Below are 143,434 nucleotides of genomic sequence, written 5' to 3' on the forward strand. Positions count from 1 at the left end.
ACAAATGGGTCCTAACCATCATCTTGTGTGGTGCAATCTTTATTAACCTGCAGTTGTGTGTATTTGACAGCATTGATACAGCACTGAGTTTATCAAGCTAATGAATTTTAAAAGATGACTTGATCAGATAGGTTCTTTCTTTCTTTCCTTCCTTCCTTCCTTTCTTTCTGCAGTACTGGGAATTGAACCCAGAAGCATTCCTCCAAGCATACCCCTAGCCCTATTTTTTTATCTTTTATTTTTGAAACAGGGCCTCACTAAGTAGCTGAGGCTAATCTTGAACTTGTGATCTTCCTATCTCAGCCTCCCAAGTCCTGGGATTATAAATGTGCCAGATTTTATTTCTTAAACCCTAAAAGAATAACAATAACTGCTAGGTCTGTGTAGTGCACACCTGTAATCATAGTATTTGGAGGCTGAGGTAGAAGAATTCCAAGTTTGAAGCCCACTAGGCCCTTGGCAACTTAGTGAGATCCTGTTGCAAAATAAAATAGGGCTGGGGATATAGCTCAGAGGTAGAATGCCCCTGGGTTCAATCCCTAGTATCACACTGGAAGAAATAAAAAAGTCTTGGGGGCATAGCTCAGCAGAGCAACCCTGGTTCAACCCCAGCACCACACCCACACACAAAAAAGAATGGCAACACCTAGTGTCTCTGGTTGACAAGAAGTTTTCCATCACTCACTGACATTCACAGTGAGACAGTCACAACAGGCTCCTTCTGACCTCAGGCTTGGCATCCAAAGAGCCCAGCAGGGGCTCACAAGAAGGCTGCTTCCTCCCTCGCTCGCTCTCCCGAGCAGTGCAGCAGTGCCCACCGCCCCCACAACACGCCAAGGTAAGCAGCACGAGGGCCTCGCCGACCCTGGAGCCCACCTCGGCCTGACGCCAGACAGCCTGCCGTTGGGATTCTTCTACAACCTCTGCCAGCGGTTGTCTCTCTCACAAAATTCTAACTCCTTCTCCAATCAGTTTAAAAGAGAAACAGGACTTCTTTTGCCTGGGTATCTAGAATCCTGCCCAAATTTAAATGTCCCACTTGCTTACTTTCATCATGAGAGAATGAGGAGGCGAAGGGCACCGCGTGGCCCTGTGCGCCTGTCCTCACCAACTCGAGGCCCTCGCAGCTCAGGCCTTCTGTGCAGCCCGGCCAGTACATTCAGCACTGTGCACACCATGTCCACAGAGAGCAGCGGACTCTCGGAGCAGACTCTGCTTACATGTGGCGAGACTGTCGCCAGGACCTGGGCTGGCACCAGACTCCTCTCCAGCGCCGAGTCAGCCCAGGCCCAGAGTCAGTGCCAAGAAGATGGACAGAGACTTAGGAACCTCAATTCTCTTCTTGTTCTGAACACTGTAAACAAAGAACTGTTCTTATGCAACACTGCTTGAGTTCAGTTTTTGTTCTCGGCGGGGAGGAAGGGCAGTATGAAGAGGCTGGAAGCCAAGAAGGTGGAAAGTGAACAAGAGGATCACAGGCAAGAAAGGCGAGCAGGCCGGGAAGGCCGACGGTCAGCTCCGCCGCTTTCCCTGCAGTTCCGAAGGCTCCGAAGCTCTTCCACTCGTTACTGAGAGCAGGTGAGCAGGGCTGAGAGCTGCTGGACAGGCTCGGCTCGGTCGGCAGCCCGGGATCGGCTGCCAGCCACGGAACTTCAGAAGAGAGCAGTGCCGTAACTACTTCCTCTGCCTTCGGAAACAGACCCGCTCAGCGTCTACTACATACCTGGCCCTGTGCCAGGCACCAGGGGACAAAGAGCAAGCCCCATCAGGTCTCTGTCCACATGGAGCTTACATTCTAGAAAGAAACACAGTGAGTGAGCGCAACGGCGATTGGGCTGCTGCCAGGAGGGACGGGAGAGCTGTGACGTGCGAGACCAGAGACAGTCTACCTCTGAGCCACACCCCCAGCCCAACCCAACTTTACTTCTTATTTGGAAACAGGGCTATGTTGCAGAGGGCCCCACTGGATTGCCGAGGCTGGCTTCAAGCCTGCGACCCTCCTGTCTCCACCTCTCAGGTACTGGGATTACAAGCGTGCGCCACCACGCCCAGCAGGGACAGCTATTTTCTACGGAGGCAACACCGAGCTGACCAAGACCTGAGGGGTCAGGAGGAACCAGAGCAGCCCTGCAGTAGAAGAATCTGGGCCACTCGGGGGCCGGCACACACACGGGGAAAGCGGAGGGCGGAAGCAGCCTGCAGGGCTGCCTGGGTTAGGGAAAGGCCCGGGCCAAGCAATCATGATCTAAAGTCCTCCCTGGGTATGCCTGTAACCCCGCACTCGAGAAGCTAGTGCAGGAGAATCACAGGTTTGAGGCCAGCCTGGACAACCAACCTAAACCCCGTCTCAAAATAAAGTAATAAAGCCAGGCGTGGTGGCGCACGCTTGTAATCCCCACGCTTGGGAGGCGGAGACAGGAGGATTGCGCAGGTTCGAAGCCAGCCACGCACGCTGGCTTAAGAGACCCTGTTTCTAAATAAAAATATAAAATAGGTCTGGGAGTGTAGCCCGGAGGTTAAGGGCTTCCAGGAACCCCAGTACCACCAAAATATATATATAAATAAGATAAATAAAGTAATAAAACCAAGTGCAGTAGTGCACACCTATAATCCCCATACTTGGGAGGCTGAGACGGGAGGACTGCAGGTTGGAGGACAGAGTACAGTAACTTAGTGTGATGCTGTTTCATAATAATACATAAAAATACCTGGGGGTTGGGCCGGGCGTGGTGGCGCACGCTTGTAATCCCCGCGCTTGGGAGGTGGAGACAGGAGGATCGCGCAGGTTCGAAGCCAGCCGCACTGGCTCACAAGACCCTGTTTCAAAATATAAAAAAATAGGTCTCGGAGTGTAGCCCGGAGGTAGATGGGCTTCCAGGAACCCCAGTACCACCAAAAAAAAAAAAAAAAAACCTGGGGGTGTAACTCAGAAGTAGAATTCAACCTCCAGTACCACAAAAAAGACAAATAAAAACACTCAAAGTCCTAGCTGGACGTGGTGGCGCACGCTTGTAATCCCAGTGCTTGGGAGGCTGAGACAGGAGGATCGCGCCAGTAGCGAAGCCAGCCTCAGCTACTTAAGCCAGCCTCAGCTACTTAGTGAGGCTCTCAGCAACTTAGTGAGACCCTGTCTCAAAACAAAATATAAAATATAACATAGGCCTGAAAGTATAGCCCGGAGGTAGAAAGCCCCTGGGTTCCATCCCCAGTAACACACACACACGTCCTCAATGTTTTGAGGATGTTCCTGGGTGAACTCACTCAGGAACAGGAGGAGTCAGCACCTGACCTAGGAGCACCACTCAGAGCAATAGTGTTCAAACTGACTGTAAGCACAGTGACAAGGACCTTTAAACATCAACTATCAGCATGCAGACACGCAGACACTGCACACAGAAATACTTAGCCAAGCTGGTCAATCTTCCTAACATTTCTATTCTATTTCAGTTAAAAAAAAAAAAAAAGCCAAGTGCACCTAGAGTAATTTCAGTACTTGATTGGATTACAGGTTCAAGGCCAGATTCTGCAATTTAATGTGATCCTGTTTCAAACAAACAAAACAAAACTGAGCTGGGCATGGTGGAGCACAATGTAACCCCAGGACTTGGAAAGACAAGACAAGAGGATCACAAATCAGCCTCAGCTACAGAGTGAGGCTCTCTGAAACTTAGAGAGACCCTGTTTCAAAATAAAAATAAAAAACAGGGCTGGGCAGAATGCCCCAGGGTTCAATCCTCAGTACTACTACCAAAAAAAAAAAAAAACAAAAAAAGGAACCAGGTGTGGTGATCCATGTCTGTAATTCCTGTACTTAGGAGGCTGAGACAGAAGGATCGCAAATTCCAAGCCAGTCTTAGCAACGTAATGAGAGTCTCAGCAACCTAGCAAGACCCTGTTTCAAAACAAAAGAATAAAAAATAAAAAGGCCCTGGGGTGAAGCCTGGGGTTAGAATGTCCCTGGTTTCGATCCCCACTCCACAAGAGTACACAGATCAGTTGGGCTGGGGGTGTAGCTCAGAGGTAGAATGCCCTAGACTCAATCCCCAGTAACAAAAACAACACAAAAGGAACAAAAATGCAAAGGGGCATAACCGGGCTGCAGCCGCAGCGGCACAGCGTGAGGCAAGGGGAGGAAGGGTGCCTGCCCTGTGGCGGAGGGCACACATCTGTCACATCTGTGGGGCCAGACAGCAGAGGAAAGGGGACAGTGGGCCTGGCAGCACACAAGCTGCTGGTGATTAAAAACAAGAGTGGTTGGGGGCAAGGGGTGTGAACCCAGTTTCATTTTATCTATATAGTGTCATTTACTTTTAAAAAAAAGTTAAAACTCAGTAATAAGAATGCTGACACGTGAGCCTCCTGAGAAGACATCACAGCATGTCTGCGTGTGCTGGCCTCCTGCCCATCACGAGGACAGCGAGAAGCCCAAACTGAGGGCAGTCTCCAGCTAAGCGACCCTGGTCTTCACAAATATTGAGACTGGGTAACAGAACCATCATGGGCTGAGAAAGACCAAGAAGAAACCACCAACTGCATTGTTTGCAGCTGGCCAAACCTCGGGACAGGGCAAAAGAAAACATTAGCGGGAAATGTCTTGGAATTCAAGGAAGGTCTGTGGTTTAGTTATTACCACTGTACCAATGTCAGTGTCCTGGTTTTGATCACTGCTCTGTAGTTAGGTAAAATGAGAACTTAGGGAGCTGAGTAAGGGGGTGCATGGGAACTCTCTGTACCATTTTTGCAATTTGCTCCTTATGTCTAAACTGTGTTAAAAATAAATAAACCCGCCAGGCGTGGTGGTGCACGCTTGTAATCCCTGCATTTGGGAGGCTGAGATGGGAGGATCGCGGTTCGCAGACAGCCTCAGCTACTACATAGTGAGGACCTTTAAAACTCAGCGAGACCCTGTTTCAAAATAAAGACTAAAAAATAGGGCTGAGGGTGTAGCTTAGAGGTAGAATGCCCCTGGGCTCCATCCCCAGTGCCGAAAATAAATAAATAAACCCATATGAAAAAGACTGAAATTAAGTATTATGACAAAATTAAATTCGTAAATTCTGTACGGTGGGAATCAATGTGTTCACTATACTAGTCTTTGTACTTTCTCGTGTTTCCAAAACAGGAGATTGGGAAGTAAAAACACGAGAGAGTAGGTTCTGTCAAGCAGGCTGGCTGGTCCGGGCTGCAGCCCCACGGGAAGGCACACACTCAGTATGGAGAGCCATGGTATTTCATCTCCAGCACTCACCCGCCCCACCACAAAAGCCTATAAAAATAAGTAAAAGATAAAAGGAAAAGACCTTGTTAGGAAGGAGAGCAGAGCCAAGGTGGGAGTAGGGACAGCAGGACCACAAAGCCTCACGTCACTTGGGAGAGAGGAAATAGTAAGCAAAGAATTCAGGAGAAGCTGGGCGGGTCGTGCACACCTGGAAACCCCTGAGCACCTCGCAGATGTGAGGACAGCCTCAGGAAGTACAGAGACGCTACTTTGCACGACTGTTTTAAAATAAAAATAGGACAGGAGGCATAGCTCGGACATAGAACACCCCTGGGTTCTATCCCCAGTACCGAAATAAAAGAATTCAGCCTCAAAGAAGGGCTGAAGTGGGGACACGAGAGGGAAACACCCTTCTTTTGGAGGCGGTCCGTAGTCCGTGGAAAGGACGCAGAGGGTTTGGCGGGTCAGAGGGGGCAGCAGAGGGTAGCAGCTTCCAAAAGGCCAGGCTCACTGCCCACTTCCGGTGGGGTGGGAGGCCTGAGAGCACACGTTGGACACTGACTCTCTTGTTAGCCAAACACGCCAGAGAAACCGAGGCTGAGCGCCATAGCACCGAGAAGAACCCTGCATCCCGACCATGGCGGTCTACTCTAAGGACCTAGCTGGTCCGTGCGGTGCCGAGAAGGCGCAGGGCGACGGGGCTCTCAGCACGATGGGCTTGCGAGGCGAGCACACCGGGGCAGCAGAGCAGCCGCAGCGAGCAGGTGGGAGGCCAGAGAGCCGCTGGAGGCCAGCTGGGGCGGACTGTGGAGGCGGGCCTGGCACAGGGGACAGCTGCTGGTGCTAAAGCCAGGGTCCACCCAGGTGACAGGAGGAACAGGAGGAAGATGGCACTAGGGATGAGGTCAACAGAGAGCCCAGGAGCGGGGCGTGGCGGCCCACGCTTGTAACCCCAGCATTTGGGAGGCCGAGACAGGAGGATCGCGGTTCACAGCCAGCCTTTGCAACTCAGCGAGACCCTGTTTCAAAATAAAAAATAGGGCTGGGGGTATCGCTCGAGGTAGAATTCCTCTGGGTCTAATCCCCAGTATCACAGGGAAGAAAAAAAAAAAAAAGGATGTGGAGGGGGGTAGCTGAGAAGGACGGCAGGAGCCAGGGCAGGTACTGCAGCTCCAGGGGCAGGCAGCGGGGCAGCCCGGAGGCGACATGTGGGTGGCTGAAGGTGCGGGCTGGAGAAATGGCGACAGGTGGGACCAAGGACTGAGCTGGAAGACACCAGCCCTTTGTGAGGCGACCAGAAACAGCGCCTCTGGAGAAGGCCCTGAGGAAAGGTCCTCTAGGGTAGCCAGGCTCTGAGAGAAAGCTCGGAAGAGAGTGGGGTGGCGTCAGAACCAGGGGCCCAAGGAGCCCAAACCAGCTCTTCCACTCTGACCTGCCAGATCGCCTGCAAAACCACACGCCCTGGAGGAGGCATGGGCGCGCGGCCATGCCTGGCGGCCCCTAGGGCATGGGGTGGGAGGACGTGGTGCTGAGGAGCAGCAGGGTATGGGCTCCGGCAGGCAGACAGGTGGCCCGAGGTCCGCTTGTGCCAGCTGTGACCAGTGCCCTGATGCAGGCAGCTTGCTTAGTTGCAGACAGGCAGCAAGCAGCAGCCAAGAGCCCGCGCCAAGTTCAGGATCTCACGGGGCGGCTGGTGATGGCCACGCTGATCATTTTGGGGTACAGGTGCCTCTAGTCTGCAGAGGAGACATACTCCAAGGCGTGCGCTCCCAGGCGGGGCCCGCCCCAGACGCCCCACTCTGAGGCTCTGCGGTGCGCATGCCAGAGGGTGGGGCTGTTTCAGCCCAGTCCTGGAGCTCAGGAAGCCTTTGCCGGCCATCATGCAGAGGAAAGGCGGGTGGCAGTGACCAGCTTCCTGATGGGAGGAGGGGAGCGGATGGGGGGCTAAGAGGCCCGTGGCAGGGGAAGCCAGCTGCCTTCACATCAGGGTGCCACTCTCATCTCAGCACCCCACACACCGTTTAGAAAATGCTGCCAGGAGCACTTGCTGCCACACTCCACACCCTCGGGGGTAGAAATCCCCATCTCGCTTGGTGCGACAGCCAAGAGCTCTCCCTCTGAGGAAGACGGCGGCAGAGGCGCCGCGGCACCAGCGCGCTGGGCTGCCAGCACATTTACCTCTCATGCAGACGCAGGACAGACTGAATTACTTACTTGAAATTCATTTTCTTTCTGAGCTTGTTCGGATCCCTCTTTATTACAGGACCTCTATGAATGAGAAAAAGCAAACACTTCCGGTGAGATGGAGCGCACTGAGCAGGCACTAACTGCAACCACCGGCACGGGCAGGGAGTGTTGGGCCCCACAGGCCTTACTGAGGCCCTGGCCGCCAGTGAGCGGCCGCAGCCTCCAGCACTGGCGCCAACGCCTTAGAAAGCTCGGCTCTCTATGAGAAAGGGGTGGCAGAGGCCGAGCCCTCGCAATCTCACGGTCAGAGGAAAGTCACCAGAGTGCGGCTGGGCCAAGGCTCTCAGCAACGCAGCCGCAGGCTCCAGTCAGCGCGCCCGGCCAGCTACGAGCACAGAGCGTGGACAGAGAAGAAAGCGCCATGCAGGCGAGGAACAGGCGCCTCTGCGCCCTGCCGCTCCCCCAGGCCACCCTGCTAGTGCAGCCAGTGACAGCTAAATCTGAACCTTCCTCCAGCAAAAAGAGGGCTGTGGGCATTTCATAAAGTTCCCAAAGTTATCACAATATCAATATGTTAAGGGTTACTTTAATATCACTTTCCTCAATGAAATTGCAAATTATGGGTAACCAGGTTGTAACAGTAACACACTAGATCATCAACTACCAGAAGAAGCTATGAGGCTGTTCTCTGCCCACACAGCACAGATGGTGTGTACTCAAAGCGACCCCCGCCCAGCCCAGCGCTCAAGACCCTCGCTCTGCCTTCCACAGGGGGCCGTGGACTAAAGCCAACCTGAGGGTCGCGCTGAAACCTTACACTCAACTGTGGCCTCTACAAATGTTATTTGTTACAAGTAGTCTGCTTAAGCCAGACTCAAGAGGAATCCTGTAAAGGAAACCTCTTCAGAAGAATTTAAGGTAACACATTCTTGGGCATCCCATGAAAACATACCTTTTCATTCCACAGCTTTATCAAAAATACCTGTACCGAGGGTGAAAAGTATGACAGGAAAAAATGCCACGTTAAGCAACACCAGCTACTCTGGCAGCGTCCACTCACCCATCACTCACCCATCAGGCACTGAAGTGACATTCCAGATACTTTATGCATGTTTTGTATAAGCAGTATATGTATATGTTTATCTTATTCAGTATAAAAGTAAAGCAAACAAACATCCACGTTCATAAAACCATCTGAAAAGGCTTCTAACTGCTTGCACTTACACATACTCACTAATATCTTTAACATACATTTGGTACAAAGTACAGAGTGTACAATGGGGATATATGATAATTTCATTTGTATAATTTGCATTTATCTGATAAAAAGATGTTACAGGTTAAATCCCGTTACGATAAAAGTTATAAAAGTCAAAATACTACAAATATCATCGGGCGCCTGCTGAAGGCGCAGTGGATGGAGCGGCGAGGCCCTAGAGAGGGCTGCTTCGCTGTGACGGAGGTTTCATCCCTTGCTTAGCTCCAAGCTGCAGCTGCAGTCAGGCCGTGGGCCCCTCGTGAGCGGGAGAGGGCTCCACCTCTCACGGGCGCGCCTTCCCAAAGCACCCAGCCGAGGCGGAGCGAGCGCCACTCTGCGTGGCACGACTACGTGAATGCTCCGGCCCTGCCACGCCACACGCGCCGCGGAGCCCAGGCGGCAGCGGGCACCGTGAGGCGGGCCACCTGCCGCAGCCGAGTCCCAGACATCTCCTGGCACTGCGGTGTTAGGGCCAACTGAAGGGAATGAAATGCCCACTAAAAAATCCTAGAAACGACCACAAAAAATCAGCCGTATTACACACGAATGCTTTGTAGGAAAGGCTTTAGGAAAAATAAGGAATTTGGATATCCTACTAAAATTCGTAACGGGATTTGACCTGCACAAAACTCTACGTGACTAGTTATTCCTATGCTGTTATTGCTCAAACTGTATCTTCTGAGGGAGATACAGTTCAGGGGTTATTTAGCTACCAGAAGTCCTTCTCCTATCCAATGGTGCTCGCAAAAGCAAGTCACTTCATCTGAGGTTCAAAGGCTCTTTACAGTGTGTTACAAAGCTCGAAGCCCACGCCTTTTTTAACGTATGGGCACCGAAGTGAAGGTCAACCCCAAGTGCCCGCCGCCGCCCACGCCACCCGGCCGCGAGTGACTTACCCCAGGAGCACCACTGCGGAGGCAGATGGACTTCTGCAGCGCCCAGCCCCGTGTTCTGTTTCCTCAGCACAGAATGCCCAGGGTCCCTACGGCCCGGAACAACACCAAACCAGCGGCCGGGCACGGACGCGAAAGAAAGCGCCCTGAGGCGAGCCGAGCACAGGCCGACTCGCTTTGCCAGGAGGCGGCTTCTCTAGGATGGTGGAAAGTAAAATATATTCTGGAATCTGTGGGATTTTACTTCAGTGGTACAAATTTATATGAGGCGGGCATTTGAAAGAAGTTTTGGGTACAAATATTTAGCATGACTACAAATGTTCCTCTAACTTGCAATTAGTAATTTTCTAAGTTATAAAACTAAAATGTGTGTGTGTGTGTGTGCACGCATGCACCTGTGTATATGCACACAATGCTAAACTGACGCTTTACCACTAAACCACAACCCCGCTATAAATGAAAAAAGATTATTTTTGGTACTGAGGATTGAACTCAGGGGCATTCTACCTCTGAGCTACATCTAATCCCCAGCCATTTTTTATTTTATTTTAGTGTGTGTGTGTGTGTGTGTGTGTGTGTGTGTGTGTGTGTGTGTGTGTGTTTTACTGGGAATTGAACCCAGAGGCATTCCACCTCCAAGTTATACCCCCAGCTGGATGTTATTTCCTCTACTTGGTGAGGCTGTTCTTGACCCTGAGATCTTCCTGCCCCAGCTCTCAAGTACTAGGATTACAAACACGCACCACCACACCTGGCTCTTTCATTTTTATTTTTAAACAAGGTCTTTCCTAAATCGCTGAGGCTGGTCTTTTCTTTCTTTTGGAAGAACTGGGGACTGAACCCGGGGGGTGCTCTACCATTAAGCTGTATCCCCAAGCCTTATTTATTTGGGGGGTACTGGAGGTTGAGCCCAGGAACATTCTGCCTCTCAAGTTACACCCCTAGCCTTTTTTTTTGTCCTGAAAAAGGATCTTGCTAAGTTGCAGAGGACCTCACTAAATTGCTGAGGCTGGCTTAAAACCTGCAGTCCTCCTGTCTCGGCCTCCAAATAACTAGGATTTTTTTTTTTTTTTTGGTGGTGGTACTGGGGGTGGAACCCTTCTACCTCTGGGCTATACTCCCAGACCTGTTTTTTATATTTTATTTGGAAACAGGGTCTCTTAAGGCTGGCTTTGAACTGCATGATCCTCCTGTCTCCACTTCCCCAGACGGGATTACAAGCATGCGCCACCACGCCCGGCCCAAATACTAGGATTTAACAAGCATACTGGACCCCTTATTTTTATCTTGAGATAGGACCCGAATTCACTACCCTCCTACCTCAACCTCAACAGCTGTGATTTCATGTGCGCTAAATTGCTGAGCTAGCTAGTTATTTTTTATTTTTTATAGTACTGGAGATGGAACCCAGGGGCATTCTGCCTGAGACACACCCCCAACCCTATTTTTTATTCTTTACTTTTAACAGGGTCTCGCTGAGTTGCAGAGGGCCTCACTAAGTAGCTGAAGCTGGCTGCCAACTGTGATCCTCCTGTCTCAGCCTCCCAAATGCTGGGATTACAAGCGTGAGCCACTATGCCCGGCTTTTATTTTAATTTTGAAACACAGTCTCACTAGGTTGATGAGAGTCTCACAACTTACTGAGGCTGTCCTGAACCTGCGATCTTGTCTCAGTCTCTCAAGGACAGAGATTACAAGCATGTCTCACCATACTCAGCTCCTATTTTATTCTTTGAAACAGGACCTCACTACATTGCAGAGGGTCTCGCTAAACTGCTGAGGCTAGCTGCGAATTTGTGACCCGCCTGTCTCGGTCAGATGTCTAATATTTTACGGTATGCTCTATAGTCTTTCCCAGCATCCCACGAACATGCTACGACGACTTGCTCTTCCTGGACATTCCGAATCTAGGTGGCCTGATGGACATGGATAAGAAACTAGAGCTTCTGAGAGGCCCCAGGTGGCACGAGCCAGGAAGCGGGCGCGCAAGCCAGGTACGAGTGTCAAACGTGTGTGTGTCCATCCTTAGTGTCCAGTGGATGACGGAAGAACATAAAAACTGCAATTAAACCCTCAAGTTTAACCTGACAAATTTCTAAAATGTGTAAATGTTTGTCATTTTCTACTGAGGAAACAGAAGAAAGGGATTTGATTTGCCTTGGACAAAAAAGAACAAAACCCAAAAAACAAAGTGCTATACCAATATTTAGTAATTTCTGCAATCTTAGTCACTGTGCCTCTGTAAGCACAGCACAACTGTAGCTGGTGCTACTTAACAAACATTACAGTTTTCTTTTTAAAAAGCATTTCTTGAATCCAAGAACTAAAAGAAAGAAATTAAAGCTGTAGAGAATGCTCCGACAACTTCAGAGGTCTCATACTATACCGTGAATCGTGTCTGTCACCTGGAAACAGAGTGCTCCAGGCACGATCGCATGGACAAGCCTGCAGCAGAGAACACATGCACATACAGCTAAGGTGGTACATTACCCAGCGCCCTCGCTCCACCCAACAAGACGTCCCTTCCCAGAGGGGCGGCCGCAGCCAAGCCATCGTTCCAGACCAGAAATCTGCATTGGCTTCATGCTATGAATCCCAAACATTTAAGACCAGCAAGACAAGGACACTTTGAATATGTCAAAATTAGACACGGTGGTCTGTGGCGTATTTAGTTATCAAAAGAAGGCACCAAAGCAGGTATGGAAGGACTGCGGGCAGCAATTTGACAGCTAAGAAATACTAGGTTACACCAAATGGATATATACCATGGGAAAAAAGTTTTACTTCTGCGAGGAAAGTCTTGACTACCTTGGAAACGGATATAATTACACCGTATTCAAGTACAGGGGGAAGCTTTTAAAGCAGAGTAAACAAAACAACTCATAATGAGCCTAACATAAGAAAAAGAGCTTACAGCGTTCAGTCACCAGAAACTGCTTCCGTCACGGAATCTCAGCAGTTGTGTTTCTGCACAGTGAGTGTGACCTTAGTTTAACACAGGTTTTTTGTTTTTTTTGCATTACTAGGGATTGAACTCAGGGGCATTCTACCTCTAAGCTACACCCCGAGTCATAGTTTTTATTTTGAAACAGGGTCTGAGTTACAGAGGGCCTCACTAAGTGGCTGAGGCTGGCCATGAACGTGCGATCCTCCTGTCTCAGCCTCCCAAGTACTGGGATTACAAGCGCGCGCCACCACGCCCAGCTTCAGAAATATTTTTAAGCAATCCATCCATTTCTCAGAGCTGTTCCATTGTTTTTTTCCTTTTCTTTTTTTTTTTTTTTTTTTGGTACTGGGGATTGAACCCAGAGTCATTCTATCTCTGAGCTACACCCCAACCCTATTTTATTTTTATTTTGGAACAAGGTTTCACTAAGTTGCTGAGGGCCTCACCAAAATGTTAAGGCTGGCCTTCAACCTGTGATCCTCCTGTCTCAGCCTCCCAAGTACTGGGATTACAGGCATGCACCACCACGCCTGGCTTTGTTGTGTTTCATTTTTAATTAAGCTGGAGTAAAGAGAAAACAGGCAAGAGGACATTTTGGTTCTGGATCAAAAAGGACAGTGTCCTGAAGTTTACTCTTCTGAACTACTAATGCATATCTGCGTTGTGCCTTGATGCCTTTAATTGTATTAAGGTTAGTACTCAAACAAGCACTAATATTAGCTTTCTTATACTTAAAAAACAAACAGACGTTTCCAGACAACATTCAGGAGAGATTTCTGCTGTGCCGTGAGCGCTGGCGCCTGTGCGCCCGTTCTTAACGGGAGGCCAGTCTCTCCATCCATGTCCATGCACAGAAGGGTCTGGCTTAGCACACTCACTGTCCTGACAGGGAGGACAAAGCTCTCCTCTGAGACTTCCGCCAACCGGCACAGGTTTACATGGAATGAACAATACGTACTGACATTTGTGTCTTCCACAATTCATGATAAATAAGCAAACTGGTTATCTGTAATCAGCCAAACTTGCTTCTCTGAAAAGGCTGCTTGCTACTGGACGGTGCAGAGTGCATGTTCCTTCCCAGTATCAGAAAGGAAAAAAATCAAGTTATATTTAGAGCGAGTTTATTGTTAAGCTCTCTCCTACTAGCACTTACATCTCTTTCCACGATGGCAAAGGCTGAACTTCTACTTCTCAAAGCTTCCATTAAACTAGCCTGCATTTAGTTCAGGGCAGCTTTACCGTGGAGTTCGGTGTTCATCATCTATGTAGCTAATGAAAACAGTCTCCTCCTCACTAAAGTTAAAGCTAGTCTCCATAAACAGACACTAAATATCGTGGTATGTACTGAGGTCAAACCAGTTTTTTTGTTTTTTGTGGGTCTGGGGATGGAGCCTAGGGGCATTCAACCTCCAAGCTACACCCTCTGCCCTATTTTTTATTCTTTATTTTGAAACAGGGTGTCACTAAGTTGCAGAGGGCCTCACTAAGTAGCAGAGGCTGTCCGCGAACTCTATCCTCCGGTCTCAGCCTCCCGAATGCTGGGATGACAAGTGTGCGCCACCACACCCGGCTCAAGCCAGTATTTTAATGTTTAATAATTACCTATAAATAATACATAGCTGTATGTCTTGATCATATTTTCAAAAGGACCCACAGGTCTTTTCAGAAGGTCCCTCTAATTTAAGCCCTAAACAAAACCTTCACGACACAGTGAGGAAGTTTGCTTATGTCTCATCTTATATAAAATTAGGGCTGGAAGAGACAGATGTTTGTGGTACACAACTGTGAGCCATAACCCAATCAGAAGGTTTACCTGGGCTTTCTGGTACTTAACCCTGAGGAGAACTGCACCAAAGAGCAGTCATTTCACTGCCACTATGGAAATAAAGGAAACCAGACATCTCGCAACACTAAGAGAAAAAATACGAGAAAACTGAAAGCATCTACTTATTGTGAACCAAGTCACTTACCAATAACTCATTGCTCATCAAGAACTAGGAGAAATATTTCCACTTAATATTTGACTTTCATAGAGGTAAAAAGTTCAAAAGCTTAAAACCAGGAAGGGGAAAAAGAAAGAAGGGACTACCAAACTAAACCAGACTATCATATAATTAAGCAAAACAAAAAATATTCTGAGAAAATACACGGGCTCTCATTCTGCACAGCGGCCTTCAATTACGGTTCTCAAGGACGCAGGAGCCGGCCCTCCGAAAGGCTGCGAGGGCGCCGCCGTGGCGCTGGGACGGGCACACGCACGCACGCACGCCTGTGTGCGCTCCCGCAGGCGGAGTTAAAAGAAAGGGAAGCAAAATCTGAGTTGTACTGTTTTAATTGACTCCAGTCCACGTGATGGGACTCTATTAGGGCTCTCCATTTACTTAGCCACATCTCTTCATCAAAGATTCTGTCACTTATTATCAACTCTGGCAATTTTTGTTGTGATAAGAAAAAAGATATCATTGTAGATCATAAATAGCTCCTTTCATGATAGTTTTAACCTATCATAAAAAAGTCACAGCAGCTGGGCACGGTGGTGCATGCTTGTAATCTCAGTACTTGAGAGGCTGAGACAAAAAGACTGCAGGTTTACAGCCAGCCGCTCTTCCCAACTTTGCAAGACCCGGTTTCAAAATCAAAAATGAAAAATAGAGCTGTAGGGGTCTAGCTCGTAGGTAGACTGCCCCTGGGTTCCATCTCCAGTACTGAGAAGAAAAACAAAAAACAAGAAAGGTCACAGCAATTTGACTGCACGCATGGCACAGGAAAAAAACCGATTTAAAACCTGACAAGCCAGGCGTGGTGGCGCACACCAGTACTTGGGAGGCTGAGACAGGTGGATCGCACAGGTTCAAAGCCAGCCTCAGCTACTTAGAGGCTCTCGGCGGCTTAGTGAGACTCTGTTTCAAAATAAATCTAATAGGTCTGGGGGTGAAGCCTGGAGGTAGAAAGCCCCCGGGTTCCATTCCCAGTACCACAAAAAAACAAAAACAAACAAAAAAACTGACTTGAAAGTCTTTGAGAAGGAATCCAAGTCATGGTGAAATTCCTGGCACAGCGCCGTGGAAGCCAGCTTCGTTGTGCCTGGCTTCTTCCTCTCAATTCCAGCTCTCCTACTACCACAGCCGTCTCCTCAAGAGTCCCTGAATGTGGTTTCCGTCCTCATGTGGTCACGGTATCCCCAATGACCAAGGCTACCACGGTCATTAATACTAAGACTCTCAGCTGGCAACCATCTCCCTGCTGTGCTAGACTCTATGGAGTCTGACAATCAAAACTGTTTCAAGTTGAGGGTATAAGTTTCGTGGTTTTACTAAAATTAAGCTTCACCCAAATTAAGTGTACTTGAACTCAGACTCAACAAATGGGCGATCACAGCACAAGAGGAGTTTTCTCCAACAAAAAGGAGCTTACTGTGTAGGAAGCCAAGCGTCAGGCAGCGGGGTGCGTCTCCTTAGAGACCACTGGCCGCGCTTTCCCCGGGGGCCTGCAGGCTCGCCTCCACTCTCCTCAGCACCAGCCGCAGGGTGGAGCCCAACTCTGCCTGAATAAAGGTCACTGACTCCTCAGGTGGAATGCCCTCCACTGTAACGGCTATAAAACAGACTCCATCCTATTAGTTTGGTAAGAGTTAATTCTACTTGAAGTAGCTTTAACTATTTTCCTATTTATTCTTCTGAGTTACCTAATAATTTTTTCTGTAAAAATAACTAAGAACATAGAATTCTATTCAAACAAATTTATATCCACACATTCCTGTTTTAACTACTATAATGTAATACACTTCCAGACTGCTAGAGATCCAAAAGGGATGAAATAGTAAGTGAGAGTGGATCTTGACTGGGGCTGGCTTACGGCGGCTTTCAGAGCACTGCATTCTAGCGTGGGCTGCCGGCCACAGGAACGTCCACCTCAGCATGACCCTGTTACGACTTCCTTAAAATTCCATGGGATCTGAAATTGAGCTGGTCAGTCCTCTGCCACATCTGGAGTGCGGCGGGCAGGCGAGCTGGCCGCCCTGGGACTTCCACCCAGGCTGCTGCTCCTGAGCCAGGCACTTCCACGCGCTTCCGTCTACACGTGGAAGAGAACGCTGTGCACATTTAAAGTTCTAAGTTATGAATGAAAATTAAAGTCTCACCAATTAGACTTCAACAAGTCATATCACAGGCAATTGCAGCAGCTATTTACTCAAGTATTTTAGAGCACTGCTTAAATGCAAAATGCAGAGAACAGACACTTAATACTTACAGATTGTAAATAGTCCTCAAAAAATGCTTTTAATTTCATTAAAAGTGGCAAAAGGACATCAATTATTTCAAGAATTGTGCCTTAAAATTTTAACTGAAATTTGATTAATAACTTAAAGAATTTTTTTTTTTTTTCTTGCGGGCCTGGGATGGAACCCAGGGGCATTTTACCTCCGAGCTACACCCCCTGCCCTATTTTTTATTCTTTATTTTGAAACCGGGTCTCACTAAGTTGCAGAGGGCCTCACTAAGTAGCTGAGGCTGTCTGCGAACCACGATCCTCCGGTCTCAGCCTCCCGAATGCTGGGATTACAAGCGTGCGCCACCACGCCCGGCTTAAAGAATTCTGCATGGTGAATACTAGAATCTTTCTGCTTAAGTATTTTCAGTAGAGGGTCAGCTTTTGTTATTTGGGGTACTGGAGATTGAACCCAAGGGCATCCTACCTTCAAGCTCAACTCCAAAACCTTTTTATTTTGAAACAAGATCTCACTAAGTTGCTAAGGGTCTCACTAAGTAGCTGAGGCTGGCCTCAAAACCTGTGATCTTCCTGTCTCAGCCTCCCAAATACTGGGATTATAGGCCTGCGCCACTACGCCCAGCATAAAGTCCGTGTTTTAAGTTAGCAGCAACTGTGCCCTCGCTGTATGCCAGCTATGCATCTTATCCTGGGAGCGGCCTCATATGTGTTCAGCAACATGCAAGTGGTGGAGCAGCTATTCACCTCCACACATGCCAGCCTGTGCCCAGTGTGTTTTTATCTTAGCCACAATTAAGGGAAATTATCCGGTGAAGAGTCATTCACACTGTGGCAATTTTTAAACAAATTAAATCTAGATTATAGATTTTAACTATTTAACTTTAATACTTCCAGACATAATCAAATATCATAGATATGTTCATGACTTACTTTTAGGTTGAGATGATATAGACTGTTCTAAAGATCAAAATCCTACCACAGAAATACATCAACCTAACATGCTTTCTGTGTGGTCAGTGAAATGGAAAAAAAAAAAAAAGATCCCACAGTTGATAAGACAAATAAGGTACTTAATTGAAAATTAAAATTGACTAATATAAAAATTTAGAAAGATTTTAAGTCTAACAAATTCAAAGTTTTAAAGAAATCTCACAGAATAGTTAATAAATTAGTTGCACTAAGATTACTGTTAATTGAACTATTCCCTAAAAAAAAAATTTTCCCCCCTGGTCCTATGGATGGAACCTACGAGCATTCTACCTCTAACCTACACCTCCAGCTCCCCCAGCCCTATTTTTATTCTTTATTTTGAAACAAGGTCTCACTAAGTTGTGGGGAGCCTCACTAAGTAACTGAGGCTGTCCACGAACCATGATCCTCCTGTCTCAGCCTCCCAAGTACTGGGATTACAAGCGTGCGCCACCACGCCCAGCTTCTCTAAAATATTTTATAAATAATTGTACAGACCTATGGGATGAAGTATTTTTGATTATGCTATGAAAACAATACCTTCTCTGCATTCGATTTTACAAATGTAATTCTGAGCTGAAAACTTCAGTGTAAAAATCTAAGAATTACCAAACACTGTAAAGATTAAACCAATATTTTATCTTCTATAGATATAAAACTAATAATACGTGTTTGAGTAATAAACAGCAGGTAAAAACAAGAGTTACCTTAGAACGTAAATAATATACCAAGTTGTGTAGATCAGTTAAGATAAAAGCAATATATTTAAACATCTACAATATACTTAAGTCCTCAGACTCTCCTCCCAGTTATCTTAAAAAGAGGATTAAAAGCACCAACAGACCCCTCCCACAGACCCCTGAACTCACCATCTGCAAAATTGCCCCGTACAGTCGCAGGAGCACCTTCCGAGGCTCATCGCCAACAGTGGCCACGGTGTCAGGGAGGGAGCACTGGAACAGCATGTTACTGAGGCCACCTCTGCCAGAAAGCAAAGGACAACAAGCATTTGTATTGTGAGGGGAAACTAAGTTGCTCTACTCAGATAAACACAGACAGGAAGTCTAGTTTACACAAGTATTGTTCTCATCTGAAATCTAGGTGTAATCCGAGAGCACCATTATATCCCCCGCTCAAGTCTTGGGGTAAGGCTCAATCTACTCCATTCAACACGTGATCCCCGACCTGCCCTTTCCAAGTCAACTAAAATCCTTCAACTGATTTCAAAAAACTTGCAATAAACCAGGTGTGGTGGCATACGCTTGTAATGCCAGCATTTGGGAGGATCGCGGTTCGCAGACAGCCTCAGCTACTTAGTGAGGCCCTTTGCAACTCAGTGAGACTCTGTTTCAAACCAAAGGATAAAAAATAAGGATGGGTCCAGCTTGGAGGTATAGAATGCCCCTGGGTTCCATCCCCAGTACCACGCTTACACACACACACACACACACACACACACACACACACCCTGCAAAAAGCAGGATGTGGTGGCGCACGCTTGTAATCCCAGCATTTGGGAGGCTGAGACAGGAGGATCAGGGTTCACGGACAGCCCCAGCTACTTAGTGAGGCCCTCTGCAACTCAGTGAGATCCTGTTTCAAAATAATGTAAAAAAAAAAAAAAAATAGGGCTGGGGTGTAGCTCAGAAGTAGAATGCCCCTAGGTTCCATCCCCAGGACCACAAAAAATAAAAAATAAAAAAACAACATGCAAGCTGGGCGTGGTGGGCACGCTTGTCATCCCAGCACTTCAGAGGCTGAGACAGGAGGATCACGGTTTGCAGACAGCCTCAGCTACTTAGTGAGGCCCTCTGCACCTCAGTGAGACCCTGTTTCAAAATAAAGAATAAAAACTAGAGCAGGGGTGTGGCTTGGAGGTCGAATGCCCCTGGGTTCCATCCCAGACCTGCAAAAAACAACAACTTGCAATATTAACTGGTTATTTATTGGTGTTTTCCAATAAAACAGGATTCAAGTGTGACTCCCAGGGCCACAGGCAAGTTAAAGGGTCATTTAAGCAGCAAAGTAATCGCCTTGGAGCACATATGTCTGGGCTAGAAATGATCAGATACATAGTCCAGTTCCAGTGATGAATAGAGAATACAAAACCCTATAGGACCAGTAATTAAAGATGAGACACTTCAACTATACAGCCGACTTCAGAGCCTCTGCACCTTTTGTGTGTGGTGGTACTAGGATGGAACCCAGCGGCTTTTCCACCTCCGGGCTACACTCCCAGACCTATTTTATACTTTCTTTGGAAACGGTCTCACTAAGCAGCTGAGAGCCTCATTAAGAAGCTGAGGCTGGCTTCAAGCCTGCACGATCCTCCTGTCTCAGCCTCCCAAGCGCAGGGACGACAAGTGTGAGCCACCGCGCCCGTCGAGCCCCTACATCTTAGTCTTTCCTAGCACTATGGCAGAAGCAAGAGTAACATGAAACCAAACATTCCAGTCCTTGCCTTTGAGAAAATTCTGCTCGGACATAAGACCCTGAGACAGAAACTCAACACAAAACTCCAATCTTGCACTTCTGGAGTTTAGAAGTCTGAAAATAGGTTTTACATGGCTAAAATCAAGGTATTGGCAGGGCTGTAGACCAAAAGGACATATGCTTTATTCCAGAAAACACATACAAAATAACTGGAAGCCAAAGGGCTGGGCTTTCACCTACGCCAGGTTTCCACTAGAAATCCAGGAAACTGATATTCCCACAGTAAAGAATGTTCAGTTGAGTAAAACCTCCTAGTAATGGTTCCAATGGAAATTCATGGAGCTATTTTTTATTGACTTAGAATTGAAAAGATGTAAGTGACCAGAAATTGTCTCCACATGTTTCTGAGGTCTATCATACATTTTAAAAATAAATGTTTTTGCCGGGCGTGGTGGCGCACGCTTGGGAGGCAGAGACAGGAGGATCGCGCAGGTTCAAAGCCAGCCTCGCTGGCTTAAGAGACCCTGTTTCCAAAAAGAAATATAAAAAGTAGGTCTCTGGGAGTGTAGCCCAGAGGTAGAAGGGTTTCCAGGAACCCCAGTACCACAAAAAAATAAATAAATAAAATAAATGTTTTTATTTTTAAAAGTTAAAAAAATAACTGGAAACAGATGAGGAATGGGCTGATGAATTTCAAAGATTAAGGTTGCTGGGGAGAAGGGAGCTAGTGTTTGCTGGGGCAGCGCTCCGCCTGAGAAGCTGGACGCCTTCTGGAGGTGGTGGCGACTGCATAACAGTGTGCATAACACTGCTGCGCTGTGCACTGGAAACCAGAGTCAATTTAGCAGGCGTGGTGGTGCACGCCGTAATCCTAGTACTTGGGACGTTGAGAGAGAGGGTGGCAGGCTCATGGCCAACCTCAGCAACTTAGTGAGACCCTGTTTCAAAATAAAGAAAAAATCTAGGGCTGGGGGTGTAGCTCGGAGGTAGAATGTTCCTGGGTTCCATTCAGTACCACTAAAAAGAAAAAAGAAAAAAGAAAAGAAAGGAAAGGAAAGAAAAAGAAAAAGAAAAAAAAGCAAGTGTACTGACTGGTTGCCAGGAGCTTGAGGTGGGAGGCAAGTGGTGGAGTAGGAGGTACGAGAGGCGGCAGGGTTTCTGAATTGATAGAAACAGACTATGCTGACGGCTGTAAATACACTAAGAAACACTGAATTGTATACATGTGGTGGGGGGTTGCTGGGGGTTAACCAAGAGGCATTCTGCCTTCCATTCCAGTACCAGAAAACAAAAACTAAAAAACCACCCACAAGTCCTGGGTGTCTAGGAATGACTGCAGCAAGAGTAAGGGCCTATCTTCCCAGGGCACAAGCTGCTACTCTGGTTACAAAGATCAAGAGAACAGCGAGGGCAGGCTCCTGGCTCCAGGCAGCAGGAGGAGGGCCCGCAGTGCCCTGCACACTGCCAGCCTCAGGGTGGCACCTCTTCCAGGGCTTATCAGAATCCCACCCTCAAGTTCAGTCCTGGCCAACACGGGCTCGTGGCTACCAAGCAACAGGACAGGCATTATATTAGAGTTAAAAGCCCTCGTTTTTCTTCCTGTCACATAGTCGTGAAAGTTCAGTCAAATAAATGCGAGAGCAAACAGATGAACTACTGTTCGGAACCGAGCGACTTGATTCAGCTCGTCCCCATGCTCCACGCAGAACGGAGGCTGGACTTGCCACCACCAAGCTCACAGCCCGGAACCCTTCACCGACGGTGCTCCCTGCACTCTCTGCTGCTCCGCAGGTTTTACTGAAAAAGCCCAGCATGAAAGACGTCAAAGTGAGCGAGTTAAGTCCCTGGCAACAGTGAGCCTAGACAAACTACCTAGACAAAGCCAGGGACCAGGGGGCTGAACAGCACACGGGGACAAGCACGTAGTGGGGAGGCGGCCACAGACCTGCTGTGGGTAACACAAGGGTCCGAGATACCCCGCGACTTGTCAAAGATCCCAGGTATGCACCCCAAGATTCCAAAGGTCAAGACACAAACTTTGTATCATCTTGCACAGGAGCTTTACAGTAGTGTAAGTAGTCATAATTAAATATAGAAAGCACCAGATATTCAAGCACATTTTCATTTATTTATTATTATTATTTTTTTTTTTTTGGTGGTACTGGGGGTGGAACCCAGAGGCTTTCTACCTCCGGGCTATACTCCCAGACCCATTTTATATTTTATTTGGAAACAGGGTCTCACTAAGTTGCCGAGCGCCTCACTAAGTAGCCGAGGCTGGCTTCGAAGCTGTGCGATCCTCCTGTCTCAGCCTCCCAAGTGCGGGGATTACAAGCGTGCGCCACCACGCCCGGCTTCAAGCAAAATTTTAAAATCCAAACTACGAACGTGCGTTCTCCTGCACCACTTATGGCAGAGGATACACACTGCGTTTTTTGGGGGGTTGTTTTGTTTGCAGTACTAGGGATGGAACCCAGGGGCATTCTACCTCCAAGCTTCACCCCCAGCCCTATTTTATTCTTTATTTTGAAACAGGGTCTAAGTTGCGGAGGCCTAAGTAGCTGAGGCTGACCGCGAACCCACATCCTCCTGTCTCAGTCTCCCAAATGCTAGGATCACAAGTGTGCGCCACCACGCCCGGCTACACTGCAGCACTGAGACAGCTTCAAATGCTAGTATCTTAAATTTAATTATTTGTGATATTAAGGATTGAACCCCGGGCTGTTCCTAGGGGCATCCTACCTCTGAGCTATGCCCCAGCCCTATTTTTTTTTTTTTTTTTGTATTCTTTATTTTGACACAGAGTCTCACTGAGTTGCAGAGGGCCTCACTAAGTAGCTGAGGCTGGCCGTGAACCAAGATCCTCGTGCCTCAGCCTCCCAAATGCTGGGATTACAAGAGTGCGCCACCACGCCCGGCTCCCTGTTTTGTTTTATTTTTTATTTGAAAGCAGGGTCCCATTAAGTTGCTGAGACTGGTCAAACCTGTGGTCTTCCTGTCTAGCCTCCCCCTCCCAATCACTGGGATCAAAGGCATGTGCCACCATACTCAGTTGTGGATTTTTTTTGGCGGTACTGGGGACGGAACCTAAGGACATTCTACCTTTGAGCTATACCCCCAGCCCTATTTTTAGCCTTTTTATGTTTTGTTTGTTTGTTTGAGGGTCTGGGGATGGAACCCAGGGGCATTCCACCTCCAAGCTACAGCCCCTGCCCTATCTTTTATTCTTTTATTTTGAAACCGGGTCTCACTGAGTTGCAGAGGGCCTCACTAAGTAGTGGCTGTCCACAAACCGCGATCCTCCGGTCTCAGCCTCCGGAATGCTGGGATTACAAGTGTGTGCCACTACTTCCAGCCCATACCCAGTTTTGATTGGCTTATTTTTTGGTACTAGAGAATGAACCCAGTGTCATTCTACCTCCAAGCTACACCACCACCCCTTTTTTAGTGAGAAACAAGTTCTCACTAAATTGCAAAGAACCTAACTTACGGAGGCCATCCTTAAACCTGGGATTCTCCCGTCTTAGCCTCTTAAGAACTGGGATGACAGGTATATGCTGCCACACCAGGTTTTTTAATCAATGAAAACCTGATGATATGGCAAAATTTTAAAAAAAACTTTTTGGGGGGATGGTACTTGAGACTAACCCAGGGATGTTCTACCACTGAGCATTACATCCCTAGACCCTTTTGAGACAGGGTCCCACTAAGTTACTTAGGCTGGCCTGAAATTTGTGGTCCTCCTTCCTCAGCCTCCCTAAGTACTGGGATTTCAGGCCTGGCCTACAAGCCTGGTTTAAAATAGATTTCGGGCTGGGAGTGGAACCCCAGTACTACACACACACAAAAAAAAAAAATTTTAGGAGGGGGTACTCTGGATGGAACACAGGGGCCTTCTAACACCTCTAGGCTACACCCCCAGAACTGTTTTTTCATTTTGAAACAGGGTCTCAGTAGGTTGCTAAGAGCTTTACTAACTTGCTAAATCTGATCTTGAACTAGCATTCCTCCTGTCTCAGCCTCCCAAGTGCTGGGATTACAAGTATGCACTACCACGCCCAGCTTCAAAATAGAATTTTTGAAGGCATTATTTGTTTGTTTGTTTGTTTTTGGTGGTACTGGGGGTGGAACCCAGAGGCTTTCTACCTCCGGGCTATACTCCCAGACCCATTTTATATTTTATTTGGAAACAGGGTCTCACTAGGTTGCTGAGAGCCTCACTAAGTAGCTGAGGCTGGCTTTGAACCTGTGCGATCCTCCTGTCTCAGCCTCCCATGCGCAGGGATTATAAGCGTGCAGCACCACGCCTGGCTTGAAGGCATTAAATTGCTATTGAGAACAAGTAGAATTCTACAATATATACAGAATTAACAAATGTAACGAAATACTTTCAGGTTGAAAAATTACTGCAGGGTCTCAGGGTATAGGTCAGTGAGAGGGCATGTGCCGAGCATGTGTAAGGCCCTGGGTTCCATCCCCAATGGTTGGAAAAAAGAATGAGTGAATAAAAGCTATATATATCCAAACACAATTATCTCTAACATAGTGTTCCTTTAAGTGCAAAGGGAAAAAAGTGATCTATTAAGTATTAAGTGAGCCAGGAGCAGTACTTGCTTGTAATCCAAGTACTTGGGAGGCTAAGACAGGAGGATGGCAAGTTCGAGGCCAGCCTTAGCCACTCAGTGAAGCCTACAACAACTTAATGAGACTCTATTTCAAAACAAAGAATAAGGCCAGGCGTGGTGGCGCTCGCTTGTAATCCCAGTACTTGGGAGGCTAAAACAGGAGGATTCCGCAGGTTCAAAGCCAGCCTCAGCATATTAGTGAGGCTCACAACTTAGTGAGACCCTGTTTCAAAAAAAAAAAAATACTTAGGGCTGGGAGTATAGTTTGAAGGTAGAATACCTCTGGGTTCAATCCCCACCAGTACTATACACACACACACACACACAGTATTAAGAAGTGGATATACACAGAGGAAAAAATAATTTTCTGTGAATTGGACACAAGCTTTTTTTTTATTTTTTGGTGCTACAGATTAAACCTGGGAGGCATTTTACCTCTGAGCTACATTCCCAGCCCTGTTTTACTACTATGTTGTTGTTATTTTAACATATTCTCACTAAATTGCTAAGGGGCTTAGTTGCTGAGGCTAGCCTTGTCAAATAGTACAAGTGACCGGCATGCAGCACCACGTCTGCTTGGCTCTACCTAACTGAACCTCTCCTACAAACTTCCTTCTTCTACTCACCTAGCAGATATCCCAGGCCTGCTTTTCACCCTGGATTTCCTGTTTAAACGTGTGTGTGTGTGTGTGTGTGTGTGTGTGTGTGTGTGTGTGTGTGTGTGTGGGGGGGCTGATAAATGAATCCAGGGGTGTTCTACCTGAGCTTCTAGACCTATTATCTATTTATTTATTTTTCTTTTTTGGTGGTACCAGAGATGGAACCCAGGGGCATTGTACCTCCAAACTATACACCCAGCCCTATTTTTTAGTCTCTTTTTGGGGGTTGCGAAGCGCCTCGCTAAGTAGCTGAGGCTGTCCCCGAAATGTGATCGTCCGGTCTCCACCTCCTGAATGTGCCACCACGCCCGGCTTCCTTTTTCTTTTTAACCTGTGACCCTCCTGTCTCTGCCTCCCAAGTACTGGGATTTACAAGCATGGGACCAAGGCACAGGTTAGCTCAGTACTAGGGCAGCAACCATCCTTCACCTGGGAGACCAGCGGTGCAAACAATACCTGCAACAGATAATAAAACCCACTCATGTGAAACAGAAAAAAAGAAGGTGGCTGTGGCCTTGGCAACTGTAAAAACTATCCATCTCGTCGCCCTCACAGTCCTTCAAACAGGACAGCGCAGCACAGCTCATCAGTCTCTCCCCATCCAGATGTCACCCTGGTTCTGGAGCACACGCGTCCAACAAAGGCAGCTTCACAAACCCTTCCAGCCTCTGCCCACCTCGCCGAACAGCGAACACTTTCATCGGGTTAGCTAAAATATTATATACAAAGCCGGGCGTGGTGGCGCACGCTTGTCACCCCAGCATTCGGGAGGCTGAGACCGGAGGATCGTGGTTTGCGGACAGCCTCGGCTACTTAGTGAGGCCCTCTGCAAATTAGTGAGACCCTATTTAAAAAAAAAAAAAAAAATAGAGCAGGGGGTGTAGCTTGGAGGTCGAAATGCCCCTGGGTTCCATCCCCAATTCTGAAAAATTAAATAATTAAACAAATAAAAATTATTATACCAGTTTGCTTACTCATGTAGACTGCAAGTTTACTACGTGCATAAAAAGGAATAGAATTTGAACCCATGTCGTCAAACTCCACCAAGAGTAAAGGTAAACAGCTTTGCAAATGTGGTTATCTACTCGGCATCATATGAGCCACTTTAAAACATGCCCACACAAATCCAGGCATGGCGACACCCTCGATAATTCCAGGACTTGGAAGGCTGAGAAAGGAGGACCACAGACCCAGCAATGGAGAGAGACGCTCACTAACCTAGCAACACTCTGATTCCATGATCAAAAATAAAAAGGAGCAGGCGTGGTGGCGCACACTTGTCATTCAAGGACTTGGGAGGTGAGACAGGAGGCTCGCAGGTTCACAGCCAGTCTCTACAACTTAGTGAGACTGTTTCAAAATTAAAGGAAAAAAAAGGGTTGTGGGTATAGCTCCAAGTTAGGATGTCCCTGGGCTCCATCCCCAGCACCAATAAATGAACTGATTAATTAACTAAATAACAAATAAAAAGGAGCCGGGCATGGTGGTCCCAGCATTTGAGAGGCTGACAGGAGGATCCTGGCCAGCCTCAGCTACTTAGTGAGGCCCCTTGCAACTCAGTGAGACCCGGTTTCAAAGTAAAGAATATTATAAAATAGGGCTGGGGGTGTAGCTCAGAGGTAGAATGCCTCTGGGTTCCATCTCCAGTACCACAAAAAATTAAAATTAAAATTTTAAATTAAAAATAAGCCAGGTGTGGTGGCGCACGATTGTAATCCCAACATTCGGGAGGCTGAGACCAGAGGATCGAGGTTCGCGGACAGCCTCAGCTACTTAGTGAGGCCCTCTGCAACTTAGTGAGACCCTGTCTCAAAATAAAGAATAAAAAATAGGGCTGGGGATGTAGCTCGGAGGTTGAATGCCCCTGGGTAACATCCCCAGACCCACAAAAAATAAAATTTGTTGGGGGGGGGGGTAATAGAGATAGAACCTAGGGCTTTCTACCTCCAGGTACACTCCCAGACCTACTTTATATTCTTATTTGGAAACAAGGTCTCGCTAAGTTGCGGAGAGCCTAAGTAGCTGATACTAGCTTTAAACTTGTGTGATCCTCCTGTCTCAGTCTCCCAAGCACTGGGATTACAAGTGTGCACCACCACGCCCAGCTCTGTAAGTTAATAATTTTGTAGAAGAATTTTAACTACACATTAATACAGTGTACAAAGAGAGCCTCTGAGCTGGTGATGTGGGCTGATCATTTACACCTAGAAAAGGCATCAATGTTTTCAACTCTATCCCACAGAAATAATTATAATCTCACAGTGGAGAGCTAAAAGATAAGGGCTACCCCTGAGCAGGGAAAGGACGATGCAGTCCTGAAGCGGTTAGGTCACTAGAGGGAAAACCAGAAGAGGGGTGCAATTCTAGGGGCGACAAGCCAAGAGACAAGGCTGAAAGCAAAGACACATATATGTATGCATGACTGCTCGCTGGGCTCGGCAGTAGCTCATGATCCAGAAGGCCCGGGTTCAATGCCTAGCACACCCTTCACCAAAATGAGTAGGAAAAAGGATGCGAAAGGAAGTCACCCATCCAAGGAACCAAATTTTCATAGTAACCAGTAAAGTATGCTAATATTTTATCTTAAAAAATGAAACTAAAAATTGTTCTTATAAATACATCTATGCAGTTACACTTAAGCAAATAAAGTAGGAAATTTTGGTGTTTCCTCCCAAAATTTTATGACATCATAAAACACAACTCACTCCTTATTTGACATTTACTGATTTTGCAAAAAAAATATCTCAAGAAGCCAGGTGTGGTGGCACACACTTGTAATCCCAGCATTTGGGAGGCTGAAACAGGAGAACTGTGGTTGGAAGCCAGCCTCAGCTACGTAATTAGGCCCCTGCAACTCAGTGAGACCCTTTTTTCTTTTTTTCTTTCTTTTTTTTTTTGCGGGTCTGGGGATGGAACCCAGGGGCATTCGACCTCCGAGCTACACCCCCTGCCCTATTTTTTTATTCTTTATTTTGAAACCGGGTCTCACTGAGTTGCAGAGGGCCTCACTAAGTAGCTGAGGCTGTCCGCGAACCGCGATCCTCCAGGTCTCAGCCTCCCGAATGCTGGGATTACAAGCGTGCGCCACCACGCCCGGCTAGGGAGACCCATTTTTTTTTTTTGGGGGGGGGGTGGTCCTGGAAACCGTTCTACACTCCGAGAGCTATTTTTGTACTGAGCTATTTTTTTTTAAAACAGAGTCTCTTAAGCCAGCAAAGCTGGCTTTGAACCTGGCGATTATAATACAGCAACAGATATTAGTGAAACTTTGGAAATGTTTCCAATTTTTTATTAGAATTCATAAAATACTGCACCTTTATGAAATCTTACATTTTCTCCAAGATTTGCAACTCATTTCACAAATGACTGACTCTTTACCAATAAGCAATGATGATAACAACCCCTCATCTGATGAACAGAAGAAGGGGCTGGCACTATTGCTCAATGCATAGAACACCTGCCTGGCATGTGGAAGGCTCTGGGTTTGATCCCCTGCATGGAGAGAGGGACAACCACAGGGAGCAAAGTTAATGCTCGTCATCCCAGCATTCGGGAGGCTGTGACAGGAGGATCGCGGTTCGCGGACAGCCTCAGCTACTTAGGCCCAGTTTCAAAATAAAGAACAAAAAGATAGGGCAGGGGATATAGTTTGGAGGTCAAATGCCCCTGGGTTCCATCCCCAGACCAGCAAAAGAAAAAAAAAAAAAAAAAGTAGGGCTAGAAGCTGGGCGTGGTGACCCACACTTGTAATCCCAGCTTTCGGAGGCTGAGACTGGAGGATCACAGTTTGCAGACATCCTCAGCTACTTAGCGAGGCCCTCTGCAACTTAGTGAGACCCTGTTTCAAAATAAAAAAAATAGGGCAGGGGGTGTAGCTCGGAGGTCAAATGCCCCTGGGGGTCACTGCCAGGCACCCACAAAAAAAGTAGGGATGGGGGTATAGCTCAGAGGTAGAATGCACCTGGGTATCTCCAGTATTTCTCCAGTGCCGCCAAAAAAAACTGTGAGGGGCGCATTTGCGAGGCTGAGACAGGAAGCTCACAGTTGGAGGACAGCCTGAGCTGCTTAGTGAGGCCCTCTGCAATTCAGTGAGATCCTGTTTCAAAATAAAGAAGAAAAAATAGGGCTAGGGGTGTCACTCAGAGGTAGAATGCCCCTGGGTTCCATCCCCAGTACCAGCACACACACAAAAAAAGTGGTATCTCGGCAGGAGAGATACATGGTTAGTTCACTGACAATAATTTTTATGATTCCTTATACCTCTCATAGTTGGAGCAGGGGGTGGTGGTGCACACTTGTAATCCCAGCATTCGGGAGGCTGAACCAGGAAGATGGCAGTTCGCAGACAGCCTCAGCTACTTAGTGGGGCCCTTTGCAACTCAGTGAGACCCTGTTTAAAAAGAAAGAATAAAAAATAGGGCTGGGATATAGCTTAGAGGTAGAATGCCCCTGGGTTCCATCCCCAGTACTACACACACACAAAAAAAAATCCAAAATACCTCTCACGGTTGGAAGGACTCAGGTAACTAAGAGTCTGATGACAAGGACCCTTTTTACTACACAGTAAAGGGGTCAACTGAGGCTAAAACTAACGATTTCTACAACAAATACAATGACTTCTGGGCTCCAGACACTATTCTAGCGCTGAAGATATGAAGATGAACACGAAGCCAGGTGCGGTGGCACTTGGAGTTCAGTGGTAGGGTGCTTCTGGGCTTGTTCCCCAGGACCACAAATACAAAATCAAAGATAAACATAAAATGCCTGTGGGAGCTGAACCTAAACATCAGTATGGGATGAATAAACACACAAACATGTTAAATGCTCCTATGTTAAGACCTGTATGTATGACATGGCAGGGAAAAAATATAAATAGGAAAAAAATTATTCTGCCTGGTTCTGAGTTAGGCCTTGAACAAGGAATTTTAAAAGCAGACACCAGAGGCACGCTGCCAGGCAGAGGGTAGGAGCAAAGAAAGACCTGGTAACTGAAAACACAAAGCTCATTCAGAAACGCAGGGTCTAGTGGACTAGCTCCAAGTTAGACACCGCGATTCGTGGGGGAAGGGGTGATTTTAAAACAATAACAAAAAGAACCCCCTAAAAAAGTAGACCGGAGCCCAAGCTGAGACCTGAAAACAAGACTAGATTTTATTCCCGTTACAGGAAGCCACAGGAGTAACAAATGGTATTTGAGAAATACCTAGCAACGGGCTATAGAATGGACTGGGCAGGAGTATGAAACTCCAATTGCCACCCTCCTCCTGTTACAGCAGCTTAAGACGGGCAGGCGGGTCTCACCTTCCCTAGGTGAGACCTTACCACAGTGGAGGAGGGGTTTCTGGGAGGATGAAGAGTCCAAACACAAGACTGAGGGACAAAACATACCGCATTACATTAGCTACTTTTTGTGTGTGAGTGGTACTGGGGGTGGAACCCAGGGGCTTTTCTACCTCCAGGCTATACTCCCAGACCTATTTATAACTTTATTTGGAAACAGGGTCTCACTAAGTAGCTGAGGCTGGCTTTGAACCTGTGCGATCCTTCTTTCTCAGCCTCCCAAGCCCTGGGATTACAAGCGCGAGCCACCACGCCCGGCTAGCTATATTATTTTAAAAGGCCCTCCAAAAGGAAAGCCATGTTTTCCAAGGCTAGAGAAGAGGCACAAGGCATCCTCAATGCTTTCCTAGTGACTGGCTGGAGCAAAACGGAGGAGTGGCACTCCCGGGGAAACCAAGGCCAAGTGTCAGGGCCGGAGCCAGGACATCCAAAGGCCCGGGGGTAGAGGGGGCACCTGGAACCTGGCAGTTCAGGCTCTGCCTAAGTGGAACAGCCATAAACTACAGGTTCTCCATTTTACAGAAAGAAAAATAAACGGCCTAGAATAAACTGTACCACTCTTTTAGTTGAGAACTGTCAGGCCTAATTAGATTTATATTTTAAAGTGAAAATTTTTTTTCTTTTCTTACTTTTAAATGCCATTAGGAAATTCAGGAAGCCAGGCGTGGTGGTGCAGGCTTGTAATCCCAACATTTGGGAGGCTGAGACGGGAGGATCTGGTTCCCGACCAGCCTCAGCTACTTAATGAGGCCTTTTGCAAGTCAGTGAGATTTTGTTTCAAAATAAAGAATAGCTTGTAATCCCCGCACTTGGGAGGCAGAGACAGGAGGTACAGGTTGGAAGCCAGCCTCAGCTAACTTAGTGAGGCTCTCACAGCAACTTAGTGAGACCCTGTTTCCAAATAAAATATAAAATAGGTCTGGGAGTATAGCCCAGAGGTAGAAACCTTCCATTTTCTACCCCCAGTACCACAATAAATAAATAAAAATAGGGCTGGGGATATAGCTTGGAGGGAGAATGCCCCTGGGTTCCATCCCAGTACTGAAAAATAGATAGATAGATGATAGATAGAAAGAAAGACAGACATTCAGGAGTAGACGGGCCTGGTGATGCACACTCCACTCGTAATCCCAGCACTTGGGAGGCTGAGACAAGAATGACCGCACGTTTGTGGCCAGCCCCAGCAACTTAGTAAACCCTCCACAACTTAGTGAGAACCTGTTCCAAAATAAAATAAAAAAATTGCTGGGCGTGGTGGTGCACACTTGTAATCCCAGCACTTGGGAGGCTGAGACAGGAGGATTGTGCAGGTTCAAAGCTAGCCTCAGCTGGTTTATGAGATCCTGTTTCCAAATAAAATATAAAAGAGGTCTGGGAGTGTAGCCCGGAGGTAGAAGGCCCCTGGGTTCCATTCCCAGTACAATAATAATAATAATAATAATAATAATAATAATAATAATAATAATAATAAAAAAAAATAGAACTAAGAGTGTAGCTAGAAGGTAGAATGTCCCTAAAAGTTCCATCCCCAGTACCAAAAGGAATAAATAAATTCAAGAATGAAGCCATATAGGTGCATGCCTATAATCTAAATACTTGGGAGGCTGAGACAAGAGGATCACTGGTTCAAGCCTAGCCTCAGCAACGTAGTGAGACACCCTCTTCCCCGTTTCAAAATAAAAAATAAAACAGGGCTGGGGGTGTAGCTCAGAGGTAGAATGACCCTGAGTTCAATCCCCAGTGCCATTACACAAAAAAAAAAAAGGAAAGAAAAAGAAATTCAGAAATGATCCAAACAGCCGGGCATGGTGGCGCACGCTTGTAATCCCAGCATTTGGGAGGCTGAGACCAGAGGATCGCGGTTCGCGGACAGCCTCAGCTACTTAGTGAGGCCCTCTGCAACTCAGTGAGACCAGGTTTCAAAATAAAGACTAAAAAATAGGGCAGGGAGGGGGTGTAGCTCAGAGGTCTAATGCTGGTTTCCATCCCCAGACCAGGAAAAAAAAAAAAGAAAAAGAAAGAAAGAAATGATCCAAACAACTGGGCGTGGTGGCGCACACTTGTAATCCCAGCATTGGGAGGCTGAAACAAGAGGATCACGGTTCTGTGCCAGCCTCACCCACTTAGTGAGGCCCTTTGCAACTCAGTAAGACCCTGTTCCAAAAATAAAGAATAAAATATAGGGCTGAGGGTGTAGCTCAGAGGTAGAATGGCCCTGGGTTCCATCCTGGGTACTGCAAAAAAAGAAAGAAAGAAATGATCCAAACATCTTTGGTCTTCTCTCTGCTTTTTAACTGTTTGCTCAAAAATATTTCTGTAAGGCCGGGCGTGGTGGCGCACGCTTGTAATCCCCACGCTTGGGAGGCAGAGACAGGAGGATCGCACAGGTTCGAAGCCAGCCACGGGCGCTGGCTTAGGAGACCCTGTTTCCAAATAAAGATATAAAATAGGCCTGGGAGTGTAGCCTGGAGGTAGAAGGGCTTCCAGGAACCCCAGTACCACCAAAAAAAAAAATATATATATATATATATCTGTAAGAAGGACCTGAAGGACAAAGAGGAAGTCCGAAAAGAGTTAATTCTGCTGCATTAACAGGTCTGGTGAAAGACCCTGGACACAGAAAAGGAATCAAATGACTAAAATTGGATTTGAGGATTATCAGTGGCCGCCAGCCAGCCAGTTTGCAGACACTCTGCGCTCAACCTGATCAACTAATGAAAAGAAAACTAGCAGAAAGAATGGACAGGCTTTCTGAAGGTTCGAGTGGACTCATACTCAACGTTAACTGCTTCTCCTTGGCAAGCACAGTGGCCACAGAAGGGCATAACTATATTTTTCTGCCAAGTGTGAAAATGCAGACGTGTACTTTAGCAACTTAAATTTTAACGTCAAAGGCTTTTAAGCTTCGACAAAGAGGAAACTATTTCTATCTTACTCTTATGCTTCGGAGCCACACCTCCCAACTTTGTCTAGTAACAAAGCTACATGAGGTCTCAGCGGACTCAGAAGGATGGGCTACCGCCACACCACTCTTTTTTGGGGGGAGGAGAAATGAAATACATCTTGGACTAGAGGTATCACGAGGAAAAGTTCCCAAGTTAAAAAAAAAACACAAAAACCCCAGCCACAACGTCTCAACTTCCTTCAGGGCCCTGATCCGCAAAGGGACTCCGGAGAGGCGGCTAGAGCTTCGCTACTACCGCCGCAGTCCGCGCCTGGGCGGTATTGTTCTCCCCGCGCCGGCCGCACCGACCTGATGACACTGATGTGGAACTGGTCCTCGCGGAGGCCCCGCCAGGCGCCGGGCAGGAACTCCCGGCACCACAGGTAGGCCCGGCGCCGCGTGCGGGGCTCGGGCTGCTCGGCGGCCGCGGGCGGCGGCGGGGGCGGCGGCTGCCGGCCGGCCAGCGGCTTGGGCTCCAGGGCGCTGGCGGCGTCGCGGGGCGGCCCCGCGCTGGACGCCGGGGCCGCGGGGCCGCCGCCGCCGCAGCCCAGCAGCAGCCCGAGCGGCGAGGGTTCCGCCTCGCCGCCGGTGCAGAACTTGGTCTTCATGCCGGACAGGCGGCCGAGCAGGCGCGGGCGGCCGCAGCGCGAGAGGGCGAGGCTCAGGGCGCGGCGGCGGGGGAGCGGCGGCGGCGGCGGCGGCGGCGAGCGGGCGTCTGGGTCCGCCGGCCGCGGCGCTCGCTCTATACAGCGCCGCACGAGGAGCGCCGCGCGTCACAGCCCGCCCCCGCGCTCGCCGCTGATTGGCCGCCGCGCGCCGCCTCGGCGCATCACAACCGCCGCCGCCCTCGCCACGCCGCCCTCCCATTGGCTGCGGCGCCGCCCCCCCGGCGGGTGCTGGCCCGGGGGCGGGGCGGGGCCGGCGGAGGGGGCGGGGCGCGGAGTGGGGCCCGGGGTCGCGCGGAAGGAGGGCCGGGGCTGCGGCGCGCGGGCTCCCGGTGCGCGGCGGGGCGGCGGCGGCGGCGGCGGGGCGCGCCGGGCCGGGGGTTCCTGCGCCCCCCGGTGGGCTTCGGGAGCGAAAGTTCGCTCGGCCCCCTCGGAAGCCGGACTCCGCGGCCGGGGCCCGGCGGGGCGGCAGGAAGTCGGCGTCCGGAGGCTGCCGCGTGACCTGGGGCCGGCGCCGCCCGCGGGCTCCGCGCGGCGTCCACGCCCGGAGGCCCGGCCCCGCGGGCGGTACCGTCCCGGGTGTAGAAACAGGCCCCAAAGGCTTCTGACCCCGGTGACCGCGGGCAGAGCCGCGCGCCGGCCCGGGCCCGCCCTCCGCACGCCTGCGCCTCAGTTTCCCTGTCCGTGGTGCTGAGGACGCCCGGGCCGGAGGGGGAGGCGCCGGCCCCAGCGCCGGGGACGCGCGTGACCTTGGTGGGGTGGGGCGGCCCTCCCCTGACCGGCCCGGCCCTCCTGGAAGGGGGTGTAGGCGACTCCAACGACGGGTCCTGGGCAGCGGGGAGCGGGACCTGGACACTGGGCAGCGGGGAGCGGGACCTGGACACTGGGCAGCGGGGAGCGGGACCTGGCCTCCTGCCGAGCTCGGGGCACGCAGGCATGGAGTTCACAGCCCGCAGGGAAACACCCCGCGCTCTGATGTGCCCGTCTGAACCCGCTCCCGGACAAATGATCTCCTTAACAAAAAGACACAAAGGACAGGGGGCTTTTGACGAGGCCGCGGTGGAGGTGGCCGGAAGCTGAACCGGAGAAGCCTGGACTCTCGGGAGGAGGATCGAGGCCGGGAATCAAGGTCTCCAGCGGGGGAGGCCTCGAGATAAGCGAGCCGAGGACTTTGTCTAAAAATACCAGTGCCAGGCCGCGGGGAGGTGGGGCGGCCGGGCCAGGTGGCCGCCCTTTGTCTCACACCAGCCTGGCAAACTCAGAAATGTCAGAATTCCGGCCAGAGGAAGGGGCGGTAGAAGAGGTAGCCTCTGTCATTTGAAGTGACTCTTCCTCTGGCTTCGGCTGTTCGGCTCTATGAAAAACTCGCAAGCGCCTTTCTGGGATCGCACGCCCGCTGACAACATGCAGTTGCCTCAATCAAGGGGTTGAAAAATTTCCCTGGGGCCCAAAACTTAAAAGTGGAAAGCGGGACCCTTTCCAAACACCGTGTGATGCTCCACCAAGCTTGGATTTTCCCTCTGGGGAGTGCGAGAACTGCATTCTAATTTAAAGGAAATTAGTATATCAGTATCCCAGGTATAAAATGGCATAGTATTTACAACAGGACCCGCCACATCCAGCCAGGCGCAGTGGCGCATGCCTGTAATCCCAGCATTTAGGAGGCTGAGACAGGAGGATCATATATTTGAGGGTAGCCTAAGCAACTCAGTGAGACCTTATTTCAAAGTAAAAAATAAAAGGGGCTGAGGACGTAGCCCAGAGGCAGAATGCCCCTGGGTACAATTCCTACTACCAAAGTAACCCTTTTTTTGCAGTAAATAAAAAAATTTTAAAACCCCAAGTACTGGGATGATTACAAGCATGTGCCAATATGCCCTGCCAAAATAAATTTAAAAAAAAAAAAAAAGGCCAGGTGTGGTGGCGCATGCTTGTAATCCCAGCATTGGGGAGGCTGAGACAGGAGGATGATGGTTGGAGGACAGCCTCAGCTACTACTTAGGCACTTTGTAACTCAGTGAGACCCTGTTTCCAAATAAAGAATAAAAAAATAGCACTGGAGGTGTAGCTCAGAGAGAGAATCCCCCTGGCTTCCATCCCCAGTATCACAGGAAAAAAAAAAAAAAGTCCAAAAAAAATTTAAACTATAAAAGGACTGAGAATATAGCTCAAAAGTGGAATGCCCCTGGGTTTAATTCTAAATATCCCCCCAGAAAGGAGAACCTGCAACATCCTCTTCCTGTACAGTTTTTGTTTGTGGTCCTGTGAACCCAACCCAGGACCTCATGCATATTAGGTAAATGTTCCAGCACTGAGCTATGTTCCCAGTCCCACACACACATCTTAATCATCTCTAGATTATTATCATGTCTACTACAATGTAAATACTATGTGAATTTTTTTTTTAATGTGGTGCCAAGAATTGAATTCAGGCCGGGCGTGGTGGCGCACACTTGTAATCCCAGTTCTTAGAAAGCTGAGACAGGAGGATCACGCAGGTTTGAGGCCAGCCTCAGCAACTTACTGAGGCCCTGTTTCAAATTAAATATAAAATAGGTCTGGGAGTGTAGCCCAGAGGTAGAAAGCCCCTCGGTTTCTTCCCCTGTATCATTAAAAAATAAATTGAATTCAGGAATATTCTTTTTTGTGGTGCTGGGGATTGAACCCAGAGGCGTTCTACCTCTGAGCTACACCCCAGCCCAATTTTTTATTGTTTTTTGTTGTTTTTGTTTTTTGGTGGTACTAGAGATGGAACCCAGGGGCCTTCTACCTCCAGGCTACATTCCCAGGCCTTTTTTTTTTTTTTAATTTGGAAACAGGGTCTCTTAAGCCAGCTGAGTCTGTATGATCTTCCTGTTTCAGCCTCCCAAGCGCAGGGATTACAACCACGGGCCACCACGCCCGGCTCTTTATTTTGTATTTTGTATTTTGAAACAGGATCTCACTAAGTTAGAGGGCTTAAGTAGCTGCAGCTGGCTGTGAACCCAGATCCTCCCAAGTACTGGGATTAAAAGTTTGCGCCACCACACCTGGCTCGAATTAAGGAATATTCTACCTCCAAATACACGCCCAGCCCTTTTTTATTTATTTTGGTGGTACTGGGGATGGAACCCTTCTGCCTCCGGGCTACACTCCCAGACCTATTTTATATTTTATTTGGAAACAGGGTCTCTTAAACCAGTAAGGCTGGCTTTGAACCTGCGCGATCCTCCTGTCTCCGCCTCCCAAGCACTGGGATTACAAGCGTGGACCACCACGCCCGCCTTTTTTTTTTTTTTATTTTGAAACAGGGTCTCACTAGGTTGCTGAGAGTCCTGCTACATCGCTGAGACTGTCCTCGAAACTATGATCCTCCTGTTTCAGCCTCCCAATACTGGGATTACAGGTGTGAATAATTATTATAAGGTGGGCGTGGTTACTCACACTTGTAATCCCCGCGCTCTGGAGGCTGAGACAGAAGGATCTCCCAGGTTCGAAGCCAGCCTCAGCTACTTAGTGAGACCCTGTTTCCAAATAAAATATAAAATAGGTCTGGGAGTGCAGCCTGGAGATAGAAGGTTCCTGGGTTCAATCCCCAACTATAAATAATTATTATTATAATGCCACACCTAGCTGTGAATAATTATTATAAAGTTACTGTAAAGGGAATAATGACAAGAACAAGTCCGTACATGTCCATACAGCTGCAGTTTTGGGGGGACATTTTGGTACAAGGTTGGTTGAATCCACAAATACAGAACCCACAGATACAGAGCCAATTGTAATTTTTTTACCTACTTTATTTTTTATTTTATTTTTATTTTTTATTTTTTGTGGTACTGGGGGTGGAACCCAGGGGCTTTCTACCTCCAGGCTATGCCCCCAGACCTTTTTTATATTTTATTTGGAAACAGGGTCTCACTAAGTTGCTGAGAGCCTCACTAAGTAGCCGAGGCTGGCTTCGAACCCGCGCGATCCTCCCGTCTCAGCCTCCCAAGCGCAGGGATTACAAGCGTGCGCCACCACGCCCGGCTACTTTATTTTTTATTTGGAAACAGGGTCTCTTTAAGTTGCAGAGAGCCTCACTGAGTTGCTGAGGCTGGTCTCGCACCTGCTGTCCTCCTGCCTCATCCTCCCACGTACTGAGATTAGAAGTGTGCGCCACCGCCGCCGGCTCCGTGGTTCCTTTTGGACTGTACCCAGCGTCTGGCCTTGGAGGAGCCGCAGCCCTCATGGCGGGGGCGTTTTCCGGTCCCTGTCTTGCCTTTTCCTTCCGCTGTCATGGTCCCACTCAATCTTCTTCAGAGAGGATGCTGGGGCACTCGGAGACCACCAGGATGCTTCAAGGGAGTCGTTTCAACCTATGAGCACTTGGAGAAAACTGGCGGTCACAGGCGGAAGGCTGAATTTTAAGGCAGTGCCTCGAGCTCGTGCCCTGTGTCTAGGAAGTATCTCTTCCGGGGCCTTCTTACTCTGAGCCCTGAACTCAGAGGTCACCCCGCCCGGGCACACCAGGAAGTCCACATGGGCAAGGGTACTGTACAAAGTTCTTTCTCTTATCAGGGATGTCACAAACCTCAGCAGAGGCTCAGCTCCGTGATCTCCATTTAACAGATCAGGGTACTGAGGCTCAGAACAGTAGTGGCCCACCCAGGACCACCCAGCTGGCAAATGACGGAGCCTGTGCTTGAAGCCAGGCAGCTTGGCTACAGAGCCCGCTCTGCTCCGGCTCAGGCATTCAAAGCTTCCCCACTAATCTCGCAAGAGGGAATCTGATTGACCCAGCTCCTCTTTAAATTCTCTGTCGTGGGGCCCTCCCTGCCCAGGAATTGGTGCCCTTGAGTCAGGTGCCCAGGCCTGGTCCAATCAGCTTTAAACAGGTGGCTGGTACCCTGCAGGAGCTGGTGGTCCTGGGAATGCGGAAGTGGAGTGGGATCCCGTGGTGCTCCAGTGCTTTGAAGAAAAGCCCACGTGACCCAAGTCCTTTATTCAGGTCACAGGCACCACCTGCAGGCGCTGGTCCTCACCTCCAAGACCCACACAGCCCAGCGGGAAGTAACGAGGCCCTGGAGCCTGGAATCCTGCCTCCACCATGTCTCTACAGCTGCCTTCTGACACTCTCAGAGCCCATTTTCCTTGTCTATAAAATGGGTGCAACAGCCCACCTCATGACGGGGTTGGGGGCTTGTGAGAATTAACGCAATGAGCAGCAGCTGCCGCCTGTGTGGGGGAGTACATCCCTGTACCCCAGAACTTGGGAGACTGACGCAGGTCACAGATTGGAGGCCAGCCTCGGCCACACAGCAAACACCTAAGCAATTCAATGACACACTGTTTCAAAAATAAAAGTAAGAGCCAGGCGTGGTGGCACATGCTTGTAATCCCAGTACTTAGGAGGCTGAGACAGGAGAATCACTGGTTCGCAGCCAGCCTCAGCTACTTAGTGAGGCTCTCAGCAACTTAGTGAGACCCTGTTTCCAAATAAAAAAATATAAAATGGGTCTGAGAGTATAGCCCAGAGGTAGAAAGCCTCTGGGTTCCACCTCCACTACCACCAAAAAAAAAAAAAAAAAAAAAAAAAAGAAAGAAAGAAAATAGGTTTGTGAGTATAGCCCAGAGGTAGAAAAGCCCGGGTTCCACCCCCAGTGCCACACACACACACACACTGAACCCTGCCAAGCCTGAGACACCAGGCAGGACTCCTTCCCAGGTGCCCTGGCCAGCAGCCCCTTTGTGTGGAAAACACCAGGAGGAAAACAATGATACAACAGGGGCTCTCATTGGTCCATGGAGATGAAAAGCAAGGCTCTCATTGGTTGTCCATGGCTTGACCAATTAGAGCCCACCCATAGTGCCGGCTGGTCAATTCCACCTGACCCTCCCCTGGACAGAGACTGGGAGAGCTTCTAGTACAACAGTAGGTCTGCTGAAAGGTCAACTCTGCCCTTTGAAGTGGGGGGGGCCCCTCCCTGGAGAGCCATTTAGGGACCTCTGAAAGGCCCGAGAAGGCATTCACCTAGGAGTCAAGGGTACCCAAAGGAAGCCGTGTGAGTGTAGCGGGCAGGCCTGTAGTTACAGTACCTGGGGAGCTGAGACAGAGGATCGTGGGTTCGAGGTCAGCCTCATCAAAATAGTGAGACCCTGTTTCAAAGTAAAAAGGGTTGAGTTGGTAGCTTGGAGGTACAATGCCTCTATATTCAATCTCTAATATTAAGTGAAGGAGAGAGGGAGGCCGGGATATAGTTCAGTGGTAGAGCACTGGGATTTCATCCCTAGCACTGCAAAAAAAAAAAAGTTTACAGAGCTCTCTCATTGGCCCTGAATTTTGAAAGCAGATCAGAAAGTGGGTGGGCAGCCCGTTCACTGCGTCTTCTGCTCTGTGGGGTCAGTCACGGGAGCTCCAGGGTCACTGGGGCAAACCAGGGGCCTCAGCCCTGCCACCAACTCCAGCCGGGAAGCCATCTAAGAAAGGGCTTGGTGAGCCAGGCGTGGTGGCATCTGTTTGTAATCCCAGCAATTGGGAGGCCGAGACAGGAGGATTGCGCAGGTTCAAAACCAGCCTCAGCTATTTAGGCTCTCAGCAATTTAGCGAGACCCTGTTTCCAAATAAAGTATAAAATAGGTCTGAGGGTATAACCAAGAGATAGAAAAGCCCCTGGGTTCCACCCCCAGAACCACACACACACACACACACACACAGGCTTTGTGAACCAGCCTCCAGCCACCTGGGAGGACCGAGTGCCAAGCACCTGGGAGGGGCAGGCTTTGAGCCTTTCCTCCGTCCAGCATCCCTGGGTTGCCCAACCAGCAGAGAGAAGTCTAATTAGCACATTTCCCAGGCCAGAAAGAAGCTTCACCAAAGGGAGAAGTCATTTGTCCAGAGCCAGCAGGCCCTGGGGACCCTGCCCAGGACCCCACCCAGGGCCTTGTCTTCCTGTCCTGCATCCAAAGCACCTTTGGCCTGGGAAGCATTGGACACCTGGCACAGCAGGGTTTCTCGAGTTCACAGAGGACCAGGCCCCACTCTAGTTCTGAACCTTCAAATATTGATGAAGCTGCAGCAAGGCAGACGCGCTGGCGCCCTGCCTGCTCGGGACTGGGTTGCAGCCCCAGAAGCTCCTGGAGCTCCCTGACACCCAGCGTGGTCTTACTGCGTACCGCGTACCGGTACAGCCGGCCTCAGCCCCTGAGCTGGGGCCTGGGCTCCCAGGGCAGGGGATACAGGTGAGTAGAATGTCCATATCCTGGGATGGGGTGGGACCTCCCCTCCGCCCCTGCTCATGAGGCATCATGGGTAAAGATCTGCCCAGCAGCTGTGTGAGCCCAGACAAGGCTGCTTCCTCCATCAGCTGGGCTGTCCTCCTTACCCGATGAATCTAACTATTCCTGCCCCCCAGGGTTGCTGGGGAGCACCCCTACAGCCAGCAGGGAAGGACTGGCACGGCGCCAGGGCTCCACAAAGGGTAGCTGTGCCCAACTACTTGCTGTGGCTGGATTCCCAGAGGCTGGCAGAGAGCGGCTAGTCCCCAATTGTAAGGCTGGCCCTGTGGCAGTTCACCCCCTGGGCCCGTGGGAGAACGGGGGCCTGTAGGAGTGCCAGCCCTGTGGGGCCTCCCAGAGGTCAGGGGAGCCTGGAATCTGTCCCAATCTTTGAGGCTCCTGGTACTTTTTTTTTTTTTTTTTTTTTTTTTTTTTTTTTTTTGGTGGTACTGGGGATGGAACCCAGGGGCATTCTATCTCCGAGCTACACTCCCAGCCCTATCTATTTTTTATTCCTTATTTTGAAACAGGGTCTCACTTAGTTGCAAAGGGCCCCACTAAGTAGCTGAGGCTGTCCACAAACTGCTGTCCTCCCGTCTCAGCCTCCCAAATGCTGGGATTACAAGCGTGCACCACCACACCTGGCTCTTGGTTTATTTTATTTTATTTTATTTTGGTGCTGGGGATTGAACTCAGGGGCATTCTACCTCCGAGCTGCACCCCTAGTCCTATTTTTTATCCTTTATTTTGAAACAGGTTCTCACTGGGTTGCAAAGGGCCTCACTAAGTAGCTAAGGCTGAAGGTGATCCTCCTGTCTCAGCCTCCCAAATGCCTGTGCCACCACACCTGGCTGTTTTTATTCTTTATTTCTTTATTTTGAAACAGTATCTCACTAAGTGGGCCTCACTAATTAGCTGAGGCTGGCAGTGAACAAGATTTTCCTGTCTCAACCTCCCAAGTGCGCCACCATGTCCAGCTCCTGGTACGAAAGAAAGAAAGAAGAAAGAAACAAAGAAAGAAAGAAAGAAAGGAAGGAAGGAAGGAGTCCTGTAATCCAAGTCACTCTACTTGGGAGTACGGACACAGGAGGATTGTAAGCTTGAAGCCAGTCTGGGCAACATAGCAAGACCCTCATAATAAAAGAAAATTTTTTAAAAGATCTGGGATGCCGGGCGTGGTGGCACACGCTTATAATCCACACGCTTGGGAGGCAGAGATAGGAGGATCGCGCAGGTTCGAAGCCAGCCTCAACTGGCTTAAGAGACCCTGTTTCCAAATAAAATATAAAATAGATCTGGGAGTGTAGCCCGAGGTAGAAGGCCCCTGGTTTCCATCCCAGTACCACCAAAAAAAAAAAAAAAAAAAAAAAAATCTGGGATGCAGGGAGTGGTGGTTGCATACTAATAATCTCAGTGTTTGGGAGGTTGAGACAGAAGGATCGCAGGCTCGTGGACAGCCTCAGCTACTTAGTGAGGCCTTCCGCATCTTAGTGAGACCTCATTTCAAAATAAAGAATCAAAAATAGGGCTGAGCCGGGTGTGGTGGCGCACGCTTGTAATCCCCGCGCTTGGGAGGCTGAGACAGGAGGATCGCACGGGTTCGAAGCCAGCCTCAGCTACTCAGTGAGGCTTCCAGCAACTTAGTGAGACCCTGTTTCCAAATAAAATATAAAAAAGGTCTGGGAGAATAGCCCGGAGGTAGAAAGCCTCTGGGTTCCACCCCCAGTACCACCAAAAAAAAAAAAAAAAAAAAAATAGGGCTGAGGTATAGCTCAGAGGTAGAATGCCCCAGGTTCCATCCCCAGTATCGAAAAAATAAAAATAAATAATAAATAAATAAATATAGGGCTGTGGTGTAACTCAGAGGTAGAAAACCCCTGGGTTCAACCCCTAGTACCAAAATTAAATAAAGGCCAGAAGTGTAGCTTGGAGATAAAATGCCCCTGGTACCAAATATATAAAATTACAAATGTAAATTTGAGGCCCCGAGGGTTCATGAGGTCCCCCCACCCCGCCCCTCTGGTGGATTGGGCAGTGAGCTCATGACAGTCCCTGTGCTGAAGGGAATGTCTTGGGTACCTCCAGGACACTGCTGTGTCTCCACATCCTGGTGTGTGTGTGTGTGTGTGTGTGTGTGTGTGTGTGTGTGTGTGTGTGTTTTACTGGGGATTGAACCCACGGGCTTTCTACCTCCAAGCTACACCCCCAGCCCTATTTTTAATTTTGAACCAGTCTCACTAGGTTGAGTCTCACTCCTTGCTAAGGCTGTCCCTGAACCTGTGATCCTCTCGGCCTCCCAAGTACTGGGGTTACAGATGTGTACCGCCACGCCCGGCTCCCATGCCCTGGGTTGTCAGACCATCTATATTTACTTTACAAATTTGGTGAAAACTTGTCTAGTGAAGATGTGCCTTAAACTTTTTTTTTTTAAGATTTAAAGAAGTTTATTATAAAGATAGAAATACAGAAAATAGAAATACAGCCCCATGCCAAAATGGCATGGGGGGGGTGGTGACTCAAAATGAATACACCAAAGGCGGGGCCGTAAACTTTTGACGTTAAGAAGATCTCAGTAACGCCGGGCGTGGTGGCACACACTTGTTATCCCAGCATTCGGGAGGCTGGGGCAGGAGGTTCGCAGTTTGCAGCCAGCCTCAGCTACTTAAGTGAGGCCCTATGCAACTCAGTGAGACCCTGTTTCAAAAAATAAAGAATAAGAAATAGGGCCGGAGGAATAGCTCGGGGGTAGAATGCCCCTGGGTTCCATTCCCCAATACCGCAAACAAAAACAAAAACAAGAAAACCGCAGTTCTGGGCTGAGGAGCCTGGGCTCGGACCCGCGGGGCGCCTGTGTTGGCCAGCGGCACCCTGCTGGCCGGGTGCTGCCTGGTGGCCTGGGATGGCCTCCCCTCTGCAGAGGACCCCAGTAGGGCCCAGGACTAGTCAGAGGCTCTGTCTCCCCAGGAGGCTCGAGTCTCCCCTTCCCTATTCTCCACCTCCTTCCCCCAAGGGCACTGGTTATGCCTGGCTGGGGATCTAGAGCCTCCGAGGGACGCCTCGTCCTGTCCTCAAACCCTCTTGGCGGCCAGCGAGGAAGCAGAGGAGCTGGCACTCCTCACTCCCACCCGGCCGGTACCAAGCGAGCCCCCCCCCACGAGCCTTCCAAGTGACCTGGCAGGTCCCCATCCTCGTCGGCGCTGGAGCCTGAGAGGGAAGAGGGGCGGCGGGGAGGGGAGGGGAGGGGAGGTGACCTTGGAAGAGGCCGGCAGCCCCTCCCCCAGCCAGGGCCAGCTGCTGCCCCGGGGAAAGGAATCCGGTCGGGCGGGATTGCTGCCCCTCGGCCCGCTCGCCGAGAGCGCTCGGGCGCGGGGAGGGGCTGGGGGCGGGGCCTGCGGGGCAGTGAGGGGCGGGGCCTGGCGGGGGCGGGGCCTCTAGGAGTTTAGGGCCTGGCGGGGGTCGCGCCTTGGAGTTCAGGCTGGGGCGGGCCTGACGGCTTTGTGGCTTTTACAAATAGAACTTACTTTTTACTAGCTAGTGATGCCCGGCAGGGAGGTGGGGAGGGGGCCCAGCACTCCCGAGGCCGGACCCTCCGTCGCGGCCTCCAGGGGGCCCAGGACCCCTCCAGCCTCTCCCCGCCTAGGGCTCGTCGTGAGCCCTATCTCTGCTGTCCTTGCCGCTGTACCTTGGAAGCCCTTAGTTTCTCCTCCTCCTCCTCCTCGGCGCCTGCGCATCATAAATGCTCAAAGAACTGTTTACACGAATGGGGGGGCAGGCGTGGGGGCGCACGCCCCGAGACAGGAGGATGGCGCAGGTTCGAAGCCAGCCTCGCTGGGTTAAGAGCCCCTGTTTCCAAATAAGGAAATAAAATAGGTCTGGGAGGTAGAAGGGCTTCCAGGAACCCCAGTACCACCAAAAAAAAAAAAAAAAAAAGAATGGTGACTCATGAATGAATGGCCTGAAGGTTCCAGAAGTGGCCTGTTGGCAGTGGCTCCGGCCCTTCACTGCCCCACCTCAGACAGTGATGGGTCTCTCTGGGCCTCTCTATTCCTGGCTGGGCGTGGTGGCGCAGGCTTGTAATCCAGTACTTGGGAGGGTGAGACAGGAGGACAGTTCACGGCCAGCCTCAGCACCTTGTAGGCCCCCCCGCCCCCTGCGCGACTCAGCGAGGCGCTGTTTTAAAGTAAAAAGAATAAAATAGGGCAGGGGGTGTAGTTCGGATGCCCCTGGGTTCAATCCTCATTACCACCAAAACAAAAAAAGGGACAATAAGCCAGGTGCCGTGGCACGTACCTGTCACCCCAGCCCTTGGGAGGCTGAGGAGGATCGCAGGCTCAAAACCAGCCTCAGCAATGTAGTGAGACCCTGTTTCAAAAAAATAAAAATGGCTGGGGTATAACACAAAGGTAGAATGCCCTTGGTTTTCATCCCCAGTACAAAAAAAAAGTAAAAGAAGAAATGAGTATTCTACCTCCTGCTTATGGTTGCTAAAGGCTTAAGTAAGGGCAGGGCTGCTCCCTGGACTCTCCAGGCCACTGTCCAGTCCCTCTGACCACCATCTCCCCCTGACTCATTCACACAGCACCTGATCTCTGGTCATAGATTGTGGGTTTTTCAGAACACCGTGTCCCTCCTTGCTGAGACGGAGCCCTTCCGCTCTCTGGGTGCGACTCCCTTCCTGCTGCCAGACTGCATTTCCCAGCAGCCCCCTCTCTGAGCTAGGACCCTGTGGCTACTTATGAGGGTCTGCTCCCTCCTGGGAGCCCTCCTCCCCCTCCCTCGCCCTCCCTCCCTCCCTCTCTCCCTAGTATTCTTTTCACAGAACTAGGGACTGGACCCCAGGAGTATTCTACCTCCAAGCTACACATCCAGCAGCCCTATTTTATTATATTAATTAATTAATTAATTTATTTATTTATTTTTGCAGTGCTGGGGATGGAACCCAGGGGCATTCTACGCCTGAACTACACCCCCAGTCCTATATTTTATTCTTTATTTTGAAATAAGGTCTCACTGAGTTGCGGAGGACCTCACTGAGGAGGCAGAAGGAAATAGGCAGATAGGGAAGAGGCCTCCATAGAAAAAAGTCAATTTCCTGAGGGCAAGGAATACTAATTAACTTCCAAGGCTCGGAAAAGAGATCAGCTCTTCCAAGGCTCAGAGATAAGAAGGACCAAAGCTCTACAAAACCATCTGTTTACTAATCAACAAACCCAGGAGACATCACTGGAGCAAGTCTGACACTCCTGCTGAAAGGAGACCCCTCAAAGGACATGCAAATACCCTATGCAAATTCTGAGAGCTGCTTCCCAGAATTCCCAGAATCCCAAACTCACCACAACCAACAGAGGACATGCAGACATATCTAAACCCCTAGCACAGTCTCCAAGACAGTTTTTACCCTTTTGGGGAACCCCTCCCCTTTGGGGAACTTTTCTCTCAGAGAGAGAAGCTTGAGAGAAGGTGGAGTGCAATTGACGGCCACGTGGCCCGGGCTACACTCGGGTAGTGACCTGAAGGCCTCTGCTGGACATCAAGGCCGACCAGGGCCCCTAGGGGTGACCTGCACTTTTTTCCTGGCAGACAGCGTGGGCTTTGGGAGAAAGCAGCTTGCAACTGAAGGCATTTGGCTTGGGATACCCTCAAGTATTGTCCTGAAGGCAACTGCTGGACACCAAAGCCCCGATAGACCGTAGAGGTGTTCTGCCACTTTCCCTATTCCTTTCGGGCAGATCGCGTGGACTCTGGGAGGAAGCAGCTTGCAACTGAAAGCATTTGGCTTGGGCTACCCTCAAGTATTGTCCTGAAGGCAGCTGCTGGACTTCAGAGTTCCGACAGCCCCTTCGGGGCGTTCGGCCACTTTTCCCTATTTCCTGCTGCTTCCAATAAACCTTTTACTCCCCTTCCTGCGGTCTGCGGGTGTCATTCTTCGCTCACCGCAGACAAGAATCCAGTAAGGAAACGCCGAGTTTCTTCTCAAGAACCCCCCCTTTTCATCTTGGGGGCTCAGAAGACATCCCCGTTTCATCACTAAGTAGCTGAGGCTGGCTTCAAACCCCAATCCTCCTGTCTAAGCTTCCCAAGTACTAGGATTACAAGTGTGCGCCACCACACCCTGCTCCTGTTTTATTTTTATTTTTATTTTTTATTTTATTTTATTTTTTTTTTTTTTTTGGCAGTACTGGGGTTCCTGGAAGCCCTTCTATCTCCGGGCTACACTCCCAGACCTAATATATATATATATATATATATATATATATATATATATATATATATATATATTTTTTTTTTTTTTTTTTTTTTTTTTTTTTTAAACAGGGTCTCTTAAGCCATCGAGGCTGGCTCCTAACCAGCGCAATCCTCCTGTTTCCGCCTCCCAAGCACGAATTACAAGCGTGTGCCACCACGCCCGACTTTATTTTTATTTTGAAACAGGGTCTCCCTGAGTTGCAGAAGGCCTGAGTAGCTGAGGCTGGCCTTGAACCCGCGATCCTCCTCCCTCAGCCTCCCAAGTACTGGGATGACAGACAAGCCTATGCCACCATGCCCAGCTTCACATTCTCCCTCTCTTAACTGCTGGCAAAGGCTCCTAGGAAAGGCGTGGGCAGAGTCGCCACTCTCAGGAAGCCCGGGCCTGAGCCACACAGGAGCTACCGGGCCACACCTGAGTAGACCAAGACCTGGGGAGGTCACGCTGGTGGCCAGGTGGGGTGGTACAGGCCTGTCATCCCGGTCCCTGGGAGGCTGAGACTGGAGGATCGCAGGTTCCAGGACAGCCTCCCTCAGCCACTTAGTGAGGACAGCGGTAGCAACTTAGGAAGGCCCTCTGCAACTTGAACCCCGGGGCATCCTACCTCAAGCCACACCCCAGCCCTACTTTATTATTATTATTATTATTATTACTACTACTACTACTACTGGGGATGGAAGCCAGGGACAAAAAGTGTGGTGATGCATTAGTGGTACCTGCGGTGGTGTCAGTGGCGGGTACGCGTGCCAAGGTCCATCCCGGCAAGACCCTCCGCTCCCGCTGCTGTACACTGCGGGGACATTCGAGGTCCAGGGTTGCACACCAGGGACACCTGGCTCTGAAGCCTTGGTTCTTTCTACCATCCTGCTGCCTCTCAGATATCCTTTGTGGGTCTTTCCTTTTGTCCTGCATAGTTCAAAACTGTGTGCGCGCGCACGCGTTCTAGCGTGCTAACTCACTAACGTGAGTTAGTTACTGTGGCTAGAAGCCCAGTATCATTCTACCTCTAAGCTACATCTCAGCCCTCTATATTTTTTTGTGGTACTGGGGGTTGAACCAGGGGTGTCTACTTCCAAGCTATACTGCCAATCCTATTTTATTTATTTACTTATTTTTCTATTTTATTTTTTACTTTAAAACAGAGTCTTGATATGTTGCTGAGGCTGGCTTCAGATGTGTGATCCTGGGTCATCCCAGCCTTTGGGAGGGAAGACAGGACGACCGCAGTTCGCAGCCAGCCTCAGCCTCTTAGTGAGGCCCTTCGCAACTCAGTGAGACCCGGTTTCAAAAATAAAGGGACTAGCCGGGCGTGGTGGCGCACTTGTAATCCCCACGCCTGGGAGGCTGAGACAGGAGGATCGCACAGGTTCGAAGCCAGCCTCAGCTACTTAGTGAGGTTCTCAGAAACTTAGTGAGACCCTGTTTACAAATAAAATATAAAATAGAGCCGGGCGTGGTGGCGCACGTTTATAATCCCAGCATTTGGGAGGCTGAGACCAGAGGATCGCGGTTTGAGGTCAGCCTCAGCTACTTAGTGAGGCCCTTTGTAACTCAGTGAGACCTGGTTTCAAAGGAAAGAACAAAAAAAATAAAATAAGGCAGAGCCGGGCGTGGTGGCGCACACTTGTAATCCCCACGCTTGGGAGGCTGAGACAGGTGGATCGCACGGGTTCGAAGCCAGCCTCAGCTACTTAGTGAGGCTCTCAGCAACTTAGTGAGACCCTGTTTCCAAATAAAATATAAAAAAAGGTCTGGGAGTATAGCCTGGAAGTAGAAAGCCTCTGGGTTCCACCCCCAGTACCACCAAAAAAAAAAAAAAAAAAAATAGGGCAGGAGGTGTAGCTCGGAGGTCGAATGCCCCCTGGGTTCCTTCTCCAGACCTGTAAAACCAAAACAAACCAAAACAAAAACAAATAAAATATAAAATAGGTCTGGGAGTATAGCCAGGAGGTACAAGGCCTCTGGGTTCCACCCCCATTACCAAAAATAAATAAATAAAATTAAAAATATTCCTGGCGTGGTGGCGCTCACTTGTAATCCCTGCGCTTGGGAGGCAGAGACAGGAAGATCGCACTGGTTCAAAACCATCTGCGCTGGCTTAAGAGACGCTGTTTCAAAAAATATAAAAATAGGTCTGGGAGTATAGCCCAGAGGTAGAAGGGCTTCCAGGAACCCCAGTACCACCAAAATAAATAAATAAATAAATAAATAAATAAATAAATAAGGGCTAAAACATAGTTCACACAAAAAAAAAAACCCACAAAAAAGTGTGATCCTTCTGTCTCACCTTCTAAGTACTGGGATTACAAATGTACACCCACATGCTTAGGATTTACTTACTTACTTACTTACTTATTTATTTACTTATTTTGCGGTACTGGGGATGGAACCCAGGGGCATTCTACCTCCAAGCTACATCCCCAGCCCTATTTTATAGTCTTTTTATTTTTATTTTTTTAACTTTTTTGCGGTACTGGGGATGGAACCCAGGGGCATTCTACCTCGGAGCTACGCCCCCAGCCCTTTTTTTTTTTCCTTTATTTTGAAGCAGGGTCTCACTGAGTTGTAAAGGGCCTCACTAAGTAGCTGAGGCTGTTCCTGAACCCCGAATCTCCTGTCTCAGTCTCCCGAATGCTGTGATTACAAGTGTGTGCCACCACGCCCGGCTTAACAGTGGTGAGGCTGGCCAAGAGCCTGCGATCCTCCTGTCTCAGCCTCCCAAAGACTGGGATTATAAGTGTGTGCCAACACACCAGACATCTTTTTTTTTTTTTTTTTAGTGGTACTGGGGATTGAACCCAGAAGCATTCTACTTTCAAGCCACACTTCTAGCCCGACTTTTATTTCTGTTTTTTGGAAACAGGATCTCACTAGGTTGATGAGAGTCTCACTGCCTGCTGAGACTGCCCTCCAGCCCGTGATCCTCTGCCTCAGCCTCCCAAGCGTGAGGTTACAGGCACGCGCCACCACGCTGGGCTTCATCACCGGCTCTTGACTTTCGGCTCTGCCGCTTGCACTTGTGATGTGGTCTCCTCTCCTCCACTGACCTAGGCCGGCTCCTGTGGGGAGGGTGGCCTTGGGGTAGCTGCCTGGTCTCCCTGGCAGTCAAGTCTTTCTCTTCCAGGGAGCAGGCTCTGAGTTTCTGGGACTGAGTACTGATTGTAGCAACTGGAAGCCCCGCTGGTCTCAGGCTCGGCTGTCTACAGACCAGACCCTTCCACTCCCTGGAGCAGGATCCTGTCTGCCCCTGAGGGGGGAGGCCAGGGCCTCGCCCAGAATGCGGCCTCCCCAGCAGCCTCCTCTCCTTCCTCCACCTGGATTCTCCCCTGGCTCCTCAGTAGGGGGTGCAACTCTCCCCTACCCCAGCCTGTCCCCCCCATGGCCTCACTTCTCCAGGAAAATTCCATAGGTACATGGTTTCAAATATCACACCGAAAGCCGGGCGTGGTGGCGCAGGCTTGGAATCCCAGTACTTGGGAGGCCGAGACAGGAGGATCGCACGGGTTCGAAGCCAGCCTCAGCTACTTGGTGAGGCTCTCAGCTACTTAGTGAGACCCTGTTTCCAAATAAAATAGAAAAGAGGTCTGGGAGTATAGCCCAGAGGTAGAAAAGCTCCTGAGTTCCATCCACAGCACTGAAAAAAAAAACCACCTTACAAAGATGAAATTATGATTTGATCATCACACGTAGTATACAGATATAAATTATCACATAGTACCTATCCAGTAAACATATACTTTATTTGTTGTGGGGGAGTAGAACCCAGGGGCATTCTACCTCCGAGCTACACCCCCAGCTCTATTTTTAATTCTTTATTTTGAAACAGGGTCTCACTGAGTTGTGAAGCGCTTGATTAGCCGAGGCTGATCACGAACTGTGATTCTCCTGTCTCAGCCTCCCAAATGCTGGGATTAAAAGTGTGCACCACAGTGCCCGCCTATTTTTTATTCTTTTTTTTTTTTTTTTTTTTTTTTTGCAGGTTTGGAGATGGAACCCAGGGCATTCAACCTGAGAGCTACAACCCCTACTCTTTTTTTTATTCCTTATTTTAAAACAGGGTCTCACTAAATTGCAGAGGGCCTCACTAAGTAACTGAGGCTGTCTGTGAACTGCGATCCTCTGGTCTCAGCCTCCTGAATCTTGGGATTACAAGCGTGTGCCACCACGCCCGGCTATTTTTTATTCTTTATTTTAAAACAGGGTTGAGCCAGGCGATGTGTGTAATCCTAGTATTTGGGAGGCTGAGACAGCAGGATCACAGGTTCAAGGCCAGCCTCAGCAATTTAGTGCAACTCTGTTTCAAAATAAAAACTAAAGTGGGCTGAGGGTGTAGCTTGGAAGTAGGGCACCCCTGGGTTCAATGTCCAGTACAAAGAAAAACTGGGGCAAGAGGTGCCTCGTATCTGTGGTTTGAGCATCGCTACTCCAGGCAGGTTGAAATTTGAACTCAGTGGCGAGGTATTCGGAGGTGGGAGCTGGAGGACTCTGCCCTGGAGTGCCGGCGGCCCAGTGGATAAGTGGGTTATGGAGAGTGACCGGGTTATGCACGGCGCTCTGCCTGGCTGGCCGCTCTGTCTCACCATGTCCCTGCCGTATCACCGCCCTGTCATGACCCCCACATGGCCAGATGCCACCAGAGGCCAGAGCCAAGCGCCAGCGGCCAGAGCCAAGCCGGCCTTTTTTGGGGGCGGGTTTCTGGAGGTTAAACCCAAGGCCTCATGCATGCTAGGCAAGCACTCTACCACTGAGCTACCTTCTAGCCCTTTATTTTTTTTATTTTTGGGGGCGCGGGGGATCGAATGTCATGGGCTTTGTACCATATCCTGAGCCCTTTTTATTTTATTTTATTTTATTTTATTTATTTATTTTTATTTGTTTTTTGCGGTACTGGGGGTGGAACCCAGGGGTATTCTACCTCAGAGCCACACCCCCAGCCCTATTTTTTAGTCCTTTTTTTGTGGTACTGAAGGTGGAATGAGGGTAGAACCCAGAGGTTTTTCTACGGGCTATACTCCCAGGCTTATTTTATATATATACATATATATATATATATTTTTTTTTGGTGGTCCTGGGGGTGGAACCCAGAGGCTTTCTACCTCTGGGCTATACTCCCAGACCTATTTTATATTTTATTTGGAAACAGAGTCTCATTAAGTTGCTGAGAGCCTCATTAAGTAGCTGAGGCTGGCTTTGAACCTGTGCAATAATCCTCCTGTCTCTGCCTACAAAGTGCTGGTATCACAAGCATGCGCCACTATGCCCGGCTTAGTTTTTTTTTTTTTTTTTTTTTTTGGTGGTACTGGGGTTCCTGGAAGCCCTTCTATCTCCGGGCTACACTCCCAGACCTATTTTATACTTTATTTTTATTTTTATTTTTTTGGTGGTACCGGGGTTCCTGGAAGCCCTTCTATCTCCGGGCTACACTCCCAGACCTATTTTACATTTTTATTTGGAAACAGGGTCTCCTAAACCAGCGCGCGCGGCTGGTTTCAAACCTGCGCGATCCTCCTGTCTCTGGCTCCCAAGCGCGGGGATGACAAGCGTGCGCCACCACGCCCGGCTATTCTTTATTATGAAACAGGGTCTCACTGAGCTGCAAAGGGCCTCGCTAAGTAGCTGAGGCTGTCCTCCAACCACGATCCTCCGGTCTCAGCATGTGAAATGCTGGGATTTTTATTATATTTTTACGTTGGTACTGGGGATGGAACCCAGGGGCTTTCTACCTCTGAGCTACACTTCCAGACCTATATTATTTTATTTTATTTTATTTTTTGGTGGTACTGGGGGTGGAACCCAGAGGCTTTCTACCTCCGGGCTACACTCCCAGACCTATTTTATATTTTATTTGGAAACAGGGTCTCACTAAGTTGCTGAGAGCCTCACTAAGTAGCTGAGGCTGGCTTCGAACCCGTGCGATCCTCCTGTCTCAGCCTCCCAAGCGCGGGGATTATAAGCGTGTGCCACCACGCCCAGCTCCAGACCTATTTTATATTTTATTTTGAAACAGGGTCTCACTAAGTTGCTGAGAGCCTCACTAAGTAGCTGAGGCTGGCTTCGAACCTGCGCGATCCTCCCGTCCCAGCCTCCCAAGCGCGGCGATTCCGAGCGTGCGCCCCCATGCTCGGCTACCTGAAGTTGATGAAGCACTGGAGCCGACTGGGCTGCGAGCACATGCTGGTAATTCTAGGAATTGGGAAGCTGAGACAGGAGAATCGCAGGTCGAAGGCCATCCTCAACGATTTACTGAGACAGTCAGCAACCTAAGGAGAACCTGTTTCAAAATAAATAAAGAGCCGGGCGTGGTGGCGCACGCTTGTAATCCCAGCCTTTGGGAGTCTGAGGCAGGAGGATCGCAGTTCCCCGACAACCTCAGCTACTTAGTGAGGCCCTCTGCTACTCAGAGACCCTGTTTCAAAATAAAGAATAAAAAATAGGCTGGGCGTGTAGCTCGGAGGTAGACTGCCCCAGGGTTCCATCCCCAGTACTGCAAAAATAAATAAATAAATAAATAAATAAATAAATAATAAGGGCTGGGAGTGTTGCTTGGAGGTAGAACGCCCCACTTGGAGAGTCCGTGGCCAGCCAGCAATCCTCCCTCCAAGGGCAACAAGTGGCCCAGGAGGCCATGCCGGGCAGAGGGCTGCACCCAGACCTGTGCCCACAACCCCCTGGGGCCCCACAAGTCCTAGCAGAGAAGGGCCTGGAGGGGCCGGCTGCGTTTTCTGCATTGGCTGTGGGTATGGCCCAGGGCCTGGTGGGGAACCAGCGCCACGGATGCTGGGTGGGCCTTGGGCTGATCCTGTAGCCCACTTCCTCACACAGAGCTGCGTTCTTGGGTGGGGGTGGGGGTCCTACAGCCCCAAAGGCTGGGCCCAAGAGCACTGAGCAGGGGAACCCAGCCTCTAGGAACCCTCTGGACCTGCCTCTGTGTAGCCGAAAAGTACAGAGAGAGAAACTGAGGCAGGGAGGGTGTGCGCCCAGCAGGCAGAGCTGGGACTGACTCCTCTGCGGGCAAAGATAAGAGGTCTGCTCAGGCGCTCGACACCCACGCCAGCGCGGGCACAGCCACAGCCCCCGCTGCCCGTCAGGAGGCCAGATAAGCGGCTGAAGCCAGGGCCACAGGGCTGGCCACGTGGCGGCCTTGACAGCAGCCCTGTTAAGACAGGCTGGACTTTGACCGCATCCTTCCGGGGACACTGACCCCAGCCAGACCCAGTGTTGTAAACCAGTGCTGGAGCCCAGAGGCTTGGGGCAGGCGGGGAAGCCCGACGGGCCTGCTCCGGCCTCGTCCGGCCACCTCGGGCACAGTGGCATCACCTCTGGGCATGGCGGCGCACGCTTGGGAGGCTGAGACAGGATTGTGGGCATATGGCCGGTCTCAGGTACTTAGTGAGGCCCTCCACAAAGACCCTGTTTCAAACTAAAGAATAAAAATAGGGCAGGGGTGTAGCTTGGAGGTCGAATGCCCCTGGGTTCCACCCCTAGACCCACAAAAGTAAAATAAAATAAAATAAAAATAAGCCGGGCGTGGTGACGCACCCTTGGAATCCCAGCATTCGGGAGGCTGAGACCAGAGGATCGCGGTTCTCAGACAGCTTCAGATACTTAGTGAGGCCCTCTGGAACTTAGTGAGACCCTGTTTTCAAAATAAAGCATAAAAAATAGGGCAGGGGTGTAGTTCGGAGGTCGAATGCCCCTGGGTTCCATCCCCAGACCCGCAAAAAATAAAATAAAATAAAAATAAACTTGAGGCCGGCTGGGTTATGGGGATGGGAGGCTGGGAAGGCTGGGGCCGTACCAGTGAGGCCGTCTTTCTCCGCCAGCTGCTGCCGGCTACCTAGGGTCCCAGGGAGAGGGAGAGGGGGTGCGAAGGCCTCCTGACCAGGGCAACAGCTGACTCAGGACGCTGTCACGGGAGGAAGGCGCCACCGCCCAGGCCCTGCCCAGCGTCGCCACCCGGGGCCTGTGCACCTCGCGGGGGGAGGGGGGGTGTTGAACATTAACTCCTTTGGCGCGTGACTACAGCTAAGTAAACGCCATTATCACGTGTCCACAGCGCTGCCTCCTGCTGGCTGGGCCCCCCACCAGCAGCCCTGGGTGGGGACCCTGGTTGCCAGGCTGGGCGGGCTCCTGGCCGCCACCTTGGCCTCCGACTACTGTGAGGGCCCAGGCAAGAGGCCGTCCTGGGCCCTCCTTACAGCCAGGGGCTGGGCCTGGCCTTCGCTGGTGTGGTGGGCCTGGGGCTGGGGCTGGGGGTTAGAGGAGGGCACCTAGGGCTGATGAATTAGGTAGAGTCAGAAACACACACACACACACACACACACACACACACACACACACACACACACAGACTTTGGGACCAGATTCCAGGAAATAACAGGCAGCCATCAGCAAACACCAGGAGCCAGGCCTGGCGCCGCATGTCCGACCAATCACTTAATCCTGGGTGAGGTGGACGCTGCCTGTCTCCCTTCCACAGGCTGGAGACTGAGGCTAGATTGGCAAAGCGGTTAGGATCTGGTGGGGACAGGGTTGCCCTGGGGGATGCCTGTTCTGGGCCCTTGCTCTGGAGGCCGGTGCTCCCTGCCCCTGGCCCAGTCCGCCGAAAGCCACAGGCTGGGCCCCCACTATCCTCTTTATTTTCTTTCTTTTTTCTTTTTTCTTGATGGAACCCAGAAACATTTTACCTCTGAGCTATAACACCAGCCCTATTTTTTAGTCTTTTTATTTTTATTTATTTGTTTAGTTTTGCGGGTCTGGGGATGGAACCCCTGAGCTACACCGCCAGCCCTATGTTTTATTCTTTATTTTTAAACAGGGTCTCACTAGGTTGCGGAGGGCCTCACTAAGTAGCTGAGGTGGTCTGAGAATGACAATTCTCCTGTGTCAGCTTCCCGAATGCTGGGATTACAAGCATGCAACACTGTGCCCAGCTATTCTTTTTGTTTGTTTATTGGTACTGGGGGTGGAACCCAGAGGCTTTCTACTTCCGGGCTATCCTCCCAGACCCAATTTTTTTTTATATTTTATTTTGAAACAGGGTCTCACTAAGTTACCGAGAGCCTCACTAAGTAGCTGAGGCTGGCTTCGAACTTGAGTGATCTTCCTGTCTCAGCCTCCCAAACGCTGGGATTACAAGGGTGTGCCACCATGCCTGGCTCTATACTTCATTTTGAAACAGGGTTTCACTAAGTTGTGGAGGGCCTCACTAAGTAGCTGAGGCTGGCCTCGAACCTGTGATCCTCCTGTCTCAGCCTCCCAAGTACTGGGATTACATGCATAAAGCACCATCCCTGGATTTTTATTTTTGTTTTGAAACATGGTCTTACTAAGTTGTAGAGGGCCTCACCAAGTAGCTGAGGGTGCCCTTGAACCTGTGATCCTATCTCAGCCTCCCAAGTACTGGGATTACATACTTGTGCTACCATGCCTGTTAGCCTGTTTCTGAGGGAGATCGCTGTGAGCTGGGAGACGGGAGCGCTTTGCTAGGGCTCACGCAGGTAAGGAAGGACAGCAGTCTGCCCAGCGGTGGCTTGACCCCCAGCCACCGCCAGCCTTGGCCCCAGGCTGAGCCATTCCCGGACCAGCCCTGCACTTGAGGCCTGAGAGGCGGGGTCACTCTGCTCACCCTCTTACCCCAGAAGAAAAATGTGGTTGGACTGGTGGGAGGGGAACAAGGTCTTGCTGTTCTCTTGGAGATTGCCCCGGGGAGGTCAAAGTGGACTTCAGGATCCTCGGCACCTGCTGTCCCTCATCACCTCCAATCAAGCCCCCCTTGCCTGGCAGGTGCCCTTCTGAACGTTAGCACAACCTTTGTTAATAGAACCCTTCAGCTGGGTGTGGCCTGTAATCCCAGAACCTGGGGGCCTGAGACAGGAGAATGGCAGGTTCAAGGCTAGCCTCGGAAACTTAGTGAGACCCTGTTTCAAACTAAAGAAATAAAATAGGGCTGGGCATGCTGGCGCACGACTGTAATCCTAGCATCGGGAGCTGAGAGGTGAGGATTGCAGGTCGTGGATAGCCTTAGCTACGTAGTGAGGCCCTTTACCACTCAGTGAGACCCTGTTTCAAAATAAAGCATTAAGCCGGGCGTGGTGGCGCACGCTTGTCATCCCAGCATTTGGGAGGCTGAGACTGGAGGATCACGGTTCGCGGACAGCCTCAGCTACTTAGTGAGGCCCTCTGCAACTCAGTGAGACCCGGTTTCAAAATAAAGAATAAAAAATAGGGCAAGGGGTATAGCTCGGAGGTCAGATGCCCCTGGGTACCATCCCCAGACCCGCAAAAAAAAAAAAAAAAAAAAAAAAAAAAAAGCATTAAAAATTAGGAGCCAGGAGTGGTGGCGCACACTTGTAATCCCAGTACTGGGAAGGCTGAGACAGGAGGATCGCGGTTCACAGACAGCTTCAGCTACTTAGTGAGGCTCTTTGCAACTCAGTGAGGCCCTGTTTCAAAATAAAGATGGCTTAAGAGACCCTGTTTCAAAAAAAAAAAGGTCTGGGAGTGTAGCCCGGAGGTAGAAGGGTTTCCAGGAACCCCAGTACCACCAAAAATCAGTCAATAAATAAAAACAAATAAATAAATAAAAATAAAAAAGTATAAAATAGGTCTGGGAGTGTAGCCCGGAGGTAGAAGCGTTTCCAGGAACCCCAGTACCACCAAATAAATAAATAAATAATAAAGAAAGAAAAAAAAAGGCTGGCTCACAGGCTTCTCTCAGTTCTCCATCCCCCTCCCCAACCCTCCCCCTGCTGTGATGTCTCCTGTGGGTCCCACCTGGCCAAAAGGCTCGCAGCGCTGCCGCCAGAGCACCTGGGCCACGCAGCTGCGGGTGATGTTCCGCCCTCCCCACTGCCCTCTCTGCCTTTCTCTCCCTTTCTTTTGGTATTAGGGATAGAAAACAGGGGCGTTGTGCCTCTGAGCTACACCCCAGACCTATTTTTTATTCTTTTTTTCTTGAAACAGGGTCTCACTGAGTTGCAGAGGGCCTAAGTAGCTGAGGCTGTCCGCGAACCGTGATCCTCCAGTCTCAGCCTCCCGAATGCTGGCTGGGATTACAAGCCGTGTGCTCCATGCCTGGCTCTGCTGCTGCCCTTTCTGAGCATTCAGATTTGTACATCCCCTAGCCTCTAACACTACCAAATACAAGCAGCGCCCCGTGCTCAGGACAGCAGGTGGGAATACCAAGCAGGAGATGTCACGGAGCCCTGCACGCTAGAGACATCCCCGCCAGTACCCAGGGACGACCGGAGGCCCCGAGGGTGGCAGGGTACTCCACAGAAGACACGTGGGCCACAGGGAGCTGGGATTGAGGGACAGGTCACACAAGGGGCCCGGGCAAATTGCAAGCTGGCTGCCCCTGCCGTGGCAAAGCAGAGACAAGCCGAGCCCCCGAGACGCCACGAGACCCCTAAGGGCGCCACGAACTCGTGGCAGGTGGCGTCCAGCCCATGCCTGGGAGACACTTCCACGGACAGGCATCGGGAGAGGAGGCAGCCCCTCCTGAGCCTTAACTGGTACAAGGGCCAGCTGCACACAGGATCCCGACCCCAGGGGTCTAAGGGCGGGCGAAGAGGTTTGAAGCCCAAGCGGCTTGGTCAGGGCAGAGCCGGCCGGTTCAGGGATTGCAACAGGAAATGGGAGTAGGTTTTGCAAGAGGAAATGTGGGAAAGGGGCCCCATGCCAGTTCTTGATATGCTATTATGTCTAGTACGTTGCACAAGCAATCAATCAGAAACCATTAATAACGCGGGTTGTGAAAGCCCTCAAACGTCATTTTTTATTTTTGTGTGTGGTACTGGAGATTGAACTCAGGGGCATTCTACTATGGAGCTACACTCCAGACCTACTTTTTTTTTTCAATTAAAAAACAAAAATTTTTTTTTTTGGTGGTACTGGGGGTGAAACCCAGGGACATTCTACCTCCAAGCTACATCCCCAGCCCTATTTTTTTTTTTTTTTTTTGTGGTACTGGGGATGGACCCCAGGGGCCTTCTACCTCCGGGGTACACTCCCAGACATATTTTACATTTTATTTGGAAACAGGGTCTCTTAAACCAGCTGAGGCTGGCTTTGAACCTGCGCGATCCTCCTGTCTCAGCCTCCCAAGCGTAGGGATTACAAGCGTGCGCCACTACGCCTGGCCCCTGCCCTATTTTCTATTCTTTATTTATTTTTTATTTTTTTGGTGGTACTGGGGTTCCTGGAAGCCCTTCTACCTCCGGGCTACACTCCCAGACCTATTTTTACATTTTTATTTGGAAACAGGGTTTCTTAAGCCAGCATGGCTGGTTTCGAACCCGCAGGATCCTCCTGTCTCTGCCTCCCAAGCACGGGGATAAGCGTGCGCCACCACACCCGGCTTTATTCTTTATTTTGAAACCGGGTCTCACTGAGTTGCAGAGGGCCTCACTAAGTAGCTGAGGCTGTCCGCGAACCGCGATCCTCAGGTCTCAGCCTCCCGAATGCTGGGATTACGAGCGTGCGCCACCACGCCCGGCTCCCAGCCCTATTTTTTAGTCTATTTTGAAACAGGGTCTCCCTGAGTTGCAAAGGGCCTCAGTAACTGTCCCCGGACCATGATCCTCCGGTCTCAGCCTCCCAGATGCCGGGGTTACAAGCGTGTGCCACCACGCCCGGCCTGATTTTTTTTTTTATGCTGAAACAGGGTTTCACTAAGTCGCGGAGAGCCTAAGTAGCTGAGGCTGGTTGCAACCTGGGATCCTCTCAGCCTCCCAAGTACTGGGATTGCAAGTTGTGCACCACCACACCGGCTCGTTTTGAGGGCAGAGATTTGAGTTCTGGGGCTCGGAAGCTCTGTAGTCTGAAAACAGCCCCGCTCCCAGGAGGAAGACAAGCGCCCCCCCCTCTTCCCTCTGCCGAAGGACCACCAGGGGCGAGACCTCGGCTCACAGCTACCCAAGACCTTCAGAAGCACCCGGTTCACACAGCGCCCAGTGGTCACCACCTCCAGCTGTTCTTCAGATAACAGTGAACACCGGCCAGACTGTTTTAATTTCCGAATTTATTAAAATGATTAACCTCAATACTGCAAGTGCATGTACAAAATATTTGTAAAAAATGTTTTTTTAATGAAACGTTAAAGAACTTACCTCAAATGCTGAAAAAGTCCTTTCTCATTCTTTCAGTACAAGGAATACATTGTATCTCAAAAGTATTACAACTCAGCAAAACAATTTAAAACAGTAATTTGAAAATGATTGAAAATTGAGTACTTTACATAGATTTCTATGATCACCTCCTAATTCTTACAATGCCAAAAAAAAATAAAAATAAAATAAAAACAGAAAAACAACACACACACATCACCAATCATTGCATAAGCTCGAGCTGAAAGGTTTATTGAATGCAACCTCTTCCAGACGGGTCGCGTGGCGCCGCCGCCCCACGCCGTGAGGTCCTACAGCAGATGCGCACGGTCCCGAGGCCCCCCCCCGAACGGAAATAAGGTCCCCTAGAAGGCAGCGGCGGCGGCGGCTGCGTCTTGTGCATTCGACCCCAGGCAGCGATCCCCAGACATCACTGCTCTGCGAGCCGTGGGAAGGGCGGCCTCCAAAGACGAGGCCACGGAAAAATTAAAACAAACACCATAAATAAGTTACTAGAGCTACGCGTCAAAGTGGAGCGACTGGGAAATGTGTTGTTACTCCTTTCCTTAGGACTGAGATTCCTGAAATGGCTATTGTCGGGATTCAAGACACTGTCAGGCCTCCGGGGCTGCGAGGCCGAGGCCGGGCCTCTGCATACAGCCTCCGCCCGCGGGGCCTCCCCTCCCGAGACTCCGCACTGTCTGTTAAGGGTTCTGGTGCCTGGGGACAGGAGTCCTGAGACCCGGGGGGGGGGGGTGCCCCACTTGGTGAGCCTGTGGGGAGGGTCCGCCTCCTGCTTCCAAGTAATACCTGAGGATCAGCCTGCACGGACGACCGAGGAGGAGACTGCGCGGGGCCGCGCAGCGCTCCCGGGGCGCGAGGAGCAGAGGCCGCGGGCCTCGCACGCTGGCACGAGTCCCGCCAGCTTCTGTTTGAAACCTACTGGCGCTGGTTTTAAGGAACTTATTTCCATCGTGCGATAACGGCTAAGCGTCAAGGTCTTCGCCGCTGGACTTTTTTTTTTAATTACCTGCAGGTTCCTTTTTATATTTGAAGACACGGGCTACTTTACTACAGACACTAAACAAACCCCCTAAATTGATTTTACTTAGGAACACTGAGTATCCGAAAGCACATGTACACATTTCCCAGTAAATAAAGAGACCCACTGGTGTCAGACACCTGTTACAGATTTGTATTCCCAAATTCTTTGATCTGAAAAATAATCCAGAGAAACAAGAGAGCCTGGTGTTGAACATAAAGTAGCAATCGAAAATTTGCTCATTAAGTTACTTAAAAGTAATTTCTCAAAGTGCTTCAAAAACAAATTAAATCTGACTCCTCTTTTTGATTAACTGATAATATAATCAAAAAATCTTTGATATTTTCATAACTAACGTAAGCCAAGAACTCCCACTGATGCAGTGCTTAAAACTATATATTTATAATTTCCTATTTTATTGGCATGAATACTTCTAAACTTAAAAACCTTCCTGGTAAGTTCTTTTAATTTCTTATGACAAAATTTTCTCACAACACACAAATATTTACAACATATACATTGTTTTCAGCTCTTTACATTGAATTCCAAAGACAAACATTTTTATAGGTTACCACAGAACAAAAGCTGTGACTCATGTTTTTATTTCATAAACTATTATAAGTTAAAGTGAATAGATTTTTTTTTAATATTCCTTGTAGCGTTTTACAAGTGCAACAGAGAACTTGACATCAAGGGAGCTGTAGTTCATAGACGATGTCGCTCGTGGTCGTCACATTGGTCACAGCACATTTTTGAAAAATAAGCACCAATCATTCTTGCAAAGAACAATTTTATCTAAAAGGGTTGAAACGTGTTAAATACGTCTTTAATTTACATGACAAGCAATAAATACGCCGTTTGCAAACTCGTCCTGCGCACCGCCGGCCGCCCGCCTGGGATGCTTCCCAGGGAAGGCGGCGGGCCGCGGGGTCTAGCAAGAAACCGAAGCCGAGGGTCGTTGCTGGTGATGTTAGCGTATGCTCGAAAGCCTCGGTCTGCTGCTGCTGCGGTGTGTTTTAAATGGTCGTTTGTCCTAAGATGCTCTTGGAGTTAAACTCCGCGGCCTGGGTTCACCGCAGGGCTGGCCGCAGCAGGATTGCACACAGGGAGGCCGTGGGCGGGCGGAGGCGGGCGGGGAGGCGGCCCCCCCCCCCCCCCCGCCTACGCGTTCGGCCGCAGGGACTGGTCCTCCCGCCGCCGCGACGAGATGTCGATGTCGATGGAGTCCTTGCCCACGATGAGCCGCAGGCGCTTGGCGGGCGGCAGCGGGATGAAGTCGTCGTCCAGGTCGTCGTCGTCCGACGCGGCGGCGCCCTCGGGGCCCCGCGGCTCCAGCAGCGCCAGCGGCCCCAGCGGCTCGCGCTCCTCGGCCGCGCCGCGCTGCACCTGGATCTTGAGCTTGGGCCCGGCCGCCGCCGCGCCGCCGCCCAGCCGCGCCACGTACAGCCCGCCCGCGCCGCCGCGCTCGCGGCTCAGCTTGATGCTGATCTTGGGCGAGCCCGCGCCCGGGGCGTCGTGGCGGCCGTCGCGGCGCCGGCGCAGCGTCAGCTTGGGGATGCCCGAGCTGTCCTCCAGCACCAGCTGCGCGTCGTAGCGCGTCACGCGCCGCTTCTTCCTGCTCCGCGCGGTCCTGCAGCCGTCGGCGCGCGGGGGCCGGGGCGCGGGCTCGGCGGGCCCCCGGCCCGGGTCCGGGTCCGGGTCCGGGTCTCGGTCCGGGTCCGGGTCTCGGTCCGGGTCCGGGTCCGGGTCCGGGTCCCGGTCCTGGCGGGGCCCGGGCGCGGCGTCGGCGTCGGCGTCCCTCGGGGGCGAGTCTTGGCCCGGGCCGGGGCCGGGTCCGGGTCCGGGTCCGGGGCTGGGGCTGCGGCTGGGTCCGGGGCCGGGGCCGGGGCTGGGGCTGCGGCTGGCCTCCTCCCCCCGGGCCGGCGGCCTCCCGAGCGGCCTCCCGGGCCGGGCCCTCCTGCGCGGGCTCCCGGGCTCCGCCTGGGGCGGGGCGCCGTCGGGGCCGTCGGGGCCGTCGGGGGGCTCGGTCCGCGAGCGCGCCGAGCGCCGGGTCCGGTAGGCGGCGCAGGGCGCGCGGCGCTCGGGGTCGGCGGCGCCCCGGGGCGGCAGGCTCTTGTACAGCACGACCTTGGGCTCCTTGAGCAGCACGCGGCCGGCCAGCCGGGCGCCCTCGGGCTCGGGCCGGCGGCGGCGGCCCCGCGGCGGCGCCTTGGGCAGCGGCGGCTTGGCCGGCCGGCTCAGCCTCTTTGGTACCCTGGACGTGTTCAGGCGCGCGAGCTTGGATGAGGTAGAGCTGGGAGGCGCGGGGGCTCTCGGCACGGACTGCCGGGGAAGCGTTCTGCCCTTGCTGTTCTGTTTTGCACCAGCTGAAGATCTGCGGTCAGAAGCTGTGGGGTTAAGAAAATAAAAGATGTAAAACTGCTGGGCAACACTCGAGTGCTCAACACGGCTACGCTCCCAGACCTATTTTATATTTTATTTCAAAACAGGGTCTCTTAAGCCAGCAAGGCTGGCTTCAAACTTGCACGATCCTCCTGTCTCCAGCTCCCAAGCACAGGGATTACAAGTGTGCGCCACCACGCCCGGCTCCTATTTTCTATTTATTTATCTTTCTTTTTTTGCAGTACTAGGGATTGAACCCAGGGCCATTCTACCTCCGAGCTACACCCCTAGCCTTATTTTTTATTCTTTATTTTGAAACAGGGTCTCACTAAATTGCAAAGGACATCACTAAGTAGCTGAGGCTGGCTTTGAACCTGCGATCCTCCTGTCTCAGCCTCCCAAGAACTGGGATTACAAGCGTGCGCCACACCTGGCTCTATTTTTTGTTTTGCAATAGATCTCACTAACTTGCTGAGGCTGGCCTAGAACCGAAATCTTCCTGTCTCTGCATCCCAAGTGTGCATGTCTGTGCCATCACACCTGGCTTATTTATTCTGAGAAAGGGTCTTGTTAAATTGCCCAGGCTGACCTCGCATTTACACCCATCCTGCCTCAGCCTCCTGAGTTGCTGGTATTATAGGCATGCACCACCATGCCAAACTCTAATTTAGCATTTTCTCACATAAAAAAATTTAAGGGCTGGGTGTGGTGGCGCACATTCGCCAGGATTGCATGTTTGCGGCCAGTCTCGGCTACTTAGTGAGGCTCTCCTCAATTTAATGAGACCTTGTTTCAAAATAAATAACAAAAAATAGGGTTAGGGGTGTAGCTCAGAGGTACAATGCCCCTGGGTTCCATCTCCAGTGCCACAAAAAAAAAAAAAAAATTTTTTTAAAGAGAGACAGGTATACTGATACTTGCTTATATCTCAGTACTTGGGAAGCTGAGACAGGAGGATCATAGGTTCAAAACCAGCCTCAGAAAGTTAGTGAGGCCCTCTGCAACTCACACCGTTAAAAAAAATAATAATAATAAAATAAAATAAAATAGGACTGGGGTGGGTGTAGCTTAGAGAAAAAAAGCCAGGGGTGGTGGTGAATGCCTGTAACCCCAGCACTTGGGAGGCTGAGACAGGAGGATCGTGGTTCGCAGCCAGCCTCAGCTTAGCGAGGCCCTTTGCAACTCAGTGAGATCCTGTTTCAAAATAAAGTATAAAAAATAGGGCTGGGGGTATAGCTTGGAGGTAGAATGGCCCCTGGGTTCCAACCCCAGTATAACACACAAAAAAAAGAAAAAAATATAAAAAGGAGAAATCTGAAAGTTTACCATAGTTTTTCTTTCACAAATTCTTCTTAAAATAACTTCACATACACTTCTCAAACTTATCCCTCAGTTACTCACAGTAAAGTATATTACTTGGCCGATAATACAGAAGAGAAATATGTGGGCTTTAAGAGAAAACTTCTACCACAATGGTTTCAAACACAAAAAATGGGTCCCAAGAACCAGATATTGTCATTCCCCATAGACATTTACCAACAAGGTGTACTGTTGGAATCTGTTTGCAACTTCAGTCCTGTGAGGCCCGTCGGTGGGTGGCCGAGCGCCCCATCCACTGCGTGGCGAAGGAACTCCCCGGGAGTCGCTGCTCCCTCCAGGGCAGCATGGGAGCGCTGCAGGAGCGACAGGTGCCTGACCTTGTCACTGACTTCCTGTCTTTTATTCTTTTCTCTACTCTTACATTCTGGACTTCTATAGTGTTTTATCAGCCAATTTGCAAGTTACTCAGTTCCCTCGTCCTGCAGCCAAAAACCCTCTTCCTGATTCAAACAAACAAACAAATAAAAACAAACAACGCCCTGAAAAATCACTCAGTGGGGCAGCTCTGATGACGCTCCACTGTCGCCAGAAAGAGTGGATGAAAACCACGACTGCGGCGAGGCCAGCAGGGGCTGCGCAGCAGGGGCTGGTTTCCACCTGCCGGAGGCTCGCCCGGGCAGCTGCGGCCTTCTCTGCAGCTAGGCAAGCAAGTTAGCAGTGGTCAGCTTTTTATTTATTTATTTTTGTACTGGATATTGAACCCAGGGGGCATTCTATCTCTGAGCTACACCCTCTGCCCTTTTAACTTTTTATTTTGAAACAGGAAAGTCTCACTAAATTGCTAAGGCTGGTCTCTAACCTGCAATCCTCCTGTCTCAGCCTCCCAAGACTTGCAATTAAGAGACATGCTTCACCTTGCCTGGCTCATTAGTCTGAGAGGAGTAAAAATGTATAACAAGCACTCGAAAATTACCAAACCACTAAGAGTGGAGGCTCTGTGCTAAGAAATCGGCTAATAAGTGGCTCCAGCAGAATTCATGGCAACGAGACCCAAGGGCAGAACCGACAACACTCCTCCTCGCAGGGCTGCACTGCACGGAGGCAGCTCATTTTTAGAGTCGTAGTATAGTGAAGTCTGAGGACTAGATATGAACTGGAATTACACAGAGCCACTGGCTACAGATTCTTTGACGGACGCGCAGGGCTCTTGGCACAGAGACTGCGCTACAAGGCTCGCCCAAGGCGGATGAGTAGATGTCCACAGAAGCCCGTTGTACAGCTGCTTCCAGGCAGAACCCAAGGAGGGGCTGCATCTGCTGGCTACATTCGCTTGGCAGGGCTTGGCCCTCCCAAATGCAGCTACGAGGCTGCTTTGCTAACCTCGGGCCTCTTCAAGGACTGATCTATGGCCAAGCGCAGTGACCCTCAAACTTGCACTTTCTTCCACACCTGCCGCAGCCCCGCACGACCGTCAGCATCCCTGTGTGCCGCGAGGCAGCCTTCGCTACCTACAGCCTGCCGCGAGATCCGGGAGCGCGTCTCGGACACTGATGGCCATTTTCGACGAGTGCCATCAGAGGCACTCTCCTGGTTTTCCTTCTGTCCGTCTGGCACTGCCAGCTGAGGCCCCGTGCAAGCTCTCCCTGTCCTCCGGGCACCAGGCCTGCCCACGGCTCTCACCATGCACACACCTCCGGTTCCCTGAACACTTGCCCTCGCCGCCAGGCCCCTCGGTTAACATGCCTACACTGCGTTCACCATCGAACCTCTGCAGCTTCCCCATCTGGGCTCTCCACCTCGACCCGGCGCCACACGCCAGCTGCCGGAAGCCACCCTTGACTCTTCCTTCCCTGCCTGCCTTGCCCAGGCAGCAGCCTCAACTGTGAGCCCACCCTGCAAGGCCTGCTTCTGTCCAGGCGCCACAACCTCCTGCCTGCACCAGGGCACTTCCCCTGTCTCTCCCCTGCCTGCCCAGGGTCCGTTCTCTGTGTAGCTACAATGATTTCCCCACTATCGGGTCACTTTTTTTTTTTTTTTTTTTGGTGGTACTGGGGTTCCTGGAAACCCTTCTACCTCCGGGCTACACTCCCAGACCTATTTTTTATACTTTTTTACTTGGAAACAGGGTCTCTTAAGCCAGCGCGGCTGGCTTCAAACCTGCACGATCCTCCTATCTCTGCCTCCCAAGTGCGGGGATTACAAGTGTGCGCCACCACGCCCGGCCTATTGGGTCACTTTTGAAAAGGCTTACCCCTCTGGTAACCTAATGCCTTAAGAATGAAGTCCAAATATGTTAGACTATGGCCACGCACTTCTTCTCCCCTTCCATCGCGGTGCAGCACGCAGCAAGTGAACCCTCTGCTCGTGCTCGCTCGTGTGTCAAATTCCTCTGCTTGCTTTCTTTTTTTTTGTGGTACGGGGCTGGAACCTGGGGGCATTCTACCTCTGAGCTACACCCCCAGCCTAATTCTTTATTCTTTTCTTTATTTTTTTTGGTGGTACTGGGGTTCCTGGAAACCCTTCTACCTCCGGGCTACACTCCCAGACCTATTTTTATTTTTTTATTTTGAAAACAGGGTCTTTTAAGCCAGCGAGGCTGGCTTCGAACCTGCGCCATCCTCCCGTCTCTGCCTCCCAAGCGCGGGGATTACAAGTGTGCGCCACCATGCCTAGCCTGATTCTTTATTCTTTATTTTGAAACAGGGTTTCACTAAGTCTACCTCCAAGCTACACCGCCAGCCCTATTTTCTATTCTTTATTTTGAAACAGGGTCTCACTGAGTTGCAAAGGCCTCGCTAAGTAGCTGAGGCGGGCTGCGAACCTCGATCCTCCTGTCTCAGCCTCCCGAGTGCTGGGATTCCAAGCGTGCGCCCCGTGCCCGGCTCCCTCTGCTTTCAATGTGCTTCACCTGCCACCTTCTTGTCCGCTGGGCCCCAGCTGAGGCAGCGCCTCCCCAGGGGAGCGGCTCATGATGTCCTCTTAAAACTCTTGGTCCCTTCCTGTGTCCCACGGCATCTGGGACTCTCCTGACTTGGTGCTGACTTTTATCATTTAAGAATCCCATTTTAAGGTGATTCTGCGTCTGGGTTCTCCCAGCCGTCCTCTTTGCTGAAAGAGGCAGCGCTGGCCGCCGTGGCAACCGCCGATGAGCGTGCCTCACGCCTGTGTTCTAAGCCAGGCACAAAATGGACTGAACGTCACGCCACGTCCCGAGGTCGCACCTACATACTTGTAGAGTCGGCAAAGCGTTCTCATTCTGAAATGAACGATCTCATCAAAAGCCCAATCAAAGGGTAAGCTCATCAGGCCAAAGGCCAGGGAGACAGGCCAGGCGAGAAGTGTGACCGGGATCAGAGCCCATGGGAGGGCAACGCGTCCTTCACTGCCCACCAAGGGCTGCGTGAGAGCTGAGTGGGGCTGAGAACCTGATCCCAGTGACAGAAAGGCTAGAGGAGGAAGACAGCGGCCACACAAACTACAATCAGTCCCGTGTGCAAAGCATATCGCGAGACAAAGGATCCTGAGCCCAGAGGAGTGAGCTGCGTCTCCGGTTATCCTCGCTTCTCCACTCATTTACCCTGAATGGTATCTTTCCCGGGTGGCCTGGAAAAGCTCCATATAAATGAGCCTGGACAGGAGCTTTAGGTGGAGTACACGTTTCTCTTAGCAACGACTACGTGCCAGGTGCTGTGCAAAATGGCCCCGTTGGTGAGAGCTGGAGAGTGTGCGCCATCATACCGCTGTGACAACCAAGCTCTCACAGTCTGGTGGCCTGATACCATCCATCTACTGAGGAGCAGAAATGGGCTCTGAACTTCGGTCTCTGGTTTGAGATCCCAAGTTCTTAATACCTCTGCTAGGTTGCCTATAAGGCCTGCTGCAGATTATTAGGGTGTCAGTGCCAAAACCTGGGCAAAGAACCCACCGCACGCCTATCGTGGTCACTTAAGGTGCCAGTAAAAACTCAAGGCAGTGTGGCATCCCTAAAGACAGATGACGAGCCACAAAAGGACGTTCCACTATCCACGCGTATGTGACCACAAGGGCCAGCATCTTTGGAACCTGAGAATCCAGCATCGCACAGGACTTCAAAGCTCTATCTCCAGGAGTTGTTAGGCACAAGTCGCGTCACAGGCATGACTGAGCTGGCCAGGGCTACCTGGGGCGGTGTGCTGGAAAGGACACGGCGGCAGCCCGCAGGCTGGCACAGAGGAGTGCAGATCAACAGGAGACAGGAGTCCTGGGTGGGAGGGAGAACAGGCAGCCGGACTCCATGTCCAGGACAGGTGCTCCTTAGGAAGGTAAACTGACCGCAGTGGCCACGTCTTCTGGGTACTGTGTGGACCTGTGACGCTGGCAGCGGCTGTGCACACTTCCAGGCACTGTTCTTTTATTTTTGGTGGTACTGAGGATCGAACCCTTCTACCTCCGGGCTACGCTCCCAGACCTATTTTTTATATTTTATTTGGAAACAGGGTCTCTTAAGCCAGCGAGGCAGGCTTTGAACCTGCGCGATCCTCCCGTCTCCACCTCCCAAGCACTTTACAAGCGTGCGCCACCACGCCCGGCTCAGGCACTGTTCTTAAGGGCCAGGCGAGAAGTGTGACCGGGATCAGAGTATCCTGTATCCTGTATCATGACACTAACTAGGAGAAACTGCACAGACGGCAAGAAACAGGCCTGAGAAAATAGAAAACCCCAATAATGGCACTGTGATTCAGACGTGAGGACTGCTTTTGTGAAAATGGTATCCCCTCCTAGATGCTAAAGCAAACCGTCAAAGTGGAGCCCGCAAGACACCTTCTAAAAACAGGTCCTGCGCGGAAGGGAGAAATCATTTTTCTTCTGACTAGGCAGAAATATTTCTTTATACCAGCTGTTCAAAGAAAGGAGTTCTCTCTAGCTGCCAAGTCCTCCACGAAGCGCAGGGGAGAGGAGCAGCCCGGCAGAGGAGGAGCAGTCCAGATGACAGGCTCCCACCTCCCGCGGCGCGCCGGCTCTGCCCGGCCTGAAAGGAAACACGGAAGAAACGAGAAAACCCTCGTGACCGGACTTCACGCGCAATGGTCTCGGAGATGGCTGAGGCCTGGGCTTCTTCAGAGCACCAAAGCTACCAACTCTTCGCCGTGACTGAGTTAGTTACGTGAACCTCTGGATTACTCCGAATAAGCAAGCTGCAGAAGGGCTATCTGAATAAATCGAGCACCCACATACCGAGGAGCCGCCGGGGAGCGTTGTATTCTAGAGTGCTGAGCTCTCGGCTCAGAGCGTAGCCTTGAGAAAACAGCATGTCTGCTCTGCCGCACTGCCCGCCGCCTGTCTCCAGGCGGAGGCTCAGGCTCCGGGGACTGTCGCGGGGCCCGAGTCTCTTCGTCTGTCTCTCACCAAGAACTAGCGGGTTTTTAATAAGTGTTTTGTTTAGCAATAAATATTCCCTACATGGTTACATAAGTCCACTCAACACCTTCCAAAATGACTTGTACTCTGATCTTTGAAATTAACTGGTGTACTGAGTACAGAACTGTCCACCAGTGATAACGTTAACACAATCACAAACCTCTCGGCCATCACAGAGCCAGTCCCCTGGGCAGCTGTGGCTGTCTCCATGTATGCACAGCAGCATGCACTAAAGGTTTTCACGTTTATGAAACAGGCTTCACAAGTCTCCAGTGTCACCCAGGAACCAGACTCAGAAAGCACATGTTAATTACACTCATTTATTATTCGAATCAACAGTCAACAGTGAGCGATCAACTAGCTCCTCTCTTGCTCACTTTGGACAGTAACTCAACAATCTGGACGAGGCTGTACTACTGCTCTACACTGCAGAGGCCACAGTTGGCCGACTCCAGCGGCAGCAGGCCCGGGGCCCACGGCAGTGACATTCACTCCCGCGGGAGACGCCTCCCCTTGCGGCAGGACTTTCTTAGGGAAGGAAGCCCGGGAGTGGGCTGAAAACATGTGAGGCAGGGGAGGAGCCTAAACCCGCCAGCACTCAGTCCTGAGTGCTCAGAGCCTCGCTGCACTTGAGAAGGCCAGCACAGGCGACTGTGGGGACCACGAGTCAACCCTCCGACCACCGTCTCTGCCAGAGACGCGCCAGCCGGGAGAGCCGCCGCTGCGAGGCGCCCAGAGAACAGGGTGTTACCCAGACGGCGCGGCATCCGGGTCCCGGACGTCCAGCTCCAAGCGCGACGTGCGTCCTCCGCCCGCCCAGGCTTCTTCTCTTCCGCGCTCACGCTTCATGCTCTGTCCAGCTTCCGTGAGCGCTCGACCCAGACACAACTGGCATCTTAAAGCTCGCTTCTTCCTCCTTTCCACTCTCCTACTTGCTGTGGTGTGAATACAACACACCACACCGGGGCCCATCCAAAGGCTCCCTAGCCATGAGTCTACTGCTGGAGCTTGGTGACCTGGGCTCGTTTGGAAAGGTAAGCAGGCAATGCAAACGCGGAAGCCTCGAGGCCAGCAGCTACGGACGCCCGGCCGGCTGGACACTGGCCTCCACCCTGTCCCTCGTCTTCTGCGGGGCCCATGACACCATTGCAACCGTGGCGCTAACACCTTGAGAACGTTTTCCTCAAACACAGATGACACTGGAACGTATATGACGAAGAATTCAACGTTCAGTTACCAAGGCCGTGAAAGCAGTCCAGTGCACGCACTGAGTGTGAGGCGGCCGCCCGCTCTGCCCTCAGAACGCGTCCAGAGCCCGCGGGGCTGCCGAAGCCCCCCCAGGCTCAGGACCTAGACGCTCAGGGCTACTGAAGCATGCTTTAGAAAGCAGAGCCACATGTTAGGAGTGTCTGGCGCTCTCCCTTACTTACTTGCACGGTTGTTTTCCTGAGTGGTGTCTGCGTCAGTGTTAGAGCTGACAGACTGACTGTCTGAACTTTTGCTGCTGTCACCTAACTTTTTAAGCCTATTTAAGCGCTTGTCTGTTTCTCTGAGTCCGTATTTGCTATTGATAACAGGAGCAGGCGCAGGCAGTCCTACTCTGGATTTGAAAGCACCAGTTCCCCGCCTGCAAGACAAAACAGCACAGGTAAGCAAGCAGTACACACACGCTGAACCAAATCAGCTGGTCATCACCTCAAGGGATAGATGACTGAGACCTCGATCACTGCCAGAAAGAGGCCAAGTCTCAGACGCTAAAGGAACATTAATGAATCAACTCAAAGAATCTTTGCCTAGCTGGGTATGGTGGAGCATGCTTATAGTCCCAGCACTGGGGAGGCCGAGACAGGAGGATCGTGGTTCGCGGACAGCCTCAGCTACTTTAGGCTCTCTGTAACTCTGTGAGACTGTTTCAAAAATAAAAAGACTAAAAAATAGGGCTGGGGGTGTAGCTCAGAGGTAGCATGCCCCTGGGTTCCATCCCCAGTACCACAAAAACCCCAAAACCATAGATGCTTCCAGCTGCCTTCATCTATCTCCGTCCCTCTGTCTGTCTCTCTCGTACGTGCTCGCCCAGGACTGGGGGCCGGGCGGCCTCCCACAGCCATCACGGTGACCCGACACTCAGGCAGAGCACGTGGGTGCGGCAACTAATCCCACAGCCACAATTCTGCGGGGCAGGATTCATGGTGAAGACACCGAGCTGAGGAGCTGAGACCGTCTGCGAACTGTGATCCTCCTGTCTGTTTCCCAAATGCTGGGATTACAAGTATGCGCCGCCATGCTTGGATCCCCTTTTTATTGTGTGTGTGTGTGTATATATATATGTATTTTTGTTTCTGAACAGGGTCTTGCTAAATTGGTGAGGCTGGCCTTTACCTAGGATCCTCCTATCTCGGCTCCTGTGTCGTAGGATTACAGGTGTGTGCCACTGTGTGGGCCAAGTGTGCTTCATAAACAGTCGGATCACTCAGGCTCCTCACAATTCACCAGCACTGTGCTGATGCCTATGTCTCCACGTCCTGATAGTACACCGCGCTTTTTATTTTTTTTTTAATTTATTTATTTTTTTTTTTGGTGGTACTGGGGTTCCTGGAAGCCCTTCTACCTCCGGGCTACACTCCCAGACCTATTTTATATTTTTGAAACAGGGTCTCTTACGCCAGCGCGGCTGGCTTCGAACCTGCGTGATCCTCCTGTCTCCGCCTCCCAAGCGCAGGGATTACAAGCGTGCGCCACCACGCCCGGCGTTACACCGCGCTTTTTAATTCTGCCAAGTTTGGTAAGTGAAAATGAGTGTCTTCTGTCTTGATTTCCCTCCTGAGGGCCATCTTTTTCTGTGAAGCCCTTCTTCTTCCCTTCCCTTTTCTTCTGATTTTGCCTCTTGTGAATCAGATACTCTGCTATTGAGGTAGGAACTCTGCCATGTATGTATGTTTCTTCAGCACATCCTTTATCTTGGACTCTATGTTGGCCACCCAAACATTTCCAGAATCCTAACTTCTTGTCTTGAGGATCTTCATTGCCCCAAGATTCGATATATGTTTTTCTAATTTTTTCCTAATTTATATATATATTTATTATTTACTTATTTATTAAATGGTACTGGGGACTAAACCCCAGGGGGTGTTCTACCTCCAGTTTATACCCCTAGCCCCCACTTTTTTGGGCAGTACCGGGGACTGAACCCAGGTGCATTCTACCTCTGAGCTATACCACCCCCCAGCCGTTTATTTAATTTTATTTTTTTCCGGTACTGGGGATGAACACAGGAGCATTGTACCTCTGAGCTACACCCCCAGCCCTATTTTTTAGTCTTTTTTTTTTTTTTTTGTGGTACTGAAGGTGGAACCCAGAGGCTTTCTACCTCTGGGCTATACTCCCAGACCTATTTTATTTGGAAACAGGGTCTCACCAAGTTGCTGGGAGCTTCACTAAGTAGCTGAGGCTGGCTTCGAACTTGTGTGATCCTCCTGTCTCAGCCTCCCAAGTGAGGGGATTTCAAGCATCTGCCACCATGCCTGGCGAGTCTTTTTATTTTTGAAACAGGGTTTCACTGATTTGCGAAGGGCCTCGCTAAGTAGCTGAGACTGACGGAGAACTGCGATCCTCCTGTCTCTGCCTCCCGAGTGCTGGGATTACAAGTGTGTGCTACCACCCCTGGCTTTTTTGTCATTTTTTATTTTGAAACAGGGTCTCACTAAGTTGTGGAGGGCCTCACTAAGTAGCGGAGGCTGGCCGCGAACATGGATCCTCCTGTCTCAGCCTCCCAAGTACTGGGATTACAAGTGTAGGCCATCACGCCCTGCTTTTCTATAGCCCCCCCTTTTTTTCTTTGCGGGTTTGGGGATGGAACCCAGGGGCATTTGACCTCTGAGCTACACCCTCTGCCCTATTTTTTATTCTTTATTCTGAAACTGGGTTTCACTGAGTTGCAGAGGGCCTCACTAAGTAGCTGAGGCTGTCTGCGACCCACGACTCTCTGGTCTCAGCCTCCCGAATGCTGGGATTACAAGTGTGCACCCCCATGCTCGGCTTCTATAGCCCTTTTTATTTTTATGTTGATCTCACTAAGTTGCTAAGGCTGTTCTTAAACGTGCGGCCCTCCTGCCTCAGCCGCCCAAGGACTGGGATTTCAAGCATGTGCTTCCACATCCAGCTCCTAGTAGTATTATTTAAATTTAAGACCTACCGGGCATGGAGGCGCACACTTGTAATCCCAGCATTCAGGAGGCTGAGAAAGGAGGATCGTGGTTTACAGACAGCCTCAGCTACTTAGTGAGACCCTCTGCAACTCAGTGAGACCCTGTTTCCAAATAGAGAATAAAAAATGGGGCTGGGGGTGTAGCTCGGAAGTAGAATATCCCTGTGTTCCATCCCCAGGGCTAGGGTGGGGGGATCTTTTCTCCAACAGGAATTTGGTTTATGTATGATGTGATATAGGGATATAGCTTCCTCCCCCAGAAGCATAATTAATTATACCAACATAATTTTACTTTATTTTTTGTGACACTGGGGTTCACCCAGGGGCATTCTGCCTCTGAGCTACATACCCAGCTCTATTGTATTTTTATTTGGAAACAGGGTCTCACTAGGTTGATGAGAGTGTATTTGCTGAGGCTGTCCACGAACCTATGATCTTCCTGTCTCAGCTCCCCAAGTACTGGGATTACAATCGTGCTCCACCATGCCCGGCTACCAACATTTTTTTTCTTTTTATTTGTTTGGTACTGAGAATGGAACCCAGAGGCATTCTACTTCTGAGCTCCACCCCCAGCCCTATTTTTATTCTTTATTTTGACACAGGGTCTCACTGAGTTGCTGAGGGCCTCGCTAAGTAGCTGAGGCTGTCCACGAACTGTGATCCTCCAGGTCTCAGCCTCACAAATCCCGGGATTACAAGCGTGTGCTATCATGCCCTGCTAACCAACATCATTTTAATTAAGTAACTATTCTCTAATATGTATTAAAATCTCATATACACTTGTCACTATTTTAGGGATCTCTTCATATTCTCTTAGCTATTTGTAAATTTCTGGGCCAGTATCATTAATTTGGATTATTTTATAATAACTTTTAATGTGTTAAGGGAAATATCTCCTAACGCTTTTACTTTTTTTTGTATGTGTACTATTAGGGATGGAACCCATGGGCATTCTACCTCTGAGCTATTACCTCCAGCACTACTTTTTTCTTTTATTTTGAAACAGGGTCTCACTAAATTGCAGATGGCCTAATGAAGTAGATGAGGCTCACCACAAACCTGCATCCTCCTGTCTCAGCCTCTCAAGTATTGGGGTTATAAGTGTGTGCCTACTACCTGGAGATATATATATATATATTTAAGTACTGGGGATTGAACCCAGGGGCAGTCTACCTCAGAACTACACCCCCCAGCCCTACCTACCTATCAATCATCTTTTCTTTCTTTCTTTTCCTTCCTTCTTTCCTTCCTTTTTGCGGTACTGAGTATGGGACCCAGAGGCATTCTACCTCCAAGCTACACCCCAGCCCTATTCTTTATTCTTTATTGGCCTCACTAAGTAGCTGAGGCTGTCCGCGAACCGTGATCCTCCAGGTCTCAGCCTCCCGAATGCTGGGATTACAAGCATGTGCCACCACGCCTAGCTTTTTTATTTATTTTTTATTTATTTTTTATTTATTTTTTTTGGTGGTACTGGGGTTCCTGGAAGCCCTTCTACCTCCGGGATACACTCCCACGGGCTACACTCCCAGACCTATTTTATATTTTTTATTTGGAAACAGGGTCTCTTAAACCAGCGCGGCTGGCTCCGAACCAGCGCGATCCTCCTGTCTCCGCCTCCCAAGCGTGGGGATGACAAGCGTGCGCCACCACACCTGGCTATTTTTTATTTTTAAAAAAGGGTCTCCCTAGTGCTCGCTTCAGCAGCACATATACTAAAATTGCCTACGTCCCAGGCTCCCCGCTTGCTGACTTCTGCCTCTACATCGTCCAGATTCTCCTATCAACACTTTTTAAGGACTAATTTCCTGGGCAGTAAAATAACAAAAAGGATGAAAAGGCCAAAGACTGTACCTATTAAACACAGAACAAGAACTGATGAGGCTTTTCTACCCAATTTGGCAGGAAATGTTCAACCTACGGCTTTTCAAGTCCAAACAGCTCCATCCAGAATGCCACTTGGACCCCACAGTCATCACGACTTCTGCCAAATGTCATTTCTATGGTGATCTGAATGAATAAAAGTTCTCTAACCCCCCCCCCCAAAAAAAAAAAAGGGTCTCACCAAGTTGCAGAAGACCTCGCTAAGTAGTTAAGGCTGGCTGTGAACCTACGACCCTCCTGTTCTAGCTTCCCAAGTACTGGATTACATGCCAACACAATTTCCTTTTTTTTTTAATGTGCTGGGAATTGGATCAAGGACCTCCCATATACTATGAAAATATACACCGGGCGTGGTGGCGCACGCTTGTAATCTCAGCGCTTGGGAGGCTGAGACGGGAGGATCGCACAGGTTTGAAGCCAGCCTCAGCTACTTGGTGAGGCTCTCAGCAACATAATGAGACCCTGTTTCCAAATAAAGTATAAAAAAGGTCTGGGAGTATAGCCCAGAGGTAGATAAGCCCTTGTGTTCTACCCCCAATACCACAAAAAGAGAAAAGAAAAAAAAGAAAAGAAAAAAAGAAAATACAGTACCTAGCCCTTTCTATTTTTTTTTTTTTTTTTTTTGGTGGTACTGGGGGTGGAACCCAGAGGCTTTCTACTTCCGGGCTACCCTCCCAGACCTATTTTCTATTTTATTTGGAAACAGGGTCTCACTAAGTTGCTGAGAGCCTCACTAAGTAGCTGAGGCTGGCTTCGAACCTGCGCGATCCTCCTGTCAGCCTTCCAAGCGCGGGGATTACAAGCGTGTGCCACCACACCTGGCTTTGCCCTTTCTATTTTGAGACAGGGTCTTATTAAATTACCCAGGCTAGTTTTGAACTTGCAATCCTCCTGCCTCAGCCTCCCAAGTAGCAAGGATTACAGATGTGCTTCACCCTGCCCAGCCTTCCCTAACACTCTTTGGAGTCTTTTCCTTTGCTATCAAAAGGCATACTTTCGGGCCAGGCACGGTGATTCACACCTGTAATCGCACTATTTCGGAGGCTAAGACAGTAGTATTCTAGATTCAAGACCAGCCTCAGAAATTTAGAGACCCCTAGCAACCCTGTTATTTTTTACTTTTTTAAAGGTGCTGGGGTATAACTTGAAGGTAGAATGTGTCTGGGTTTAGTCCCCAGTACCAAAACATGACACATGTTCAAGCAAGGCATGATGGTACACACTTGTATTCCTGGCTTTGCAAGAAGTGGAGGCAGAGCGGGGTGTGGTGGCACATGCTTGCAATCCCAGCATGTGGGAGGCTGAGACAGGAGGATCCCAGTTAGTGGACAGCCTCAGCCACTTAGTGAGTGCATCTGCAACTCAGCGAGACCCTGCTTCAAAATAAAAATAGGACTGAGGGTGTAGCTCTGAGGTATAAAGCCCCTGGTTCCACCCCCAGTACCACAAAAAAAAAGACAGGAAGGGCAGGAAGACCCCAAGGTCAAGGCTAGCTTTGGCAACTTAATGAGACCCTGTTTCAAAATAAAAATTAAACAAAGTAAAAAGGGCTGGGAAGGCCGGGCATGGTGACGTAAACTTGTAATCCCAGCATTTGGAAGGCAGAGACCAGAGGATCTTGGTTTGCAGACAGCCTCAGTTACTTAGCAAGGCCCTTAGGATCTTGATGAGATACTGGTTCAAAAAATAAAAAGACAGCTGGGCTTGATGGCTCACACCTGTAATCCCAACATTTGGGAGGCTGAGACAAGAGGATTGTGCAGGTTTGAAGCCAACCTCAGCTACTTAGTACAACTCTTTGCAACTCAGTGAGACCCTGTTTCAAAATAAAGAAGCTCGGAGGTAGAATGTCCTGGGTTCCATCCCTAATACCGCCAAAAAAAAAAAAAAAAAAAAAAAAAAAAAATAGGACTTGGGGTGTAGTTCGGAGGTAGAATGCCTGGGTTCCATCTCCAGTATCTATCTATCTATCTATCTATCTATCTATCTATCTATCTCTCTCTCTCTCTCTCTCTCTCTTTCTCTCTCTCTCTCTCTCTCTCACACACACACACACACACACACACAAACACACACACACACACACACACACACACACACACTAAAAAAAAAGGGGGGGGGCCTGGGAATATAGCTTAAGTGGGTTCTGTCTCCAGAATTACAAAGTGTGTGCAGGGATGACAGACATACTTTCATATAAGCTTTAAAATATTTTTGACTAATTCCAAAAATACAATGCTTAAAGTCTCACTGGTACATGACTGTAATCTCAGTATTTGGGAGGCTGAAACAGGAGGTTCGCAGGTTCAAGACCAGCCCTGGAATCTTACTGAGGCAACAACTTTGTGAGACACTGTTTCAAAGTAAAATAAAACTGGGCTGGAATGCCCCCAGGTTCAATTCCCAGTAAAATACACACACACACACACACACACACGTACGCACGCACGCACAACACAGTTCCAAACAGCAATTTTTATATTAATTAAGGAAGGAGTAATATTCTTATAATTTTTAAGTCTTCACAGCTAAGATAATAATTCCTTCTATTTAAGTCTTTTTTTGGGGGGTCCATTATTAGATTTTACCTTTCAAATTTCCTAGAGTAGCCGGAATGGTTTGCGCTTGCTTGTAATCCTAATACCTGGGAGAGTGAGACAGGAGGATCGCAGGTTCAAGGGTTAGACAGGAGGATCGCAGGTTCAAAGACACCCTGAGCAATAGTGAAACTGTCATCAACCCAGTAAGACCCTGTTTCCAAATAAAGATAAAATAGGCTGAGTGTGGTGGCACACACTTGTAACCCCAGTACTTGGGGGATGAGACAGGAGGAACACAGGTTTGCAGCCAGCTTCAGCTACTTAGGCCCTCTCTAACTTAGTGAGACTCTGTTTCAAAATAAAGAATGGCCAGGCGTGGTGGCGCACGCTTGTAATCCCAGCATTCGGGAGGCTGAGACAGGAGGATTGTGGTTTGTGGACAGCCTCAGCTACTTAGTGAGGCCCTCTGCAACTTAGTGAGAACCTGTTTCAAAATAAAGAATAAAAAGTAGGGCTGGGCGTGTAGCTTGGAGGTAGTAATGCCCCTGGGTTCAAACCCCAGAATCTCAAAAAAAAAAAAAAAAAAAAAAAAATCCTCAAGCACAGTCAAGCATGGTGGTACCTGCCTATAATTCCAGTATTAGGAGGCTGAGACAGGAAAGAATTGAGGGTTCAGGGCCAGCCTTAGCAACCTAGTGAGACTTGGTTTCAAAGTAAAAAATCAAAAGGGCTAAGGGTGCAGCTCAGAGGTGAAATGCCTCTGGGTTCAATCCCCCAGTACAAAAGAATAAAAAGTTCCTCTCGTGAAGTGTGCAGTGCTTACTCAGAGCCAGGCGTCCTCATCCTGCTACTCTCCGCACACTGCAGGCGCCCGCCTCCTGCTGTGACGCCAGGACAGCCGGTGCTGTTCTGGTCTTACTCATCTTGAACAGCTGGTGCCAAGTAAAGAACTGCTCAGTTAGTATCTCTGAGTAACTGAGTCCTGTGATCAGCGCATCGTCCCAGGTGCCTTCTGGTCCTGAGAATTTCAAGAATTCATGTGGCCAAGTCTAAGTGCAGTGCTCGAGTGGGCTGCGACAGCCTCACCTACTCTTGTGCAGCGCGCATTCCGCTTAGGAACGCGTCGCACACAGGACTCGTAACTCCACATGGCCGTGTGCGGGTGGGGTAGCCCTCATCCAGTCAGCAAGGAAACAGGCTAACGAAAAGAGCTGAGCTGCCCGAGGGAAGGGCAGGCCACACGTGGCTCGAAACCCGTGAAGAGGCTGGGTGAGGTGCACACCCAAGGGGGTCCCTGAGCCCAGGACTTGAGTTCCTCCTCCTCCATACAGTGAGTCCCATCGCTCACACAAAAACTAGGGCCAAAAGCAAGATGTAACCGGAGAAGAGCCGTTTCCACGTTGGTTTGCAATCCTGAGCATGCGGGTCGGGCTTTAGGGGACAGCTTCCCTAGATTTCTTCACTGTGTTTATTGACTGCATTCATTCAATCACTTAACCAAATACCTATCAAGCATGATGTGCTAGGCACTGTTCTATATGTTGGGAACACAGCAGTAGATAAAAAAGATAAAGTCAAGACCGGGTGTTGTAATCCCAGCATTCGGAAGGCTGAGAGCGGAGGATCGCAGTTGGTGGCTAGCTTCAGCTAATTAGTCAGGCCTTTCGCAACTCAGTGAGACCCTGTTTCAAAAAAACAAAAGTCTAAAGCTGGGCGTGTTGGCGCACGCTTGTAATCCCAGCATTCGGGAGGCTGAGACCAGAGGATCACGGTTCGTGGACAGCCTCAGCTACTTAGTTAGGCGCTCTGCAACTCAGTGAGACCCGGTTTCAAAATAAAGAATAAAAAATTGGGCAGGGGGTGTAGCTCGGAGGTCAAATGCTCCTGGGTTCCATCCCAAAACCCACACACACACAAAAAAAGACTAAAAAATAGGGCTGGGAATGTAGCTCGGAGGTTCAATGCCTGAGTTCCATCCCTAGTTCCACCAAAAAAAAAAAAAAAAAAAAAAAAGATAAAAGTCCCCACCTTCATGGAGCTTATATTCTAATGAGAAAATAGCTAAAAATCACAAAATAATTTTAAAGCCAACACCTGTGTTAAGTGTGTGCTGTTCTACGTGCTCTATGTGAAATAACAAACGGAATCTCCCAAACAACCCTAGGAAATATCATGCTATTCTCACTTTATAGATGGGAATGTAAGGCACAAACACTCGTGCAAACTTGCCAGTACCACACAGCAAGCACTGTGGGATTCTTTTTTTTTTTTTTTGCGGTGCTGGGGATGGAAACCAGGAGCATTCTACCTCTAAGCTACACCCCTTGCCTTATTTTTTATTCTTTATTTTTGAAACAGGGTCTCACTGAGTTGCAAAAACCTCACTAAGTAGCTGAGGCTGTCCTAGAACTGATCCTCCTGTCTCCTGAATGCTGGGATTACAAGCGTGCGCCACCATGGCCGGCTTTATTCTTTTTCTATTTTTGGAGTACTGGGGGTGGAACCCAGGGACATGCTACCTCTGACAGACACCTCAGCCCTGTATTTTATTCTTTATTTTGAAACAGGGTCTCACTAAGTTGCAGGGGGCCTCACTAAGTGGCTGAGGCTGACCATGAACCGTGATCCTCCGGTCTCGGACTTCCAAATGCTGGGATTATAAGCATGTACCACCACGCCCAGCTTTTTATTCTTTATTTTGAAACAGGGTCTCACTAGTTGCAGAGGGCCTCACTAAGTAGCTGAAGCTGTCCTTGAACCTTCAATCCTCCTGTCTCAGCTTCGCAAGTACTGGGATTACAGGTGTGCACCACCACACCCGGCTTCAATCATTCTTAACATTAAAAAAAAAAGATAATTCCTATGCCACCTCACTCCTAGCAAAATTTCAGCAGCATTAGGAACAAGTTTTCTGCCCATGCTTCCTGGCGAGGCAATCGAGGCTAGCCCCCCGCCTGGAGGTCTGCCCATCTCGTCCCTAGGCCAGCTGCTCCAAGCGGGAGCAGTGGCCCTAACTGATAAATGTGCTCAGATCCGCAAAAGCCGTTAGAAGTGGAAAGAATGCGGGCCCTGAAGTCAGGTGGCCACGTCACTTGTGAGGCCGCAGGGAGTCAAGTGCACAGTGCAGTGGGAGGTGTGCAAATGGGCTCCACTAAGATGGGTTCTTTCCCGGGGTGCTTCAAGGAGAGCTCGTTCACAGCCATCACGACAATGAATGGACCAACTGGCAGCCCTGCCAAGCAACGCTTAGCGATTCCCACAAGGACCCAGAATCAATCTTTCTTTTTTTATATTTTTTTGCAATGAAGATTGAACCCAGGGTGGTCTACGTCTGAGCTACACTTCCAGCTCTATTTTAATGTATCTGTCTCTGTCTCTCTCTCTTTTTTTTTTTTTTTTTTGCAGTACTGGGTGGGAACCCAGGGGCATTCTACCTCTGAGCTGCACCCCAGCCCTATTTTTTATTCTTTATTTTGAAACAGGGTCTTACTGAGTTGCAAAGGGCGCCATTAAGTAGCAGCGGAGGCAGTCCTTGAACTGCGATCCTCCTATCTCAGTCTCTATTTTGAAAGAGGATCTCAGTAAGTTGCAGAGGGCCTGGCTAGGTTGCTGAGGCAGCCTCAAACCTGTGAACCTGTCTCAGCCTCCAAAGTACCCAGATCCCAGGCACAGGCCACCGCACCTGGCTAACTGCAGGGTTTTTAAGTGACTCTCAGGGAGGAGCTTCACTTGCCTTTGAAAAGCAGCCACAATCTGGCACTCTGGGGTGTGTGTGTGTGTGTGTGTGTGAGAGAGAGAGAGAGAGAGAGAGAGAGAGAGAGAGAGAGAGAGAGAGAGGGAGAGAGGGAGAGAGGGAGAGAGGGAGAGAGGGAGAGAGGGAGAGAGAGAGAGAGAGAGAGAGAGAGAGAGACTGTGTGCTACCATCCTGCTCTTACGCATTTCTGTATTCTGATCCACTTCTAACTGCTGGAAGTATTAAGATGTTGTTGTTGTTGTTATTATTATTATTATTGGTACTGGGGATGGAACCCAGGGCTTTTCTACCTCTGGGCTATACTCCCAGACCTACTTTATATTTTATTTGGAAACAGGGTCTCACTACGTTGCTGAGAGCCTCACTAAGTAGCTGAGGCTGGCTTCGAACCTGTGAGATCCTCCTGTCTCAGCCACCCAAGCGTGGGGATGACAAGCGTGCGCCACCACGCTCAGCCTAGTATTAAGATTTTAAAGGGACAGGTGCCACTGTCCCTAAATAGTCGCATTTGATTTTGTCAAAACACAATGCACTGGGTGCCATGGCACCGAACACATTTATCCCTGCACCTAAATGACAGAGATAACGTGAGTTAATACCCATAACCATCAGGTAGTTAAAAAATGTTTTAGCTGAAAATTTGGTTTAATAGTTTACCTTTCACAAGTGTAACACTCGCAGAATTCATTATTTTCTCCAAAAAACCCATCTCCATAATAACAAGAAATTTCTTCCCCAGGTTCAATATCTCTTAGAGCCTTCACGCAGGCTGTGTCTCGACCAGTCGACACAAACTGAAATAAAAGTAACTGATTTAGAGTCTGACACCTAAGGTAGAAGCAAAACACTTGAGATTTTCTTTTTATGCTTACCTTACAGTTAGGTCTGCAATCTGAAAAATGTCCAAAAGAGAAAGTCAATTAACTGTTGGTAAGATCTGAAATACGAACAGTTACAGACATCTGAAAAGGCTTTTCGGAAAACTTTGTAACTTTTGATAGAAGTTTAGGTCTCAAGTTAAACTAGGAAGATTTAATACGTTTTTTAAAAAAGAATTCCTATTTCAAACTCTCCTTTAAGGATGACAGAGCTTTCACTGGGCTTTCTAAGGCCGTACTACTTGCTGGCAGGACTGCCCAACACCAGTGCACACACCTTAGAAATGAAGCTTACCATGGTTTATAAACGCAGCAGGGCCAAGCCAGAGTTGAGCACAGTTTTTCCTTGTGGAATACATGACACTGAAGTCGTTTTCTCCATGTCTAAGTAGCATGTTCTCCTCAATTTCTGAAAGTTCGGCAATACAACCCACCAGTAATTCTATTTTGTCATTTCGTTTCCTATTTAAAATATGTGATGTGTTAAAAATTACTAGTAATTATAAATAAGTAGGCTTTTAATAAAATGAGCCTGCCTGATAAATAACCAGAAATTGAGAAGTCCTAACTGGATCGATCCTTGGACCCTCTCTGAGCATCCTGTCTTCCCTCTTGAATCCCCGTAGCCCAGTCGTCATGGTTACTTGTTATTTCCTTCCTTCCTTCCTTCCGTTTGGTAATAGGGACTGAACCCAGGGGCATTCTATTTCCACGCTACACCTCCAGTCCTTTTACATTTTCATTTTTTTTTAAAAAACAGGGTCTTACTAGATTGCTGAGAATCTTGTTGAGTTGCTGAGTCTGGCCTCAAACCTGCAATCCTCCTGTCTCAGCCTCTCAAGTACAGAGATTACAGGCTGGGGCCACCTGTAATACCCCGTTTACTTTATTCCTACAAGAGAATGGGAGCTCCTGTAGGGCAGTGACTGTGTACCCCGTCTTTGAATCCCTGTGCAGCGTCTGGTGCAGTGTTTCACAGGCAGAAAGTGCTCTAGTATTTTCGCTATTAACCCTGCTGACCACTGGGTGAAGGAGACAGAGGTCAGCAGCTGTAAAGGTCTACGAGGACCCCAAATTGAGGCTGCACCAGCTACAGTGCAGTGACCATGGGTACAACACAAGCCAAACCAATCTTAATTGTTCTAGCAGCTACATTAAGAAAGTGAAAACAGGTATAATTACTTTTAGTAATATATTTTAACCCAATATAGCCCAAATACAATTTCAGCAGGTAATCAATATGAGAACAGTTAATGAGAAGAAACACGTAATTTGAAATCTGGTGCGTTACACCACACAGCACTTCTGAATTCAGACCGGTGGTGTCTCAAGGACTCCATGCAGCTGGTTGCTACAGTGACGCACAGCTCAGCTCTCGAACCCCAGATCCCAAGCCTACACTCTCTGCAACACAGGGGGCCACACGACCCAGTTAACAGGCCCAACACCATGCCGAGGCAAAGTGCGCTTCTGTACAAAAATCCAAGTCCGGGGTAGGGGAGACACACTCTTGTCCGCACCATTTCTGGGTACCTAATACCCCAGTTTTTTGTGATAAGAAACAGTGAGGAATTAATAGAGGGGCTACATGCTGCTCCAGGAAGATAAGGTGAGCAACAGGCATTAAAGGTACAGTTACGTGTTTTCTCTTTCACTGATGGTTCTTAACCCTCCTAAGCTAGGCTCAACTCTACTGCTACTGCCTTTTTGTGTACGTATGTGGGGAGCATGTGGGACTAAACCCAGGGCACTTTGCCGCTGACCTCCATCCCCAGGCCTTTTTTTAATTTTAAAACAGGGTCTTGCTAAGTTGCCTGGAATGTTTGTGAACTTGCTATCTTCCTACCTCTGTCTCCCGAGTTGTTGAGATGCCAGGAGTGTAGCACCAACCCCGTGTTCAACTACAACACTACTATTTTTAAGTTGACAGGTCTATTATTTAAAACATGGAACATGTCAGGATTTCTCAACCCATCCCATTTTTCCTCTTAGGCAGTAAAAGACTGACTCTGGAAGCCAGGTGATAAGCCCGGCACCCCGGGTTTCAGTGGTTTCGTCACGGAGCAGCGAGGACAGCCTTTGGCCCAGAGACGGGAGCTGGTCCAACTGGACTCCTGGCTTCCTCACCTCGCTCTAGTCTGGCCAGAGCAGTGGCTGTGCTGGTTCCTTCAGGGTAGACGCTGCCTTCCATTCTCACCAATAAATCACTCTATATTTAAGAGATCCCAGAATAAAATCACTTTATGGATTCAGATTAGCTAATAATTACCACTCTTTTGTTGCGACTATTTTGGCTCCATTCTGCTCCGATGAGTACCTATTACAAGGCAGAATTTCAAATCCACTGTCAGTTGCAAACATTCGCAAGTAAATAAATACCTAAAATAAGAAAAAAAGATAGCAGCTGTAAATTATTATTATTTTTTTTGGCAGTACTCGGGATAGAACTCAGGAAATCTACCTCTGAGCTACACCCCCAGACCTACTTTTATTCTTTATTTTGAAACAGGGTCTCACTGAGTTGCAAAGGGCCTCACTAAGCTGAGGCTGGCCGCGAACTTGGTTCCTCCTATCTCAGCCTCCCAAACGTCAGGATTACAAGTGTGCGCCACCACGCCCGGCTTAAACTGTTTATCTTGCTGAACTTTCTCGGAAATCGTGTGCGTGCGTGTGCGCATGCGTGTGCGTGTGCATTCTACTGCTGAGCTACATGCAGCCCTGTCTCACGAGGCTGAGAACTGCATTACTGGCCAGGGCTGTTCTCCAACCTGCAACCCTCCTGTCCCAAGCCTTGGTAATTAATAAATATCCAGGCTTTAGTATGATGTACAATCTTATTCAAACAGGTAAAGTGTAAGGTCTTTAAGTCATAAGCTATTGTTACTTTGAAATTTCCTATTTTTGAGTATCCAACAGCTTGGCTGTGTTTCTCTAAACGTTCACAAAGAACTTAACTCCCTACGGACAAAGCTCCCTCCCCGACGCAGTCATCCAAAGGACCTCACATGGTACAAGGTTTTATGCTCTTTAGTTTTTGGTTTTTTTTTTTGGTGGTACTGGGGGTGGAACCCAGAGGCTTTCTACCTCCGGGCTATACTCCCGGACCTTTTTGTATTTTATTGGAAACAGGGTCTCACTAGGTTGCTGAGAGCCTCACTCAGTAGCTGAGGCTGGCTTTGAACCCGTGCAATCCTCCTGTCTCAGCCTCCCAAGCGGGGATTACAAGTGTGCGCCACCACGCCCGGCTTACACTCTTTAGTTTTATTAAAAGAAACGGACTTAAAATTTCAGTGGTAGCCGGGTGTGGTGGCACAGGCTTGTAATCCCAGCATTCAGGAGGCTGAGACCTGAGGATCGCGGTTCGCGGACAGCCTCAGCTACTTAGTGAGGCCCTTTGCAACTCAGTGAGACCCGGTTTCAAATAAAGAATAAAAAATAGGGCAGGTGGTGTAGCTCAGAGGTCAAATGCCCCTGGGTTCCATCCCAGACCGGCAAAAAAAAAAAAAAAAAAAAAAAAAATCATTAATAATTAATAAATATCCAGGCTTTAGTATGATGTACAATCTTATTCAAACAGGTAAAGAGCAATTATAATCTCCTTAATAAACTTACATGTTCCTTGAATAATTTTTCCTGCATTTTGTTCTTGTTGAGAAAATAGTGCCGTGCCCATTCACCTGAAGTTAAACATTTGAAGGCTTTTTCCAAGTGTTCATCTTTCTTAAAACGTTCAATTACTTCCTTTAGTTCTTCTTGCCTTCCTTTAATTGGTCGAAATCTGAAAGAAATCAAAACAATATGTTTAGTTATCTGCCACAATTTTTGGGTCACTGATCCACTTTAGAGGTCTTGAGAAAGAGCTAATACCCTAAAATCATCTGTGGTTTTCAGAGCAAAGACCTAACAAAAGAAAACAGTCGCCTTAATAGTTCCTATCCAGTTACTACTCTGATCCCCTGAACTGGAACTTCTCTCTATCACACTGGAATATTTGCATTTCATTTCTATCACCTCGTGAAGTGACTCAGGAAAGCTAAGCTGGCTTCAGCCTTACACTAGGTGAAGATCTGGAAGAGAGCACGTCAAATTGAAAGTGAGAAGAGAAGGACTTTTAGAAACACGCAGAATCGAGCCACAGAGTGCACGGCAAGGACTGTCAGAAGTACGGTGAAGCCAAGATCACACCACAGATGAAACGTCTGAGGAACAGAAACCCCCACCTAAGACTCCCAAAGTTTGCAAATACACCTTGATGTTCTGACCATTTACATGAAATTGATGCTTGACAACTGCATTCAGAAACGCATGTCTGCAGTAATAGTACCCGGGAAGAGGCCAAGACAGGAAGATTGCAGGTTCAAGGCCAGCCTCCACTCCTTAGTGAGACCCTACGTCAAACTAAAAAATGAGAGCTGGGAGTGTAACTCAGAGGTAGAATGCCTCAGAGCTCAATCCCCCGGACCATACACACAGAAAAAGAGAGCAAAAATGTTTTTCTGGCAGTAAAACTGCTACTGGGTACAATTGTTGGGGTAGCGTTTATTTATTTGCAGTACTGGGGATGGAACCCAGGGGCATTCTACCTTCGAGTTACACCCCCAGTCCTATTTTCTTTCCGATTTGTTTATTTATTTATTTATTTATTTATTTAGCTGGGACTGAGGGTGGAACCCAGGGGCTTTTCTACCTCTGGGCTACACTCCCAGATCTATCTTATACTTTATTCGGAAACAGCGTCTCACTAAGTTGCTGAGAGCCTAAGTAGCTGAGGCTGGCTTCGAACCTGTGCGATCCTCCTGTCTCAGCCTCCCAAGCGCGGGGATTACAAGCGTGCGCCACTACACACGGCTTAGTGTGTGTCTCTGTCTCTGTCTTTTTGTGGTACTGGGGATGGAACCCAGAGGCTTTCTATCTCCAACTATACTCCCAGCCCTATTTTTATATTTTATTTGGAAACAGGGTCTCACTAAGTTGCTGAGAGCCTCACTCAGTAGCTGAGGCTGGCTTCAAACCTGTGTGATCCTCCTGTCTCAGCCTCCCAATCGCAGGGATTACAAGCGTGCGCCGCCGCGCCCGGCTCTAGTCTCTTTATTTTTTGAAACAGGGTCTCGCTGAGTTGCGAAGGGCCTCCCTAAGTAGCTGAGGCTGTGCATGAACCACGATCCTCCTGTCTCAGCCTTCCAAATGCTGGGATTACAAGCGTGCCCACCACGTCCGGCCCTGGGGCAGCATTTAAAGCCTCTATTGTTGAATACTATACTGCTAGGCGTGTGTTAACACATGACACATTCACAGTCCAAGTAGGATTTAAATTTGTGAGCTCTTCATTCTAAAGCTGTAGTTTCTCTCTTTTCGTGGTTCTAGGGCTTGAGTGCAGGGGCATTCTACCTCTGAGGTATACCGCAAGCCCCATTTTATTTATTTGAAAATAGGGTCTTGCTAAGTTGCTGAAGCTGGCTGCAAACCTATGACCCTCCTGTCTCAGCCTTTTAAGTATGGGACTACAGACATGAACCGCAATGCCCGGTCCTCTTTTTTTTTTTTTTTTGGTGGTGGTGGTACTGAGGATTGAACCTAGAGGCATTCAACCTCCAAGCTATAAAGCCATCTCTTTTTATTTTTTGTTTTGAAACAGGGTCTTGCTAGGTTGCTGAGAATTTCACTACATTGCTGAGGCTGGTCTCAAAGCATGATCCTCTTGTCTCAGCCTCGTAAGTACTGAGATTACAGACATGTACCACCACACCTGGTTTAAAGCTGTATTCTCAATAAAATGTATACCATGATGAAAGATACTTAGAGCCAGGAGTGGTGGCCATTGCCTGGAATCCCAGTACTTAAAAGGCTAAGACAGGAAGATTGCAGGTTCAAAAACAGTCTCAGCAACTTAATAAGACCCTCAAGCAACCTAGAGAGATCCTGTGTTTCAAAATAAAAAATTTAAAAAATGCTAGGGGAAGCCAGGCGTGGTGGCACACGGTTGCAATCCCAGCATTTGGGAGCCTGAGGCAGGAGGATCGTGGGTCGAGGATAGCCTATGAGGCCCTTTGCAACTCAGTGAGACCCTGTTTCAAAATAAAGAATAAAAAATAGAGCTGTAGAGGTGTAGCTCGGAGGTAGAATGCCCCTAGGCTCTATCCCCAGTACCGAAAAAATAAAAAAGAAAAAAGAAACCCCACAATACTAGGGGTGTAGCTCGGATGTAAAATACCTCTGGGCTCAAGCTAGGCGTGGTGGTGCACGCCTGTAACCCTAACACTTGGGGGGCTGAGTCTGCAGGTTTAGGAACAGCCTCAGCAAGTCGGGGAGACTCCTCAACCTAGCAGGATCTTGTTTCAAATAAATTAAATGAAGCCGGGCATGGTGGCCCACACTGGTAATCCCAGCATTCGGGAGGCTGAGACAGGAGGATTGTGCAGGTTCGAGGCCCACCTCAGGTACTTAGTGAGGCCCTTTGCAACTCAGTGAGACCCTGTTTCAAAATGAATAAAAAATATAGGGCTGGGGTGATGCTCAGACGTAGAATACCCCTGGTTTCCATCCGCAGTATCACAAATAAATAAAATAAAATAAAATAAATAAATGGGGCTGGAGGGTGTAGCTTGGAGATAGAATATCTCTGGGTTCAAAATCCACACACACACACACACACACACCAAACAACTTTGATTATTCCAATTTTTTGCAAAATTTCTTCACGTTTATTTCATTTGGTAAATTTTCCCAAATAAAGCTTTTATTAAAAAAAAAAATGAAGGCCGGGTGTGGTGACGCACGCTTGTTATCCCTGCGCTTGGGAGGCTGAGACAGGAGGATCGCACAGGTTCGAAGCCAGCCTCAGCTACTTAGTGAGGCTCTCAGCAACTTAGTGAGACGCTGTTTCCAAATAAAATATAAAATAGGTCTCGGAGTATAACCCAGAGGTAGAAAGCCCCTGGGTTCTACCCTCAGTACCACAAAAAAATAAAAAAACAAAATGAGCTGAGCATGGTGGTGCACACTTGTAATCCCAGCATTCTGGAGGCTGAGACAGGAGGATCGTGGTTCGCGGACAGCCTCAGCTACTTAGTGAGGCCCTCTGCAACTCAGTGAGACCTTATTTCAAAATAAAGAATAAAAAAATAGGGCAGGGAGTGTCGCTCGGGGGTAGAATGTCCCTGGGTTCCATCCCCAGTACCGCCAATAATTAAATAAAGAAATAAAAACAAATTGTGCAACAAAAAAGGGATTGCAGACGGCTGTTCAAATAAAACACATTAAAAAACATTATTGGCTCAGGAGAAAAAGATCTGAACTATGCACTTTAACATTTAAAACTACACATCTCATGAGACTGAAAATGCTAGAACTGAGATAAGACCTAGCACAGACTTGGCAAAGGAAGCATTTGGCAGAAGTTTTTATAGATGTTGCCACAAACATACACACTAACATTTTATTAAGATTGTGAACCACAATATTTCTCCAACGATTACTCATTAGGTGCTCTGTCCACAGCAGCACTCGCAATGCCACGTTGGGAAACGCTCCTGTTCTTTTTTCTTTTTTTGCAGGTCTGGGGATGGAACCCACGGGCATTCTACCTCTAAGCGACACCCCCAATCCTATTTTTTATTCTTTATTTTGAGACAGGGTCTCACTGAGTTGCAGAGGGCCTAAGTAGCTGAGGCTGGCCTCGAACCGCGATCCTCCTGTCTCAGCCTCCTGAATGCTGGGATGATAAGCGTGCGCCGCCACGCCCGGCTGCAAACGCATGTTTATACAATACAAACTGCACTTCTAGCCATGCACAATGGTGACATCGGTAATCCTAGAACTTGGAAGCCTGAGACAGGAGGGTCGCAGCCTCAGCAACTTAGCAAGGCTGTGGGCAATTCAGTGAGGCCCTGTTTCAAAATAAAACAAAGCAGAGCTGGGAGTGTAACACACACACACACACACACACACACACACACACACACCCGCATTGCTACAGCATTTAAAGTACAGAAATTATAACTAAAATATAAGACCTGTTTGGAAAGAGTTTTGAAGCTGACTGATGATAGGAAAAGGTGGTAGATTTAGTTTTCTAAAGAAAAGCACAGTATTTCAGGCAGGAAAGGGTGACAGAGTGAGAAAAGTCTAAGCAGAAGATTTTTTTTTTTTTTTTTTTTTTTGTGGTACTGGGGTTCCTGGAAACCCTTTTGCCTCGGGTTATACTCCCAGACCCATTTTTTATACTTTTTTATTTTTATTTTATTTTATTTTATTTTTTTTGGTACTGGGGTTCCTGGAAGCCCTTTACCTCCGGGCTACACTCCCAGACCTATTTTATATTTTTATTTAGAAACAGGGTCTCCTAAGCCAGCGCGCGCAGCTGGCTTCGAACCTGCGCGATCCTCCTGTCTCCGCCTCCCAAGCGCGGGGATTACAAGCGTGCGCCACCACGCCCGGCCTACTTTTTTTATTTGGAAACAGGGTCTCCTAAGCCAGCGCGCGCGGCTGGCTTCGAACCTGCGCGATCCTCCTGTCTCTGCCTCCCAAGAGCGGGGATGACAGGCGTGCCCACCACGCCCGGCTAAGCAGAAGATCTTAATAAGATTCTGATTCAAGCAGTCCATCAGGGTTGGCTGGCTAGCAATAGTAAAGTACTAGGCCCAGGAAGAGGGGTGAAGTGAGGCCCAGCATAGGTATAACACTGTTTCCTGGACAAGATTCTAGGGGATTTGGGATATATTAATGCATATTCATGACATTAGAAACTTACTAGCAACAAACTCTAATTTCAATAACCTGGACTCACAGCTGTGAAATACAACTATTTGAGATCAAGGTCACACAGTGGCTTGGGACGCCTTTAGTCCCAATACTTGGGAGGCTGAGACGTGAGGATCTCAGAGTCTAGGACAGCCACAGCAACTTAGCAAGATCCTGTCTCAAAATAAAAAGGGGTCCAGCTATCCCACTCCTGGGTATCTTTCCAAAGGGACTGAAATCAGAACTATATGATACCCATGTTCAAAGCAGCACAACTCACAATAGCCAAATTATGGAACCAACCTAGGTGTCCTTCAGCAGATGAATAAATTACAAATTGTGGGATCCATGCACAATGAGTTGTACTCAGCAATAAAGAGGGACAAGCCGGGCGTGGTGGCGCACGCTTGTCATCCCAGCATCGGGAGGCTGAGACCTGGAGGATCGCGGTTCGAGGACAGCCTCAGCTACTTAGTGAGGCCCTCTGCAACTCAGTGAGACCGGGTTTCAAAATAAAGAATAAAAAATAGGGCAGGGGGTGTAGCTCGGAGGTCGAATGCCCCTGGGTCCCACCCCCCCCCCAAAAAAAAAAAAAGAGGGACAAAACTATGTCAACTGCAGGAAAATGGATGGACGATCCAGAGAACATTATGTTATGTGAGATTAGCCAGGCACAGAAAGGGAAGGTCACATGTTTTCTCTATTACGAGGAAGCTAGGGAGGAATGGGCTTCAGATAATGGAAGAAAACCCAGTGGAGCCGGGGAGGTGGTCCAGGGAAGGGGAGGTAGGTAGGAATCCGTGAGAAACGCTGCCGCCCACATTATGTACATCCGAGGACACCATCTCAGTGCCCTGTGTGGGGAGGGGCGGGAAGCCACCAGTGCCGTGTGCACGTGTGCCACTATCGCTGTGAAGTGCACTATGAGGTGCGATTATACTGCACCAATAAAAGCATATTAAAAAAGGGCTGGGGTGTAGCTCAGAGGTAGGCCGTCCCCCGACTCAATCTCCCGTGCGACAACGGAGTTCAAACAGCCTAGAGACACACGAGGAATACGATGGTGCCTTTCCTTTCCAGTTTTAATTCACTACTTTAGAAATCCTGACAGGTAGATGAATGCAAGTTCTTTCAACACAGAACGTCTTTACATTTGTTAGAATGTGGCGATATTCTATATAATCTAACGATTTATATCCCGGGCAAGCATGGAAACATTGTGTGTGTATGTGCTAGGGGGTTGAACACAGGGGCATTCTACCTCCACACTACACCCCTGTTTTTTTATTCTTTATTTTGAAACAGGGTCTCACTAAGTTGGAGAGGGCCTAAGTACCTAAGGCTGGCCAGGAACCTGTAATCCTCCTGTTTCAGTCTCCTAAGACTGGCATTACAAGCATGCCCGGCTTTGAGCTGTATTTTTTACTTTATTTTGAAATAAGGTCCTGCTAAGTTGTAACAGTCTTTCTAAGTTGCTGAGGAGGGCTTCAGACATGCCATCTTCCTGTTTTAGCCTCCTATATTCTGAGATTACAGGCATGTGCCACCACACCTGGTTTGAAACGTTTATATTAAGGACTTATTTGTAGCCATCACTATTGATTTTGTCAAGATAAGAGCTCTAAGAGATCCGATCTAAAGAATTCTTGATGCAACCCTATACTACACGGTTATTTGCAAATGAAGAACGAATAAGCCAAAATAAAGCAGCCACTGGCGAAGGCATAATATTTCAAGCAATGTAAACCGTGAAATGGTGGGAAACAGCCTGTGTCACACAGTCATCAGGAAAGCAACAGGTCGCTCTGAGCGAAGGTACCTTATGCAAAATGTTAAGTGGTATGGATATAAATGGCAGAAAGAGCCAAGCTAACTGATTTCTTTTCTTTTTGGGGGCAGTACTGGGGATTGAACCTAGGGGCATTCTACTTTCAAGTTATATCCCCAGTCCTACTTTGTATTCCTTTTTTTTTTTTCTTTTTATGGTACGGGAATTAAACTCAGGGGCATTCTATCTTTAAGCTGCACCCCCAGCCCCCTTTTTTGTGTGTGGTACTGGGGATGGAACCTGGGGCCATTCTACCTCTGAGCTATATCCCCAGCCCTATTTTTTTTTTGGGGGGGGGCAGGTCTGGGGATGGAACCCAGAGGCATTTGACCTCCGAGTTACAACCCCTGCCCACTTTTTATTCTTTATTTTGAAACAGGGTCTCACTGAGTTTCAGGGGTCCTCACTAAAGCTGAGGCTGTCCACGAACCGTGATCCTCTGGTCTCAGCCTCCCAAATGCTGGGATTACAAGTGTGCGCCACCACGCCCGGCTCCAGCCCTATTTTTTACTCTTTATTTTGAAACTGGGTCTTACTGAGTTGCGAAGGGCCTAAGGAGCTGAGGTTGTCCTTGAACCTCCCAAATGCTGGGATTACAAGCATGTGCTACCATGCCTGGCTTCTTTATTTTGAAACAGGGTCTCACTAAGTTGCGATTGGCCTCACTAAGTAGCTTCCCAAATACTGAAATTACAAGCATGCACCATCGCTCACAGCTACTAACTTGACATGTTTGATGTAGAACTCATCAATGCTAACACTCTAAAAATAACTGTATGATCTGACATATAATAAAGTGAGTCAGGGATAAATTTACCTAAAAGGTCATAAGAACATTACAGAAAATAACTACAGACCTGGAGTGAACACTAATGTGTGTGTGTGTGGGGGGGGGTACTAGGGCTTGAACCCAGGGGTACTCTACCTCCAAGCAATATCCCAGCTCTATTTTATTCTTTTGTGTGTGTGTGGTATTAGAAATTGAACCCAGGGGCATTCTACCTCTGAACTACACCCCCGCCCTATTTTTTATTCTTTCTTTCTTTCTTTCTCTCTCTCTCTTTTCCTTTCCTTTTTCTTTTTGTGGTACTGGGGGTAGAACCCAGGGGCTTTCTACCTCTGGGCTACTCTCTCAGACCTTTTTTATATTTTATTTGGAAACAGGGTCTCACTAAGTTGCTGAGACTGGCTTCGAACCCGTGCGATCCTCCTGTCTCAGCCTCCCAAGTGCTGGGATTACGAGTGTGTGCTACCACGCCCGGCTTATTCTTTATTTTTAAACAGGGTCTTGCTAAATTGCGGAGGGCCTCACTAAGCAGCTGAGGCTGGCCACAAACCTGCAATCCTCCTGTTTCAGCCTCCCAACTGCTGGGCTTATAAGCCTGAGCAACCACACCCGACTTCTAAATTTTTTTTTCTTTTGCAGTACTGGGAATTAACTCAGTGGCATTCTACCTCTGATCTACACTCCAGACTTTTTATTATTTTATTATTATTATTTTTTGCGGGTCTAGGGATAGAACCCAGGAGCATTTGACCTCCAAGCTACACCCCGTCCTATTTTTTATTCTTTATTTTGAAACAGGGTCTAAGTTGCAGAGGGCCTCATTAAGTAGCTGAAGCTGGCCGTGAACCACGATCCTCCTGTCTCAGCCTCCCGAATGCTGGGATTACAAGCCTGCGCCACCATGCCCAGCTATTTTTTGTTTTTGAAACAAGGTCTTGCTAGGTTGCTGAGAATCTTGCTATGTTGCAGAGTCTGTTTTTTGTGTGTTTTTTTTGGAACTGGGGTTAGAACTTAGGGGCATTCTACCTTTGAGTTACACGCCCAGCCCTATTTTTTATTCTTTATTTTGAAACCGGGTCTCACTGAGTTGCAAAGGGCCTTGCTAAGTAGCTGATACTGTCCGTTAACTGCGATCCTCCCGTCTCATCTTCCCACATGCTGGGATGACAAGCGTGCACCACCACGTCCGGCTCAGTCTATTTTTTAATGTGTGATTCTCCCGTCTCAGCCTCCCAAGTACTGGGATTACAAGCATGTATCACCATGCTTGGCTTAGTCCTTCTTATCTAAAACTGTCTTTCAGCCCGGCGTGGTGGCACACACTTGTAATCCCCGCGCTTGGGAGGTGGAGACAGGAGGATCGAAGCCAGCCTCTCTGGCTTAAGAGACCCTGTTTCCAAATAATAAGTATAAAATAGGTCTGGGAGTGTAGCCCAGAGAAGGGTTCCCAGGAACCCCAGTACCACCAAAATAAATAAATAAATAAATAATAAATAAATAAAGCTGTCTTTCAGGTATCCTTAGTTTTTATTCTTTGTTGATACCAAATAATTTATATGCTAAAAGTAGCACAAAATAATCAATTCTTTTGTAATATTCTACCTTTCACCTCTCCTGGGCTTCTGTTTTTCTGACTTACATTGCCTTAAGCATAAACAAAAACCAAGAAACTACTGTGCTACCCTGAACCCATACTTGACTGGAAGCCTAAGCGTGAAGGGTAGTGTCGCAGTTCACTGGCATGAGATGAGAGCGAGGGAGAAAGGGGACGCTGCTGGGTGCGGCTGGGCAGGACACCTCTTCTCAGAAGTCCTGTAGACATATGTAAAAACCGCCTGACCCAAGGTGCGACTCATCGCATTTGAACAAATACTGTGAGAAGTAAAAGCACTTCACGTAAGAGTATTATAGATATCAGGGCCAGAGCAAAAGCCACCGAGGACATTAGAAAAAAACAATTTTCTATTATTCAACAGAAAAATACTCTCTTCTCTCCTCAACCATAACAGCTTTAAATCTCTAACACAAACTGCACAGAGGTATCCTTACGCGGTGCTACTTAAAGCTAGGAAACATTTACAGCTAGTGTCTTGTTACGTAAATGGAGACAGCCAGCCCGCAAGGCTGCGGCTTGCCAGGTCGACTGCGGGCCGGGCTGGGACGCCTCCCGTTCCGGGCTGGGACGCCTCCCGTTCCGGGCTCTGCTACCTGGCGGGGAGAGCCCTCCTGTGTTGCCTCACAGTTGGAGAAGGATGTGCCTTGTGTTTGCCACTGAGCCCAGCATGGATCCCAGCAAGAAACAGCGCTGGCTTATATACTGCCGGCATGATGGGAGGGTGGATGCCAATATGGATTTTCAAATTCAGTATGGGGCGTAGGCAGGGGAGGTAAGGGAGAGAGGTACTTGGCATTTCTCAGTATGTCTCTACTCCCTTTCATAATACAAAACCTGCTACTTTAAATAAAACATTTTCTCTTCCTACACCTCTGATCAATGGCTAGTATAAGAAATTAAAAATAGATTATTCACAGCCTTTATTAAAAGGGGCAGACAAAAAAATAGATCCACACTCCCACACACACCCATTCCCCACTGTCTCCAGAGACTGACTTCCCAGGCTTTCTTGCTATTTGGATTTTCTGTCTCCAAACTTAGGAGAGTGCTGTGGCAGCGAAGAGTTGCAGATCCGAATTAGCTGCACTGCTGTGCCCTTCCGTTAGCACGTGCAACCAGTTAGGAGGGCGGGGAGAGCAGGGAAGGGAGCAAGGGGGGGGGGAGGAGAGGAAGGCGCTCAGCTATTTAAGGTATCAATAAGAACACCAGCAGGCCACAGGGGCACGCAGTTCCCCTCTGCAGCAGGTGGCACGGACAGTCCTTGGAGGTGCAGAGGAGCCACAGGACCACAGCTCTCCACTCCTGCTTGACCTGAAAGTAAACAAGAACCAGACACGTACCTGGCTGAGTCCTGCAATCAGTGCTCAGCTAATCCCATGGATTGACTCCTCATCTTTTGATGAGTGATTTCTCTTAAAATTACCCTGTTATGGAGTACAAGTGATTTTAAAAAATAAAACCAAGACCAAACTATTTTAAAAGGTTTGCTAAAGTTTCTAAAACTTGTGCTTTTGCTGATCTCAAACTTCTTAGCATTAAAAAACACGTCACAGGCTGGAACAGGTTAGTTGGTATCTTATTATTGTCTGTAATGCACTCTACCTACCTCACAGGGTTGTTGTGAGGAAAACTGTCAGATTTTGAAAAATGCCTTGAGCTCCTCGAAGGAAAGGCACTAAATAAATGCAAAAACAAACAACAATAAACAGCTATTTGTACAATTTGCATGTGTAATCTCTAAACAGATTTACAATATTCCATGTAGCAAAAATCCTTAGAACAGTGACATTTAAGAACTCCACGAAGGCTCAGCAGGGGAAACAGGGCCAAGCTGCTCAAATGCTCTGCTTCCCACTTAACACAATCTTAACAGATTAAGTTACAAGGTTTGAGAAAAAAGTCTTTGCCCACACTAGCACTTAAAGTGATTTGTCAATGCATAGCCAAGGGTGAATATGAGTAATACACACAAAAGTAAATAAAAGCTAGATGGTTATATTGATAGAAGGACGAGTAAGGACCACACAAGACGACATTTAGATTAGGTTAAAAAAAAAGCCCAGAGCGATGGTACCCAGCGGTAATCCCAGCACTTGGGAGGCTGTGATTGGAAGACTGCAAGGTCATCAGCCTTGGCAACTTAGTGAGACCTCAGCAACTTGGGAAGACCCTGTTTCAAAATAAAAAATAAGAACTAGGTATGGTGGCACATGCCTATAATCCCAGCACTTGGGAGGCTGAGACAGTAGGATGACAGGTTCGAGGACAGGCTAAGCAACTGAGAGAGGCTCTAGGCAACTTAAACCCTGCTTCAAAATAAAAAATAAAATAGGGTTGGGGGTGTAGCGCAGAGGCAAAATGCCCCTGGGTTCAATCCCCATAACACACACACACACACACACACACACACACACACACACACACACACGAAGAGTTCCCAAGTTAAAGCGCTCTACGCTAAACCTTCTTGCTTTCTCATGCTATCTATTTAGCCCACCACTGGCCGAGTCTTACGGTGCTGTGAAATCTCAGGGTCATGCTACCTGAACAAGGAAGCGAATTGAAAGCATCCACCTCGTCCTTATGACTTCGGGCCCCAACTCCTTTTCTTGTGTATGTGATTCTGGGGATTGTACTCAGGGGCGTTCTACTTCTGACCTACACTTTCACCCACCTCCCTCCCTCCTCTTTCTTCTCTTTCTCTCTCTCTTTTTCTGGAATTAGGGATTGAACCCAAGGGCATTTTACCTCCGAGCTACACCCCTAGCCCCATTTTTAATTCTTTATTTGGAAACAGGGTCTAAGTTTCAAAGGGCCTCACTAAGTAGATGAGGCTGGCTGTGAACTTGTGATCCTCCTGTATCAGCCTCCCAAGGATTACAAATGTGCATTACCATGCCCAGCTCATCATCATCATCATCATCATCATTATTATTATTATTATTATTATTATTATTATTATTATCTTTGCAGTACTAGGGATGGAACCCAGGGGCATTCTACCTCTGAACTATACCCTCAGCCCTATTTTTTATTCTTTATTTTGAAACAGGGTCTCACTGAGTTGCAAAGGGACTAAGTAGCTAAGGCTGGCCATGAACCTGCGAGCCTCCTGTCTCAGCCTCCCAAGGCTGAGATTACAAGCATGCCCCCCACACCCAGCTTTTTTGTTTTTGAAACAGGGTCTCACTAAGTTGCTAAGAGTCTTATAACATTGCTGGGGCTGTTCTAGGACCTGCGATCCTCCTGTCTCGGCCTCTCAAGTACTGGGATTATAAGAGTGCATCACCACACCCAGCTACATAGACTGTTGTTTTTTAATTAATTAATTAATTATTTTGGTGGTACTGAGGTTCCTGGAAACCCTTCTACCTCTGGGCTACACTCCCAGACCTATTTTTTTTATACTTTTTTATTTGGAAACAGGGTCTCTTAAGCCAGCGGCTGGCTTGGAACCTGTGCGATCTTCCTGTCTCCTCCTCCCAAGCGCGGGGATTACAAGCGTGCCCACCACGCCCGGCCATATACTGTTTTAAAACACTATTCTTGGAGGTACACCCAAAGAAGAAGGAGAGGCAAATTGATATAAAAATGAGAAACGATGACATGACAAATCAAATTGTACATGCACGGAGACCACTTACATACAATTAACACAGAGACAGCGACAAGGAATTAAAACTGAAGGTCCACTACATCTTCCAGTCACTTCTTCTGCACTCAAAGACTGAGAAGTCCATGAACCAGTAATTTAAGAGTTTAATGAACTACTCCAGTAAAGCATTTTGATTGTCCTTAGTTTTTAGAAAATATATTTGAAAATGATTTAAGTCAACATTCTGGTAATTCTTTCTCAAAAGATAAAGGAAGAACAGTTTTATTTTCAATTAAGTCCATAAAGAGCCTGGTGTGGTGGCGACGCTTGTAATCCCAGTACTTGGGAGGCTGAGACAGGAGGATCATAGGTTTGAGGCCAGCCTCAGGAGCTTAGTGAGCCTCAGAGCAACTTAGTGAGATCCTGTTTCCAAATAAAATATAAAGTAGGTCTGGAGGTGTAGCTCAGAGGTAGAAGACTATGGGGTTCTATCCCAGTACCTCACACACACAAAAATTAAGGAAAGATGCGTACCACTTTCCATTAAAATTAATAAGCTTCGTTAATAAAACTTTTGTGGAAACTAGGCGTGGTGGCGCACGCTTGTAATCCCAGCATTCAGGAGGCTGAGACCAGAGGACTGCGGTTCGCGGACAGCCTCAGCTACTTAGTGAGGCCCTCCGCAACTCAGTGAGACCCTGTTTCAAAATAAAGAATGGCCGGGCGTGGTGGCGCACGCTTGTAATCCCCGCGCTCGGGAGGCGGAGACAGGAGGATCGCGCAGGTTCGAAGCCAGCCGTGCGCTCTGGCTTAGGAGACCCTGTTTCCAAATAAAAATGTAAAAATAGGTCTGGGAGTGTAGCCTGGAGGTAGAAGGGCTTCCAGGAACCCCAGTACCACCAAAAAAAAAAAAAAAAAAGAATAAAAACCAGGGCATGGGGTGTAGCTTGGAGGTTGAATGCCCCTGGGTTCCATCTACCCCCAGACCCGCAAAAAAAAAAAAAAAAAAAAAGCAAACAAAATAAAACTTCTGTGGGCTGGAGATACAGCTCAATGGCTGAGCTTGTGTAAGCCCTGGGTTTGATCCCAGCACCACAAAAAAAAAAAAGGCAAGAAAAAAGTCTGTATCCCTAAACACCAGCTCTCGGGAAAGTGCTGAAATGCCTGTGAGGCGAGCCCAGAGCTTCCGACAGGAGGGAGGGAGGGGACGGCACCAACATGGCAGCCAGCGCGTCGGCATGACATCAGGCCAATCTGCTTGGTCCAGGGACCAGGAGACCTGGCCTCCAGGATCCTGTGTGCGTGTAACTAAAGGCCGCACTGAAAAATATGAATAAGTGTTTTCCTGCACAGGTTTGTTTAAGCAGCTTTGGTTTTTAGACGCTCCGTTTCCGTGGGAATAGGGTAGATTTTAACTTAGGAGTCCCCTTATATAATATTTGAATATTTGAGTGGCAATCATGAAATTTACATTTTACTTGTTTTTATTTCTGGCAGTGCTGAGAATGGAACCAGGGCCTCACATATGCTGGGCAAGTCCTCTCCTGCTGAGCCACACTCCAACCCCTTTGTCTGGCACAGTTCATGATGTAGTCTGAAGTTAGTCTTTGGACACTACAGATTAGAAACATCTGCTCATCAATCACAGTGAACCTCAGAGGCCAGGCTAGGCCACAACAATCCCAAATGCAGTTCGGGAGCTTGTCAGAAATACACACTCCCAGGCCCACCCCAAAGCCACCGACTCAACCTGCATGTGTACAAGATCCTCGGGTGACTCCAAGGCACAACCATGACGAGCAGCACTGGCCCAGGAGAGCAGTACGGCAAACGGGAGCATTTCCTGTGGTGAAAGCAGTACCAGTGCACCCGCATCCTCTGCAGTAAAGCACGAGGGTCTCAGGTACAAGAGGCTCTTTCCCAAGACACTACAACTTCTCCTCTCCTTTTCTTTGGGCGGGGGGACTCCACCCAGGGGTACTCTACCTCTGAGCCATACTTTCAGCGGAGTCTCATCAGTTGCTGAGGCTGGCCTACTGCAATCCTCCTGTCTCAGTCTCCCAAGTACTGGGATTCAAGGTGTGTGCCTGGCTTTTGTTGTTAATTTTGATGAAATAACTCTCTAAAATGTGTTATATGCGTCTCAGTGTACAGGTCATACTCGAACATAACTTTCTCAAAGAGTCTAGGCCCAAATTATGTGCCTTTGCAGTAATATCCAGGACACTACTAGACTACTGTGCAAGAAGTGATTCCTATTTCTTAGCTCTGGAGAAAAGAAAACAAAACATAAGGGGGTGCTAAAGGGTAACTTAAATTCGATCAGCTCTTCTAGGAGGAGAATGAGCACTAGTCACTTCTGATCAAAGGAAAAAAAAGGAAACGAACTTAAAAAATAACGCAAGATATATCTTAGACATCAGGTCATCGAGGTAAGTTTTCAGAAAACAGCCCGCCATCTGGGAGAGATACTTAAATGATCTTTCAATTCCATTCCAACATTTTACTTTGAGTGTGTAAAGATATGTGGCTACAGAAGTGGTAGGAAAATCCCGAGCCACCTTTCTGCCTACATCACTTCTTTCTAGATTTAGAAAATACTTGAGAAGTGAAGCACAGCGTCTTATTTTGATTTTAGCAAGGAACAGAATTAAAAGGGGGAGACAGGAGCCCTGGCTTCCCTCCCGTCAGCTGCGTTCACCAGTGCCTACCTCCGTCGAGTGCCAGTGCCCGTCCACCTGGTTCTCTAGTCCCTCCTGGCTTGTCAGACACTGGGCAACAAAGTGCCAGGGAGGGTGTGGTGGAAGTGAGGGCCGGGCCCAGACTGCCTCTCCACTCTGAGTCCTTGCTCGAGTGCATTCCCGCCAGACTCAAAACCCTTGCCACAGAGGCAGACATAAAGGCTGCAAGGTTCTGACCTATTTGGTGGCAGAAGCAATTGCGAAATAATCTAAGGCTCTTTTCTGAGGGAGAAATGCTATTTAGAGAAGTAGAATAAAGGAATTAGAGACCATAGATGTTAAAGGGTGGGAGAATTCGAGACTAGTGCAATTAGTACTTTATGTACACAACATTTAATACTCAACAGACAGACATCGGCTTGCTTACCTACATACCAAAAACTAAACATGACCTTAATTTATAACTAGCTGAAGGCAAAGTTTCCTATATTTATTTGAAAGAATATAAAAAAATCTATAACAAAATCATGGAGAATAACTAATATAATTAGGTTCAGTTGGAAGAATCATACATTTTTAGGGTTTCATAGGCTATAAGACTACACTTTTAACTAAGACAATTTTCCCCAACACTGGAAACATGAAAATGATGCTCATTTTATGCTGCGATTGAAATGTTTGAGGTAAAATGAGAACACGCAATCAAAGCCGACAAGGCCCTCGGACGCTTCCTTCGCTTCTCGGCTCACGTGCAGACAATCCTGTGGCTCAGAACTTTCCTTTCATGTCATTTAAAATTTTGAACAGAGGTAAAATTAGCCATCTAGTTTCTGAAATTCAACATCATCATGTGCTCCATTCAGGATAAAGACTTCAAATTACCTAGTATTCATTTTGTGTGTCTGAAAACCTAAATACGGATCAAGAACCAAGCTCGTTGCTAGGTCGTCATTTTCACAGAGCTCCTTGGCGGACATTCCCGAAGACGGCACATAGCGGCTCTGGCCTTCGAATCCTGAGCTACCATTACCTGTAAAAAGCAAGAGAGAAAGTGACTCAGACTGACAGTTACTTAGGCTGCCACGCTCCTAAAAATCCTATCATTGTCCATTCGAGGTGGTGACCAACAACTGAAACTCGCTTCAATCAGTTCTTAAATATTTCCTTTTGAAATAGGATCTAGATTGCTGAGGCTGGCCTTGAACCTGTGATCTTCCTGCTTCCGTCTCCTAAAAGCTGGATCGCAGGCATGTGCCATGGTGCCCAGCTTCCATCAGTTTTAGTAATTAAGAAAAGAATTGCCTCCTTTTTGGGTGGTGCTGGTGGTGGTGCTGGGATTGAGCTCAGAAGCATTTTACCTCCAAGCTACGCCCCCTCGGCCCTATTGTAATTTCAGCTGTGAAGCAGGGTCTGCGTTGCCAAGAACCCTGCTAAGTTGCTGAGCCGGCTGAGAACCTGGGGTCCTCCAGGCTCAGCCCACCCAGCGCTAGGATGACAGGTGCAATCCCATAGTCCCATGCCTGGCTAGGAGGAGTCGTACCTCTCACATCGCTGTTTTGTTGGCACTGGGGATTGAACGCAGGGCTACACCTCCAGCCCTAATTAGTTAATTAATTAATTAAAACTGTGGCTCTAACTCAGGGGCATTCTACAGCTGAGCTACACTCCCATCCCTTTTCTTTCTTTCTTTTTTGATACAGGGCCTAAGTTGCTGAGGCTGACCTGAGAACCTGCAATCCTCCTGTCTCAGCCTCCCAAATATTGGGATTACAAGTGTGCACCACCAAGCCTGGCTATTTTATTTTTGCATTCTGAAACAGGGCTTTACACTAAGTTGCTGAGGCTGGCTGCGAACCTGCAATCATTTTATGTTGTGATTGAAGTATCAGCTTCCCAAACACCGGGATCACAAACATGCGCCACCATACCTGGCTAACCTTTTTAACTATTCTTTCACAAAACCAAATAAATCTATGTGGTTCTCTGCCAAAGGGAGGTATATAGTTTTGCAGTCAAGTTACTTGCATGCAGGTATGTGAAAAGCTATAAAAACGGTTATATTTTCTTAGCCTTTCTAAAACATAATTCATCTAACACACAATTCACCCTTTTAGAGTGCGCAATCCAGTGATTTTTTTTAACACAGTCACACAACTGTGCAACTGTCACTCCCCAAACAAATTCCAACATCCATTAGCAGTCTCTATCCATTCCTCACTCCTATGTAGACCCTTGAAACTACTAGTCTACTTTCTGTCTCTAGGATTTGCCTGTTTGGAAAACTCCTATTGATGGAATCACGGAGGAGGTGGCCTTCTGTGATTGGCTGCTTTCCAAGGTTCATCTGTGCTATACTACCAAGCATTAGCACTACATCTCTTGTTATGGTCAAATAATACGCCGCTGTATGGGTATACATATTTCCACTGATGGATATCTGAGTTTTTTCCATATTTTCTTTTTTTTTTGGTGGTACTGAGGGTGGAACCCAGGGGCTTTTTTTTGGGGGGGGGGTGGTACTGGGGTTCCTGGAAGCCCGTCTAGCTCCAGGCTACACTCCCAGACCTATTTTATAGGTTTTATTTGGAAACAGGGTCTCTTAAGCCAGCATGGCTGGCTTCGAACCTGTGCGATCCTCCTGTCTCCGCCTCCCAAGTGTGGGGATTACAAACGTGTGCCACCATGCCTGGCGAACCCAGGGGCTTTCTACCTCTGGGCTATACTCCCAGACCTATTTTCTATTTTATTTGGAAACAGGGTCTCACTAAGTTGCTGAGAGCCTCACTCAGTAGCTGAGGCTGGCTTCGAACCTGTGTGACCCTCCTGTCTCAGCCTCCCAAGTGTGGGGATTACAAGCATGTACCACCACGCCCGGCTCCATATTTTCTGAATGAATAAAGTTACTAGGAATATTGGTATAAAATTATTTGGGGTAAACTGGGTACAGAGGCATATACCTGTAATACCAGTACTTGGGAGGATGACACAAAAGGATTGGAAGTTTAAGACCAGCATGAGAGACTCTATTTCAAAATAAAAATAAGATAGGACTGGGGGAGCCGGGCATGGTGGCACATGCTTGTAATTCCCGTACTTGGGAGGCTGAGACAGGAGGATAATGGGTTGGCAGGCAGCCTCGGCAATATGGTGAGGCCCTGTTTCAAAATAAGTAGTAAAATAGGGCTGGGGATGTAGCTTGGAGGTAAAATGCCCCTGAGTTCAATCTGTAGCACCAAATATAAGGGAGTGTTTGGGGGTGTAGCTCATAGGTAGGTAGAATGCTCCTGGGTTCAAATCCTACTGACAAAAATAAAAGTTATTAGCTGAGTGTGGTGGCGCACGCTTGTAATCCCAGCATTCAGGAGGCTGAGACAGGAGGATCGCGGTCCCTGGACAGCCCCAGCTACTTAGTGAGGCCCTCTGCAACTCAGTGAGACCCTGTTTCAAAATAAAGAATGAAAATAGGGCTGAGGGGCCGGGCGTGGTGGCGCACGCTTGTAATCCCAGCATTTGGGAGGCTGAGACAGGAGGATCGCGGTTCGCGGACAGCCTCAGCTACTTAGTGAGGCCCTCTGCAGCTCAGTGAGACCCTGTTTCAAAATAAAGAATAAAAAGTAGGGCTGGGGGTGTAGCTCGGAGATAGAATGCCCCTGGGTTCCATGCCCGGTACTGCAAAACAAAACAAAACAACAAACAAACAAAAAGCGAGTTCTTGTGTGTACATTATGTTTCCCATTCTACTCAGAAGCGCTGGGTTAAACGCTGACTCTGTTTAATGTCTTGGGAACTGGCAGACTGTTTTCCAAAGAAAGGGTCACACTCCCACTAAGAGAACAGGGGAGAAATCTCCCGCGTCCCATCCAACACCATCTGTCTTTTGCCTCTGGACATCTGGCGATCGTAGCAGTTCCTCGTGGTTTCCATTTGCTTTCATCTTTCACTTACCTGCTGGCCATTTGTGTAACTCTGAGAAACCTGGCTATTCAAACCCTTTGCCCACTTGAAAATCGAAAATGCTGTGTGTGTTTTAGAGGACTGAACCTCGGGATGTTGTACTTCTGAGCTACACTGAGGCCTCATTTTACTTCTCTGGAAACAGAGTCTTGCAAAGAGTTGCTGAGAGTCCCTAAGTTGCAGAGGCTCGCTTCCAGCTTGTGATCCTCGTCTCGGCTTTCTGAGTGCTGGGGTTACAGACATTGGGCTAATTTTTATATACTGTACGAGACAGGGTTTCAAATTCATTCTTTACATATAGGCATTCAATTTTTTCAACACTGAAAAGACTACTCTTTCCTTACTGAATTTTTTTTGGAACTTGTTAAAAAGCAACTGACCAAAAATGCAAAGATTTTCTTCTGCGCTCTTGTTCCCGTTAACGGCTCTCCACTGGTCCCAGATCGTCCCTGCAGTTTCGTGGTAAGATATGAACTGGGAAGTAGGACTTCTCTTAGTTCTTTTTCAAGATTGTTAGAGCTATTCTAGGTTTTGCTACAGCCCCAGCCCTATTTTTTATTCTTTAATTTTGAAACAGGGTCTCACTGAGTTGCAAAGGGCCTAAGTAGTAGCTGAGGCTGGCCGTGAACTGTACTCCTCTTGTCTCGGCCTCCCAAATGCTGGGATTATAAGCGGGAGCCACCACTCCCGGCTCAAGAAATACTTTTGTGTGTGTGTGGTACCTGGAAGCCCTTCGACCTCTGGCTGCACTCCCAGACCTTTTTATATTTTTTATTTGGAAACAGGGTCTCTTAAGCCAGCCTGGCTGGCTTCGAACCTGCACGATCCTCCTGTCTCCGCCTCCCAAGCGCGGGGATTATAAACATGCACCACCATGCCTGGCTCAAGAAATAATTTTTAAAAATTATTTTGTTTTGGAATGTCAGTTAATGAAATTTTAAGGTTTTTGTTTGTTTTGCAGTACTGGGGATTGAACCCAGGGGCATTCTACCTCCGAGCTACATTCTCAGCCCTATTTTTTAAATTATTTTGAAATAGGGTCTAAGATGCAGAGGGCCTAAGTAGCTGAGGCTGGCCGTGAACCTGCAATTCTATCTCAGCCTCCCAAGTACTGGGATTACAAGTATGTGCCACCATGTTCAGCCTTTTTTTTTTTTTTTTGGTGGTACAGGGAATGGAACCCAGGGGCATTCAACCTCCGAGCTACACCCCCTGCCCAATATTTTATTCTTTGTTTTGAAACCGAGTCTGAGTTGCAGAGGGCCTCACTAAGCAGCTGAGGCCGTCCGTGAACCGCGATCCTTGGGTCTCAGCCTCCCAAATGCTTGGATTACAAGCGTGCCCACCACGCCCAGCTTCTGGCCTTTTTTAAAATTTTGAAACAGAACAGGGTCTTGCTGCTGCTGAGTTGATGAGAGTCTCACTACTCGCTGAGGCTGCCCTTGAACCTGTGTTCCTCCTGTCTATGCCTCTCACACACTGGAATTACAGGCATGAACACCATGCCAGGCCTGTAAAATCCTCCTCAAATGATGCTAATTATGTTTCGTGTGTGGTATTGGGGATTGAACCCAGGAGCGTCCTACCTCCTCTACCTCCAGCTCTACTTTAATTTTTGTTTTGAAACAGGGTCTTGCTAGGTTGCTGAGTCTCACTACATTCCTGAGACTGTTCTCAACCCTGTCATCCTCCTGTCTCAACCTCCCAAGTACTGGGATTACAGGCCTATGTCCCTACACCTAGCTGATTTGCTAATATTTTGTTGAGAATTTTTTGGTGATACTGGGGTTCCCGGAAACCCTTCTACTTCCGGGCTACACTCCCAGACCTATTTTATATTTTTATTTGGAATCAGGGTCTCTTAAGCCAGAGAGGCTGGCTTCAAAACTGCGCGATCCTCCTGTCTCCGCCTCACAAGTGCAGGGATCACAAGCGTGCGCCACCACACCCAGCTGTTGAGAATTTTTATGTCCATATTCATAGAAGATATTAGTCTGTAGTTTTCTTTCGATACCTGATTTTAGTAGCAGGGCAATATAATAAGATAGAAAATGTTCCTTTCTCTTCTATTTTTTGGAAGGGTTTGTGAGCTCATATTAATTCTTTAGACACCCTGGAGAATTCACCAAGAAAGCCATTTGAGCCTGAGATTTTTGTGGGTTTTTAAAAATTACTAATTCTTTTTAATTGTAGGGTTCTTTGTTTTTTAAGAATTTTTGATCCTTCCTTAATCACATTAAATATTTTCTTTCTGGGAACTTGTCCATTCTATTTAAATTATCTAATTTATTGGTATACAGTTGTTAATGATATATATATATTTTTTTGGTACTGGGGGTGGAACCCAGGAGCATTCTACCTCTGAGCTATACCTCCAGCCCTATTTTTTTTTTAATTTATTTTTTTTATTGGTGCATTATATTCATACAACTTATTGGGGTAAAAAACTTGTGTGTATAAACATGTACTCATCGCTGATTTAACCTCTACCCAAATACCACCCCATTCCCTCCCCGTCCCTCCCTTCCTTGCTTGGCTTAGTGATTGACTTCGATATGTTTAAGTACATTGTGTGCTTTAGAGATTTTTCTCTTCCCCCTCCTTTCTCTTCCTTTAGGTTATCTTGTTTGCTCCTCTTTTCTCCCTAACTCTCACATATTAGGGAAAGCATCTGATTTCTTATTTTTTGTGCCTGACTAATCTCACTTAGCATAATGTCCTCCAGTTCCATCCATTTCCCTGAAAATGATGTAATTGAGTTTTTTTTGATGGCTGAGTAAAATTCCATTGTGTACATATCCCACAGTTTTGTAATCCATTCATCTGTCGATGGACATCTTGGCTGGTTCCATAGTTTGGCTATGGTGAATTGTGCAGCTATGAACATAGATACACATGCATTAGTTTGGTAGTTTGGTTTACTTTCTTTTGGGTAGATACCCAACAGTGGTATTGCTGGATCAAATGGTAGATTTGTTCCCATTCTTCTGAGGATTCTCCATACTGTTTTCCAAAGTGGTTGCACTAATTTGCAATCCCACCAACAATGTCTTAAGAGTTCCCACTTCTCCACATCCTCGCCAGCATCTGTTGTTGTTTGTGTTTTGAATAATTGCCATTCTAGTTGGAGTTAGGTGCAATCTCAGGGTAGTTTTGATTTGCATCTCTCTGATTGCCAGTGATGTTGAGCATTTTTTCATGCATTTATTGGCCATTTGAATTTCTTCTTTTGTGAAGTGTCTATTTAGTTCATTTGCCCATTTTGTTATTGGATGCTTTGTTTTCTTAGTGTTGAGTTTCTTGAGTTCTCTGTATATTCTAGATATTAGTCCTCTATCGGAGGGGTAGGTGGCAAAAATCATCTCCCGTTCTGTTGGCTCTTGATTGAGGTTCTTGATAGTTTCCTTTGCTGAACAGAAGCTCTTCAGTTTCATGCAATCCCATGTATTGATTCTCCTTTTAATTTGTTGTGCCTTTGGGGTCTTATTGAGGAAATGTTTGTCTGTGCCTATGTGTTGTAGTGTTGGACCTATGCCCTCTTCAAGGAGCTTCAAAGTCTCTGGTTTAATTTCCAAGTCTTTGATCCATCGTGAGTTGACTTTTGTACAGGGTGAAAAAGTGGGATTAACATCCAATTTTCTGCATATGGTTAACCAGTTTTGCCAACACCATTTGTTGAAGAGGCTATCTTTTTTCCAGTGTATGTTTTTGGTCCCTTTGTCAAAAATCAATTGGCTGAGAGTGTGTGGGCTTGTTTCTGGGTCTTCTATTCTGCTCCATTGGTCTATATATCTGTTCTTTTGCCAGTACCATGCTGTTTTTATTACAATGGCTTTGTAGTATAGTTTAAAGTCAGGTATTGTGATTCCTCCTGCGTGGTTTTTGTTACTGAGAACTACCTTGGCTATTCTGGGCTTTTTGTTATTCCAGATAAATTTAAGGACTGATTTTTCTATGTCTGTGAGGAATGATCTTGGTAGTTTAATGGGCATTGCATTAAATCTGTAGATCACTTTTGGGAGGATGGCCATTCCAGCCCTATTTTTTATTCTTTATTTTTGAAACAGGGTCTCACTAAATTGCAGAAGGCCACACTAAGTAGCTGAGGCTGTCTGCGAACCTGGATCCTCCTGTCTCAGCCTCCCGAATGCTGGGATTACAAGCGTAGTTGTTCATGATATTCTGATATAATCATCTTGTGTTTATTTATTTATTTATTGCAGTACTGGGGGTGGAACCCAGGGGCATTCCACCTCTGAGCTACATCCCAGCCCTTTCATTCTTTTTTCCCCTCCCCTGTGGTATTGGAGATGGAACCCAGGGGATTTCTACCTCTGAGCTACATGCCCCATCCCTATTATTTAATTCTCTCTCTCTTTTTTTTTTTCTTTTTCTTTTTATAAAGGTCTAAGTTGCAAAGGGCCTAAGTAGCTGAGGCTGTTCACAAACTGCGATCTCCCTGGTCTCAGCCTTCGAAATGTTGGGACTATGAGCACAAGTGTGTGCCGCCACACCCAGCTGTTTTTTTTCTTTATTTGGAAACAGGGTCTTATTAAGTAGTAGAGGGCCTCACTAAGTAGCTGCGGCTGTCCTCAAGCTTGCAATCCTCCCAGGCACTGGGATTACAAGCGTGGGCCACCACGCCCAGCTGTATCATCCTTTATTTCTAGAAGGCAGTGATAATGTCTTTTTCATGTTTTTCTTTTTGGTGGCACTGGGAATTGACCCCAGAAATGCTGTACCACGAGATATCCCTAGCCCCCTTCCTGTAGTACTGAGGACTGCATCCAGGTCATTCTCCCTCTGAGTTACACTCCCGCCCTACTTTATTTTTTACTTTGAAACAGGGTCTAAGTTGCTGAGGCTGGCTGTGAACCTGTGATTCTGCGATCCTCCCGTCTGAGCCTCCCAAGTACTGGGATTACAATGTGCACCAGCACAGCTGGCTCGTTCCGAGCCCCTCTTGGCCACACTGTCCGGGTGCAATCTCCCTGCCTCAGCCTCTGAGTAACTCTGATTGTAGCATGGACCACTGTGCCCACGTTCTACTTTCACTCTTGGTCATCTGAATCTTCTCTTACTTTTTTCCTAACATGTGCCAATTTTGTTGGTCATTTCAAAAATCAACTTTTAGCTTTAATTTTCCTGTTTCCTGTCACCTATTTTAAATTTTTACACCTCTATTGGTGCATTACAGTCTCGTATGGTAGTGCGGTCACGGCAGTAGTGGCACGCGTGCACACAGCACCCCTCCCACATAGGACACTGAGCCAACACTCGCATTCTCAGGTGTACATGAAGCTGGTGGCCGTGCTTCTGTCACTGACCCCCCCCTTCCCCAGACCACCCCGGCTCCCCCGGGGCTCTTCCGCCACTGTCTAAAGCCTTTCTGGTGTCCCGACTAACTCCCTGGGAGTAACTGCCATGTATGGGAAAAAACCTAAGCCCTCCACTCTGTGTGACGGGCTCGGCTCACTGAACACAAAGCTCTCCAGGGCCAGGCATTTTCCTGCAAATGCTATGATTTTTTCTTTATTGCTGAGTAGAATTCCATCCTGTTGTATAGCCCGTAATTTTGTAATCCATTCATCTATTGTTGTATACCTTTGCCAGTTCTAGAATTTGGCTGCGGTGCAGCGTGAACATGCACATAGTACCATAATATTCTATTCCCCTTGCCGGGCGTGGTGGCGCACGCTTGTAATCCCCGCGCTTGGGAGGCAGAAACAGGAGGATCGCGCAGGTTCGAAGCTAGCCCCGCGCGCTGGCTTAGGAGACCCTGTTTCCAAATTTAAAAAAAAATGCAAAAATAGGTCTGGGAGTGTAGCCCGGAGGTAGAAGGGCTTCCAGGAACCCCAGTACCACCAAAAAAAAAAAAAAAAAAAAAAAAAATATATATATTCTTATTCCCCTTTAGGAAGGGCCCAGGAGCGGCACAGCTGCATCATGACGATCCATCCCCGCTCTCTGAGGAGTCTCCGCACTGATCTCCGGCAGTTGTACTACTCGCATCCCATCAACAGTGTAGACGAGTTCCTGTTTTCCCGTATCTTTGTCAGCATTTATTGCTGTTTGACTTCGATGACTGATTTGGGCTAGATGGACGCTGTTTTAATTTGCATCTCTGCTTGCTAATGATTTGAATGTGTGTGTGGGGGTCACTGGGGATTGAACCCAGGGGCATTCTACTCTCAGCTACACCCCCAGCCCTGTTTTTAATTTGAAACAGGGTCTCACTAGGTTGATGAGAGTCTTGACTACTTGCTGAGGCTGTCCTCAAATCCACGATCTTCCTACCTCAGCCTCTCATGTACTTGAATTATAGGAACGCACCACCATGCCCAGCTTGATGCTGAACTTTATTTTTCCATATATTTATTGGCTATTTGTATTTCTTCTTTTGTGAAGTGTCTATTTAATTCAATTGTTCATTTCTTGATTGAGTTTTTTTTTTTTTTTTGCGGGTCTGGAGATGGAACCCAGGAGCGTTTGACCTCTGAGCTACACCCCAGCCCTATTTTTTATTCTTTATTTTGAGACAGGGTCTCACTAAGTTGCGGAGGGCCTCACTAAGTAGCTGAGGCTGTCCACGAACCACGATCCTCCAGTCTCAGCCTCCCGAATGCTGGGATTCCAAGCGTGCACCACCATGACCGGCTTGAGTTGTTTTTCATGTTAAGTATTTAAGTAATGGCAGGTCTTTTCCGCTATCCCTCTGACAGAGGACTAATAATACCTGTTTTACATCTTACTGGCTTCCATCCAGTCTTTCTCCTCCGCATTCTACTCGCTGTGGGTGTAACCCGTTCTTCTTCCTCTGCTGTGCGAGGTGAAAGATGAGGTTATTGGTTTGGGATCATTCCTTCCTGATGCAGGCACTCACAATGGCTGTCGATGACTTCTCTCTGCCTCCTGCTTGAGCTGCAGTCCACCTTGATGACTGCCCTTCTGATTTGGCCACATGAAATCTCTGTTTTGATTTGCATCTCTCCGCTTTTTAGAGATCTGAACATTTAGCATTCTGCATTTTCATTTTCTTTCATCTCAAGGTGCTTTCTGGTTTTCTTTTTGATTTCTTCTTGACTCATTAGTTACATAGGAAGATACTGTTTAATTTTTTAATACCAGTGAGTCGCCTCCCAATATTTTTGTTATTAATTTCTAATTTTCCTCCATTGTAGTCAGAAAACAAACTTTTTAAGTTTACCGCTACTTGTTACATGGCCTAGCACATGGTCTGTCGTAGAGAATGTGTCATGTGTACTTGAGATAACGTGTACTCTGACAGCTGCTTTGCAGCGTTACCCACCCTCTCCCTGCTCATCTTCTACCTATTTGTTCTAACAATTCCTGAAAGCAGAACACTGAAACATCCGAGTTACTGTGACCCGTCTGCGGCCTCTGCTTTTGCCCGTGTCCTGGGGCCCTGAGGTAGCGTGACGTCGTTGCGCTTCGTTTAGTCTGCGTCGAGGCATGTCCTGGTACTTCTCGGCTTGCTGGCACGGTGGCTCTCCCGCACCTTTCTTGCTTGCCACCCTCCAACGTGATGCTGCCATCTCCACGCTGATTTCCCACACCTATCACTTACCTATTCACTTTTGCCAAAGTGTACTCCATGTAATGGTCATTTTCTTTACTGTGTGTGTGTGTGTGTGTGTGTGTGTGTGTGTGACATTAGGGATGGAATCCGGGGGCACTCTATCTCTGAGCTATACCCCCAGCCCTGTTTTTATTCTTTATTTTGAAACAGGTTCTCTATGAGTTGCAAAGGGCCTCACTAAGTAGCAGAGGCTGCCTGTGAACGGCCATCCTCCTGTCTCAGCCTCCCAAAGGCTGGGATTACAAGTGTGCGCCACCACGCCCAGCTTGTAACGGTCATTTTCTAAATTCTTATTTATCTGACTTTTTTGGGGGGAGGAAGAGTATGAACAGGGTCTTGCTAAGTCGCCGAGGCTGACCGTGACGCTATGATTCTCCTGTCTCTCCCTCCCGAGTACTAGGATTACAGGACACCTGATTTGCTGAGCACAGTGCACCACTTATAAGGCCGTTACAGTACTCGAGTCTTCAGGTCCCCACTAAAGGCTAAGGGTGAGACAGATCAGGGCACAAGCTGGCAATAGCTTCAGGGGTGAGCTGCTGCCCACACAAAGGAAAGCTCTCTCCTATTCTTATTCCAAATAGGAACTGTGCCTGGCTTTCTCCTGAACAGGCATCCTGATCTGAGATAGAAAGGGTTAAGGGCAGCGTGGGTCGGGTGAACAGCATGAACCCCTAAGAGGTAAGAAGAAGGAAATCAATCAACTACTGAAATCTCCTTCAAACTGTAGAGAGCCCCAGTCTACTACAAACCAGGAACCAGCCAATTCTGACTCAAGCTGCGGCTAGATTCATGTCAGAGAAAGCAGAAACGGAAAAGGCACACACTTTGGACAACCTTTATATAACTGCCTACTCGGGTTTAAACTAATCCTTGGGCATCTCACTACCCTAAGAGAAACTATTAAATAACAAACCACGGGGATTACAAGTAGGCACCACCATGCCCGGCTAAACCTCTAAGTATTCAAACTCTCAAAAAGTAGCCTCTTTCCCATCAAGAAATAGAGAGGCAATAAAACAATTTACCTTTAGTGCTTCACTATCTATCAGGAAAAATAGCTCACCCTGACAAGCACGGAGGCTGCGCTCTGTGAGCTGCACCAAAGCGGTCAGTTCTATGTACCCTCCGTCCCAATTAGATGGACTTCAGTATTCTTAACACTCCATCGTTTACCGAAGCTAGCGAAAAAGTACATATTTTTACTTATATAAAATATAAAAAATACAGTTTAAACTTACAAGAAACCCAGCAGTAGTATTTCAAAAATGTTTCTAGCAGAGTTAGCTCGACCATTTACATATAAATTCTACAAAATATTTCATGAATTAAAAAGCATATAAAGATTATATAAAAATTTAAACTTATTTTTTTAATGAGAATAAAAATTGATATAAATCATACGTTTTGTCTTAGGGAGCTGGGGACTGAACCCAGGGCCGTGGATACAGGCTGGGCAAATGCTCCGCCGCTGAGCTCTATCCCCAGCCCTACTGTCTATGACGAAGGAAATGACGCACATTCCAGGCTAAAAACGACGATGCGCATATCAGTGAGGACAGCGATGGCCCGAGTGTGTACGTACATCTGCTGGCCCTCCTCTCAGCTGCGCTCCTGCCCGTCTTCAAGGCGTCCTTGCCCGCGTGCTGCAGCTTCGACTGGCTCTGCGGATGGTCACTGGACAACTTGCCTCCATTCCTCCTGCCATTCATCACCATGTTCTTGGATTCTCCCAACCACTTCATGCCCACAGACAGCCTGGCCCAGGTGCATCTAGTCACTCTCTTCAAATAGCTCAGAGAATAATTTCAATGTTCTCTCCTAGCAGAAAAAATATGAAAAACAAAACGGGAGGTAAATATATGAAAGAGCGTGCTCAAAAACCCTAAGGAAGACACACGCGGTGGGGATTAGTAATTCCTGTCTCCACTCTCATGCTCAGAACAGTGCCCAGACTAATCACAACGTAAACTCCGTAGGGCAGGAGTCATTCTGCCGTGTGCACGCCGTGTGCCGAGCAGTGCCTGGGAAGAGTAGGCGCTCAGTAAGCGTGTACCCTCTAGCTACCAACCAGCACCGATCTCCTTTATGCTGCCATCTAGGGACAGCTCAAATCTACTCACACTGCAGGTTCTGAAAAGGCTCTGTGAGCTCTGAGCAACACAAGGAAATCCTCTCCTTGCCCCAGGAGAGCTTAGGAAAAGCAGTGTGTGGCACCCTGTCCACCATAGTAAGGAAATACTTTTATGCTAGCCACTCACTACTTATGGAGAAAACTACAAACAGAACTTAGGCGAGGGTATGAACAAGGACAATTAGGAACTTCACGTCACTTTTTTTTTTTTTTGGTGGTACTGGGGTTCCTGGTAGCCCTTCTACCTCCAGGCTACACTCCCAGACCTATTATATATGTATATTTTTTTATTTGGAAACAGGGTCTCTTAAGCCAGCGCGATCCTCCTGTCTCCACCTCCCGAGCGCGGGGATGACAAGCGTGCGCCACCACGCCCAGCATCTTTTGGCTTTTAGTTGGAAGTCGCTGCTCATGGTGTTTAAAGAACCCATATGAAATACTGAAGTAGTGCCCACGTAGGCGTATCTGTTTCATCAGTCCTGTGTGATCACCACAAAACGGACACACCATTATGTATCTGGCAATAGAGGCAGCCTCACTCAATATCTGAACCTTAATTAGCTGGACTTACAGACTGGATGGATTTGGATGGTTGGGGATGCTCATAATTTACCAAGACCTTTACAAATGAGGGTATAATAAATCATGTTTGTCGCAAATAGCATAAGAAAAATTAAATTCGTTATATCACTTCATTATGCAATTATGCTTTAGTCTAAGTCAGGCTAAAAAGGCCCCAGGAAGAGCCGAGTGTGGTGGTGCACACTTGGAATCCCAGCACTTGGGAGGCTGAGACAGGAGGATCGTGCAGGTTCGAAGCCAGCCCTAGCCTCTTAATGCTCTAAGATAAAAAGCACAAATATACAACTTTATAGTCTAAAGGGATTAAGGTCAGTACAAGAACTCCAACTTACAGGTCAAACGGGGGCTACATGCCCAGTGCCAAACAACCTGCAACAGGAACATGAGTGGAACAGAAACACGAGCAGTTTTTATTTTTTTTTAATTTTTTGCTGTACTGGGGATGGAACCCAGGGGCATTTTACCTCCAAGCTACACCCTCAGCCCAATTGTTATTCTTTTTTTTTTTTTTTTATGTCTGGGGATGGAACCCAGGGGCATTGGACCTCCGAGCTACACCCCCTGCCCTATTTTTTATTCTTTATTTTAAAACCAGATCTCACTGAGATGCAAAGGGCTTCACTAAGTAGCTGAGGCTGGCTGCAAACCGCGATCCTCTGGTCTCAGCCTCCCGAATGCTGGGATTACAAGTGTGCGCCACCACGCCCAACTCAATTTTTATTCTTTGATACAGGGTCACACTGAGTTGCAAAGGGCCTCACTGAGTATTAGCTGAGGCTGTCTGCAAACTGTGATCCTCCTGTCTCAGCCTCCCAAGAACTGAGATTAAAGGCGTGTGCCACCATGCTCGGCTTCCCCCAGCCATATTTAATTTCTGATTTTGAAACAGGGCCTTAATAAGCTGCTGTTCTGCAGTTTGAACACAGGGCCTTGCACATGGTTCAAGCACACGCGCTACCACTCATCTCCAGCCTCATGCTAAAGGATCTGGTACTTCTATTAGTGCCGCCCAGAGATCCTGTAATAATACCCAACACAAACACACGAAACTTTTACTTCACCTCAGGTCTGTGTAAATGCACACTGGAATGAAGTGTGTGTGACGTGTTCAGGACAGGCTGAGAAGAGTCTCACAGTCGTTCCCTCACAGGCGCTGCCAATTCCTGCTCACTCTCCCGTGCTTCTATCACGGGGAAGGGCAAGTAAAACCACATCAGACAGAGGCTAAAGGCTATTCAAACTAAACTTTGCAAAAAAAAATTTTTTTGGTGGTACTGGGGATTGAGCCCAAGGGTACTCTACCTCCAAGCTATGCCCCGAGCCCCCCATTTCATTTTCTATCTTGAAACAGGGTGTCACTAGGTTGCAGAGGGCCTTAGTGGGAGAGGCTGGCCGTGAACTGTGATCCTCCTGTCTCGGCCTCCCAAGTACTGGGGTTACTGGCATGTGCCGGCACAGCCTGTCCTCCCTTTATTATTATTTTTTTCACTTTGAGACAGGGTCTTGCCAAATTGCCAAGGCTGGCTTCGGACTTGCAATCGATCCTCCTGCCTCGTCCTCCCGAAGCTGGGATTCTAAATGTGGCCACCCCACCAGGCAAATGGCCAGTGCGGTGTATTCTGAAGCATGTAGACACAGGACGGCTGAAACACGACGCCAGGTGCCACGGCTCCCTCACCTTCTTCCTCTGCCTGCTGGACTCCTACGAGCCGTCTTTTAGTCTGGTATGTCAGGCCCCGTCCAGCGTTTAGGTCCTTTACAAAGTCTTCTTGACCCTCCAAAACCCATCGCACATCCCTACTACAAGACTTGGGCAAAGCCCGTAGGTCACCACAACTGTCTGCTTCCTTAGCTGACTTAAAGTTTCGGAGGTCAAGAATCAATTTTCAAGAATCCATTTTCTTAACTCTGATCCTAGTATTAGCATAACACAAAGTAGATCAGAGGCACTCAACTGATAAACGAAAGAAATGAGGTTGTAGTCAAACTGGGTCACCAGCACTGCATTTAAAGTCTAAATTAAAGGCCCTGCCTGACCTCTCAAGTCCTCCTCTTCTCAAGATGCCCGCAGCGCTGAGGGCACAGGCACAGACAGGTCAAGACTCACAGCGCCGCCAGCGACCTCCCTCCCAGCTGCCAGTTTGCCCTGGGCTCAGCTCCTTCTTCTCTATCTCAAGAGAAAAAGGGAAGGACAAGTTGGAAAAGTGTTTTTTCTCCTTTAAGGAGTCCATACCCAGAACAGGACACACTACTTACAGATAATGACTCAAAGTATGTGCTTTTAAGACCTGAAGGAATCCTAATTTTCCTAGTGATAAGACCTAAAAAGAATCTATCTATATGGAACAGAAAATAGCATTTGTTTTGTTTTTTTATTTTCTTTTGCGGTACTAGGGATTGAAACCAGGGCCATTCTACCTCCGAGCTACACCCAGGCCTATTTTTTATTCTTTATTTGGAAACAGGGACTCCCTAAGTCGTGGAGGGCCTCACTAAGTAGCTGAGGTTCGCTGTGAACCTGCAATCCTTCTGTCTCAGCCTTTCACGTCCTGGGATTACAATCATGCGCCACCATGCCCAGCTAGAAAGGAGAAACTTTCGACTGAACTAAAGAACTTCAGACAGACACAAGATATCGCAAGTCATCTCTCCGGAGAATCCTTATGCTCGGGAGATAGGAGGCACACCAACTCGGGGTGGGGCCTCCTGGGGACGGCTCCGAGGGCCAGCTCCAGAGTGAGAAGCCTGCCAGCACTCACTGACCCACTTCATCATCCGCGAGACCACAACATCTGAGAAACCGCTACAGAAATGTTACTTTAAGGAAACTGCATCTATAAACCCATGTTTCCTGAAACTTAGAAATGTTCACCAACAAATCATTTCAGCAGTGGCGCCCTTTAGCCAAGTTTGCAGAACAGAGCCTGAGATCCACTCTGATTTATACATATTTCAACTAAATTGCGAACACGTGTGACTCAGGTTGGCTACTGCTAACTGAAGGTCCCACGGCGTAAGACGCGCTTGTCAATCACAGAACGAGGCTGACACAGCCCGCAGAGACGGCCACACTGTCCACATAGTCATGACAGTGGTCAGTAATGACACAGACCTTACATAAGCTCACAAATGAGAATTCTGGGGCTCTTTGTAACGTGTCAGCTCAGAGTGAATATTAATTCTCTTGGCATACTTTGTTCTGCCCCGATGATGTGAATCTGCTCTTGCTGGCACGACCTTTCCTACAGGACTACAAAGCTCACCCCAGGGATACTGACGGAGGATGAGGAGAAGCAGGAGCCGAAGACACTGGTGGCTAGCACAGCCCACAGGCCTCGCGGCTCCCACAGGGCCCCTCCCCACAAAGAAGGTGCAGTCTCTCTGTGATGGAGCACAGTGGCTCACCTGGGAATAAACCGATGGTCTGGGTTGGCTGACAATATATGAACTAATTAGCTACTGACTATATTTAGAAGTAAAAAGCACATCAGTTTTATTACAAAAGTGGCAGAAAAATGTAATTTAAGTGGCATAATAATAATAATAATTATAAATCCTTCTCTAATTTCCCAGTGTAAATATGCCAGGAAAATTATTAGATATCTACTACATTCCAGATACTACTAGAGGCACTGACTGTACAGCAAAGAAGAAAAGACTTCTACCCTCACCTGTATTTATTCTTGTATTCCCATGAAATACAGTGCTAGGAAATAAGTCAATTAAGTAACTTATTAGCAAGTAATAAGCAAGTAAATGCTGGTGCCTTGGAGAAAATAAAGCAGTTCCCAGTGGCAGGAGCGTTCCCGGTAAAGTGGGGGTGATGGCTAGTAGGGGAAGAGCGGGAAGCCGGCAGGATTCTGGGAGACTGTGACCTGGCACAAGGAATGGGGGTGCCAAGTCCAGAGGCAGAATGCCTCTGTGCAGGTGAGGACAGGCACAGAGGCTGGTGCAGCAGGAACTCGTGAGGAGGGGAGGCTCGCGCAGCAGACTCAGGAGAAAGAAGATGCACCGGAGGGTTCCAGAAGCCACTGTGGAGGCTTGGCCACTTGCACCCAGTGACTTGGAAAGCAGGGGGCCCAACTCTGTTTGTTTGTGGTACTGGGGATGGAACTCAGGGGCAGTGACATCCAAGCTACATCCCCAGCCCAATTTTTTAGTCTTTTGTGTGTGTGTGTGGGGGGTACTGGGGATGGAATCCAGGGCATTGAATCTTTGAGCAAAACCCCAGCCGTATTTTTTAGTATTTTTATTCTTTGAAACAGGGTCTCACTGAGTTGTGAACTAAATGAGGGTTTCCGTGAACCTCAATCCTCTGGTCTCCGCCTCTCAAAAGCTAGGATTACAAGTGTATGCCACAAAACCCAGCCTTTATTCTTTATTTTGAAACCGGGTCTCACTGAGTTGCAAAGGGCCTCACTAAGTAGCTGATGCCAGCCATGAACCTGGATCCTCCTGTCTCAGCCTCCCAAATGCTGAGATTACAAGTGTGTGCACCATGCCTGGCTACCAACTCAGTTTTAAAGGGCCATACAAGCAGCTTGCTATGTGGAGCGGTCACAAATGAGTACTTTTATTATGTGTGTGGGTGGGGGGGTACTGGGAGTGGAACCCAGGGACTTTCTACCTCTGGGCTACACTCCCAGACCTATTTTATGTTTTATTTGGAAACAGGGTCTCCCTAAGTTGCTGAGAGCCTCACTAAGTAGCCAAGGCTGGCTTCGAACCTGTGCCATCCTCCTGTCTCAGCCTCCCAAGCGCTGGGATTACAAACATGCACCACCACACCTGGCCAAATGAGTACTTTTATTTTATTTTTTTTGATGGTACTGGGGGTGGAACCCAGGGCCTTTTCTACCTCCGGGCTATACTCTCAGACCTATTTTATACTTTATTTGGAAACAGGGTCTAAGTTGCTGAGAGCCTCATTATTAAGTAGCTGAGGCTGGCTTTGAACCTGTGCGATCCTCCTGTCTCAGCCTCCCAAGCGCGGGGATTACAAGCGTGTGCCACCATGCCCGGCCAAATGAGTACTTTTAAAAAGCAGTTATTAAGCCAGGCATGGTGGCACACGCTTGTAATCCCAGCATTTGGGAGGCTGAGGCAGGAGGGTCGTGGTTCAAGGACAGCCTCAGCTACTTATTGAGGCCTTTTGCAACTTAGTGAGACTATGTTCCAAAATAAAGAATAAAAACCAAGGTTGGGGGTGTGGCTTGGAGGTAGAATGCCCCTGGGTTCCATCCGCAGTACCATAAAAAAAACTAAAAAAAGAAGAAAGAAAGAAAAAAAACGCAGTTATTAGTCAGGTGAGGTGGCGCACACTTGTGATTCCAGTACTTGGAAGGCTGAGACAGAAGGATTGCAGGTTCATGGCCAGCCTCAGCAACTTAGGCCCTCAGCAACTTAGTGAAACCCTGTTTCAAAATAAAACATAAAATCAGACTGGGGGTGTAGTTAAGAGGTAGAATGCCCCTGGATTTAATTCCAGTATAAAACACACACACACACACACACACACACACACACACACAGTTATAACGAAGCTCCTAATAACTTAATAATCTCTAGGAACAAGAGAAAGCAAGATGACTTGTACGAGACTTCTGCAATAAACCAGCGCCTGAGCGTAGCTGCAGCAGCACAGGCGGCAGCGGTGGCTGCCTGGGGTCTTGTGTGAAGGCCGCTGGCAGGCTGGATGAGAGGTGAGAGCGAGGACTCAGTGCGCCTGCAGATGGGGACGTGACAGGACAGGAAGAGCAGGCTCTGGCAGGGCCTGGGTTGGGCTTTGGGCATTTCTGAGGTCCACAGAGGTCGAAGCAGAGTGGGCAGCTGATGCAAAGGCCTGGAGTCCAGGTCCAGGCTGGAAATCTAAATCTAAAGGCGGGGTACTGACGGCTTTTCAACGGACGCAGACAAAATCGTCTAGAACTGAGTGCGGATAGGAAGCCCAAGAACTGAGGGGATTCCCTAGTCGTTAGAGTTGGCGACGAGGAGAAAGCAGCACGGGGCAGTGAAAGGAGCACAGTGAGGAGGGACCACCCAGGACCATGCTTCAAGAGGGGAGGCCGACGTGGGCAAAGGCTGCACATGCCCAGAAGGCAGGTATCTCTTTCTCTTATGAGTCTAGAATTCTGGACAGGATAGGAAACGTGATCTGTGAGCCCTGCTCAGAAGTGACAGATTCTGCCGGGCGTGGTGGCGCACGCTTGTAATCCCCGCGCTTGGGAGGCGGAGACAGGAGGATCGCGCAGGTTCGAAGCCAGCCGCGCGCGCTGGCTTAGGAGACCCTGTTTCCAAATAAAAATGTAAAAATAGGTCTGGGAGTGTAGCCCAGAGATAGAAGGGCTTCCAGGAACCCCAGTACCACCAAAAAAAAAAAAAAAAAAGTGACAGATTCTAAAAATGAACGTGACATAAGCCAGGCATGGTGGCGAACGCTTGTGATCCCAACGCTTGGGAGGTTGAAAGAGAAGGATCGCAGGTTCCAGGCAGCCTCAGCTACTTAGGCCCTCCACGGCTTAGTGAGACCATTTCAAAATAAAAAATAAAAAGTAGGGCTGGAGGTATAACTCAGAGGTACAATGCCTCTGAGTTCAATCTCCAGCACCACACACAAAACAGACATAACAGCTTAAAACATGTGCTGAGGAAGACAGAGGGGACTTTTGCTTAAGAAACAGGTGGCAAGCTGGGCACGGTGGCACGCACTTGTAATCCCAGTATTTGGGAGGCTGAGATAGGAGGATCATGGCTCAAGGACAGCCTCAGCTATTTAGTGAGGCCTCTGCAATTTAGTGAGACGCTGTTTCCAAACAAAGAATAAAAAATAGGGCTGGGAGTATAGCTCAGAGGTAGAATGCCCCTGGGTTCTATCCCTAGTACCACAGGGGGAAAAAGAAAAGAAAGGAAAATAAAAGAAGAAACAGGTGGCAGAGGGGAAGAGAAAAAATAGCCCCCCGCAAATAAAAAACAGGTTTCCCACGCCAAAAGATACGTAAATTAATGGGAGCGCAGGGGTCAATGAGAATGGGTTGAGAGCAGTACGCCTGCGTGGCGTTTTTAGGGTGCGTGTTAACTTTTCTGGATTGGAGTGGTATGAATCATCCGACAGCTGTGCAGGGCTCTGCTCTCTCAGGCTGAGCCTCCCCGGTCTAAGGAGACGCTCCGAGACGGACACACCGTCCTGAGAGGCGTCCTCACACTACCGTCAACAGCAAAGATCACCTCACACGGCTCCACTGCACCGATCGGTGGGAGAAGCATACTCGAGATCCTAGCACTAAGCACAAATAAAAGGGGCAAGTTAGGACCAAGGTGAAAATGATCAAAAACCTGCTAAGAAGGGACGGGGATGTAGCTCAAAGGCAGATGCCTGCCTAGCAGGTGCAAGGCCCCGGGTTCAACCCCGCAGTACCACAAAAAAGAAAAAAGTACCAGGAAATTTCTAAAATAAGAATTGTATTCAGAGGGAAAAGTATTTAAAGAATTGAGGAGCCAGATGTGGTGGTACATGCCTATAGTCCCAGTACTTGGGAGGCTGAGACAGAAGGATGGCGGTTCAAAACCAGCCTCAACAATGTAGCAAAACTCTCAGCAACCTAGTGAGACTGCTTCAAAGTAAAAAATAAAACAGATTCAGGAATCAGGGCGTGGTGGCGCACAGGCTTGTAATCCCAGCATTCAGGAGGCTGAGACCAGAGGATTGTAGTTTGAGGACAGCCTCCGCTACTTAGTGAGGCCCTCTGCAACTCAGCGAGACCTGGTTTCAAAATAAAGAATAAAAAATAGGGCTAGGGATGTAGCTCAGAGGTAGAATGTCCCTGGGTTCTAACCCCAGTAGCCAAAAACAAAACAAACAAACAAAAAAATAGGATCCTAATCAGCAACACCAAAAGCTATCTTTGGGGGATGGTATAAAGTATATATTTTTCCTAAATGTCTACTGTGAATCTATTTATCTGTAGTCGGGGGGGGGCATCAAAAGCCTTGATAATCTAACAAGTTTCAGAAGAAGCAGTTATTTCATAATAAGAAATGTGCTTGGTTCACATAAAGTGCCCGCTCTATGCTCATCAGTGACGACCCACCGCCAATGCCAGCTTATATTCATGCCACAGTAGCGTATATTCGAGAACTCCAGTTCCAATCCTTTTTTACTTAAAGACAAGAGGTTCTGCCAGGGGTGGTGGCACACACCTGTAGTTTTGGTGCTTGAGAGGCTGAGACCGGAGGATAACACATTGAAAGACAGTCTCAGCAAACTAATGAGACTCTCCACAGCCTAGCAAGACTCTGTTTCAAACTACAAATTAAAGTAGGGCTAGGGGTGTAGCTCAGAGGTAGAATGCCTTTGGTTTAACCCCCAGTCCCCCCCCACACACAAAAAGACAGAAGTTTTTGTTGTTGTTCTTTTAAAGTCCTACACAAACCAGGACTTAAAACACCTGTCATGCAAATAAAAGTACTGATTCTGAATGACTACCAAGAACTTTAACCTAACCCCTGTGATATTACCAACAACTCTAACCAGTTGAACATGATGGACTTGTTTACAGATAGTTCAAAGAAATTATCCAGTGGAAGGGAAATAATTTCCTAGTAGTTAAAAAAGTGAACACACATTTTTAAGACACAGGTTTTAACCCATAGAGGATTTTTGAAAATTTTTATTTAGAAACACAAATAAAACATTTTTCAGATGATTCAGATAAATTTAGCTAGAAAACAATTTAAATTACAGTTAATAGTATCATATCCGGAAAATGGGATTACAAGCAATTTCTACCTGGGATATATTCAACTTTCCAAGATGCAAACACATCACTTTTGTAATAACGATGTACAAAGGTTTCCCATATAAACACACATACATCATATAAAAATATACACACGGATGAAAGTAGAGGAGGCTGGGAGTTTCCTACCACAGGGCTGAGCACTGGGAGCTGCCAGCCTGCGCCGCTGCCCCGCCCAGCCTCCAGATCCCTCGCCACACACGCTCTAACCCCATGCTCCCTCGTGGCGCTTGTCACAACTGCACTCCCTTCTTCGTGCTATTATTTGATAACGCCTGCTTTCCCCACTGGAGAGTAAATTAGCTAAGGCGCTCTCCTATCACGGGCACCCAGCACCCAGGCCTGACTGTCATAGGTCCACTCACATCTCACCCCTCACAGGACTCAACCCTAACCGCTGCCTGTAAGCCCAGGCAGTTATTCCAAAAGAACCCTATCAATGGCTATCCAAGTACACCTGCAATCTATGCTCAGGGCTCCATGGAATTCTGAAGTAATTGCTCCGGTGATTAGGTCAACATAAGCAGCCTTGCACAGGTAGTAGAAGCATTTTTGATCAACGTCCCACCGTGAAACTATAATACAGTTTGACGGGGCAACTGCTCAGTTCCAGTTTGTTAAAGAAACTACCCGAATCCACGTTCATACCTGCAGCCTTAAAACTCGCTCCTATAAAGGGCTGTCAGAAAGAAATCCCACTTGAGAAGCCAGGTGTCCTGTCGGAGCAGTTCAACTACAGCGGTATGAAGGGAATGCCTGCAATCCCAGGACTCGGGAGGCTAAGACAGGAGAAGTGCAGGTCTGGGGCCAGCCTCAGTGACTTAGTAAGACCCATTTTAAAATAAAAAATAAAAGGGGTATAACTCTGAGGAAGAGCGACCCTGGGTTCAATCTCAGTAACCTCTCCCCCCACAGAGAAACTCCTTGGGGATTCTTGTTTCCCTGAATTCACAATCATGCCTCTAGCTCAGGCGGAGCGGTCACTGGACACTGGGCCTGGGAGCACACATCTGCAGCTAATCCGGTGTCTAGCCATCAACTCAAGCAAAGAATAGGTCTCTCTAAACTTGTAATATAGTGACAAATGCTCACTGTATCATTAGGTTATTGCCTGCTTTCCTCCTCGAGCTTTTGTAGAGTCCAGCTCAAAAGTGATTTGCTTCTGCTACTCAACAAGCCTCCACCTCTTGGACCGCCCAGGGGATGGGCCGACAGCCCAGAATACTCCCAAGTGCTTGGCCCTCCGTGATTTCACGATAGAGGCTAGAGATACCTCACCACCCCTTACTGGGGCTTGAACCCAGGCCTTCCTAGCGCTGAGCTACACCCCCAGCGCTGCTATTTATTTATATTTATTTATTTATTTATGTGTGCCCAGGGCCATTCTACCTTTGAGCTACATCCCCAGCCCCCCCCCTTTAATTCTTTTATTTTGAAACAGTCGCACTAAGTTGCGGAGTCTAAGTGGCTGAGGCCGGTCATGCACCTGCGATTCTCCTGTATCAGCCTCCCGAGTCTCAGATCACAAGCATGCCACCATGCCTGGCTCTATTTTTAATTTTGAAACAAGGTCTCAGTAAGTTGCTGAGGCTGGCCTTTTTCAGCCTCCCAAGTACTACAATTACAAGCGTGTACCTCCATGACCAGCTCCTAAGTTTTGAAAACTACGGTTTATCATAGTAAACTGGTTGAGCTAATTATTCTAATGGATTCTGTAATGGGCTGAAAATGGCCCTCCAATTCATCAGGTCATCTCTGGAACTTGTGTTACCTTGATGTATTAAGGACTCGGTGATGAAAGGGATGATCCTAGATCATCCAGGTGGGCCTTTACAGCCATCACAAATGCCTTTATGAGAAGGCGGCAGAGGGAGACTAGCCCCCAGAGAGAGGCCGAGCCGGGACTGCAGCGCCGCAGAAGGACCGTCACAGGCACCGGAAGCAGGAAGAAAGAACCACAGAACAGAATCTCTCAGGACAGTCCTACCCACGCCCTGATTGGGGTCCAGGGAAACTGATGTGAAACTTCTGGTCTCCAGAACTTTGAGGGAATATATTTTATTGGGTTTCTGTTTGTTTTGTGGTACTGGGGGTTGAACTCAGGGGCATTCTACTTCCACGCTACACTCCCAGTCCTTTTAATGTTTTTTGTTTTGTCTTGAGAAACAAGGTCTTGATAGGTTGCTGAGAGTCGCTCTATGTTGCTAAGGCTGTCTTCAAACCTGCAGTCCTTCTGTCTCAGCCTCCCAAATGCTGGGATTAAAGGCATGTGCCACTCTGCCCACCTCGCTTCTATTGTTTTACGCCACCAGTAGGTAGTAACTTGGTAGTAACTTGCTATCGCAGCCACAGAAAACCAGTGCAGAGACCATGAAACAAACCCAAGCCACCAGATAACAGAAACACGTAAAATTCTAATGTGTAAAAGAGATTCAATACTTTAAAAAACAAGGCATTTAAGTTTCTCAATTGTACATGTAATTACTCGCACAGTGCTCATGCTAGGTAACTCAGCTCTTCCTTAGAAGTATTATGACTGAGCATTTTTCCACTTATGTAAAGAGTTACAATCAAAGCTGGCTAGAAGCTGGGTGTGGTGGTGCACCACTGTAATCCCAGTACCTGGGAGGCTGAGACAGAAGGGTCACAAGTTTGAGTCCAGTCTCAGCTACTTAGTGAGGAAGGATGCCTCTGGGTTCCATCCCCAGTAACACACACAGACACACACACACACACACACACACACACACACGGAAGCTGAATGGGAGGACCACAGATTTGAGATCAGCAATCCCCAGCACAACAAAAGAAAAAAACAGAAGCTTCTTAGAATCCATTCCTTCCTCCTTCTCCTCCCTCCCTCCCTCCCTTCTTTCTGTGTGTACGTACTGGAGATTGAACCCAGGGGTGTTCTATCTCTGAACACACCCCCAGACCTATTTAATTTTTGGTGGCACTGGGGACGAAACCCAGAGGCATTCTACCTCTGAGCTGTACCCCAATTCTGAAACAAGGTCTAAGTTGCAGAGGGTCTCACTAAGATGATAAGGCTGGCCTCAAACCTGCAATCATTTTATGTCAGCCTCCCAAGTACTGGGATCGCAAGCATGTGCCACCACAACCAGCTTCCTAGGTAGAACTTTTTCAAACAGCAAAACACCTACTACTGTTAAGTTTACAGTCAGATATTTGTAACATCTGCCTAATGACTTACGTCTGGGCAGGTAATATCCTTGTAATAGCTTCACTGCAGAAAATGTTTCACGGTTTCTTATGTACCCACGTCCAGTATGCTGCACAATGAAGGATTTTAAATAAGAATGACTTTATGTCTCCAACAGTCTTAGTTGTTGTTTTTTTTTAAAGGTTGCAGTTGGTGGAGTTCTAAGACAACTCTGAAAAAATAAAACATACCAAAAAAGTACCACACAAAACACAAAAACATCTACTCCCCATCTCTCCACCTGGCCCAGGAGCACCTACAAAATAAATCGGGGTGCTTCCTTTGTTACCCTGTCCTGAGACCCAAACAGCATTTCAGCTTTCTAGCAAAAGACGCCACCTAGTGCCAGGTTTCTGTGAACAGTCTACAGTCCTGTTGCTAACGACAGTCCAGTCCTACAGGGCAAACGGTGAGCTCTGAGAAGGCTACGCCTAGGCTGGACGTAAGGGCCACGACGAAGGTTGCCACGCAGTAACGGACAGAAGCAGCAGTGCTGGAGTCAGAGCACTTGAGGCCCACTCTGACCTCATCCAGGACTTACCAGCAGTGCGACCAAACACAAGTCACTCAACCTCATCAGTACAATGAAGAGGGCCACCCCCTAGGTTTGGCAGGCAAACGAAACGAGCAGAAGCTGCTAATAAAGGCCGCCAACTGCTTCATTTTTCTAAGTAATAAGGCAATAGCAAAGAGGATCAGATAGACTAGAAATCCTTTTCTATCCCCTGCCTTCCCACAGCCCCCACAAGGAGAGGAGGGTGGGAGATCCCATCACTGCGCTCATTTAAAAAAGTACAGGCCGGGCGTGGTGGGCACGCTTGTCATCCCCGCGCTTGGGAGGCCAGGAGGATCGCAGGTTTGAAGCCTGCCTCGCTGGCTTAAGAGACCCTGTTTCCAAATAAAAATATAAAACAGGTCTGGGAGTGTAGCCCGGAGGTTGAAGGGTTTCCAGGAACCCCAGGACCACCAAAATAAATAAATAGCACAAAATTTCAAGAGAATGAAAAAGGACAGGGGGTACTAGTTATAAGAACTGAACGTCAGTTTTTTATTTGCAAGAGGCACAATAACTAAAAATCATACCAAACTACACTCACATAGCAACTTTCAGAGGGACTACAGATCGGTCACAGTAGCTGGTGTGCTGTGTCTCTGGTAAAGCAGAATGGTTTTTTCTCCTGTAACTATGTCTTTTAAAGCAATTAACATATGAGAACAGCTCAGCAGTGCTTCAAGTATTCACCCATCATTTGCTTTTCACTCTGTAAAGCAGGTGCCTTTTTCTCAGGTATACACAAGAGGCTAAACATTTTCCTTAACTGTGCCCTAGAGAAGATTCTTCTGGTAGAAGACCATGAGGTTAGAGGCAAACAGACCAGTTAAGAAACTACGTCATCTATCAGCAGTGGGGGGACACACGCAGGACAAAAGCTGGTGGTGAGGATTCCAGTGCAGTCAGTATCTCTGAGGGGAGGAAACTGTCGCCCAGAAGGCTGCCGCTGCCCGAGCAGCGAAGCCAGGTCTGCGGGAAGCTGGGAGAGCCCGGGCTTGCGCACCGTGGAGAAGGGCCCTATCCGGGTGAGGATGAACTCGGGAGCAGAGACCGTGAAGAGATTAGCGCCAATGAAAGGGCCTGACGGCTGACCAAGCAGTTCAACATCATCTGAAGTCATGGGGGAAGTCTTGGGATTAAACAGAACAGGCTCGAGGAAGTAAGTTCTTTACCCAAAGTTATCATTTCTTCTGATAAGATATCGTGCCACCAATAATACACAAAACAAAAATTAGGAGAAGTTACATGCAAGCCGGGCATGGTGGGCACGCTTGTCATCCCAGCACTGGGGAGGCTGAGACAGGAGGATCGCGGCTCGCAGCAGCCTCAGCTACTTAGTGAGGCCCTTTGCAACTCAGTGAGACCCGGTTTCAACAAGACTAAAAAATAGAAGCTGAGGGTGTAGCTCGGAGGTACAATGCCCCTGGGTTCCATCCCCAGGACCGCAAAAAAAAGAAAAGAAAAAAAAGTTAGATGAAAGGAAAAGGGGAGTGGGGGGAGGTAAACAAGCCTGGGAGAGACAGGCATGACTTGCAATGAAGCAAGTTGGTCTTCTTGTTAAAAACACTGCTCCACATAATACAACATAAACATTTCCTTGCAAACAGAAAACACTCCTCACAGATCACTAAGATTTGTCAGATACTTCACCTTGTTACAGAAACCAGGTGAAATGATTCATTCTGCAGACCGGAAACCCACCTACTTCAGACATTTCTCTAGAGCCTACTGGGAGACACTGGGCTCTGTTGGTGGCCCCGGAGCACTGGGGGCGCATAGGAGCCTCCACTTGGAGGCCCCACCGAAACCCAGGCTTCTGAAGGTACGTGCCGCCCAGGGAAGAGGGCGCCGATTAGGAAGCAGAACGGCCACTCCGGGAAGGGGCTTTGGCGCAAAGCCTGGGAGGCGATGCTGGCCCCTCACAGTGATCAGCTGACCACACGTTCCCACCAAGGCGGCACGTTGGAGGGCAGCGCCCCAGCAACTACGTCAGGTATTTATACTGTTTCACACCAACACAGGGCCAGACTCACCAGCCCTACCACACGGTGAGACAGGCGTCACCACAGTGAGAAGGGTAAAGAACTGGCTGTCTGTCGAGTCAACTGCTCTTAGGTGTAAGGCTGAGTCTTAAAGCTGAGTTCAAACTGGACCTTAGGGTTTACTCCAATACTTGAGCTACAAGTATTGGCCTTATGGCTGGCGAATGCTCTAGCTCGACTGCTCTTTCCTTAGTGTGCTACAGAATACCGAGCCTGTGCCGCCTAGGAGATGCAGCTGGTAAGCAGGAGCCATACGGGTTCTGAGGAGCAAGCTCCTGGGACCCCCGGTGCGCACTGGTCTCTCAGCTACCTGTAACGCACCCCATCAACTTGCTGTGTTTCCAAACAGGAGCTAAAGCCACATGAAACATGCAGATGAACTAAGCAAGCCAATTAGAGATTATAAATAAGAAAATGGGGTGGTGAAAGGATGAAGTGTAACAGGACTGGAAGGGACCCAAGATGAGCGTGTGGCCATCTTCCAGCAACTGGGACTTGACCCCATACTGTCTTTCTTACAGGAACAGGAACGGCAGAGGCCGGAACACAGGGCTCGATTCTATGCCCGTCTTACTTGTGTGCAACAGCCGCAGCCCTAGAGGACCAGGTGGTGGCCGAGTCTGTCTCCTGCGGACAGCTCAGCTCAAGCAGCCTGCGGCCAGGGGCAGCGAGTGGGCGAGTGGGTGGTCACGGGCACTTTGAGCATCCTGGAAGGAACGCGGTGGGCAAAACCCAACTTAGCATCGCTGACAAAACCAGCAACCTTCCCTTTTCTTCCCTTTGAGAATATCTGAGAGAGATTGAAGGTCAATACCAGGATGCTAATGGCTTTGGGTTCCACCACCAACTACACAAACGATAATGTATTTATTCTAACGTACTGTCAACAACAGGGGGAATCAAAACCAAAAAGTTTAAGAAAGGACGCCGGGCGCGCGCGGGGACACGCTTGTCATCCCAGCACTCGGGAGGCCGAGGCCGGAGGATCGCGGTTTGCGGCCAGCCTCAGCCACTTAGTGAGGCGCTCCGCAACTTAGTGACACCCTGTTTCAAAATAAAGAATAAAAAATAGGGCAGAGGGTGTAGCTCAAAGGTCGAATGCCCCTGGGTTCCATCCCCAGACCCATACGCACAAAAAAAAGTTTAAGAAAGGAAAAAGAAAAGCTGCCACCAGAAATTAACATGGATTCACAAAAATAAACTGAGGCTGAATCTTTACTGTACAGATGGATTCTCTCCATAGCATGCCTTTAAAATAGTCAAACCCTGTAATGCATTTAAAATAAGATGTGCACGACTAAAATGTGGGAACACGTCTTGAGTACAAGATCTGTTTCTGAGTGAAAAGTGCTTTGACAGCGGGCGCGGTGGGCACGCCTGTAATCCCAGCATTCAGGAGGCGGAGACCAGAGGATCGCGGTTCTCGGACAGCCCCTGCTATTTAGCGAGGACCTTCGCAACTCAGTGAGACCCTGTTTCAAAAATAAAAAGACTAAAAAATAGGGTTGGGGGTGTAGCTCAGAGGTACAATGTCCCTGGGTTCCATCCCCAGTACCTCAAAAATAATAAAAAAAAAAGTTCTTTGACTAGGACAAAGGGGATTTCAGATCATACTAATATATAAACACAAGGTTACAAATTGGTCAAGCATAACATTGGCTCTCAGTTAACAATTTTGGGAAACATCAAACTATGAAGAAGAATGATAGTAAGAATTAGATTAAAAACAGGTTTGTAAGAGAGGAGGTTAGAACTCACAGAGAGTTCCAGAGAAGCTGTTAAACTGCCCCCCCTCATCTAAAAGCTGCCTACTAGCTGGGCATGGTGGCGCATGCTTGTAATCCCAGTACTTAGAGGCAGAGACAGGAAGATTGCAGGTTTGCTGCCAGCCACAGCAACTTACGTCCTCTGCAACTTAGTGAGACCCTGTTTCAAAAATAAAAAATAAAAAATGGGCAGGGATGTAGCTCAGAGGTAGAACAGTTCTGGATGCAACCCCATCCCCAGTAACACCCCCCCCCCCACTTGCTGACTCGGAGCCCTTCCTTGTACACATTCCTGGACTCAGCCTCTGATGCGGCAGCATTTGGATTCTCTCAAACTTAAAATACCTCACGCAGAAAGTCTGTGTAACATTCCCAAGTTGAGTCTATCCAAAAAATTACTTTCCCAATCACTCCCCAGTTTATCAGCTAGTCAAAAGCTTTGTCTTGCAATAATTCTGATTTGTGTTTCTTACAGCAATTAAATTCAGTCTCTACATTAAGACAAGTCAGTAAAAATTTTAAAAACTAAAAATCAGCTTGTCCAGGCATGGCAGCACACACTTGTAATGCTAGCACTTGGGAGGCTGAGACAGGAGGATCGCAGGTTCTCAGCCAGCCTCAGCTATTTAGTGAGGTCCTCTGCAACTCAGTGAGATCCTATTTCAAAAGTAAAGAATAAAAAACAGGGCAGTGGGTATAGCTCAGAGGTAGAATGCCCCTGGGTTCAATCTCCAGTATGGGAAAAAAATAAACTTGAAAAATTAAAGTTATACCTCATTCATAAAACTAATTTCAGCCAGGTGTGATGGCGCATGCTTGGAATCCCAGCATTTGGGAGGCTGAGACCAGAGGATCGCGGTTCACGGACAGCCTCAGCTACTTAGTGAGGCTCTTTGCAACTCAGTGAGACCCTGTTTCAAAAATAAATAAAATAAAAAAATAGGGGCTGGAGGTGCAGTTCAGAGGTAGAATGGCCCTGGGTTCCATCCCCAATACCGAAAACAAAACAAATCTCTACTGCATAGAGCTGGCTATACCTGAAATATAACCACCCCATGCAGAAACATAAGAGACTCCTCTCTCTCTCCATTTGTTTAATATAACCAGGTAACCAACCCCATGGCCTAATGGAGGGAAGACACAAGGTCCCTCGTCTTTAAAATCCTATGGAAAATTCTGCCGGGCGTGGTGGCGCACGCTTGTAATCCCCATGCTTTGGCGGCGGAGACAGGAGGATCGCGCAGGTTCAAAGCCAGCCGTACTGGCTTAGGAGACCATTTCCAAATAAAATACAAAATAGGTCTGGGAGTGTAGCCTGGAGGTAGAAGGGTTCCATCCCCACTACCACCGAAAAAAAAAAAAAAAAAAAAGAAAAGAAAATCCTATGGAAAAATTCTGCCCATTGAGGAAAAGAATTTTGGCGGAGAGAAAAGTAAAGCTCAGAAATGGTCTACAAAAGCACAAAACAATGGAATCAGTAACTTATCCGAAAGGACTGCTCTAAGCCCCATGCATCCCTGAGGACAGGGAGTTGCTCAATGCCGCAGTCACACAGGCACACATGCAGACCCTGGAGACCCACGAACTGACACTTGTGGGAAGGAGAATCATATTTAATTCCAAACTTATGAGACTCAAGGGAAAAGTTGAAAACCAACATACTTCACCCACAAAACTCACCCTGCTCAAAGACAGGCAGACCTCCACGCACTCCCTTCCGCACTCCCTTCCCGGCTCACCTTCCTCTGGCCTTCTGCCATCCCCACCCACACACCCGCCTCCACCTCCCCAGTATGGCCCCGGGGATCCGCACAGAGTTCAGAGCAGAGCACTGTCCAAGGTGACAGACAAAAATATAGGAGAGAGACCACTTGGGGGTCAAGAACCTTGAAAATGTTCAAAAGAGTTTGGTTTCAAAGATTATGAGTAAAGCCGGGCATAGTAGCACATGCCTGTAATCCCCGCACTTGGGAGGCTGAGACAGGAGGATGGCGCAGGTTCGAAGCCAGCCTCAGCTACTTGGTGAGGCTCTCAGCAACTTAGTGAGACCCCGTTTCCAAATAAAAATATAAAATAGGTCTGGGAGTGTAGCCTGGAGGTAGAAATGCCCCTGGGTTCCATCCCCAGTACCAAAAAAAAAAAAAAAAAAAGAAGCCCACCAGGCATGGTGGCGCATGCTTGTAATCCCAGCATTCAGGAGGCTGAGACCGGAGCATCACAGTTCAGGGCCAGCCTCAGCTACTTAGTGAGGCCCTCTGCAACTCAGTGAGACCCGGTTTCAAAATAAAGAATAAAAATAGGGCAGGGGCTGTAGCTTGGAGGTTGAATGCCCCTGGGTTCCATCGCCAGACCCGGAAAAAAAAAAAATGAAGCCCTACTCTCCTTTGAAGTATCTATAATATTCCTTCCACTACATACATACATGTATACATATATGTACCATACATACATGGACATACACACATATACATATATGGACGGACACGTGTGTGTGTGTGTGTGTGTGTGTGTGTGTGTGTGTGTGTGTGTTTTGCGCGGTACTGGGGATGGAACCCTGGGGCACTCTACTTCCGAACCACACTCCCAGCCCTATTTTTCATTCTTTATTTTAAAACAGGGTCTGACTTGCAAAGGGCCTAAGTAGCTGAGGCTGTCCACCAACCCAGATCCTTCTGTCTCAGCCTCTCAAAGGCTGGGATTACAGGTGTGCGCCACCACGCCCGGCATGCTGCTTTAAAAAAAAAAAAAAAAAAAAAAGGGTCTTGCTACATTGCCCAGCCTGGCCACAAACTGGTGGTCTGCATCAGCCTATGAGTAGCTGGATCAAAGGCAAGAGGCGACAATAACATTTCCCAATAACATCGGCATGGATACATTCTTAAAAACTAAATACAAACTATAAAGTTGACAATCTGGAGAAGAACACATTATAACATTCCTTGGGTGGCCACCTAACACTTCTTCAGTGCGGTCCTGGGTCAGAGGAGATTAACAAGGACTCAACCAGCTCACAGGCAGAGCCGACCCGCAGGCCGATACGCACAGGGGCACGACTCTCGCAGGGCCTTTCTGAGGGAGGGGTGGACACGGGGCAGAATGGGGCAGGGCCGGGCAGCGGGCACGGGGGCAGAATGGGGCAGGGCCGGGCAGCGGGCACGGAAGCTCGTGCGCCTGGACCCTGGGGAGAAAGTAGGACGCAGAGTGCTGAGATTAAAAGGTCAAAACCGGGCTGGGCTCCCTGCAACGGAGGGGGCCGGCCTGCGTCCGGGCGCTGACCACAGCCGCCCCGCGCGCGTGTCCAGCCCGGGGGTGTCCACCTCGGCCCCGGGGACCCCCGAAACGGAGTTTCTACCCCTGGAGACCGACCACTGCAGGCGGGCGCCCGATAAGCGCCCCATCGCGGCCCGCGGCGGCGGCGCCCTCTAACCACGCCCGGGCGAGCGCGCAGGTGCGGAGGGGCCGCCCTCGAGCCGCTCGCCGCCCGCCCGGGGCGCCGCAAAGCCACCTCCCGGCCCTCCCCGAGTCCCGCCCCGCGGGGACCGGCCGTCCGCCGGTCCGTCCGCCGGTCCGTCCGTCCTCGCGGGCGCGCGGCGGCACAAAGGCCGGCGGCGGGGGCGCGCTCGGAGGACGCCCGCGAGCTCGGGCCGAAACCAAAACAACCGACGGCGGCGCGCGGCCGGGCGGCGATTGGCCGAGCGCCTCCGCGGCCGCCCATTGGCCAGGAGGGGACGCGGCGTCCCCCAATCGCGAGCGCCGCTGCTCCGCTCGCGCGGCCCGGCCCCGCGCCCCGCGGCCGCTACCGCTCCCTTCCGGCCGCGGCCGCCACTGCAGCCCCGCCCGCCGCGCCCCGCCCGCCGCGCGCCCCCGCCGCCGCCCGCTCACCGCCGGCCGCCGCCCGCTCGGCCGTCCAGGCCCGCCGCCGCCGCCGCCGCCGCCGCCGCCGCGCCCCGCCCGCCCGCGGCCGCCGGCCGCCCGGGAAATTAATCACCAAAAATAATCCCACAGAAATATGGAGAGCAAAGTCCAAGATGGCGGCGCGGACGCAGCACCGCCCGCTCCCTCCGCTGTGGGGAAAAGGAGTCCGCGCCGCCGAGCCCCCCGCCCCCACCCCGCGCCGCGCCCGCCCGGCCCGGCCGCCGGCCTCACCTCCGCCTCGCGCCGCCGCCGCGGCCACCGCCGCCGCCGCCGCCGCGGGCTCCCGTCCTCGCGCTGCGGGAGACGCTCCGGGCCGCGGGCGCCCTCACCTCATCGCGCGGAGCCGAGCCGCCGCGCCGCCGCCCCCGGTGAGCCGCCGGACGCCGCCCGCCCGGGCCCGGTGGAAGGACACGAAAAGGAGTCCGCGGCCGGCGGAGGGACACCACGCCGGCGGCGCCGCGAGCGGGAGGCGGGAGCCAGGGGCCAACGAGTCCCCGGCGCGGCCGGCGCGGAGGAGCACAGCGCCGCGCGGCAGCGTCGGGCCGGCGCGGAGGGATCGGGCGGAGCGCGCGCGCGGGATCCCTCCGCCGCCGCCCTTTAAATCGCGGCGGAGGCGGCGGCGCCGCGCGCCCTCGGGCGCCACCTAGGCCCGGCCGGCCGCCCGCCGCCCGCACCTGCGCCCGCCGGCCGCGGCCCGCCGCCCGCGAGCCTCTTTGTTGAGGGGTGGCGTCGCGAGGCGTGGGGCAGCCCGGCCGCGCCGCGCGGAGGGCGCAGGGGCCTGGGGCTCCCGCTGGGCGCCGTCTCCGCGCCGCTCCCTCCCGGGGCTCCGAGCAGCGCGGGCGGCGGCCCGGGAGGACCGCCGGAGTCGGTGCGGTGCGCGACCCAGCCCGCCGCCGTGGGCGCTCGGGCACGAAGGCCTCCCGAGGTCACACACGGGGAAGCTGAGGCCCGGGAGCGGGTGGCGCCCCCGGCAGCCTGCCGCGCGGACGACGACCGCAGGGCGCTTGCAGCGCGGCGGGGAAGCGCGAGCCCCGCCATGCCCGGCCCGGCGGCTCCGTCCCCGGGGCTGGGGCCGCCAAGGACGGCCCAACCCAGGACCCCCGAGGCCCCGGACCGCGGGCGCACGTGGCGACGGCGGGGCAGGCCGAGGCTTGGCGGCCGTGCGGGGCGCCCCTGCCCTCGAGCGGCAGGCCAGCTGTCACTGGACCTCGCCACGGCCTCTCCAGAGACGACCAACAAATGACCGCTTCGCTCGCGGTCGTCTCCGGCCCGTCACCAAACCGTCCAGGGTTTTCCCAGGACCTGCCCAGATGCTCAACTTCGGCCCGGGGACGCCGGGGCTGCTGCCCCCCAGCTGACCTCCCCAGCACGCCCAGCAGCCCTCCCAGCCTCAGAGGCCAGCGCCCTCCCGCCCCAACACCGACCCGAGACCCCGGCTCCGCGGGACTCCAACGGTGCTGGCGCCGCCATTTGATCCCAGACGCCAGAGCGGGTGTTCTGGGCCTTGCCTTAAGCGCAGGTTGAGCCCACCGCCCGCAGGGCTCACGTTCCGTTCTGTGCCGCCCCTTCCCCAGCACCCTCCCTTGCCGGCTGCTCTTGCCGCTGAGAAGCCCAGGGAGGCCGGGGCCTTGGCAAAGCCACGCCGAAGCCCTCTTGAGGGTCCTGGTCAGGCAGGCTAAGGCAGAGGGCGCAGGCAGGAGCTGGCCTCCTGGGGACACTGGGAATTGGACTTCCCAGGAGTCTCAGGCCAGCTAGAGCCTCCTCCTGCCAGCTGGCCAGGGAGGGGCAGGGAATAGGTGGCTGGTCCCGGTGATAGGAGCCTCTGGATGCCCCGCAGTGGGAGAGCTGTGGCTCCCACCAGCCTGGCCAGGCTGGAAGGGATTAACTACTCTAAAGAGAGAGTTGGCAGAGGGGGCTCAGCCGAAGCAGCCTGAGGCTGACCCCAGAGCCAGGGCACCTGCTGAGACACAGGCAACTCCAGTCCCCCAGAAGCGCTGGCCCTGCAGCTGCCTCGCCTGCTGCCACCAATCCGCCCTCTGCTCGCCTCTCCAAATGCTGGGTTCACCCAGTGGCCGGCAGGGTCTGCTTGCTGGGGTCCTGTGCTCACTGGAAGTGCCTGCCATCACGTTGACCCTGGAATGACGAGAGGCAGGCTAATCATTATAAAGTGATACTTTTGGACTCCCTACAGGCCTCTCTCCAGACCCCTGCCATACCCTGAAGACAGCACTGCTCTGCGCAAAGCAGGTGGATGAAACAGGTGGAAAAGTGGGGCACATCTGGGCATTCTTACATTTATTTATTTTGGTACTGGGGATTGAACCCAGGAGCATCCTACCTCCAAGCTACACCCCCCAGTCCTTTGTAGTTTTTTTTTTTTTTTTTTTTTTTTTTTTTATGTGGCACTGGGGATGGAACTCGGGCATTCTACCTCCAAGCTACACCCCAACCCTATTTTTTTTTTTTTTTTTTATTTGTTTGTTTGCAGTACTGAGGCTGGAACCCAGGAGCATTCTACCTCCGAGCTACACCCCCAGCCCCATTTTTTATTCTTTATTTTGAAACGGGGTCTGAGTTGCAAAGGGCCTCACTAAGTAGCTGAGGCTGTCCGTGAACCACGATTACACCACCACACCCCACCACACCCGGCTTATTTTTTATTTTGAAACAGTCTCACTGAGTTGCTGAATACCTCACTGAGTAGCTGAGGCTGCTGCAAATCTCAGCCCTGTTTCAGCCTCCCAAGTACTGGGTTTACAAGCGTGCACCACCACACCCGGCTTTAGTTCTCTTTTTTATTTTTCCAGTACTGGGGATGGAACCCAGGGGTATCCTACCCCTGAGCTACACCTCCCAGCCCTATTTTTTATTCTTTATTTTGAAACAGGGTCTCACTGGGTTGCTAAGGGCCTCACTAAGTAGCTGAGGCTGGCCACGAACCTGCCATCCTCCTGTCTCAGCCTCCCAGATGCTGGGATTACAGGCATGTGCCATCACACTTGGCTAGCTTTCATTTGTAAACGGGTTCTTTGCTAAATTTGTGAGGCCAGCCTCAAACCTGCGATGCTCCTATCTCAGCCTCCCAAATACTGGGATTACATGCACCGCCAGGCCCAGCTCATCCTTAGGCATTCTGGTGACCCTCTGGGTGGCTGACTGGCTTCCTGACCACATGTCCGAGCATCGCTAACCCCTGGACAGTCAACATGCCCTGGGATCCCGCCCAACAGCAGCAAAAGTTTATAGCAGCTGCCAGTAAGGTTGGCACGAGTGTGCCCTGGGTTTGAATCCCGGTCTTGCAACGTACCAGCCACGTGCACTTGGACAAATGATGCTGCCTCTGTCCATGCTGGCCCCGCTCTGGGAGAAGGCTTTTGTTCTAGGACCCAACTACACAATCTCGTTCTCAGTTTTAAGATCATTGATGGCGCTAGGGTAAAGCTCAAGGTACAGGCACTTGCCCAGCACAAGACCCTGGGTCCAGCCCAGCACCGCAGATTAATTAATTAGTTAATTAATTAGCTGGGCATGGTGGCCCATGTCTGTAATCTCAGTACTTGGGAGGCTGAGACAGGAGGATTGCCAATTTGAGACCAGCCTCTCCAACTTAGGGAGACTTTGAACAACTTACTGAAACCCTTTCTCAACATAAAAAGTAAGTAGGGCTGGGGGTGTCGTTCAGAGGCAGTAGAAAGTCCTGGGTTCAACCCTCCGAACTGAAAACAAAGAATTTATATGCTTATGCTCCAATGTGTCCAGCCCGGACTCCTCTAACTGCAGTTACAGCAGTTACAAGCACTGGGCTTAACAGGCATTTGTAACAACGTGGCCGAGGTGGGACACGGGCGGAACAAAAGCAAGACGCCTCCGCCGCTGCTGCCCGGCTTCTCAGACAGGTGCCCTCTGGCCTCTCCCAGCCTCCCGGCCTTTTTCTTTTTTTTTATTTAAATTTATTTTTTTTAATTGGTGCATTGTAGTCATATATCAATCACATTGGAGTACAAGACTTGAGAGGATATACAAACACACATCATCCAGTCAGCCCCCATCCAGCCCCCATCCCATTCCCTCCCCCTCCCTCGATCCCATGCTTGTTTGGTGATTAACTTTGATACATTTGTTTATGTACCTCCTGCTTTTTAAAGAGGCTCCATCCTCCCCTATTCCATACCCTCTGATTGGTCACCTTAGTTGCTTCACTATAGGGCCCTTTCTATAGCTCGACCTCTTCCTGTTGCCCCTTTCCTCCTAGTTATTGCTGATTAGGGGAAACGTCTGATTTATATTTTCTGTGATATTTCTCTGTGCATGCCGCGTTGCAAGTACCGATCCCACTCTTGACGGCCCCAGTAGTGGCCTGGCTACCCCGTGGACTGATCCAAACCTCGCTGGCTCAAGCAGCGGCCTTGCCTCATAGGAGGCCCCGATTCTGGTCTTGCTGGCCCCCACACCGGCCTAACCCCTCAGCTGGCTTCGATCCCGGCCTCGGAGGCCGCAGTAGTGGCCTTGCCTCACGGCAGGCTCCGATGCCAGCCATTGTTCCCGGCACCGGCCTAACCCCTCGGCAGGCTCCGATCCCATCCTCGGAGGCCCCAGTAGCGGCCTTGCCTCCTGTCAGGCTCCGATGCCGGCCGTTGGCCTCAGCATTGGCCTAACCCCTCAGCAGGCTCTGATCCCAGCCTTGGAGGCCCCAGCACCGGCCTTGCCTCACGGCAGGCTCCGATGACAGCCTCATTGGCCCCAGCCCCGGTCTAACCCCTCAGCAGGTTCCAATCCGGCCTCGGAGGCCTCAGTAGCAGCCTTGCCTCACAGAAGGCTCCGATGCCGGCTGCTGGTCCCGGCACCGGCCTAACCCCTCGGCATGCTCCAATCTCGGCCTCAGAGGCCCCAGCACCGGCCTTGCCTCACAGCAGGCTTCAGTGCTGGCCGCTGGCCCTGGCATAGGCCCAACCCCTTGGCAGGTTCCGATCCCAGCCTCGGAGGCCCCAGGTGCGGCCTTGCCTAACGGCAGGCTCCGATGCCGGCCATTAGCCCCAGCACCGGCCTAACCCCTCGGCTGGCTCTTATCCTGGCCTCGGAGGTCCTAGCACCGGCCTTGCCTCACGGCAGGCTTCAATGCTGGCCACTGGCCCCAGCATAGGCCCAACCCCTTGGCAGGTTCCAATCCCAGCCTCGGAGGCCCCAGTTGTGGCCTTGCCTAATGGCAGGCTCCGATGCTGGCCATTGGCCCCAGCACCAGCCTAACCCCTCGGCTGGCTCTT

General features: G+C 49.1%; 2 protein-coding genes across 5 annotated transcripts in view; both read right to left on the reverse strand.

Annotated features, from left to right (window-relative positions):
* CHKA (choline kinase alpha) overlaps window positions 1-34,311 on the reverse strand; it is a gene marked incomplete at both ends in the record, with an annotated part of 47,006 nt that extends 12,695 nt beyond the window's left edge. For 2 of the 4 annotated variants that reach the window (XM_080698245.1, XM_080698243.1), the window contains 3 exons: window positions 7,433-7,486; window positions 18,572-18,683; window positions 34,013-34,311. In XM_080698245.1, the coding sequence (XP_080554371.1) occupies window positions 7,433-7,486; window positions 18,572-18,683; window positions 34,013-34,311 (465 nt within the window). Of the gene's footprint in view, window positions 1-7,432; window positions 7,487-8,357; window positions 8,388-18,571; window positions 18,684-34,012 lie in introns of all 4 variants that reach the window. The other 2 variants (XM_080698242.1, XM_080698244.1) reach the window with 2 other exon arrangements.
* Window positions 34,312-63,166: 28,855 nt separating this feature from the next.
* KMT5B (lysine methyltransferase 5B) lies at window positions 63,167-116,980 on the reverse strand (the record flags this gene model as incomplete). The annotated part of the gene is made up of 11 exons (XM_080693611.1): window positions 116,749-116,980; window positions 104,492-104,639; window positions 98,940-99,008; window positions 87,977-88,142; window positions 86,634-86,743; window positions 84,660-84,826; window positions 84,359-84,378; window positions 84,144-84,280; window positions 72,535-72,731; window positions 63,945-64,392; window positions 63,167-63,869 (listed from the first exon to the last, which is right to left on the reverse strand). The coding sequence occupies exons 1-11, from the start codon at window positions 116,906-116,908 to the stop codon at window positions 63,167-63,169; spliced, it is 2,325 nt and encodes a 774-aa protein (XP_080549737.1). The 5' UTR covers window positions 116,909-116,980.
* Window positions 116,981-143,434: the final 26,454 nt, after the last annotated feature.

This window comes from Muscardinus avellanarius (genome assembly GCF_963383645.1).
Source record: "Muscardinus avellanarius genome assembly, chromosome: 1".
Taxonomy (NCBI): Eukaryota; Metazoa; Chordata; class Mammalia; order Rodentia; family Gliridae; genus Muscardinus; species Muscardinus avellanarius.